The 144179-nt window shown below is 39.9% G+C and overlaps 4 protein-coding genes and 1 pseudogene across 6 annotated transcripts; 4 read left to right on the plus strand and 1 right to left on the minus strand.

Moving 5' to 3' along the window:
• Positions 1-4609: 4609 nt before the first annotated feature.
• On the plus strand, positions 4610-6588 carry LOC118578237 (zinc finger protein 431-like). The gene is made up of 2 exons (XM_036178988.1): positions 4610-5591; positions 5676-6588. The coding sequence occupies exons 1-2, from the start codon at positions 4631-4633 to the stop codon at positions 6125-6127; spliced, it is 1413 nt and encodes a 470-aa protein (XP_036034881.1). The 5' UTR covers positions 4610-4630; the 3' UTR covers positions 6128-6588.
• A 4147-nt stretch (positions 6589-10735) lies between these two features.
• Positions 10736-65160, plus strand: LOC118577661 (fukutin). 3 transcript variants are annotated; one of them, XM_036178151.1, is made up of 10 exons: positions 10736-10756; positions 12502-12691; positions 14724-14783; positions 16349-16552; positions 27810-28087; positions 30098-30230; positions 43699-43828; positions 48265-48398; positions 49518-49645; positions 60960-65160. In XM_036178151.1, the coding sequence occupies exons 2-10, from the start codon at positions 12587-12589 to the stop codon at positions 61171-61173; spliced, it is 1386 nt and encodes a 461-aa protein (XP_036034044.1). In that variant the 5' UTR covers positions 10736-10756; positions 12502-12586; the 3' UTR covers positions 61174-65160. The 3 variants fall into 3 exon arrangements, with proteins under 3 accessions (XP_036034044.1, XP_036034045.1, XP_036034046.1); XM_036178152.1 differs by lacking the exon at positions 16349-16552; XM_036178153.1 differs by lacking the exons at positions 14724-14783; positions 16349-16552.
• A 15195-nt stretch (positions 65161-80355) lies between these two features.
• LOC118578740 (zinc finger protein 431-like) lies at positions 80356-93393 on the plus strand. Its single transcript, XM_036179913.1, has 2 exons — positions 80356-80932; positions 91493-93393. Exon 2 carries the CDS (start codon positions 91679-91681, stop codon positions 93335-93337), a length of 1659 nt encoding a protein of 552 aa, XP_036035806.1. The 5' UTR covers positions 80356-80932; positions 91493-91678; the 3' UTR covers positions 93338-93393.
• Positions 85369-85893, minus strand: LOC118577892 (annotated as a pseudogene).
• A 233-nt stretch (positions 93394-93626) lies between the features above and the next one.
• LOC118578743 (fukutin-like) lies at positions 93627-137869 on the plus strand. Its single transcript, XM_036179924.1, is given in 10 exon segments — positions 93627-94266; positions 97584-97677; positions 98620-98810; positions 107546-107823; positions 109979-110001; positions 110004-110110; positions 117592-117721; positions 120336-120469; positions 121492-121619; positions 137495-137869. Coding segments are annotated over 8 exon segments (1119 nt in total). The 5' UTR covers positions 93627-94266; positions 97584-97677; positions 98620-98705; the 3' UTR covers positions 137709-137869.
• The last annotated feature ends 6310 nt before the right edge of the window (positions 137870-144179 follow it).

The raw sequence follows: 144179 nt of genomic DNA on the forward strand, positions 1-144179 counted from the left end.
GAAGTATAGGTTTTTGAAGTATGACCTGATGATTTTCTGGGTTTCCTCATTGTCTGTTGTTATGTCTCCCTTTTCATTTATTATTTGTTAATTTGGATGTTATCTCTCTCTGCCTTTTGGTTAGTTTGTGTAGGGGTTTGTCTATTTTGTTGATAGGGTGGAATGTTCTGTAGATATCTATTAAGTCTATTTGAGTCATAACATCTCTTAGATCCTTTATTTCTCTATTAAGTTCCTGTCTAGCATACCTGTGCATTGGTGAGAGTGGGGTGTTGAAGTCTCCCACTATTAGTGTGTGGAGATTGATGTGCAATTTAAGCTTTAGTACTGTTTCTCTTTCATGTGTGTGTGCCCTTGTATTTGGGGCATATATATTGAGAATTGAGACTTCATCTTGGTGCATTTTTCCTGTGATGAATGTGTAATGTCCTTCCCGATATCTTTTGGTTGATTTTAGTTTGAAGTCTACTTTGTTAGCTATTAGGATAGCTACACCAGCTTGCTTCTTAAGTCCATTTGTTTGGAAAGTCTTTTCCTAGACTTTTACTCTGAGATTGTGTCTGTCTTTGAAGATGGAGGCGTGTTTCTTGTATGCAGCAGAAGGATGGTTCCTGTTTCCGTATGTATTCTGTTAGCCTGTGTCTTTTCATAGGCAAATTGAGTCCATTGATATTAAGGGATATTAATGACCAGTGATTGTTAATTCCTGTCATCTTTTAGCGGTAGTATGTATGTATTTCCCTTCTTTAGGATTTGCTGCTGTGGGGTTATCTATTGCCTGTGTTTTTTGGGTGCATCTAACTTCCTTGGGTTGGATTTTTCTTCTTGTGCTTTCTGTAGGGCTAGATTTGTGGGTAGGTATTGTTTAAATCTGGTTTTCTCTTAAAATATCTTGTGTACTCCATCTATGGTGATTGAAAGCTTTTCTGGGTATAGCAGTCTAGGCTGGCACCTGTGGTCTCATAGTGTCTGCATTACATCTGTCCAGGACCCTCTGGCTTTCAAATTCTTCATTGAGAAGTCAGGTGTTATTCTGATGGGTCTGCCTTTATAAATCACTTGGCCTTTTTTCCTTTACTGCTCTTAATATTCTTTCTTTATTCTTTATGTTTAGCAGTTTCATTATTATGTTGTGGCAAGGGAACATTTTTTGGGGGGGTTCTAGTCTATTTGGTGTTTTATAAGCTTCTTGTTTCTTCACAGGTATTTTCTTCTTTAAGTTGGGAAAGTTTTCTTCTATGAGTTTGTTGAATATATATTTTCTGTGCCCTTGAGTTGGTATTCTTCTTTTTCTATCCCTGTTATTCTTAGGTTTGGCCTTTTCATGGTGTCCCAGATATGCTGGACATTTTATGTTATGACTTTTGGTTTTAGTGTTTTCTTTCAATGACAAATCTATTTTCTCTATTATATCCTGTATACCAGAGATTATCTTTTCTATCTCTTGCATTCTGTTGCGTCTGTATTTTCCATTTGTAGATGAAATTCTAAACTGTCTTAGTATCTAAGAAACACAGAGCCAAATACAGAGTTAAAGCCTAAGAGATCAGAGTAAGAGCCACCCCTTCCTTTCGCTTACCCCTCGCTGTCGTTGCTTCCCCTGAAAGAGAGACCTTCTCCTGTGTGACCTGTCTTTTTATTGCCTTTCTGTTCTGCCTTCTCATTGGCTTTGAATCCAACCACATGACTTCCTCATCACTGCCTGTCTATACAGACCTCCAGGTCTCTATGGTTGCTACTGGGATTAAAAGTTCAGGTCACCTTTCTTGGCTGTTTTTGACCATACAGAGACTCTGCCTGCCATGTGATCAAATTTAGGGCATATACTACCACTGCCAAACTTCTGCTTAATGGCTATGACCTTTGTTCTCCAGACAACTTTATTAAAATACAAATAAAATCAGCACAAATAAAATATCACCATATCTGTTCTTTACTCAGATTTTCTATTTTCAGTATTCCTTCATATTGTGACTTCCTCATTGCTCCTATTTCTATTTCCATTAATTTTAAGGTTGCTTTCTTCTGCTGCTTCTACACTGTGATGATCAGGTCATGCTGTTGTAGAACCACTATGTTTTGGTGCTGCCATATTGCTCTTTATGTTGTTGTTTGTATTTTTGCACTGGTGTCTACTCATCTCTTCCTCCAATGGGTGCAAGAGGTTCCTATGTCTGAGAGAGCTGCTCTTGGTCCAATCGCTGCTTCCAGTGTCTATGTCTCAGGGGACCACTCTTGGTCCAATAAGAGCTGGCAGATTCTGTTTCTCAGGGAGCTGGTTTAGTCAGAGCTAGCAGAATGTGTCTTTCATCGAGCTGCTGAGGTCACATGGGGATGGGTGGGTTTGGCATAGGGAGTGTGCCTTGTGGATTGCAGGGTTCGATGGGTAGTGTTGGTGGGGAGGCATGCCTGCAGGAGCCTTTCCTGCTTGTCTGCAACTAGGGCAGCGATGGGTGGAGGTGGGGAGCACAGATTGTGCCTCCAGGCCCAGGTCTTAGTGGCATGTCTCTCCAGGTGGAAGAAGAGTCACTTACCTCTTGGTCCACAGAGCTGGTATAGTCTGTCAGACATTACCTATCTTACGTTTTAATACAACCTCTGTTACCTAGATCTTTTATTTCCATCACTCTTTCATAACTTTCCTTATAGCATATTCAGAGAGGAATCAATGTGTGTTTATGGTTTTTTTTGATAATCACATGGAAAGACTGCCTTATTTTATCTTTCACCTTTTAAGTAGATAGAGGTTATTTTGCAAAGTATTAATAAGTGATTGGATAGTAAATACATTCATTTTGATCATTATTATTATTACTATTATTATTATTTTCGGTCCTAGGATGGAATATAGTCCTTGTATATGCAAGCATGCTACTGCTGCGCTACATTCCCAGCTCTTTTTTTCAGGTTTTATTGTGAGATAGTCTCACTAAATTTCCTAGTCTGCCTAGGAAGTCTGTTGCACAGGCAGCACTTGAACTCAACCATCATCCTGCCTAGCCTCCAGAGTAGCTGGTAGTACTGGCCTATGCCAAAAGGTTCCATTAGACTTCCTTTTTTTGTTATTAAAAAAAATCATACAATATATTTTAGTCATAGTATCTCCTCACCCAACTCCTTCCAGATAACCACTCAACTTCAGATTTGTTCTCATAAAAATCAAAACCAAAAATTACGTGCAGTCCATTTTGTGTTGACCAACTAACTATTCATGAGCATGTGTATTGTCCTGGGGCATGTTTAATATACTCTGTCACTCCATTGAAGAAAACTGGTTTTCTCCCTCCCAGAAGTTAATGGTTGCACATACCTTCTTGGTGAGAGGTAGACATTCCCCTTCTCTGTGCTGGGATTTTTGTTTGACTTGAACTAGTACAGATGTTGTACATGCCGTCACAGTCTCTGTGAGTTCAAATGAGCATTAGCTGTGTTTGTGAGTGTCTGTATTATTATCTACTGCAAGTTATCTCCTTTCTGATGAGTAATTAGCAATGTGATACATTATGTGTAAAAGAATATGAAGTAGGAGTCATTTTATATCTTTGTTCATTTGGCAGAATAGTTGTAGAGTTTTCCTTAGTGCCTATGACCTATCTAGTCTCAGATTTTGGCCTCATTATTCTGGCAGGTATAGTTTCCATCTTGTAGATGTAAAAGGTGGTTTGCTCATGTAACATTTGTGCAACTATTGCAGTCTGTGGATATATCATGCAGACAGGTTGCTATCATAGCTCACAGGGTTCACAGTAAATGAGATTGATGATTACTTTTCTTCTCCAGTAGTTTGTGTCAAACCTTCCAGCACTATGAACTCTAGTCATCTGGAGTGAAGGTTCTCATTGAGCATGAGCTTCTGAGTGCCTCTTTGATTTCATTTTCTTTTCATGCCTCTCATTCATACCTAGGCCCCTAACCATACACATACTGAACTCCACTATTCTTTGCTCTGTAGTTTGACTTCCTATTTCTTTTGCAGTTCAGGGCATATTTGAATGTCAGCTGTGACACTCAAAGACTATAGTGCTCTTGGCTACAGAAAGAATGTGAAAACAGTTTTGACCTTATTTTGTACATGTTTCCATCACAAGTGTGTTTGGTTCTTGTGACCACATTTTTTCAACCTTCTTCATGTAGTGATGTGTAGTAAAATTGGTAATAAAAGATTAAATGAAAGCTAAAAGAATGTACATTCTGTTACCTAAGATGACAGTCTAAGGCCAGAGACAGGAAGAATGATAGCTATGATGCCCAGAACTACTTAGCCATTTTCTTCTTCTCCATTGCTAGATCTCAGTTCATGTACTAGTTTTGTCCTTTTCCCATGCCATTTAAGAATAATTTTCCGGTTTCAGGCTTGGCATTGAAGAGGATCGGGTGCCATTGGGTTTGTGTGCTGTGCAAGTACTGCTGCAGGGAGCAGAGGGGAGAGCATGGGTGAGCTGGGAAGCCAGAAAATGAGTTAGAGCTCCACTGAGGATATCCTGAGAGCTCATTGCATGAAGCTGTGAGGATGAAGCCTGGATTGCGTTTTGAGACCACAAAATGAGTCAGAGCCCCAGTGAGGAGATTGTGACATTTCATTGCATAAAGCTGTGATGAAGAAGATGGGATTGCCTTTTGAGACCATAAGATGAGTGCAGTGACCTATGACGATGTGCATGTGGACTTTAGTGTGGAAGAGTGGGCTTTGCTGGATTCTTCCCAGAAGAATCTATACAAAGATGTGATGCTGGAGACCTACAGGAACCTCTCTGCTATAGGCTACAGTTGGAAAGATCTTAATACTCAACAAAATTGTGAAAGTTCTAGAACACATGGCAGGAATGAAAGAAATCATACTGGAGAGAAACTCTCTGAAAATACTCACTGTTCTAAAACCTTTGCATATCACAATCATCTTCAAATACATAAAAGAAGACATACTCAAGAGAAACCTTATGAATGTAATCAGTGTGGTAAAGCCTTTGCACATAACAGTAGTCTCCAAAGACATACAAGAACACATACTGGAGACAAACCATACAAATGTAATCAATGTGGTAAATCCTTTGCACATCATAGTAGTCTCCAAAGACATAAAAGAACACATACTGGAGAGAAACCGTACAAATGTAATCAATGTGATAAAGCCTTTTCACAATACAGTAATCTCCAAATACATAAAAGAAGACATACCGGAGAGAAACCATATGAATGTAATCAGTGTGATAAAGCCTTTGCATATTACTGTCATCTCCAAAGACATGAAAGAATACATACTGGAGAGAAACCTTACATATGTGATTTATGTCATAAAGCCTTTTCCCGCCACAGTAAACTTCAAATGCATAAAAAAACACATACTGGAGAGAAACCCTATGAATGTAGTCTGTGTGCGAAATCCTTTGTATGTCCAAAGAGTCTCCAGTTACATAAAAGCATACATTCTGGAGAGAAACCCTATGAATGTAATGAGTGTGGTAAAGCCTTTGTATGTCAAAAGAGTCTCCAAAGACATAAAAGAACTCATACTGGAGAGAAACCTTATGAATGTAATCAGTGTGGTAAAGCCTTTACATATCACAGTAGTCTCCAAATACATAAAAGAATACATACTGGAGAGAAACCATACAAATGTAATCAATGTGAAAAAGCCTTTCCACAATACAGTAATCTCCAAACACATAAATGAACACATACTGGAGAAAAACCCTACAAATGTAATCAGTGTGGTAGAGCCTTTTCTAAACATGATCATCTTCGAACTCATGAAAGAAGACATACTGGAGAGAAACCTTATGAATGTAGTCAGTGTGGTAAAGCCTTTGCATATCAAGAGAGTCTCCAGTTACATAAAAGGACACATACTGGAGAGAAACCTTATGAATGTAATCAGTGTGGTAAAGTATTTGTATGTCAAAAAAGTCTCCGAACACATAAAAGAACTCATACTGGAGAGAAACCTTATGAATGTAATCAATGTGGTAAAGCCTTTGCACATAACAGTAGTCTCCAAGAGCATAAAAGAACACATACTGGAGAGAAACCATACAAATGTAATCAATGTGATAAAGCCTTTTCAAAATACAGTAGTCTACAAAAACATAAAAGAACACATACTGGAAAGCATCCTTATGAATTTAATTAATGTGGTAAAGCCTTTGCATATCAAAATAATCTCCAAATACGTAAAAGAAGACATACTGGAGAAAAACCATATGAATTTAATTAATGTGGTAAAGCCTTAGCACATATCAGTAATCTCCAAAATCATAAGAATAAATTATATTGAAGAGTCTCAATACATGTAGTCAGTGTGGCTACATTTTGCAATTCATGGTAGTCCTTATACAAGAGTAAAACTTTTAGTGTGTAATTGGGTTGTTAAAGCATTTGCACATCACATTAATCTTTGCTGATCTGAAAAAAATGGATACCAAAGGAAATCTGATTATAAAGTATTTGGTAAGATCATTACTAACATATGTACATTCAGTTACACAACATTATTTGTTCTGGAGAAAAAAATCTGACAAGTGTCAACAATCTGTTCAGTCATTATGATATCTCTTTATTTTGTTTGTACATGCAAACTCACATAGACAATAGGCCTATTAATTTAAATTAGAAAGTAAGTTTTAGGTTTCTTACCTCTCTTCAATCACAGGAAAGAAGAAATCCATGAGTAAACCTTTATGGATATGTATTAGTGCATTTTCTGTTGCTGTAGTAAAATGCAGTGCCTAAGTCAACTTATGAAAGAATTTAATTTGGCCCTTGGTTCCTGAGAGATACAGATCACAATGAAAGTGGCATGGCAACAATTGTCAGACATGACAGCTAAAGCAAGAAGCTAAGAACATACATCCTCAACCTGCACCATGAAGCAGAGAGTAGGAACTGGAAATGGTGTGTGGATGAAAACTCTCAGGCCCACCCCTTGTGATATATTTCATAAGCATGGCAGCATTTTGTAAATCTTCTGAAATGAAACTACCAGCTGAGAAGGATTGATTTCTCTGACTTCAAGCTTACATGCTAGCTTCCTGTTACATGAACCATTTCACAATGAAGAAAATCTCTGTAAGCCTTTAAATGTCTCAAGAGTACAAGAATGAATGTTTACAAGAGAAAAGCATTCATGAAGGAAAGTTTGATTGTTCAAAGATTTTAACTATGTGACATGTGTCTTTGTGATTATGTACATACACATTCTGGTTTCCAAGAAGGTTAGATCCTTGGAGCGTCTTGTAGAATGAATTAATGGGAAGTTATAAAAAACCTGACTTTGATCCTGGGAATGAATTTGTCTTAATTGCTCAGCCATGTTTCTAACCCCTTGAGTATTTTAAAATCTTTTAATATCATCTTTGATATCAAGAAATAGGGAAGAACTCATATAAGAGGAATCTCTATTCATGTAAATGATGTTGTGAAGAATTTACTCATTCTAGTTGTCTTCAGGTTCAAGAAAAAATGATTTATTTGATCTTTTTTTCATCATAGCCTTGAAGGAAGAAAATTATATAAAGTTTCACTAAAGGTTGATGGTGGAGATCAGTGCTTTGTGGTTTTTATTTTGCAATATTTGAGGTAGATATTAAAGTGTGCTATATGTGTGGAAAAACTAGTCATATTCAATTTGTGGTTCTTATATTCCTCTGTGGCCATTGTTCATCTTTGGTTGTGCTTTTACTTCGAGATAGATATTTTTCTGCTGCAGTGCATAGAATCGAATGCCTATCCTCTAAGTAGCTTATTGTTATTTAAACATCAGGCAATGGTGATCATACTTTTCAGGTAAGGGTATCTGTGAAAGGGTGGTGGATTGTTGTTGGTTTCCTTTTTCATATTTTCACAAATTCTGTTAAGATGTTATTACCCAGCCTAGTTTAGATGTCATTAATTAGTCTGGAATACATTGAACTCATGATCCTCATGTGTCAGTCTCCTGAGTAGAAGTCCAAGGGTAGATGATGTATCCCCAAGGCTTGCTGTTTTGTCAACATGTTTTAAAAATGGAATGTTAAAATGCTAAACAGGGAAGAGTATAAGAAACATTACATATCTCATGTGTATATCCAAAGCAGCACTTTCATCTCTCTGGAAGAGATGTAATGAGGTAAAACTATCAGCACTCAACTGTATATTTCACAATACAACTTGATATGCTGTAGATATGTATGTATTGTTTGAAGTTCACTGCATCATCTTGTCCCCATCAGTTATTCATTTGGCCCTTCATCTTGAAGTACTGCTTTCTAAGGGAATTATCCAGAGATGCCAGATAATATAATGGCAATGAAATTTATTTTTTTAATTTTTAGAGTGTGTGTGCAATATGCTTTGGGGTTTTTAGGCCGTGATAGATATGTTGAGACAGACAATTTTTATGGGTCTGTTTTGTTTCATATTCATATGGTGATCAAGATAAGGTTACTACCCTTGCAAACCAGACATTTCCCACTGAGTCATCTTACTCATTCCAAAATAAGATCAGTTTAAAGGTTACACCACTGAAATATGGTCTTCTTTTCACATTGTAAATATTTTCATTGAAGCATAGAGAAAAACAGGACAAATTGAACAGTCATGTTTGCAAATGAAAAAAATAATTTTACAGGAGAGTAACACTGAAGTACTGTATGATGCTGTATAATGCCATGAATTTAAACACACAGAAAGACGTCTCCCTCAGGTTTGTTTAAAGTCATTTTCCTCCCTCAAATACAAATAAGTAGTGGTAACTGTTTTCTGTCTTCTAAAGCAATGCTGCAAATAGTGCTTAGGTGAGAGCGACGAAACCAATCACAAACCGATAGTTTATAAGTTTAGAAGGCTGACATTTGAAAGCCTTCCAGATTGCACCTGCATTTAAGTAAACCCCTTACTGTTTTTACACTTTATTTTGTTTCCCATGTTGATGAAAGTACTGCACAGTTTCAAAGGCATGATGAATGATCTGTCATATTTGTGTGCACACACACACACACACACACACACACACACACACACACACACACCCACACCATACGTAATACACACATTTAAAACCTGTTCCAGAAGTAGCAGAAGCTCATATGCAATGAGGGGCAACTTCAGGCTTTAGAGGACATCTCATTTCATGCATGCAGTTTTGATGTGTCGAAGAAAAGGGTTTTGTATACTTATGGTGGGAGGTCACTGGGAACTTTTGTTTACAAGATAAGGGATTAACTTTTGTACAGTCTGGGTATTTACATGTATTTTTAATGTATTACAATTTGGTAATTATGTGCACATGAAATTAATAAAAGTTACTTCCTGTTATGATTTGTGAATTCCCTAAGACTGCGGATTTTTAAAGTAACTTTATATATCAGAATTTATACCACATCTTTATATTTTTAAAATTGTATTGCTACCTGTTGTCAAAAAGGTAGATATTCATAATTGTACATTGACCATTGTAAATAACCTTATGAAATCTTTTTGATTGAAGCTATTCAAAATAAAAATTTTAATGAATCAGAAAAAAATAATTTTACACTGTAATATATCATAGTTAAAGCAGCCTCTTTACATTAGAATTTCAGGGTACATGGTCTGCTTAAATCTCTTCTGTGAGTGTCTCCATTTCATTTTTTCTGTAGATATTTGCCATCTGTTTTCCCTTTTTTTCTGCTTATTCTATTAGCTTTGTAATATTTTCCATTACACATGATGCGATATCTTCTTTACACATGTGTAAAGTAAGAAATGTATTATCCTTTTTAACTGCTTTTACAATGGTGGCTAAAATGACACAACTATGAACACGGTACACTAATATTATCTTGATTGGGACCTGTGCCATTGAAGAAGCCAGGGCTTAATGATGTTGTCTGAGATACCCCTTTTTAAAACTGTGCCATTGATTTCTTTAAGTGGTTTCTATGTTATTAATGAATTAATGTTGTATTAGTTGTAAAATAGCAATAGATCCTCCAAAACAACACTATATTAAGTTGGACTTTAAAATAATTGAGCTTAGAGAGGCTTAACAATGGTAGTCTGAATGCCTGCTTAAATTTCACCAGGAAGCAGCATGCATTACACTGGTGTGCTATTTAATACATGTATGAGGAATACCTAAATCTGGAGAGTCAGAAATAATCTTGTTATCCATGACCTCCTATGATGAAACCGTTGTAACAGGTTTTAGCTGACAGCAGACACTAGGACCACCCTCAGTGTTGATGGATGCTGCGAATTTTCACAGTTGAGTAGAGAAAATCATGATTTATCCCATCACCTTGATACATTATGTACAGATAGGGTAGATAATTCTCATCTTTGTTGTCCTTCTCTTGAGTAGTTGATCTTATTTGATTTCTTACAGTGCTTGTTTTATGTGGCTTCAGCTTTATCAGTTCATTTAGATTATTTTAAAGCTCCACACCAAAACTTAGGATTTAAAATGGCAGAGTAAAAATATTTGTGCTCTATTCTGTCTGAAGTTACCCTCAAACAACACAATATAGTTTCCCTGAATCAAATAGTGCTATAATGCCAAACTGAAGTATTTGCAAAATGGTGGCCACATGTAAATAGATCCTTGTAGAAAGAGATCTCTGAACTGACAGAACAGAGACATGGTTCTTTTGTTTACACTAGGTCAGGACATACAGGGAAGGCATGGGAGCATCCATAGATGTTTGGCAGCATGAACTTGCAAGAAGAAAAGCAAATAAAGTATACACAAGTGCACTATCCTTACAGCAGGAAAACGGAGGAAGAGATTGCCAGAGACTCTTTGGTACCTGTTTTTCATGAAGGAGTAATGTTTTAACTTTTCTAACATCTAATATGTATTCTCTATTTTTCTCACATACACACATGTATAAACTGTTGTCAGAAAGAACTTCCATCTAGTCTAGCATATAATGCTATTCCCTCCTATTCTAGTATTCCTATGAATAACTGCTCTTGAGGCACTCAGGCCATTCAAAGATAAGTAATTAAAAGGAAATGAGCATGGTCCATGAAAAATGCTGCAACAAGAAGAAAATAAACCAGAAAACAAGTGACAACCCATAATGATATGCGGGCCTACGGTGGTGGGGAGTTTATGAAATAGTTAAACTTTTAAAATGAAAAACAGGACTCAGTGGTTAAGACATATGCTGTTCTTAACCAATGTTGCAATGAAAGTATTTAAATGATTCCAGAAGTTTTCAACACAGAAATCTTTGTAAATTGAAAGAATACACAAAGACCAAAGAAAAATGAATATATACCCATCACTATTGTTATATAGTCTAGATCAACAACGTAGGAAATATGTATGCTTCCACTGTGCATCCTATAGAAACAGATCAGATTCCCTGTAGGTGATGCTATGTAATTGAATGTTAATCGAGGATATTTAGCATTATGGGGCAGTGATAAATTCTGTAACTTATCAGGGGAAGTAAAGTGTGGCCTCACAGCCAAACTCTACTGACATCTTTTTTTCAACAATGCAAACACTGAAAGTAAGTAATTCCTTTCTGTTCTATTTTATAAGCTGCAGAGAGGCTGATTGTGCTGAGAGTATATAGGGTCATTGTGGAACACTGTACCAATAAGAGTAAAAATAACAGTTATGGTGCAGAATAAAATAGCAAAGCAGAAATAAATAGGAAAAGGAAAGAAGACAGATGTAGCATATTTTGCCAGTTTCTCAACATAACCTGAAAACACAAGACAGAAACCTTACATTATTCAGTAAAAGAGGTGTTAGTATTCTTGAAGAAATACAGCTAAACTTTATAGAACATTTAAAAAATAGTTGATCCAAATCATGTATTGGAGAGGAGGTAGGAAGTATATACATACTATTTTCTTACTTTAAAGAAATAATCAGGAGACACCAAGGATGAAAGACCAAAATGTTTACCAAGGTGTTCTTTATACTTGCAATTACCAAAGTTGTACATGAGTATTCTATCTGAAACAAACACACACACAGACACACACTCACTTTACAAAGAAACAGATACTGTCCTCCTTGACTAAAAACTTTCTCACTTCTTTCCTGTGGAAGTAGTTATCACTTTTGGACTTTTTTTTTTTTTTTTTTTTTGGACTTTTGGACTTGTTGGACATACCTTCTGAGATCCAGAGGTTCCAGGTCACATCTGTTAGTCAGAAACATTGGAGAAGCCCCTCCCTGCATTCCTCTTGGTCAAAGTGTTTTGTAGAACTGCAGGTAGCTTTTTCTTAGCTTTCTTCTTTTCTAGTTTTGCTTTTGGTATTTACTTGTTTGTTTGTTTGTTAAAAGGTCTTGCTATGTAGCTAAAGCTGGTCTAGACCTCACTGTGTAGCCCAGGCTAGCCTTGTATTTGCTAACCCACTGCCTCAATATACCAAATGCTAGACTTATAACCATGTACTGCCATTCTTCCATAAATAACTTGTATGTGTGTGTGCAGTCAGTGATTATTAAAGTTAATTTTAATTTTCTATTTTCCCCCCAAATTTACATTTTTTTTCTTTTCAAAACTATTTCTTTTTTCACAGAAAACAGGATTATCTTCCTGTTTCGTGAAGAAGATGAAAACAGCTGGGTTACTGTTGAGAACATCTGAGAGAACTCCACAGACCAATGAGTAGAATTAATAAGAACGTAATCTTGGCCCTTTTAACACTGACAAGTTCTGCATTTCTGCTGTTTCAGCTGTACTACTACAAGCACTGTTTGTCACCAAAGGTAATTCTGTTTTTTCCTATTAGAGGTCATTGTGGCTTCGTGTTTTCCTAACATTTACATTGCAGTATAATCAGTTAATAATGTTGAACCTTTACAGAAACATTTCTCACAGGGGTTCTCAACTTTGTAGGATGTAGCAGACAGTTCAAAATTACAATGAAATGTATTTGTAATTATACAATTAAATCAAAAGTAATGTTTCAATAATATTTAATCTATTCACATTTTCTGACAAATAAAAATTATTTTTCTATAAATTAGTATCAGATAAATAAAGTCACTGATAGGTAATTTTGATAGCACATCAGAGTCTACCACATCATATCTTACGTGGTAGACAACTTTATTCAGAGCATCCGACAATTTATAGTCTGAGGGTTGAGAAGAAACACCTAAGTAAAGTGTACAATCCCAAGGTCTTTACATGGTCTTTACATACATGGCAAAACCATGTTTCTTCATAGAAGCACATCAATAATAACAGCTGAAGTAAACTCACTCCTAATCTGCTACACCTGGGAGGAGCATGAAAACACATTTCAAGAATAATTCTGTGTTTTGACGAAACCGAGGTCATGAGACTCTGTTTTCTTGGAGTTGTCTCAGAAGCACTCAGAATTCCCCTCACACGACTCCATTCTTGGACTGTGTTCCAACATACATACATTTAACTATACAGTTATCTTTACACTTTAAAACGGTAGAATTTATGATATATGATCTTAATTCCATGAAAGCTACTATAAAATAATCTGCAAGCTCACAAGAAATGTACTTACTCCAAACTCAACCAATTCAACTGCTTAAAAATTCAGGCTCCTAAGGTAGAGTTGTAGTGATAAACAAATGACTGTCTACAGTTTCCGTCCCTTGTCAGGATTGAAGATGTTTATTTTTCTTCTGTTTGTTTCTCTCACTTGTCCATTTGTATTAAACCGTTACTGTCTACAGCGCAGATCTTGTGAGAGACTGAGTCAGGCTCTGCCTTAATTACTCTTCCTCCTTCCTTTCTCCTCCAACTAACAATTTCTTACTAACATTTATGTAGCCGAGCACTAGGCCAGACATCATAATACAAAGACAGCTTGGCCTTGGCACCTGGCGTTGAGTGTGCAGGTTAACAAGAAGACAAGCCTTCTTTAGGAATGTTGAGCACATGGTGTTGTAGGATGAAGCGATTCTAATTGTCCGTCAGCTTCCTCTTGGTTATTTGGACTTCATAGGTAGAAAATCATTGAAAGCGCAAGGAGCTGTCAAACTTCTTTGAGCTTGAAACACTCTTCTTTTCTTAGAGCACCCAACATTCCTTCTCCTATTTAGTTTCAAACTGTTTAGAGGCGTATCATTACACACTGATAATATTGCTTTCTTCCTTCTGACTCTCTGAACCTGGACATTTAAAAAGTACTATTAACTTATAAGGAACCTAGAACATTTGAATAGTAGTGTACATTATGAAAGGTGTGGGTATTGGGACCATCTCTCTACTAGAAATAATGACTTTGCTTTGCAGTGTTGTTATGAGGGAGTATTTGGGAAGGAGACTTTTGTTTTTGCAAGTATCAAACAGAACCTGACACTTGAGATGTGTTCATTATAATCTTTAAACCTCAGTTTCCATCTAATCACTAATTCAGTATATGGAGATGCAGTTAGAAATATGGGACTAAATAGACAAACCCTAATTTCATAGAGATAGTGGAGAACCAGCTGGTTCATGCTGTAGTCTCAGGACTTGGGAGACTGAAGCAGGACAGAGAGAAGGATGGAGGCGGATGAGGAAGGAAGGGGACACAGACAGACATAGGAATGTGGGTGCAGATGGTATTCCTTGATGGGCATTCATTGGTTCAGAAATGCTGGCCATACCATTGAATAATTTCAGTAACTTACTGTACTGTGTCACTGTTTTATACCTTGGGTCATTGTATTATAAAATTGTATGAACTTTTGTTTCTGAATATGAAATAAGCATCTGGACATTGTGTGCTGGGCTGCAAATTTACCAAAATATTGTTTTGTTCTCTTCTAGAATGGAACTGGTTCATCAAAGTCCAAGGGAAACCGAATTGGATTTGATAGCACACAATGGGTATGTACTATAAACAAGACATCTCAGTTACAGTGTTTGTGGTATCTTCAGTAAGTTTCATTGATATACTCCTCAGGTATTAGTTGAATAATGGAAATGGCAATAATGACCTTAGACCCTATACCTAGTGCTTTACATGGAATATCTCATTTTGTCTTTATTGGAAGCTTAAAAAGGCAGCATGTATGTTGCTCTCAGTTTAGCTAGTCAGGGAGCTTAAGGATTTTTGGTTAGTAAACATCTGGATCCAGATTTTAACTTTCCATCTCTAGAATTCTTGTCCACTGAACTATAATGCTTTCCCAATATGAATTAGAATTGACCTACAAATATGAAGGCAAATTAATAGTCAGGAATAAAAATCTCAATGTTTTCTTTGTAAGATGAGTGGAAAAGACAATGTAACATATATCCATTAGATTTTTTTTGTTGTTTTGTAAAATTTCAAAAACTCCATTTTTTAAAAATACATTTTCTTACTGTATTTCTACCTAGTTAAAAATGAAAAACAATGCCAAGAGGACAGAGCCGAGATGAGGCTCAGTTGGTAGAGTGTTTGCACAGCATGCAGGAGGCCTTGGGGTCAATCTCCAGCACTGTGTTAACCAGATGCGGTAGGTAGCAAGGGGGACCAGGAGCTCAAGGTCATCCTCAGCTACAGACACTGTTCAAGGCCAGCCTGCCTTCCTGAGACCCTGTGTCAACAACAGTTTTAAATATTAAAAGATAGTGCTTGTTTACTAATTAAACCAAAATTATAGCCATGATACATGATAGCCTGTGTTGTGGAAATGAGCAGATAGTCCTTGTGAATGCTTTGCTTTTTTTTGTTGTTTTTGTTTATTTGTTTTGTTTTTTTGCTTCTTGGTTTTTTTTTGTTTTTGTTTTTGTTTTTTTAAATGCTGTTATTTTGAAGCAGTGTCTCACTGGTGTAGCCTTCATTGGCCTGGAACTTTCTGTGCATACCTGGCTTGCCTCAAACTTTGTCGTAGTCTCCGATCTCTACCTCTGAGAGTGCTGAAGTTACAGGCATTCATCACCATATCTGACCATTTTTGGCTTCCTACTTTTGCATAAGGTTATTTGCATTGTGTTGTAGCATATTTCACTTTGAACTATAGAGACTTGTTATCTTCCTTAGTAGACTGTGCACTTCTTGGGGATAGAACCATGTGTGTTGTTATTTACTTATACCTAGTGAATGCATGATATACATGGTAGATACTCTGTAAGTTCTTAGACAATTAATTTAAAAAAATTTAACAAAGTAAGTTGTGATGAGGTAGGCCTAGTGGCCCAGGCCTTTAAATCTCACCTACTAGGGAATATTAGGCAGGAAGAATGCAAGGTCAAGCCCTGCCTGGTCTTCACAGTGAGTCTAAGGCCTGCCTGGGTGGCCTAATGAGATCTTCTCTCAAAATGAAAACTACAGAAGGGACTGGGGAGAGAGCTCAGTGACAGAGCACTTACATCACATGTGTGAGGTCCTGGATTTAGTTCCCAGTACTAGGAAAACAATTCTATTGACTTGGTTGTTTCAAAGAGATCCCTTTCTTCTCAAACAGCGTGCAGTTCAGAAATTTATTATGCTGACATCCAGCCAAAATGTGCCAGTGTTCCTTATTGACCCTTGGATTCTGGACTTGATTAATAAAAACTTGGAACAAGTGAAAAATACTTCTCAAAGCTCCGCTTCAGACTGCAGGTTTTTCTGTGTTCCAAGAGACTTTACAGCATTTGCCCTGCAATATCACCTATGGAAGAGAGAGGTGAGTCTGCTGCTTTAGATAAAGGAGATGGCTACACCGTTTAAATGCAAAACATCTAAGGTTCTCTGTGTAAGTTGTATTGGGAATATTTTCAGCTATAAATAACTGAATACAAAGCCTAGATCAAATAAGGCATTTATTCTTTCTAATAAGAGGCTATAATAATGGTGGCTGTTGATATTAGTTTTCCTTCCCACTGATACCAGGACTGAAGTTCTTGGTCCATTTCCATCATCATTCCAGCATAGCTCTCTTTTCTTTTTATCTTTTTTTTTTTTTTTTTTTTTTTTTTTTTTTTTTTGGTTTTTTCAAAACAGGGTTTCTCTGTGTAGCTTTGTGCCTTTCCTGGAACTCATTCTGTAGCCCAGGCTGGACTTGAACTCACAGAGATGCACCTGCCTATGCTTCCCGAGTCCTGGAATTAAAGGCGTGCACACCACCGCCTGGCCAGCATAGCTCTCTTAGTGCCATAGGAACATCACATCCTTGCTCCTGGTGGGAGAATGAGAGGAAAGAACAGCCATCCATCCTATCAAGGAAAAATTTTCTCAGAAGCTTCTAGTAAATTGTTGTTCCCATATCACTGTCTTGGCTATAGTCATGATCTTGAAGAGATCAACATGAGTGTTCAGCATCTCTGTTAGTGTAGGCAAGCATGAAGGAGTCTTGTGCTGAATTTCCACTCTGTGTTACATACGGTATATCTCCACATATGATTTTGTCTATAGCACCATTCTTCCATTTTGTATGTTCACAGCGTTAGTTTGCTACTCATATGGAGCATTTTTTAGATGTGTCCACAAACTTGGACTTAAATTTCTTAACCACTGAGCCATCTCTTCAGCTGTTATATTTCAATCTTGCTTTATGGTTTTAAGATGAGAGGCAGACTGGAATAAGGCAAGGTGGGTTCCAAACATGCCAAAATTTTGCTCACTTTATTTAGAATATGTCATGATTTTCATATAGTTCAGATGTCCAGCAAGGTCTATGTGTTGTAACCTTGATCCCCAGTGCAGCAGTGTAGGGATATGGACCATTTAAATGGTAGAGTCTAGTGGGGATGAGATGAAGATAGAGTGTATCAGATTAAATGACCATCTCTAGTACTAGTCAGCCATCATGAGAGATGCAGAAATTCTAGAGGAGAACTGATTAATCATGTTGATACTGGTAGGTGGCAGTATATGGTACAGGTTCCTCAACTTCTTCAAGCTCATTGACTACAGCATCTTGTCCAGAGCATCTTGTCCCATAGTTGTGTCTAGGCAGTGATGCAGGGGAAAGACAAGTGATGTGTATGTAAGTCCATCATCTTTGTTGATTGCTTTTTTTTTTTCTTTTTATATATCTGAAAAGTTTCAACCTATGAAAAAGTGAGAATATGGTATTTTAAACTTAATTTTTATATTAAGGAAAATTTCCATTCATTTTACACACCAATCAAAGATCTCCCCTTCCCTTTTCCCACCCCCACCAAACCTCTCCCTGCCAACCCACCCCTCATTCCTCCCCACAAGAGGGCAAAGCCTCCCATGGGGAGGCACATCCAGTAGAGGCAAGTACAAGCCCCTTCCCCTGGCTGCATGAGGTGTCCCATCATAAGTAGTGGACTCCAAAAAGCCCCCTCATACACCAGGGATGGATTCTGATCCTACACCAGGGGGCCTTCCAAGCAGATCAGGCTATACAACTGTCTCACCATGGGGAGGGCCTAGTCCAGTCCCATCCAGGCTCCACAGCCATTGATACAACTTTCATGAGTTCCCACTAGTTTGGTTTGGTTGTCTCTGCAGGTTTCCTCATCATGATTTTGATGCACTTGCTCTTAGATCCTTCCTCTCTCTCCTACTGGACTCTCAGAGCTCTGCCTGGTGTTTGGCTGTGGGTCTCTGCATCTGCTTCCATCAATCACTAGAGTAAAGCTCTGTGATGACAATTAGGATATTCACTGATCTAGTCACTATGGTAGGCCAATTCAGTTCAGGCACCCTTTCCACTATTTCTAGTAGTCCAAGCTGGGGTCATCTTTGGGGATTCCTGGGAACTTCCCTAGCACCTGGTTCTCTCTATCCCCATGATGTCTCCCTCTATCATGGCATCTCTTTCATTGCTTTCCAACTATATCCCTGTTCCATGTTGACCATCCCGTTCCCTTATGTTCTCATCCCCTACTCCCTACCCTTCATTGCCATCCTCTCATCTCCAGTTTACTCATGGAGATCTCATGTATTTCCCCTTCCTAGGGCAATCCATGTGTCCCTCTTTGGGTCTTCCCTGTTAGCTAACTTCTCTGGAGTTGTGGGTTGTAGTCTGGTTATCCTTTGCTTTACATCTAGTATCCACTTATGAGTGAGTACATACCATTCTTGTCTTTCTGAGTCGGGGTTACCTCACTCAGGATGATATTTTCTGGTTCTATCCATTCGCTTGCAAATTTCATGATGTCATTGTTTTTCTCTGCTGAGTAGTACTCCATTGTGCAAATATGTACCACATTTTCTTTATCCATTCTTCGGTTCTGGGGCATGTAGGTTGTTTCTGGGTTCTGGCTATTACAATGGTAATGCTGCTATGAACATAGTTGAGCATGTGTCCTTGTGGTATGATAGAGCATTCCTTGGGTGTATGCCCAAGAGTGGTATAACTGGGTCTTGAGGAAGATTGAATCCCAATTTTTTGAGAAACAGCTATCCTGATTTCCACAGTGGAATTGCGGTCCCCTTGCTCAACATCCTCTCTAACATAAGCTGTCTTTAGTGTTTTTGATCTTAGCCATTCTGACAGGTGTAAGGTGGTATCTCAGAATTGTTTGATTTGCATTCCTTTGATGACTAAGGATTTTGAGCAACTGCTTAAATGTCTTTCAGCCATTTGAGATTCTTCCTTTGAGCATTCTCTGTTTAGCTCTGTGGCCCATTTTTTAATTGGATTGTTCGTTATTTTGATGTCCAGTTTCTTAAGGTCTTTATGTATTTTGGAGATCAGCACTCTATCAGATGTGGAGTTGGTGAAGATTTTCACATTCTGTAGGCTGTCATTTTGTCTTATTTACTGTGTCCTTTGCCTTACAGAAGCCTCTCAGTTTCAGGAGGTCCAATTTATTCAGTGTTTGAGCTACTGGTGTTATATTTAGAAAGTAGTCTCCTGTGCCAATGCGTTCAAGACTACTTCCTACTTTCTCTTCTATCAGGTTCAGTGTAACTGGTTTTATATTGACGTCTTTGATCCACTTGGACTTGAGTTTTAAGCATGGCGATATCTATTTGCAATCTACTACATGTTGACATCTAGTTATGCCAGCAACATTTGTTGAAGATGCTTTCTTTTTTCCATTGTACAGTTTCAGCTTCTTTGTCAAAAATCAGATGTTCATAGGCATGTGAATTAATGTCTGGGTCTTCAATTCGATTCCATTGGTCCACATGTTGGTTTTTGTGCCAATACCAACCTGTTTTTATTACTCTAGCTCTATAATAGAGCTTGAGGTCAGGAATGGTGATGCCTTCAGAGTTGGCTTTATTGTACAGAATTCTTATAGATATGCTGGGTTTTTTGTTTTTCCATATTAAGTTGAGTGTTGTTCTTTCAAGGTCTTTGAAGAACTGTGTTCAGATATTTAATGGGGATTGCATTGAATCTGTAGCTTTCTTTTGGTAAGATTGCCATTTTTACTATGTTAATCCTACCTATCCATCAGCGTGGGAGATCTTTCCATTTTCTGATATCTTCTTCAATTTCTTTCTTCAGAGACTTAAAGTTCTTGTCATATGGGTCTTTCAATCACTTAGTTAGATTTCTTTCTTGGCCCGTTTATCATTTGTATATAGGAGGGCTACTGATATTTTTGAGTGAATCTTGTATCCCTCCACATTACTGAAGGTATTTATCAGCTGTATGAGTTCCCTGGTAGAATTTTTGGGGTCATTTATGTATACTATCATATCATCTGCAAATAGTGAAAGTTTGACTTTTTCCTTTCCAATTTGTATCCACTTGATCTTCTTTTGATGTCTTATTGCTCTAGCTAGAACTTCAAGTACTATATTGAATAAATATGGGGAGAGCGGAAAACCTTGTCTTGTTCCTGATTTTAGTGGAATCGCTTAGAGTTTCTCTCTATTTACTTTGTTTGATGTTGGTTGTCAGCTTGCTGTAAATTGCCTTTATTATGTTTAGATATGTTCCTTATATTCCTGATCTCTCTAATACCTTTATAATGAAGGGGTGTTGGATTTTGTCAAAGGCCTTTTCAGCATCTAATGAGATGATCATGTGGGTTTTTTTTCTTTGAGTTTCTTCTATATTGTATATTACATTAACAGTTTTTTGTATGTTAAACCATCCTTGCATCCCTGGGATGAAGGCTATTTTATCATGGTGGATAATTTTTTGATGTGTTCTTGGAGTCGGTTTGCCAATATTTTATTGAGTAATTTTTTGGCAATGTTCATGAGGAAGATTTGTCTGCAATTCTCTTTCTTTGTTGCCTCTTTGTGTGGTTTGGGAATCAGAGTAACTGTAGCCTCATACAAGGAATTTGGTAGTATTCCCTCTGTTTCCGTTGTGTGGAACAATTTGAAGAGTATTGATATTAGCTCTTCTTTGAAAATCTGACAGAATTCTGTGTTGAAACCATCTAGTCCTGGACTTTTTCTTATTAGGAGACCTTTAATGACTTTTTTCATTTCCTTAGGGGTTGTTGGTCTATTTAAATTATTTGTGTGGTCTTGATTTAACTTTGGTATGTGGTACCTATCCAGAAAATTGTTCATTTCTTTGAGATTTTCCAGTTTTGTGAAGTGCAGGTTTTTGAAGTATGACCTGATGATTCTCTGGATTTCCTCGTTGTCTCTTGTTATGTCTCCCTTTTCATTTCTGATTTTGTTAATTTGGATGCTCTCTCCCTGCCTTTTGGTTAGTTTGGATAAGGGCTTGTCTATCTTGTTGGTTTTCTCAAAACCAATTCTTTGTGTCATTGAGTCTTTGTATTGTTCTTTTTGTTTCTATTTTATTGATTTTAGCTCTCAATTTGATTAATTCCTAGCATCTATTCTTCCTGGGTGTGTTTGCTTCTTTTTGTTCTAGAGCTGTTAGGTGTGCTGTTAAGTCACTAGTGTGAGAGTTCTCCAAGATCTTTATGTGGGCATTTAGTGCTATGAATTTTCCTCTTAGCACTGCTTTTATAGTGTCCCATAAATTTGGGTATGTAGTAAATTCATTTTCATTGAATTCTAGGAAGTCTTTAATTTCTTTCTTTATTTCTTCCTTGACCCCTTGGTGATTTAGTTGAGCATTATTCGATTTCCATGAGATTGTAGGCTTTTCTGTAATTTTTGTTGTTTTGAAATCTAACTTTGTGGTCCAATTTTTTGGTATCTGTTGAGATTTGCTTTGTGACCGAGTATGTGGTCAATTTTAGAGAGGGTTCCATGGGGTGCTGAGAAGAAGGTATATTCTTTTTTGTTAGGATGAAATGTTCTGTAGATATCTATTAAGTCCATTTGAGTCATAACTTCTGTTATGTTCCTTATCTCTCTGTTAAGTTTCAGTCTGGCAGATCTGTCCAGTCATGGTGAGAGTGGGGTGTTGAAGTCACCCACTATTAGTTTGTGGGGTTTGATGTGTGATTTAAGCTTTAGTAATGTTTCTTTTACATATGTGGGTGCCCTTGTATTTGGAGCATAAATGTTGAGAACTGATGCTTCATCTTGGTGGATCTTTTCTGTGATGAGTATGTAATGTTCTTCCAGATCTCTTTTGATTGATTTTAGTTTGAAGTCTATTTTGTTAGATATTAGGATAGCTATACCAGCTTGCTTCTTAAGTCCATTTGATTAGAAAGTCTTCTCCCAGCCTTTTACTCTGAGGTAGTGTCTGTCTTTGAAGATGGAGATGTGTTTCTTGTATGTAGCGGAAGGATGGATCCTGATTTTGTATCTATTCTGTTAGCCTTTGTCTTTTTATAGGGGAATTGAGTCCATTGATATTAAGGGATATTAATGACCAGTAATTTTTAATTCCTGTCATCTTTTGGTGGTAGTGTGTGAATATTTCCCTTCTTTGAGATTTACTGCTGTGGGGTTATCTATTGCCTTAGTTTTCATGGGTGTATCTGATTTCCTTAGGTTAGAATTTTCCTTCTAGTGCTTTTTGTAGGGCTGGATTTGTGGATAGGCATTGTTTAAATCTGCTTTTGTCTTAAAATGTCTTGTTTACTCTGTCTGTGGTGATTGAAAGTTTTTCTGGGTATAGTAGTCTAAGCTGGCAGCTGTGGTCTCTTAGTATCTCCATTACAACCATCCAGGACCTTCTGGCTTTCAAAGTCTCCATTGAAAAGTTGGGTGTTATTCTGATGGGTCTGCCTTTTTAAGTCACTTGGCCTTTTTCCTTTGCTGCCCTTAATATTCTTTCTTTATTCTGTATGTTTAGTTGTTTAATTATTATGTGGCGAGGGGACTTTTTGGGAGGTCTAGTGGGAAATTTTTCTTCCATGATTTAGTTGAATATATTTTCTGTACCTTTGAGTTGGTATTCTTCTTCCTCTATCCCTATTATTCTTAGGTTTGGTCTTTTCATGGTGTCCCAGATCTCCTATACATTTTGTGTTATAACATTTTTGGCTTTGGTGTTTTCTTTGACTGACAAATCTATTTCCTCTATTTTATCCTCTACACCAGAGATTCTGTCTTCCATCTCTTGTATTCTATTGGTTATGCTTGCATCTTTGTTTCCTGTTTGTTTACTCAGATTTTTTTTTATTTCCTGCATGCCCTCTGTTTGTGTCTTCTTCATTGTTTCTATTTCACTTTTTAGGTATTGAACTGTTTCCCCCACATGTTTGATTGCTTTTTCATTATTTTGCTTGCTTTCTTTAAGGGATTTATTAGTTTCTTCCAATTTTTTGTTTTTCTTGTCCTCAATTTCTTTAAGCAAATATTTTTTTTATAGCCTCTTTAAAGGCTCTAGATCTTCAGGAAGATATTTTTAAGGTCGCTTTCTTCTGCTTCTTTTACATTGTGATATTCAGGTCTTGCTGTTGTAGAAGGGCTAAGTTCTGGTGAAGCCATATTGCTCTTTATGTTGTTGTATGTTTTGCAATGGCTTCTACCCATCTCTTCCTCCAATAGGTGCAAAAGGTGCCTGTGTCTGAGCAAGCTTCTATTGATCCAATCTGTGCTTGCTGTCTCTGTGTCTTGGGGGGCCCCTCTGGGTCCAATCCTAGCTCTTTTTCTAATTAGAGCTGGCAGATTCTGCATCTCAGGAAACAACTAGTGTTGCAGGGAGATGGGTATTGGTGTAGGGCATGAGTCTGGTTTTTGGTGGGGGAGCCTGCCTACTGGCTAGCAACTGGGGTAGAGGTGAATGGAGGTTCCTGAGGACTGGTTGTGTCCCAGGGCCTAGGGTCTAGAGGCAGGACTCTCTGGGTTAGAGAAGAGGCACTCACTTCTTGGTCCAATGTGAGCTGGTGAATTCCGTGTCTCAGGAAGCCACTGGGGTGACAGGGGGATGAGTATTTGAGTAGTGAATGAATCTTGTAGATTTCCGATAGGAGTTTTGGTGGGGGAGCCTGTCCGCAGGAGTTTTCCCTGCTGGCTGGCATTTGGGGAAGAGATAAGTGAGTGTTCCCAGAGATTGGTTGTGTTCCGGGGCCTGGGTCCTAGAGTTAATTTTTATTTTTAAGCACAACAATGCTGGTATTAAGTTTAAAGGTCAGATTAATGCAAAGCTCAGTAAACAGGGATGGTGTCTACCTCTCCGCTTACCACTTCCTCTGAGTCCTAGATCCAGCAACTTGCATTTCTTTGCTTTGTTTATCTTCTCATTCATAAATGCTTACGTTCTGTTACTAGCATCTCTTTGAGATGAGGAATTCAGAGAGTTTATCTCACATTCTCATATGGGCACATGTGCCCTCCTATCATCACCCATTTTATACTTACATGAGAAGTCAGTCCACCTCCTTATTGGTAAACATTCACATGAAAGCTCACTAGTTTGCTCTTGTCATATTTCTTTTATCATAATTCTCCATTCCCCACCCCCATATACTTGTAAATAATGCATCTGTGAACTCTGACATTGAAACATAATGCTTGGTCAGATCTAATACACACAGTTTTCCTACTCTTTGTCTGTTTGTTCCTTTGTTGATTTGTGGGTTTTCAGTTTGTGTTTTGTCTATTTCCTGTTCTAATTTAAAAGGATCATTTTATTTTATTTTTTATTTTTGTTCTGTGATTTTTGCTTCTCTTTTGTTCAATTATTCTGTTTTTTTTAAATGCTATTAATTAAATATTTTTGTCAAATTTTTTTCCTTTGCTTAAACTCCTTGCATTCTTTTAGTTATGGGAACAATTTTGCCTTTGTCACTAAAAATCATGAAGTTTTCATGTATTTTTTCCTAAAAAGTTTACTCCCGGAATCTTTGTATCTTTTTTTGGTATATTTCTTTTATTTGGCTTGTGTGTTTTTATGATACAAGTTTTCAGCAATATATGCTGATCTTTATTCATGTTTAATAACAGGAAACTGAGCTGGGTGGTGGTGGTGCATGCCTTTAATTAATCCCAGCACTCAAGAGGCATAGATGACAGATCTCTATGAGTTCTAGGCCAGCCTAATCTATACAGTTGGTTTCAGGTCAGCCAGGGCTACAGAGTGAAACCTGTCTCGAACAGACCCAGTGTTAAACAAAACAAAAGGACAAGAGACTGAAATAAATAAAATAAAATAGGATAATTAGGCCTCACTGACTGCTGGTGAGAAAGTGTCTGAGTATCTTCACTGGGGACATTCATAAATGTCAGTGTTGGTGGCTCATTTATGTTGAAATGTTGGACTTCCTTATAGAGAAAGCATAGAGTGCTTATAAACCATTTTTACAAAGAATATTTTATATCAGTATTTCTTCAAATGAAGTTTGTAGAAATTATAACCTTTACAAATATGTACTCCCCAATATCAACATAATGTCACACTTATAACTTACAGATCAATGATCTAATGAAGTAATGATGTTTCAGTGTGTAAAAGTTCTGAAATGGCTACATTGGAAGGTTATTAAGTGATTCATATGTCTATGTCTGTGTTTGCAGAGTGTGATTGCTGTAAATATAGACAGTTGTTGTGCATGACATTGTTGTTAGTAATGTGATTTCTCAAAGTAGCCAACAAGAGAAAATAAATTAGGCACTCTGGAGACTGTATTAGGAATATTTCAAGTCAGCCTGGGCTACATAACAAAACTCTTTCCCAATGATAATATAATGTAAAATTATGTCTTCCTTAATACAGGTATTTCATCTTGGGAGGTAAGGATTAAGGTCATTGTAAACAGGGTTTTCACTGTTCTCATCTGATAGCATATTTTTAATTATATATAAAACAGTGCAGATTTTTATATTTTAGATTATAAATAACCCAGATGTTGCTAAAATTACTTCTCTGAGAGAGACAAACAGTGGCTACATCTTCTCACCAGTTCCCAGTGACAAACTGAGGCATGATCCACCAAAGTTCTCCCTGGCAAACCAGTGAGTTTCTTGAGCTGAGAGGTTCACATGGTGTGGGTGCTGCTCTGCAACTGGCCTCACCTGGAAAGCCTTTTCCTAACAGTGATCTTTTCCATCATCACATACGTGGAGCCTCTTTCTCCTAGTTTCCCCTGACCTCTGTTCTCTAGCCCTTCCTGGATGCATCACCTGGTGCAGTTAAGGCAGAGTTGCATATAGTAAATGTTGGGGAGCTGCTGGATACCCAGGTGCAGGTCTTGAGACCCTCTGTAGCCCTCCATGAGGGGTGTGAGCAGTCAACCAGCCCAAATGGGAAGACCTTTTACAAGAGGGCACAGCTGTAATTCCCAAGATGGTGATTACTTAGCTCAGGACGGTCATTTACACACCAGTGTTCTGGCCTCAGCCTCTAAATACCAGTTTATTGTTATGGTAAGAAATATTCCTCCACATTTCCAAAGTATCTCTTGAGTGCAATACTCTTGCTATTTTGGAAGAAAAGAGTATGCACAGTTGGCAAGACTGACATGACCAGTGACCAGGGAAGAAGAAAGGGTCCTCTAGGGACTGGTGAGATGGCTCAGAGGTGAGCTTGCTTGTCACCAAGCCTCACAGTCTGGGTTTGGTCCTCAATATCTTTCTGAATTCTGTGGACAGTGGGACGAACTTTCTGAAAGCTATATGTTCTGGGACTATAGGTTAGATGTAAGTAGAACCTTCTTTGCTGGCCTCACATAGTTTCTGTGGGTAACAAAGGAAATATGAGTGTGCTTGCACTTGGTACACATTAAGTGGTTTTGTGTATTATTAGCTGTATTTTGAAAGTTGACTTAAAGTGTGTTTCCTTACCTATTATACTTATGCTACTTCTTTTATAGGTAAGTATAATATTCAAATGGAAATGTAAGAATACAAGTAAAAGTTCTTCAGAGATTACAAATTTCTAGTGAAATACAAGATTTTTTAAGAATCAGGAGTTCACTATTGCTGAGGCTGACCTCAAATTTACAGTCTTTCTGCAAGAACTGCAGTTCCTGGGCCACTGTACCGAGCAAAGACTCTTTTTTTTTTTTTTTAATGTTCTTAATTGGAATAGAGTTGCATCAGCCATTTTGAGGAGAACCTTTCCCAGCAGGCTTCCTGGTATTGTGTCTTTGACTGTCTCTTGAACCCTCTTCTGCAGTGCACCCTGAACCATAAATGCTGAGCTGTAGTGTAGACATTTCCATTGGACCAGCAGATACTTGTAGTAAAATTGAATCATCAAATCTACATGTAGGATAATCTTGAGAAATGAGATTTAAATTCTAATGATTTTCAAAACGTCCATTGTCTTCCAGTATATTGCAGTCTATTTGCTGATGTTTAAACTGTGGTGGCAGTTCTGTTATATCATTTTCAAGTGTTAGGAGATAAGAATTGTAAGTTTGCTTTTCTGTTCTTCCTACTAACATCTACTTCATAGAAACTAATGGGAGCACACTAAATGAGCATTCTTCTCCTAGGGAGAAATGTGTGGTCCTTCTCATGTCCTTAGACCTGTTCTCCATTGCCCGTGCCTTTGCTTTGCTACTTTCTTCTTTCAGCACTACCTTCTGCTTACTACTCTCATTTTTAAAATGTTCTGGCAGAAAAGCAAACCAAGACAAAAATATGGCTTCATTAATGGTGTAATGATTGCTTTAGTTTTGTTCCTAGTATATGGTTTGAAATATTCAGGCTTGAGCTTTGCCTTATTCTAGGATGGCTGGTTTCAGATAGCTGAGAATATGGGATTTCAGTGCTTAAAGATTGAAAGCAAAGATCCTCGGCTAGATGGAATCGACTCACTTTCTGGAACTGAAATCCCTCTGCACTATGTCTGTAAGCTGGCCACTCACACCATCCACGTGGTGTTCTTTCATGAGAGGAGCGGCAACTACCTCTGGCATGGTCACCTGCGACTCCAAGGACACATGGACAGAAAGTTTGTTCCTTTTCGAAAGTTACAGTTCGGTCGTTATCCTGGAGCTTTTGACAGGTAAGTCAGTCTGTAACAGTAAACAATAATAAATCAATAATGTTATGTGTTTATACTTATATGTAATCTGTATACTCCTACATTGAAGTATTATATCTCAGGGAAATCTGCTGCAATTCTGCAACAGCATGGATGGGTTCTACAATGCTGAGTGTCTAAGGCAGAAAAGAATAGTAGCATATAATATACCGTGTTCATGGATATATTTAAAATAGAATAAAGGTACAAAGAATAGTAAGGACAAGTTCCCCCCAAAGAAGATAGAATGTATCCCTAGGTGGGGAAGGATAGAGAGGGAGTTACTGAGTGGAGTACAGACACCTCCAGGGGAGCTGACAAGAGTCAGTGTCTATGACGAAGATGAAAACACAAATGCTTGTAACGCATTATTTTACATGACGCCTTTATGTTTACATGGACTTGAGTGAGTGTGTGTGTGTGTGTGTGTGTGTGTGTGTGTGTGTGTGTGTGTGTGTCTGTGTCTGTGTGTCTGTGTGTGTCTGTGTGTCTGTGTCTGTGTGTTTGATTTTGTTTTACCCGTGTCCTGAGGTGGTGACTCACACCTGTGAACCTAGCACTCAGGAAGCTGAAGCAGGAGAGTTGCAAGCCGCAGGTGAGGCTGGGCCAAGGAACTAGTTGCAGGCTAGCCTGGCTGTAATCATGAAACCCTGCCTCAGGAAACTAAGACAGATCATGGGAATAAAAACAATAATTTGTGTAGAAGTCTGTTCTTAACTGTCACACTAATAAACGCTGCTGACAAGAAACAGGTACTTGAGGAGACTTGTGAAACCGGACTGTGAATGTCAGCTTTCTGACCCAGAGTCGTACTTCGCTTTCTTCTTGGAAGTCATTAATAATGATGTTATAATCTGTCTGAAACTCTGGAACTTGATATGAATATAGCAGTGAATGTTTATCCTTTGCCTTAAAGTCTATCATTCTTATCAGAATTTTCATATCACTATCTTTTGAGATCACTTTCAGAGAAACACTGCTTGTTGTTAGCTTTAGAACTATAAGGGCATGTTTATTTTTGTTTTATTAGTTTTTAATATCACAAATTTGAGCAACAGCTGAACCAGAGAAGTCAGGAATATAAGTGACGAAAAGTGATTATTAGGTGTAAAAAACAGTTTCTTGTCAATGTTGCTTTCCTTATTTTTGTTGAAACCTTAGCCACTATTCATGTTTATGCACTTTTTCTTACTTTGTGTTTCAAACATTATTGTTGGGAGGGAAGTCATTTACTTCTTTAAGGTATTAAAAGTTTATATGAAAGTTTAGTTAATAATTTAATTTAGTTCAATATTTCCAACTAATAAATAACTTGTAAGTGTAATGTGTGCCAGTAGGTAAAGCCATCTGTGCATTTTATAGTTTTACATAGAGGAATAGAAAGTTCTCAAGAAATATTCATAGAGGGTGGGTTCCAGGTATCTTTACAGTCAGTGAGGCTTCCAAGCTACTGTAATTTGACTCAGTATTTCTTAGATGTAAGAACTATTTACTTCTCTAAAACTAAATTGATAACTGAAAATAATGTTGTTCAACTTTCATTTCTGCTTAAAATGCCAAAGTAGCTATAAAACTATTTTAGATTCACCAAGTCAGGCCTAGTGGCACAGGCCTATAATCCCTGCTCTTGGAAGTCTGAAGCAGGAGGATTGCAAATCAGTGCCAGATTTGTCAACTTAGGGAGAACTTGTCTCAAAAAAAAGAGGGGTGGGTGTAGCTCAGTGGTTGCATGCAGAAAACCCTAGGTTCAATCCATACCATTCCCTCCTCACTCCCAAATTAAGCTGCATTAGTGAAAATACTTAATACTGAAATTATGTACTGCTATTGGATGTCAGATTTCCAAAGTCCTAATAACGTTGCTGATTGATGCCTGAAGTATTTGAAGAAAATTCACTTGATGTTTAGCTCCTTGGCTAATGTTCACTATTTTAAAAGGCTGCCAGTGTTCTGGATTAAATCTTGATAGTAAATCTTAACTTTCATTTTCAGGCCAGAGTTACAGCAAGTTACTGTAGATGGACTAGATGTTCTTATTCCAAAAGACCCAGGACACTTTCTGGAAGAAGTACCACACTCCAGATTTATCGAGTGCAGGTATAAAGAAGCTCGGGCATTCCTTCAGGTTAGAGACAACCAAATAATGCACTTCTAAATTAAATTAATGATAATTAGGGCTCGTTTAGTTTTTAAGAGGAAGTGAAGATGGCATATGCAGAATAGGTTTAAATGTCTTGTTAAGTTGACCATCTTTCATCCTACTTACTTTCTTTTCATTTAAAGTTAAAAACTTCATTTTTTCCTAAGGGTTAGGGGTGTAGCGTAATGGGTTGAGTGCTTGTCTGAAATGCACAGGTCTTGGGTTTCATTTCCCCCACCACATAGATCAGCTGCGGTAGCAGTTGCATGAGCCCAGGGATGCTTTCTAATTGAGATTTTCTGCCTTAGCTGAGTGCTGGGGTTACAAATTTGCCATAATAACCAGCAGAATCTATGCTTTCCTGCTGGAGATAGGCTCTTGTTGGCCCAGGCTGCCTCTGCACTCACTGTGTACTGGAACATCACTGTCAACCCTCTGCCTCCATCTTTCAAGTGCTGGGATTTTACACACACACACACACACACACACACACACACACACACACACACATACACACACACAGAATTTTTTATACCCTGATTGGGAAAGGGGCATATATATATTGCTTTGTTTTATTAGATCCTATAGAATTAACCCTTGCTTCATTCCACAATTATGAGAGTTCATGATCTTTGTTTTTAAAGTGGTGGGTTTTTTTTTTTTTTTTTTTTTAAGAAGTCAAAGTTGACTTACAATATAGCCACTGAAGAAGGACCATGTGGATTTAGAAAGACTAAATGAAAACAGGGACTTTTTTGTCCCAACATTTGGCACTAAATATGAGTGTGAGTGTCTTTAGCAAATGCTATCCGGAGACCAGCTGAATTTTTAGTTTTTCCTCTGCGATTCGAGCTTTATAGTTTTCCGACCTTAGTAGTGGACCAATGATTTTGATGGGTATAAACGTCCAACTGTAACAATTTTATGAAACCAGAGATACACTTAAAACAGTTTGATTTGGGGATTTGGTTTCCTAATTCTTCTACTTGCCTTTTATTTTCTGGGATTCTCTGGTCCAAGTCCGGCCTGTAGGAAATCCTATGGGCTATTTTCTTCATTAATGATTGATATGGGAGGGTCCAGCCCACTGGCGGCAGTACCACACCTATGCAAATGATTTGGGGTTGACTTATAGCTGAGTAAGTAGTAGTACTTCATGGTCTCTGCTTCAGTTCTTTTTTGTTTGGGTGGTTTCTTTTGGTTTTTTGAGAGAGGGTTTTGTTTTATAGCCCTGGCTGGAACTCACTCTGTAAACCAAGCTTGCCTCGAACTCAGCAATCCACCAGCATCTGCCTCCCTAGTGCTGGATTAAAGGCATGTGCCGTAACTACCTAACTCTGCTTTAGTTCTTACTTTGAGTTCCTGACCAGATTTTCTCAGGGTTGGATTATGCCTGGGAGTTAGTTGTAAGATGAATTAAACCCTTCTCTCTCCCAAGTTGTTTTTTGATCATAGGGTTTATCACACAATATAAAGCAAATTAGGACAAATGGAATGAGAAACTAAGTATCAACTTTTTTATTGCTGCCCAGTATCCAATACTCAAATACAAGGGTCTCAGATACTGTATGCTGATACCCAAGACTTCGTTCGGCCTGACAGCCCAAGTGGTTCTTCTAACTCTTCCTAATCCTTTGAAATTATTATTGTAGGGCTGTCAAGTCTGCTGAGCTTGGTGGGTGAGAAGCTAGAAAGCAGCATGCATGGATAGGCCTCTTCTGTGGGCAAGCACTGCCTCCACCACTTTGTAATAAGAAGTAGAAGTGAGCCGGGCGGTGCTGGTGCACTCCAGAGGCAGAGACAGGCTGATCTCTTTGAGTTCAAGGCCAGCTTGGTCTAAAAGGGAGTTCCAGGACAGCCAGAGCTCTAATACAGAGAAACCTTGTTTGAAAAACCACAAAAAGAAGTAGAAGTGATGGAGTCCGGTGCTTCCTGCCCTAAGGGCATTGCCCAGCTCTGCCATAGAAGTTGCCACAGAGAACTGTGTCTCTTACTCTCCTAAATCTGTGAACTTAACAGCAGGCACCTATTTTATTCACGGTAGTCACTTGCTGCCATGCCATTTGTGATGCCGGATTTGTTTTATTTCTTTTTCCCTTCTGACATTGTATTGATATTACAGATGTGGAATAACTAAAAGACTTGGTCATGTTTTTTATCTTTTTCCTTGTACATGTTTCATTCTTCTTTTTTCCCCCCAAGGCAGGGTTTCTTTGTGTAACTTGGTGCCTTTCTTGGAACTCACTTGGTAGCCCAGGCTCGGCTCAAACTCACAGAGATCCACCTAGCCCTGCTTCCCGAGTACTGGGATTAAAGGTGTGCAGCACCACCGCCCTGCATTCTTTGTTTCTTATGTTAGTGCCCTGATAAGTATAAGACCAGCAGGGGTCCGCTTTCAAATTAAAGTTAACTTACACCCATTTGAACACTTGATGGTGCCAAACAGTCTGTTGTTGTTGTTGTTGTTCTTGTTTGGGGAGCTGTGGATTGAACCCTGGGCCTTGCGCTTGCTAGGCAAGCGCTCTACCACTGAACTAAATCTCCAATCCAAACACTCTTAAATGAAGTAAAGTACACAGGATGGTTATAGCAGTGAATTAATCCAATTTTAAAAAACAAACAAAACAAACAAACAAAAATCTAGTAAAGTTGCTCCTTAACTTTCTCATTTATTTTAATGATGATTTTAAAAGAGTATCAGACTGACATAACAGTTCCAAGTACAACACAAATAACATGCTTTTTCTGGCGCGTTGGAGAGTGAACTATAATCCAGTGTCCTGAAGCCTCAAATGACAGTGTTTTCTAAAAACCAGAATAATCTCTATATCTGAATAAAAGAGTCAGGATTTAACATACATTGCTTTTAATCTCTATCTAACTCTGTGTGGTATCACATGCCTGTAATTGCCACACTTGGGAGGCCAGGGCAGGAGGATAGCCCAAAGTTCAAAGCCTGTTAAGGCATATAGCAAGACTGGTTTTAAACATCACCAGGAAGCTCCCCCCTGTGCAGGTGACACTTAGGAAAGGTGTGTGCCCTAGAGCTCCTAGCAGCTTCCAGGAACGCCATCAGTCTCAGACCCCAGAAACTGTTGATGTGCTCATAAACTTAGGGTGAAGCCTTATGAAGCTTACAACTTTGGGGGATTTCCTGTGACTGCTTCCTGAATCCTGATACCTCTCCTCTCCACCTGATGGAAATGTTTAAGTTCAGAGGAAGGGCTACAGAACACTGTTGATGTTCACATCATTCACCCAGTTTTCGAGTCTTAAAGTCTTTTGTGACTATTTAAATTTTAACATTTCTCTTCAAATTTGTTATTAAAATAAGAAACTCAAGGTTTCTTGTTTTCATGAGTTGTAGACCCTTACTTTTATCATTGATTTTAATCTTAAGATTGTTGCATATTGGCTGTTAGAAGACTCTTGACCACAGCTTCTGTGTCTTCTGTCTTATCTCCATCTTTCTTCATTTTTATCAAAATATAGATATTCTAAGTTCATCTTCTGATTTTCCTGTTTCAGCCCTGGGTTCAGCTATTTCTCTGAGTTGTGGGTCCTTGTATAAGCCAAGATCTGGACAGTAGGGAGCATGCCCATTGCTGTTTAGGTTTTTCTGTACACAGGCTCTCTCACTTAACAGGGACATTATGCATATATTTGTTTATATTTCTTTCTAAATCTGTTAGTTGAAATTTATAAATTCAAATCATCATCTCCAGCCCAATTAAGTTGTAAGATCTAACTAAACAACATTGGATGACCTGTCAGGGGACTCATTACTGGAGAGATTGGATTGTCCCTCTCAGCAGCCATTAATTGTCTATAGCTCGCCCAGAACTCCCATCTGGACCAGAGGTGAGTGCCTGGGTTATAGTCAGAGAGGCAACTGCGCCTGGGTCCCACCACTGGACACAGGCCACCCCGGGAGGACCTGACCAACTTGGCCCCAGTTTCCTGCCAATCGGCGGGCCCTGCTGGAAGGCTCCCCTTTTCCAAGACTGCAGGCAGACTCTGCAGTCTCCACACCCTGCCCCCACACCCATTTGCCCGATACCCCAGCCACTTCCTGAGACTCAGAGACCAACCCCCAGCTCCGGTCCACCCCGGAACTCCCATCTGGACCAGAGGTGAGTGCCTGGGGTTATAACCAGATAGGCAACTGCCCCTGGGTCCCACCGCTGGACACAGGCCACTCCGGGAGGACCTGACCAACTTGGCCCCAGTTTCCTGCCAATTGGAGGGCCCCTCAGGAAGGCTCCCCTTTTCCAAGACTGCAGGAAGACACTGCAGTCTCCACACCCTGCCCCCACACCCATCTGCTGGAGACCCCAGCCACTTCCGGAGACTCAGAGACCAGCCCCAAGCTTCCATCCTGCCCTGGAACTCCCATCTGGACCAGAGACCAGAGGAACTCCCATCTGGACAAGAGGAGCTCCCATCTGGACAAAATAAGAAGACCCCAGGGACTTCCCAAGACTCAGAGTCCAGCCCCCCAGCTCCTATCCAGCCAGCACTCTCATCTGGACCAGAGCTCCCATCTGGCCCAGAGCTTCAATCTGGACCAGAAAGAGGCTCCCTAAATCTGTCAACTCTCTCTGGACCAAGTACACTGATAAGACCAAGAACGAACCCAAGAGGAGATGGGCAGACATCAAGGCAGAAGTACATACAACAAAATAAAGAGCAATACAGCATCACCAGAACCTAGCCCTTCTCCAACAGCTAGACCTGAACATCACGGAATGGAAGAAGAAGAAGAAAACAACCTTATAAGTAACATCATGAAGAGGCTAGAGCCTTATATAGAAGAAATCAAAAATAAAGAAGAGGAACAGACAAACAAAAAATGGGAAGAACACTATTAAAAAAAAAAAAAAAAAACTAGAGGAAAGGACAATTAAAGCAGAAGAAAACAATAAGTCCCTGAAAGAAAATCATGAAAAAGCAAGGGAGACAATCCAAGACCTGAAGAGGGAAATAGAAAAAATGAAGAAGACACTAGCAGAAGGAATGATGGAAATAGAAAATCTGAGTAAACAAACAGGAACTTCAGAGGCAAGTATAAACAACAAAATGCAAGAGATGAAAGAGAGGATCTCTGGTGTTGAAGATACGGAAGAAGAAATAGATTCATCAGTCAAAGAAAACACTAAAACCAAGAAAGTCATGACCCAAAATGTCCAAGAAATTTGGGACACCATAAAAGACCAAACCTACGAATAATAGGCATAGAGAAAGAAGAATACCAACTCAAAGGCACAGAAAATATATTTAACAAGATCATAGAAGAAAACTTTCCCAACTTAAAGAACGAAATGCCTATGAAGATATAAGAAGCCTATAGAACACCAAACAGACTAGACCCCCAAAAAAAGTTCCCTCGCCACATAATAATTAAACAACTAAACATACAGTATAAAGAGAGAATATTAAGGGCAGCAAAGGAAAAAGGCCAAGTGACTTATAAAGGCAAACCCATCAGAATAACACCCGATTTCTCGATGGAGACTTTGAAAGCCAGAAGGACCTGGACAGATATAATGCAAACACTAAGAGACCATGGATGCCAGCCTAGATTAATATACCCAGCAAAACTTTCAGTCATCATAGATGGAGTGAACAAGACCTTCCAAAACGAAACCAGATTTAAACAATACTTATCCACAAATCCAGCCCTCCAGAAAGCACTAGAAGGAAAATTCCAACCTAAGGAAGGCAGATACACCCATGAAAACACAGGCAATAGATAACACCACAGCAGTAAACACCAAAGAGAAGTACACACACACTACCACCAAAAAATAAAAATAACAACAGGAACGAACAATCACTGGTCATTAATATCCCTTAATATCAATGGACTTAATTCACCTATAAAAAGACACAGACTAACAATGGATATGAAAACAGGAACCATCTTTCTGCTGCATACAAAAAACACACTTCAAATTCAAAGACAGACACCTCCTAAGAATAAAACGCTGGGAAAAGACCTTCCAATCAAATGGTCTTAAGAAGCAAGCTGGTGTAGCCATCCTAATATCCAGCAAAATAGACTTCAAACTAAAATCAATCAAAAGAGATGATGAAGGACATTACATTCTCATCGCAGGAAAGATCCACCAAGATGAAGTCTCAATTCTGAACATTTATGCCCCACACACAAGGGCACCCACATATGTAAAAGAAACATTACTAAAGCTTAAATTACATATAAAACCGCACACATTAATAGTGGGAGACTTCAACACCCCATTTTCACCTCTGGACAGATTGGCCAAATTGAAACTTAACAGAGAAGTAATGGTCTTAACTGATGTTATGGCTCAAATGGACTTAATCGATATCTACAGAACATTTCACCCTAACGAAAAAGAATATACCTTCTTCTCAGCACCCTATGTAACCTTCTGTAAAATACACCACATACTTGGCCACAAAGCAAATCTCAACAGATACAAAACAATTGGAATAACCTCCTGTGTTCTATCAGACCACCATGATTTAAAGTTAGATTTCAACAACAGAAAAAACTACAGAAATCCTACAATCTCATGGAAACTGACTAATGCTCAACTGAATCACCAATGTGTTAAGGAAGAAATAAAGAAAGAAATTAAAGACTTCCTAGAGATCAATGAAAATGAATACACCACATACCCAAACTTATGTGATACTATGAAAGCAGTGCTAAGAGGGACATTCATAGCACTGAATGCCCACATAAAGAAGCTAGAGAAATCTCACGCTAGTGAATTGACAGCACACCTGAAAGCCCTTGAACAGGAAGAAGCAATGTCTCCCAGGAGGAACAGACGCCAAGAAATTATCAAATTGAGAGCTGAAATCAATAAAATAGAAATAAAGAGAACAATACAAAGGATTAATGAAACGAAGAGTTGGTTCTTTGAGAAGATCAACAAGATAGACAAGCCCTCATCCCAACTAACCAGAAGTCAGAGAGAGAGCATCCAAATTAACAAAATCACAAATGAAAAGGGGGACATACCAACAAGAGAGTAGAGAATTCTGGGAAGCAGAAGACTGGAGAGAGACACCACCAGCCGCTGCTGCCATGAGAAGCAACATGTAAAGACACTGGTAAGCCACAAGCCATGTGGCAAAGTATAGACTAACAGAAATGGGTTAATTTAAGATAGAAAAGGTAGATAACAAGCAGCCTGCCACGGCCATACAGTTTGTAAGCAATATAAGTCTCTGTGTGCTTTCTTGGTTGGGTCTGAGCGACTGTGGGACTGGCAGGTAACAGAGATTTGTCCTGACTGGGCCAGGCAGGAAAACTCCAACTACAAATGGCGCCCAACGTAGGGCAAGAATTTCCACCTAAAACCTGAGAAAAAAGATTCTAAAACAGAGCTAAAAAGAACTTCCTAATTGTCTGTCTCACGTTAGCGGCAGCCTCCCGGTTTGAGCTACTATGGCAGGTTCCTGGCGTGTGTGTCTGACCTGCACTGTGGCGGGAATGAGGAATCTATAAGCGACACTTTACTCTGCTGCATGGTGGATTTAGCCTTTGGTAGTTAAAAAAAAAAAAAAAAAAAGATTTCTGGGCTATGCGCTGCTTTAATAGAACTGCTTCTGATAGTTGATGTCTGGCCACTGGCCAATCAGAACTTTATTTACACAGAGCGATATCCACAGCACTTCCCCTTTTCTTTTTTTTAAAGGAAGGTTTTAACTTTTACATAGTACAATTACATATAACAAAACAATTATCAAGCAAGAATTACACTTATAATATTAAAGAAGATGTCCTATCTTATATTTGTGAGTCTAAGGTTTTATATCTAACTTATCTTTTATCATAATTGAGGAAATTATAAGTATCTAGTCTTCAACCACATCAAAGACCTCAGAAGGATATAATATTACCTGAGAACCGGGAGAAGGATGTAAGCATTTTTGAGGAGTCTTGCAAGAGTAGACAGAGACAGCTGGCAGCCTGGACAGTCACCTAATGTTCCTTTGTAAAGTTGGGGCATTTCTCTTCAGCCCACAGGGATAGAGTCTCTCGGTCACTTCTCTCAGTGTCCTGTAGAATGTCTGGCAGTTTCCTCTGTGAAGCAGGAACCTGAAGGACCATTTTGTCAAGCAAAGCTCAGTGGTCACCTTTCTATAGGTCCTGCATGTCCAGTTGATCGAGCAGTCCAGGCAAGAACAGTTTCTTGCCCAAATGGCTATTTTTGCCAAGGTGAAGATAAACTCCATATGAAGTGTCTTCAATGCCCATCTTCCTCTCTGAAGTAAATTTGTGCTGCCAGGAGCAGACATGTCTCACTGTCCAGAAAGTCTAAATTTTAAAAGTATTTTAAATGCCATATTCTGTAGGTCTTTGAAGTATTTGAAGATTAACTATCTAAAATATTTCTGTGTATACCTAGAAGACTTAACTAACATGGTTACGAGTATGATTATCATAGATGACTAATTATTAATCTATTTTTAATTATCCAGTTCAATTTTAAATGAGCTGTACAAACATAATACCTTAAACAAGAGTAGAAATATACACACAGTATAACAAAATTAACTTTAACTTTGTATCAATAGACTAAAATCTATACCAATGTAAAACATTTTAAATGAGTTGTTGCTCTTTAGAAGTAAGTTCATTAATCTACCCTTTCATCCTATCATATCTATATCATATCACCTTTTTATCTTTAGAAAGAGATTGCATTTATAATCAACCTGTTTTAAATAAAATAGTGGTTTTTCTCTGTCCCACACAGCATTCACCCCCCCCCCAAAAGCCCCACGTTGGGTGCCAATTGTAGATGTAACCAGCTTGTTAAATAAGAAACACAGAACCGATTACAGAGTTAAAAACCACGAGGTCAGAGCAAAAGCGGAAAACCTTACCCTTCACTGCTTCTGCGGTTCCTCCTCTCCGCAAGAGACCTACTTCTGTGCGTCCTGTCTATTTAAAGACTTTCTGTTCTGTTTTCTCATTGGTTGTAAACCCAGCCACATGACCTTCTTGTCACTGCCTGTTTGTACAGACCTCCAGGTCGTCTATGGTTGGTATTGAGATTAAAGGCGTGTGTCTGCCATGCTGGCTGTGTCCTTGAACACACAGATCTGCCTAGCTCTGCCTCCCATGTGCTGGGATTAAAGGCGTGCCCCACTACTGCTCGGCTTCTGCTCTGGCTTGCTCTGACCTCAAGGCAATTATATTGACATACAAATAAAATCACATTTCAATACAAATAAAATATCACTATATTATGAGGAAATCCAGAGAATCATCAGGTCATACTTCAAAAACCTCTATTCCACAAAACTGGAAAATCCAAAAGAAATGGATAATTTTCTGGATAGGTACCACATACCTATGTTAAATCAAGACCAGATAAACCATTTAAATAGTCCAATAACCGCTAAGGAAATAGAATCAGTCATTAAAAGTCTCCCAACCAAAAAAAGCCCAGGACCAGATGGTTTCACTGCAGAATTCAACCAGATCTTCAAAGAAGACTTAATACCAATACTCTTTAAACTGTTCCACACAATAGAAGCTGAAGGTATATTACCAAACTCCTTCTATGAGGCTACAATTACCCTGATTCCTAAACCAAACAAATATGCAACAAAGAAAGAGAACTACAGACCGATCTCCCTCATGAACATTGATGCAAAAATACTCAATAAAATTCTGGCAAACAGACTCCAAGAACACATCAAAACAATTATCCACCATGATCAAGTAGGCTTCATCCCAGGGATGCAAGGGTGGTTCAACATACGAAAGTCCGTCAATGTAATACACCATATAAGTAAACTCAAAGCAAAAAACCACATGATCATCTCACTAGACCAAGGAAAGGCATTTGACAAAATCCAACACCCCTTCATGATAAAGGTCTTGGAGTGATCAGGAATACAGGGAACATACCTAAACATAATAAAGGCAATCTACAGCAAGCCAACAGCCAACATCAAATTAAATGGATAGAAACTCAAAGCAATACCACTAAAATCAGGAACAAGGCAAGGCTGTCCCCTCTCCCCCTACTAATTCAATATAGTACTTGAAGTTCTAGCCAGAGCTATAAGACAACGTAAGGAGATTAAGGGGATACAAATTAGAAAGGAAGAAGTCAAGCTCTCCCTATTTGTAGATGACATGTTAGTATACATGAGTGACCCCAAAAATTCAACCAAGGAACTGATACGGCTAATAAAAACCTTCAGCAACATTGCACGATACAAGATCAACTAAAAAAATCAGTACCCCTCCTATATACAGTAGACAAAGAGGCTGAGAAGGAAGTCAGAGATACATCACCCTTTACAATAGCCACAAATGATATAAAATACCTTGGAGTTACTCTGACTAAGCATGTGAAGGACCTATATGACAAGAACTTTAAGTCCCTGAAAAAAGAAATTGAAGAAGATGTCAGAAAATGGAAAGATCTCCCATGCTCATGGATAGGCAGGAATAACATAGTAAAAAATGGCGATCTTACCAAAAGCAATCTACAGATTCAACGCAATCCCCATCAAATTACCAACACAATTCTTCACAGATCTGGAAAGAATAATACTCAGCTTCATATGGAAAAACAAAAAACCCAGGATAGCCAAAAGAATCCTGTACAATAAAACAACCTCTGGAGACATCACAATCCCTGACCTCAAGCTCTACTATAGAGCTACAGTAATAAAAATAGCTTGGTACTGGCATAAAAACCAGGGGAACACATGGCTGTTGTATAAAATTTAAAACACATAATAATAAAGAAAAAATTGTCTATAGCTCTACATCTAGGGTTGGAGCCTTATGGAATTTCCCACATCCACACTGTAATGTCAGCTGGTGCTGTCATTGTTCAGGTCTTGTGACCATGTTGTTAAGATTTGTAGGTACACATCCCTGTTATCTATAGGGGATACTCTCTCATAGTAGACATCCTGATCCTTTCACTTTAGAGTCTTTCTACCCCTTTTTCCATGTTTTCTGAGTCTTCGATATAAAGATTGTGTTGTATATGCATTAACTGAGTGCCATGCTCAGCTGTTTATTTCTGGTTTGACTCCTCCAAGCCCTGGTTCTGAAGTTTGTAGTGTCTATAGCAATAAGGTCTTACCTTCATGTTCTGGAATGCAAACAAGGACGATGGCTTATACTGTTTGGGGAACTTCTTATATTCCTCAGACCAGCATCTGGAAGGGAGGTTTCCCATAAGGTGAGTGTTCTTTAACAGAGAGGAAATTGTAGCTCTAAGATGCTTTTAACATTGATAGGTATTATTGGCTTAACACTTAGTCTTAATAATCCTAAGGTAATGGTTGAGCAGTTATAATGAGTATAAGCCTTTGAGTGACTATTTTTATAAGCATCTGCAGGACTTCGGCATTGGATGGGACCCGAGAAACCTTACAGCTACAATCATTTCTTCATTTAGCCACTCACCAATATTTGTTGCTAACCTACTGTGTACCAGGTGGCGTTCTAAAGCTGTTGATTCAGTGAGGGAGAAATGCAGTACCTGTTCTCATATGTTTACAGCACACTGGGGAAATGAAACAAAACCAACAGCTACAACTACATGTAAGAATGAAAAAGGTAGAGAACTAGCTCAATAGTAAAGAGCACCGGCTGCTCTTCCAGAGGACCTGGGTTTGATTCCCTCCACCCTCATGGCAGTTCACAACAGTTTATAACTCCATTCCCAAGAGATCTGATGTTCTCTTCTTTCCTCCACGGCCACTAGGCACGAACTTAGTGCACAGACATGCATGCAGGCAAAACTCATATACATAAAAGAGTAAAAACAAATCTAAAGACTTACAATTTCTGTGTAAGTGGCCACCATTGTAAGTTCATGGAGGAGCTGACTATTTTGCTTGGCTTTATGTATTAGCAAATGTTGAACAGAAACATTGGGGAAACACACTCATCTGTCTTTTTAGGGAAATGAGGATATTTCTCAGAGGCTGGAGCTGAAACATACTTTTGTTAGTCAGAGGCATACTGAAAAAGAAAGCAACATGTAAGGTCACATAGACTAGAAAGGCTGTGGTATATTGGACAGTTCCATTTTATTATTATAACAGGACATGTAAGAAGAGGCTAGTGATGAGGCCAGATAGTAGCCAAAGACCTGTGACCCTGGTCTGCTAGGCCAAGTAGTTTATATTTTGTTCCATAGTGAAGTATCACTGAAGAAATCATGCTGCTTTCTTCAGTTACAGAATAAACTGTACTAAATCAGAAACTAAAATGACTAAGTAAAAGATAACATTAGTACAAATTCTTATACTTTACAAAAGGGCTTTCATTTCAATCTGTAAAGTAGTTGTACAAAGCATAGTGATTATATTTAAGTTATAAATGAGGACATTAACTACAGTGAAATTTGTTTCTTCCATTCTGTTGTTCATTTTTCAGATGTAGAGATACTTTTCTAGACACTGGGGTATTTTATACAATACCCAAACAAACGGCCCCTCCTCATAGAGCTTACACTCCTGTAAAATGATCTGCCCATCCCAAAGGAGATGCACCTAGAGTCCAACACAGATGGTCTGATTCAAAATGTCTTTCTGCTTGATGACCCAATCTGTAAAGACAAGTAAATGACTGCATCTAAAACATCATTTAATCTATTTGGTTTAAATAATGCTCGTAGCTCTGTAATTAGCTCTCTTTTCTCCCAACTGCCCAGCCTGCTAACTTCTGATGTACAGAGGAAATGGATAACAGTTCAAGTCTCATCGCTGGGGAATCCTCATTATTTAAATTTCTTCCTCTTAACCTGGCTGCTCCTAGAATCTATTTGAATTATTTTAATGTGTGACTAAGAAGCAACTATAAACTTTGATTTCTGTGCTTGTGGGGTATATGCATCTGTGCCTGTGTGTGGGTTTGTGGGCACACTTGTGTACTTGTGTCTGTGAGGCCACAGGTTGGAACTAGGTGTCTTCCTCTATTACATCTTGACTATATCCACTCCCAGGTCCCCTGTACTCCTGCACAATACACCCCCTTTCCATTTTCCTGTCTTCTTATTTTTATAAGCCAGAGAATCCAACTAGTGCTTTTTACATGGACATGGGTGTGGGGCCATCCACCAGAGCTCGGGCATGTTAGCAGCAGTCCACAACTTCTTCACCTTAGTTTTTGAGACAGTGTCTCTCATTTAACCTGGAACTGATGGACTGGCTAGTTGGGCTGGCCAAGGAACTGAAGGATCTGTTTGTCTCCATTCTCTCCCAACCCCACAGCACAGGTGTCACAGACCCACACCAGCATCCCAGCTTTTATATGGATGTTGAGAATCCAAAGCCACTGAGCCACCCAAGCCCCCTACATTTGGATGTTTTGCAGTAGAAAAAAAGATACCGTGTTAATTTCCAAGAATACTTCAGATATCATAGAAAAGTTGTTATAAGAAATAACTGTTCATTAAACTTGCAGCAGTACCTTGAAGATAACACTGTGGATGCTCTGGCCTTTCGGAAGAGGGCAAAGGAATTACTGCAACTAGCAGCCAAAACATTACAGGAACTGGGAGTCCCCTTCTGGCTGAGCAGTGGAACTTGTCTAGGTAAAAATACTTTCCTTTTTTCTCCATCTCTTCCTTTTGGCTTTAGGAGTGAATGTTTGAAGTAACCAGGTATCATTAATATTGGAAGTGTAGTCTTCATAAGCAGAATAAACATTAATGTATAAAGCAAAGATGTATTGACTCCTTTAAAGAAAGTAATTAATGAAATATAAAATAGAATCTTTTTAAAGACTTGTTTATTTATGTATTTCATATATATAAGTGCCCTATTTGCATATATACTTGTATGCCAGAATAAGGTATCAGATCCCATGATGGTTATGAGCCACCATGTGGGTGCTTGGAATTGAATTCAGGTCTTCTGGAAGAGCAGCCAGTGTTCTTAACTCTGGTGATATATTGTGTGCTCTAATAAAATTTATCTGGTGTCAGAGATTAGAACTGCCACTGGATTAGTCATAGAGACCAGACAGTGGTGGTACACACCTTTAATCCTAGCATACCTGAGGCAGAGATCCATTCAGATCTCTGTCAGTTCAAGGCCACACTAGGAACAGAGCCTGGTGTGCTGGCACACACCTTTAATCCCAGGACTTGAGATCTCATGTGTTGTTTGGTAAAGACACGCCTTTAATCGCAGGAAGTGATGGTAGGAAGCAGAATGGTATATAAGGCGTAAGGACCAGGAACTAGAGCTCCCCCCCCACCCCACCCCCGCGCATAAATAGTAAACTATTTTATTTATTTATGGGTCATTTTATTTTTGACCCCATATGTTAGGAAGGGACGCTGTTGAAGTACCAATCATTGAAAAAGCAACAACCAACAAACCAGTATTTAATTTCATATTTAAAACCAAGAATTAAAAATCAAATGGAAGCAATGTCTAAAGTAACTAAGATAATTCATAACAAACAGCACAAACTCAAGCTGTACTTATTGGAAATACAATAATTCATTGCAAGTAAACTACAATGTACCTGTAAGGATAGAGTAAGGGCACACATTAGCAAAGTTCTACTAGATTTCCAGATTCCCCTAAAAACTTTAAAGGACTTTAGAACACATTTTGTGTGTAAACACCAATCAGTTCTAATTTCTTCGCAGTCTTCCATACATGACCTTATTTGAAAGCAGTGCATTCACTAACACAGTGGTGGTGCACATCTTTATTCCCAGTACTTGGGAGGCAGGGGCAGGTGGATCTCTGTGAATTCGGGGCCAGCCTGGTCTACAAAGCAAGTTCCAGGAAAGGCACAAAGCAAGTTCCAGGAAAGGTGCAAAGCTGCACAGAGAAACCCTGTGTAGGAGGGGTGGGGGGAGGATAGAAGCTTTTAAGCTTCTTGGCTGTTAAGCAGTTGAACTGAGATCCTTTCCAATGAGGACTCAGAGGCTTCCAGTCTGAGGAAAGAGGATTGGCTGAAGAGTTGGCGAGGTGAGGTTGGCTATGGCTTGTTCTGTCTCTCTGATCTTCCAACTTTCTCTCCAATACCTGGTTCTCGGTTTGTTGTTGTTGTTGTTGTTTAATTTTTATTAATAAGACCTTTTAAGATTCATGTTACACTTAGCTACTGAGCCATCTTTCCAGCCCCGTAAAATAGAATCATAAGGCCAATTGTATTTACTAAATGTTTTAATAATGTGTACAAATTCACATCAGACATGTAGATTTATGTTTGATGTTTGGTTTTCAAGTATTCCTTAAATGGCATTTTGCTGTTTCTATCTCAAATTTTATTATTGCTTTAAATTGAAATATTGCAGGAAACATTTTTAGTGAGAGAAAGATTGACAGGTATGCTTCCAGGTCAATGAGAGCATCACTGTTCACCTGAGATGGGGAAAGATATTTTTTTTGTAGTTTCAAGCAGGCAGCTATTAGAATCTGGAAAAGGTTTCTGGATACACCACTCATTACAACAGCTTCTTGGACTTTAGTATTGTTTAAATCCTCAAGATTGTTGCATTTATCTGTTCCTTCTCAATTTTTACTGTAGTTGATTATGATTGTGGTTTTTTTTTTATTGTGACAGTAATTATAAGATAAGAGAGTTAAATTAAATGATACTATGTATTTAGTGATATTTAAGAACCCCTTTATTTTTAGGATTTGTAGTTTTTTTCTCAAATATTATTAAGGGCCAGCCTTAATAATCTTCTTCCCAGAGGCCCAGAAGAAAAGCAGGAATTGTTTTCGGGAAAAGAATCTAAGTACACAGAGCTCTTAGTCTGTACTTTATTCCTCTACGATAAAAATCTATCTACACAGCTTCAGTTCTGTTCTCATGCCTAGCTCCTCTCTTGCCTGATTTCTCTCTACATTGATCTGCTGTCCCGTCTAAGTTCTATCTTAATTCTCTCACCTTAGTTCTGCCCCATCTTGGTCTTTCTCATCTCATTCTTGTCCATCTCGTTCTTCACCATCTGGCTCTTCCTCATTTCCATCTCATTCTTCTAGTTCTCCCTCTAGTCAAAGGCCTCTTTAAGTTTCTGAGGTTTGCAGTTATTTACCCATGCAATCGTGCTCTAGCTAAATAAATAAAGCAAGGTCACCAGGCTTGAATTATTCTTACAGGGTCAAAAGGCAGACAAGAGTTTTCCTGAGGCAGTGACCATCAGGCTTTCTTTTACAACCAAAAAGGGGAGAGGTAGAGGAGGAGGACAAGTAAGAACTAAAATCAGTTAATATATCAGAAAAGGGAATTTATGTGCTCAAACAACATTCCTAGAGGTGGTTAGGTAAATGTTAGGAGTCTATAATGTTAGTATAAATACCACTAAGGCTGTATGAGAAAGGAGGGTCTCAGCTTAATTTGCCTTAATTCAGGAGATTGTTTGGCCTTGGATGCTTGACAAGTATTTCAGATAAAATATACTGTTATGAGTTCTTGGAAGCATACATAGCATATAAGAGAATAATTGCAGGAATCGGCATAGATAGATAGATAGATAGATAGATAGATAGATAGATAGATAGATAGATGTATTAGCTAAAATATCACCAAGACTTCTTAACCAAGGCTTGACCTTCAGTAAAGTCCTTGACCTTTTCAAGTAGTAGTTTTGTGGTGGTAGCTTAATTCCATTACATTTTTTTCGCCTTGCAGCAGTTTTTCATGTTTTGTGTATGTATGCATGCATTTTAAGCAGGGTCTTACTATGTAGTCCTGCTGGCCTAGAACTCTCTGTGTAGCCCAGGCTGGCCTTGATCTTATAGAGATCCACCTGTCTCAGCCTCCTAGTGTCCAGGTGAGTCCTGCAACACCCAGCAATCCCTTCATTTTTAATAGTTCATAATTGTTTTTTAGAATTCTTTTATAATTCCAAATCATATTTTGTAATAGCAATGCCTCCTGGGCTGACTATAGACACTTAGGTACTTTAAAAGCTATTGGAGTGGAAAGGTTAGAAGCTAGTAGGGAAGACTCAGGAATTACTAGTAATGTTTAGGTGTACGCTTTCTTAGACCATTGTTGAGACACATAAGCAAGATGTAGATAAACAAGAAACACTGAGAAATAGCATTGGGTGTGCACTGAATATCACACCTTAAAAGATCTTTATGTGACCTATCAGCTATGAACTGTGGGAGCTGTTAAGTGCTATAGATTATGGACTCAGGAAAGCATATTAAGAGAATTAAATATTCTTAACACATCTTTTGTTTGTTTGTTTGTTTTTCGAAACAGGGTTTCTCTGTGTAGCTTTGCGCCTTTCCTGGAATTCCCTTTGTAGCCCAGGCTGGCCACGAACTCACAGAGATCCGCCTAACTCTGCCTCCCAAGTGCTGGGATTAAAGGCATGCGCCACCACCGCCCAGCAGATGTGTTGTATCCCCCCCCCCCCCCCCTGTCAGAGCTGAGGACCAAACCCAGGGCCTTGCACTTGCTAGACAAGCACTCTGCCACTGAGCTAAATCCCCAACCCCTCTTAACACATCTTAAAGCAGTCTCAATCAATAAATTTAATTTTCAAAGACTCTGAGTAGCAGTTGTTTAAGTGAATGGCCCAATTAATATATTATTAAAGCTTATGATCTACTCAGAAATTATTATGTATCCTGAAAACTTTTTTTTTTTTTTTTTCACACAGGATCTCAGTGTGTAGTCCTGGCTGTTCTGAAACTTACTATGTAGACCAGCATAAGTTGGCCTAAAAGTGTCAGCCACCATGTCTGACTTCATTCAAACTTTTGAGGAAGCTGAGCACTCAGACCAGGAGAGAAGAAGGAGAGGGGAGGGGGAGGGAGAGAGAGAGGAAAGAAAAAGAAGGGGAAAAAGGAGGGAGATTGATTCTTCAAGGTAACTACTATAAACAACTGGTTTAGTTTGGATTTAACTTTTAAAAAATAATTTTAATAAAGCACCTGAACCATAATCTTATGAAATGATAGCCATTACTATAAAGTTTGTTCATGACAATAACTAATCTTCCAAATGTAATTTAAACATATTTTATACCCTCCCCCACTTTAGGATGGTATCGCCAGTGCAGTATTATTCCTTATAGCAAAGATGTCGACCTAGGAATTTTTATACAACACTACAAACCTGATATTATTTTGGCATTTCAGAATGCTGGACTTCCGCTCAAACACAAATTTGGGAAGGTTGGTGACAATGAACTTAATTTCATAAATAATGTGGCTCAGTTGTAAAGTTTACCTTAACTAACTTATACATAATTAAAGGTATGTCAACTATAGTTTTATCACCTATCACCTACCAGGATGAGCTGTGGAAGCTTATTATCCCTTAACATTTCTATACCAGTGAAGGAAAAGCTCAAAAATATGCCTTTTATTGATAATATGAAAGAAGGAACTTGGACTCTCCTAAGTGATTATGTTGCTAGTATGCTTTGCAATAGTATGGCACAAAATTAATATAAAGATAGAATTCTGCTACTCTGTTTGAAGTTAAAATTGTTTCTGAGTCATCTAATTAAATGCTCACTTAGGATTGGATGTCATAATAATCAGCAGCACAAATATCTCATCAATTATTAAGAGATAGAGATATTGAGCCATGTTCATCAAGTGCTTGAGTTTCTTGTTTGTCTCACATGTGCTAAGGTGAGCACCTTCTTCAGGTTAATGTGGGCAAGGGCTGTGGCTGATATGAACTCTGGACAGTTTGTTTGCTGTTCACAAAGCCCTTGACCCTTTTTGATAATGTTGCTCTTAATTTGTTCCCAGGGAATTTTTTTCATTCCTGAGAAATTATTTCTCCCCATCAGAAGTAATCATTCTAATTTATTTAAAAAAAAAAAAAAAATTAGTGTTTTCTAAGGCCAAAGCAGTAGCTTTAGTCACCAAGCAGATGCTTACCAAAGGCTGGTGTCTGGCTCTGCCTACAGATGGATACATTAGTGTTCATCTCTTTGAGAGTCACATAAATTCCTATATGAACTTTACTTTTAGGATAAGTTTCCTTCCCTTTCCTCCTTCAGTTTGAAGGGGGCTCTGGAATTGGTACTTCAATTTTCTCTGCAGAGTGACAGTTTTAACTTCCATGAGACATTTACTCATCAAGTGTCATCAGTTTAAGAATCATTATTGTATGTGCATTTAAGAAAGGCTAGTATAGTTCCCACTTTGACAGGGATTTAAGTTTTAAAAGCATGCATCTAGAATTAATGTTCGCTATATAAAACATTTTTCTTTATTTAAAATACGAAAATGTGTTTCTGTTGTTTCAGTCTGTGAAGGTTTTCATTTTCCCTCTAGGTGGAAGACAGCTTGGAACTATCCTTCCAGGGAAAAGATGACGTAAAGCTCGACATTTTTTTCTTTTATGAAGAGACTGACCATATGTGGAATGGAGGCACGCAGGCCAAAACAGGAAAAAAGTTTAAGTATGAATCAGAGAAGTACTTATTAAAAGGGGCTTTGGGAGTAATTTCAGAAAGGAGAAAGGAAAGTCCCCCAAGACTCCATCAGCAGCTACTATGCTCTCAGCTCACCCACAGACCAGTTTTCCTGGGAAGTTCTCATGAGAACTCATTGTGAGGATAGTGTGAGAGGAGGAAGCCTTGCCAAGGCTAGTCAACCAAAGGAGTCATGGTCAAAGCTCTGGAGTTACCATAGCAAACTTAGGATGCAGTTTTTCTTGGGTTCATCCACCCTTCTAGGATTCTTGAGTCTTCATCTGAAGATTGTAAAATAAATTTGAAAGTTACCACCTATCCATCCTTAACTGACTCTGACTCTAGAACGTATTTGTTAAATTTTTATTAATTATAAAATCTACTTTGCTTTATGACAACATACTCCACTGATTTCAATCTGACTATAAGATACATAGAAATAAAAATTCAAAGGAAGAGAAATGGGCCAGTGAGATGGCTTAGCAGGATAGACACTTGCTGCCAAGCCTAGCAACCTAAGCTGAATCATTGGGGACCTGCATGCTGAAAGGAGAGACCAACTCCCAGAAAGTGTCCTCTGATCTCACACATACAACATGCTGTGCTCACCTATACATGTACATCCACAAATCAATTAAAAGTAATTTAAAATTTAAATATACTTAGAAAGAGGTTAATCAATGAGTATATATGTATCTTGGATGGGGTTACTGTTGCTGTGATGGAACACCATGGCTTAAACACAAGTTGGGCAGGAAAAGGTTTCTTTGGCTTACACTTCTGCATTGTAGTCCATCGTAGAAGGACATCAGGACTGGAACTCAAAAAGGACAAGGACCTGGAGGCAGGAACTGATGCAGAGACCATGGGGGAGGGGGGTGCTGCTTACTGGCTTGCTGATCATGGCTTGACTTCTCAAGCTGCTTTTTTCCTTTATTCATTCATACTCTACATCCCAACTACAGTTTCTCCTCCCTCCCCTTCCCCCAGTCTCTCCCTGACCTCCTCTTTCCCCCAGGTCCATCCCCATTCCATCTCTCCTCAGAACAGTGCAGGCCTCCCAGGGACATCAACCAAACACGGCATAATATGCTACAATAAGACCAGGCACATACCATCACATAGAGCCTGGACAAGATGACCCACTAGGAGGAAAAGCATCTCATAAGTAGGCAAAAGAATCAGAGACAGTCCCTGCTCCCACTATTAGGGATCCCACAAGAACACCAAGCTACTCAGCCATGACATATGTGGATAGGACCTAGATCAGATCCCCACAGGCTCCCTGTTCTCAGCAAGCCCTCACGAGTCAATTGATACTGTAGGGTGTGTTCTCAGTGTCCCTGAGTCTTCTGGTTCCTCTGATCCTCCCTTCCCCTCCTCCACAGGACAACCCATGCTCCACCTAATGTCTGGCTGTGGCCCCTGCATCTGCTCCCCTCAGTTGCTGGATGAAGTCTCTCTGGTCTCTTTGATAAGGATTCTGCTAAGCTCTGGTCTCAGAACACTCTTCAGGCAGGACAAGAGTTCTATCATGATAGCCAGGATGTTCAGCCATCTGATATCAGAGCAGGTCAGCTCAGGTACTTACTCGACCATTGCCAGCAATCTATAGTGTAGGTATCTTAGTGGATTTCTGGGGACCTCTCTAGCACTCTGCTTTTTCCTATTCCCCTGGGATCTTTATTCATCATGGTAACTCCCTCTCCATTCTCCCACTCTGCTCCTGATCCAGCTGGGTCCTCTGGCTCCCCTAAGCTCTCTTTCCCCCCCACCCCCAGTTTGCTCGTGTAGATCTCATCCATTTCTCTGTGGTTGGGCGATCTCTGTGTCTTTCTTAGTGTAGCAGGTATCTTAACAGGTCTTATCAATAAGAACAAACCTGAGGCCAGTTATTGTGGTGAATGCTGGAAGATCAGAGACACAGAACAAGCCACGGCTATCTCACCTTGCTAGTTCCTCAGGTGATCCTGTTTCCTCAGGCTGGAAGCTTCTGAGTCCTCCTCCACATGAATCTCAGCTGAACTGTGTTGCTCCAAAAGCTGAATGCTTAGCCAACCAAATACTTAACTAACTACATGCTTTACTCCTCTAGTTCCTGGTCCTCACACTGTATATACCTTTCTCTTTCTGCCCCCACTCCCTGGGATTAATGGTTGGGTTTCTGGGATTAAAGGCGTGGGTCACCATGCTTAGCTGTTTCTAAAGTGGCCTTGAACTCAGAGATCCACCTGGCTCTGCCTCCCAAGTGCTAGAATTAAAGGTGTGTACCACCACTACCCAACTTCTGTTATGGCTTACTCTTCCCATTTTCTAGCCACCATTTTTGGCTTTGTTCTAGTGGCTGTCTGTTCTCTGACCCCTGATATGTTTATTTCAGGGAACACAATACCCACCACATCTTAGGGTCCTCTTTACTAGGTAGCCTCCCTGGAGTTGTGAGTTGCAGTCTGGTTATCCTTTGCTTTACATCTAGTATCCACTTATGAGTGAGTACATGTCATTATTGTATTTCTGAGTCTGGGTTACCTCACTCAGGATGATATTTTCTAGTTCCATCCATTTGCCTGCAAACTTCATGATATCATTGTTTTTCTCTGTTGAGTAGTACTCCATTCTGAATATATACCACATTTTATTTATCCATTCTTCAGTTGAAGGGCATCTAGGTTGTTTCCAGGTTCTGGCTATTACAAATAATGCTGCTATGAACATAGTTGAGCATGTGTCCTTGTGGTATGATTGAGCATTCCTTGGGTATATGCCCAAGAGTGCTATAGCTGGGTCTTGAGGGAGGTTGATTCCCAATTTTCTAAGGAAGCGCCATATTAATTTCCAAAGTGGCTGTACAAGTTTGCATTCCCACCAACAGTGGAGGAGTGTTCCCCTTGCTCCACATCCTCTCCAACATAAGCTGCCTTCAGTGTTTTTGATCTTAGCTATTCTGATGGTGAAAGATGGTATCCCAGAGTCATTGTAATTTGCATTTCCCTGATGACTAAGGATATTGAGCAATTCCTTAAATGTCTTTCAGCCATTTGAGCTTCTTCTGTTGAGAATTCTCTGTTTAGCTCTATAGCCCATTTTTTAATTAGGATGTTGGGTATTTTGATGTCTAATTCTTGAGTTCTTTATATGTTCTGGATATCAGCTCTCTGTCAGATGTGGGGTTGGTGAAGATATTTTCCCATTCTGTAGGCTGTCATTTTGTCTTGTTTACCATGTCCTTTGACCTACAAAAGCTTCTCAGGTTCATTTATTAATTATTTCTCTCAGTGTCTTTGCTACTGATGCTATATTTAGGAAGTGATCTCTGGTGCCAATGCATTCAAGACTACTTCCTATTTTTCTCTTCTATCAGGTTCAGAGTAACTGGATTTATGTTGAGGTCTTTGATCCACTTGGACTTAAGTTTTGTGACATGTACGGATCTATTTACTGTCTTCTACATGTTAACATCCAGTTATACCAGCACCATTTGTTGAAGAAGCTTTCTTTTTTTCCATTGTATAGCAGGCTTCATCTCAGGGATGCAAGGGTGGTTCAACATACGAAAGTCTGTCAATGTAATACACCATATAAACAAACTGAAAGGAAAAAACCACATGATCATCTCACTAGATACTGAAAAGGGCTTTGAAAAAAATCCAACACCCATTCATGATAAAGGACTTAGAGAGAACAGGAATACAAGGAACATGCCTAAACATAATAAAGGCAATTTACAGCAAGCCAACATCCAACATCCAAGTAAATGGAGAGAAACTCAAAGCAATTCTACTAAAATCAGGAACAAGACAAGGGTATCTGCTGTCCCCATACTTACTCAATAGAGTACTTGAAATTCTAGCCAGAGCAATTAGACAACATAAGGAGATCAAGGAGATACAAACTAGAAATGAAGAATTCAAGGTTTCACTATTTGCAGATGACATGATAGTATATATAAGTGACCCAAAAAATATGACTAAGAAACTCATACAGCTTATAAACATCTTCAGCAGTGTAGCAGGATACAATATTAACCCAAAAAAATCAGTAGCCCTCCTACATACAAATGATAAACGGACCAAGAAAGAAATCAGAGATACATTACCCTTTACAATAACCTCTGGAGGCATCACGATACTTGACTTCAAGCTCTACTGTAGAGCTACAGTAATAAAAACAGCTTGGTTCTGGCATAAAAACCAACATGTGTACCAAAGGAACTGAACTGAAGACTCTGACATTAATCCACATACTTATGAACATATGATTTTCAACAAAAAAGCCTTTCATAGTCTTAAGAGATGTTTAGATGCCATCTAATCAGTTTGGTATGAAGTTGCTACATCTGTGTTTTGAGAAGTTTTGTAAAAGTTTACTGTGTTTTGTAAAAGTTTCAGTCTTTTGTCTTAAATTCCTATCAAAGGTGAATTTTTCTTCTCATGGTGTGATCTGAAAACACAGGCCTCACAAGCAGCGTTCATTTCAGCTGCAACGTTTGTGGTAGAGACAACTTTGGTTCCCTCCCACTGCTCTTTCTAGTAGCAGTGTTGGCCAAGTGTGAAGTTGTTGGAGGAAAAGGAGAAATGAGCAGTGAGGGAACGGTCTGGACAAATGGTGTGCATCCCAGATTATCTATCCTGTTACTATGACCTTAGAGGCAGAGCAAAGAACAGGGGAAGGCTGTATGGAGCCATTTCTTTGGAAGACTCCCCAGCCATATGCCATTGTCAACACCATTCACTTTAAGGAAATACAGGATTGATCACACTGCCATCTCTAAAAGGGAGGATCTGAAACTTAAAACTAGTGTGAGGATTTTTTAAAATTTTATAGTAGAATTTTTTGGTTTTGTGTCTGCTATGAGTTCACAATTGCCGTGACTGTGTGGTCCTTAGCAAATGGCATTTCACAGACCTTCTCCCAACTTTCCAGTAAGAGCTCAGTTTTCTTTTCTGTATACTGTTGGTATCACCAAGCTCACTATCATATTCTTAATTCTCCCTTCATGAAAACTCTGTTGAGATAATACAGCTACTACTATCTCCCCAAGGGAATTGTTTTAACCATCAGCACAGAAACTGCACCTGAATCTGCTGCTGTTTCTGCTACTGACTGGTTCTGCAATCACTGTCCTGATGCTCAGACTGTGGTCCAGTGGGACTTCTGCATTCTGTTGGACCCACCTCTACCGCACTAAGTCTCTAGAGTTCTATTTTACAAATACAGACTCGGGAGTCAGATACTGGGGTGAAAACCTGCTAGCTCAGAGAGGCTGAGAAGCCACCAGCTGACCTTCCTACCCACCAAGAGAACTTCTCTTCTGCCATCTCTAGTCAAAAAGACCACTAGACTCAAAGTCCCTCCCTACTACTTCCTGTGTTTTTCTCTATTGGTTTTCCAGACTCCCTCTAACTCTCTATGGCTGCTTCCTGTCAACTAATTGCTGGTTTCATCTCTTGACCCAAGGTTTTATTTAATTAACACAAACTCAAGGTAAACAGTGTGATCAAATATCCCATAACAGGTGATCTTTTATTTATTTTGTAAGTAGTATTGGGTCCTTGTAATGTCTTTGCTCTTTGGATAGATCTTCAAGGAATTTTGACTCATCCTTTGTAGACCACACTCCAATCCAATGTAACTTTATGTGATTTATAACTTCATTTCATTTTTTAGTTATTACTTTATTTTTGGTCTGTACTAAGAATACTGGTACAAATGTATTTTAGTTTTTGCTCTCATTGTGATCATAATCTTGACCATAAAATAGATACAGCATATTCTGTAAGCAAAAAGCAAAATTACAGAACTGTGTACAATATACAGTTGAGTTTCTTGTCAAAACAAAATAAGGAAGCATGACTTAAAATAGCAGAGTTGATTAGGTAGCTTTGAGAGGAATCTGAAGAAAGTCTATTGATAGATTTATTTAATTGATTTTCTGATTATTCCAATTTATTTTAATTTAAAAGTTCCCAACTTAACTTTTGAGGCAGTTATTCTTCACCTCTAATTTACTGACAAACAAAATATAATAACTTATTTAACAAACAGAATATACAGTAGTTTACATTTAATAACAAAATGTTTAATGAGCAAAATATTCTTGCACATTTATGCACTTTAACTTTTGGAGTGCCTTTGGTTTCTGCCACTGTCTAGAATATGACAGTTCATATTCCAGGACAATAAAGAAGGATTCCTTGTTTCTAGTCAGTACAACTAGTGACTTCAGTGATACTATAGAAATAATATGTGTGAAGATGACTTCTAACCTTTAAATAGACTGCTGATGACTGGCATTGTGAAAATCCATTTCCATTATTTTTTTAAGCTACTGATTCCCTGTGAGCCTTAAACCACCTACTGTGCTTCAGTTAATTTCATTAAAAACAATAATGTTCTGGGTTTTGGGGGGGGTTGTTTTTTTTTTTTTTTTACAAAAGCAGATTTGTTTGCATCTACTTGTAACTGATGAAGTTATGTGGCAGTAGAACTAAACCTGACATGATTTTAAGTTGAAGCAAGCACTTAAACTTTTAGAAAATACTCTAAATTAAACTTTTATGAATAAATAACATTTGTCATAATGACATAAATGTGGAATAGTGATATACACTAATAGTGTGAAAAGGAGCCTAACTGTGATTAGTGCATGGACTTTGTTAATATGTACATTAACTAATATACATTAGTTAAAAAATAAAGCACAAAGAAATAGGATCATGTTATAATAGCATACAAAGAAATTTAATATCTATTAAGGAGTTATGTCCCATTTATTATGTAGTATCCCTGGAGCTATAAGCTCATGCTCTCTCAGTTTAATTAATGAATTAAATTTAATTCATGAGTATGGATGGAGAAATAAATTAACATGGTTATGGTATATGTTGCCAGATTGTTGTCTCAAAAAGTTATTAAATTTTTATTGATAGTTACCAGCAGTAATTGATACTGTTATGTGTCTGAATTTCACATTGTAATTATGGTCGTTGTAGAACTTGATCGTCCATTAGTCTTTTTCCCTGCTATGGCTTCTCATTAATAAAAGATATCTATTATAAAACAGGATCAGCTATTGATAGAGGTTACCAGAGTTATTAACTGGCAACTATTTCAAATCCATAGGCTCTTTAGTCTTACCAGACATGTATCTTACCCTACATTGAATTTACACCTCAATATTTAGCTATGAAATATTACAGTGCCTAAGATTATATCATTTTTAAATATTACTTAAGCACCAGGTGAAACTTCTATATAAGTGGTTCTCAACCTGTGGGTCTCAACGCCTATGGAGTTGAGACAGCCCTTTGACAGGGGTCCCCTAAGGTCCTTGTGCATATCAGATAATTACATTACAATTCATAACAGTAGCAAAATTTCAAGTGTGAAGTAGCAATGAAATTAATTTCATGGTTGGGGTCAGCACACCATGAGGAACTGTATTGAAGGGTCACAGGATTAGAAAGGTTAAGAACCACTATATGTCTAAACTTGATTCGAATATGATTTTAGGATAGTGGCTCTAGGAAATCTGTTAGGCATGGATAAAGTCAGTCTTGATAAACTGGCAGGCTGAGTGAGACCTGAGTGCTGCCTGACACTGAGTCAGCTCTCTACCAGTTAGTAAGGATGACAGGTGGCACTCAGAGAATGATTTGATCTAGCCCAGCATCTTTGGACAATTGCAACAATAAAGGTGAGTCATTCTGATTACTTCCAGTCATTCTGCCCCTCACCAAGTTAGACTTAGGGGTGGAGTTGTCCCTGGTGGACTCCCAGCTTCAGAGGCTGATGCTCTGCTCCTATGGTTACGGCTCTCAAGAAACACATTTGTCTCTCAGTTCTTACAGCTGCAAAGCTAAAAGGCAGATTGAGTCATTTCTTTAAGTGATTATGTTTGAAGCATTGGATTTTCTAAAATGATTTAATTCCCTGCTCTACTTACACCTTCATATTTTATAACATACCAATTATATCATAGGTATCCTTAGTTGAATCTCCAGATAGCTAGTCAGCAGCAGCAGGTATAAGTTGAAAGACTGAGGGGGAAACTTGAAGAGGCAGTTTCTTCTACGGTGAGCTTTGATTTCTGAAGAGGGGTTTTACTATAAAACTTTTATGTGCAGTAAAAATTTTTATTTTTTAAACTTATATATTTTGTTATTTAAACAATTCTGTAGCATGCTAACTTGTTAGTATCTGAGAGACAGAGACATTTTCAATAAAAACTTATCCACAGGTGTTAATAGTTTGTTTTAGGTTTGTTTTTTGTTGTTGTTGTTTTGGTTTGGTTTGTTTTGATTTTTGTTGTTGTTGTTGTTGTTGTGTTTCTTTTTTAGTTTTTTTGAGATGGGATTTGTCTATGTAGCCCTGGCTGTCCTGGAACTCACTATGTAGACCAAGATGGCCTCGAATCCGGAGATCCACTTGCCTCTGCTTCTCACGTGCTGTGATTAAAGTTGTGCACCACCACAGCTCAGCTGACAATTTTAAAACAGATACTCAGCAGTATACTGTAACTTTGGTTTTTCAACAGTTGAGTCTAATTCTTAGATGAATGTGTAAGAGCAAGATGGTTAAACATACACAAATTTGACAATGAAAAGTATAAAAATGTCATAATGAGGCCCATTATATATATTAATATGAAAAGAAAATGTGAAAAACAGAAAGGATTAGTAACTGACTGTAGATCCCATCTGTAATCCCAGCACTTAGGAGAAGACTGAAAGTTTGAGGCTTAACAAAAGAGTACCAGGTGTGCCTTGGCAGTCACACAGGCCAGAAGATGATGTACCACAGTCTTCTAAAAACTGTCATCTTTTAATGGCACAAATAATTAAGTCATGCTCATGAGTGAGATGTAAATAATGACCTGTACAAATACAGAAAGGCTAAGAAAGTTTCAGCCTCAGAACACAGAGACATAATAAAGAAGCCAAAATGGATACTAGGGAGATTGTCCAGTGGTTAAGGCACTTACCATGCAATCAAGACCAAAGTTCAGACACACACCACACACACACATATACACACAAAGGAAAGAGACAAAAAAGAAGTCAATTTAAAATATCTTTTTAAGCTGTAGAAACTTTAAAATATTCTCTATTATACTAAATCAAAAGAGCAATTATAGTAGAAAGTACAATATACTTTGCACTGAGATAATGTATGTACAACATACTGAAACTTACAGGCTATAAAGAAGTAAGTATTAATGTATATATAGCCTTGCCTTGCAAAAAAATACTCCTAAAACTGAGGTCTGGAGAAAGCCTTTCCCTTTCTTTCCCCTTCCAGAAGTTACCAAGACCTATATGGTTTACAAAGAGTAAACTGTCCATCATTCCTACACACATAATTTACATACAGGGGACACAGCCTGTTTCTAAACCAGGAAGAGAGCAGCTGAGTCACTCACTGCATGAGACTCAGCAAACCTGGACATGGAGTGAGTGCCCAGCGTATTTTCAAGAAGGGAGATTGAATCATAGCTTTTAATCCAGGCACCACTGAGAGATTTAGTAGCAGTGATTATTTACTGGTAACCCAGGCCGAGTCCAAGCATGTGCTGTTCTGTGTACCTTGCTGCCTCCTTCCTCTTCATAGTCTGACTTTACAATTACTTATCACATTCTGTGATTATCTTTCCTGTTCTCCTGGGAAGCCAAGATACTCTTCTGTAGACTAGATTGAAAATGAGTAGAGAAATGAGAAGCACAGAACCTAGGGAGTTGGTTAGGAACAACATTAAAGTTGTATTGTTTTTGTATTGTGTTCACATTGTTTCTCTAGTTTAAGTGTTTGGGGTTTGCTGCTAGATTCTCCTTCACTGTTCCAAGCATTCTTTTGTAGCCTGTAGTATTCTACCACGTGTATCCTAAAGCTGTTGTTTTCTGCTCTCAGCTCTTTGATGACACTAAGGGCTAATATTAAGGCAGATACTTCCTGGTTGCTGTTACTAGGGAGATGGTGTCTGCCTCAATTCGGGTTCATAGTGTCATCCTGATAGTATGGGGCAGGTGGACATTCTGCTGACCAGCAGGTGATTGTGGGAGGTGGAGGCTGATAAAGGATAGCTATTTCTCATGACAAAATAAGTCATTCCATGGACATGAGTGTGCAGGGTAAAACTGGCATCAGCAGATGGTGGGTCTAAGCAGTGTCTGGTTTGTGTCTCAGCTATGAGGTTTTCTGTGGCTGTCTTTCATAGATGCCAGCTGGGACTGTCCACTACCTGCCAGTACCCACTGCCTTTTGTAGCGGACTTGTTGGCTTTTTTGAATCTATTCAGATACACTTTCATGTATGGTTTTATGTTTGCTTTGTGGTGAAACAAGATATTCAAAAGCAAAATCCATTCTTGGGGTTCACTTGGTAGTAAAACATGTTAATCAAATACAATCAGGTCCCTTTTCCCCAGTTCTCTCCTCTCTCTGTAATTCTCTAGTATATTAAACTTTTGATCCCTATTATTGCCATTTCCTGATTAAATACTGAAAGTTCTTCCAAGTTATGTTGAAAAAACTTTCTCATTGAGAATCCAACACGGAATATAGAGTTATATAACTATAAAAAGGCATGCTACTTTTTATTTTCCTTTGTCATATAATTTATATAAGAATCTATTTCAATATTTCATTTTTTTGAAACAGGGTCTTAGTAGACTAGACTGCCCCAGATCTCACTATATGACTGAGGCTGGACTTGAACTCCTGATTCTCATTCCTTCCCCTCCCAAGAGGTTTAGAAATGTTCTTTAGAATTTAATAGGAAAGAGAGGTAGAAAGTACAGTTATTATTGCATATAGAGCAGAGTAAAAACCTAGGGGAGGCTGGAGGAATCAATCCATATGCCTTGGAAGACCAGATTGTACAAGAAAAGAAAATGACCATTGCATCCATCTAGTGGAAATGTTGTGACATCTATTTCCCCAGATTTGTCAACAGAGCCCCAGGGCTGATGTTCATTGTGCCTAATTTTGATGTGTTCCCATCTCTGAAGCAATCATTCCCTGTAACTTACTAACCAAGTCTGGGTTAGGTTAAGATTGGTTGGTTTGAATTTTTTTTCTCCTCTGGAGCTTATGGATGGGATCATCTCCCCTTCAGATGGACGCAGAATACAAGAGGAAGACCAGGGTGTAAACCCCAAAAGAAGAAAGGGGTGCTGAGCAGAAAGAATAAATGACAGCTCTCTCCCCAAATCTGCTTGATAGGAAAGGGCTGTCCCTTCACCAGGAAGGCCTGGCAGTTGAGGTACATGGCCTGATGCTCCCTGCTTGTCTTTGTTTTACTGCAGGTACCTGTTCCCCAAGTTCACACTGTGCTGGACTGAATTTGTAGACATGAAAGTCCATGTGCCCTGTGAAACAGTTGACTACATTGAAGCCAACTATGGTAAGACCTGGACGATTCCTGTCAAGACATGGGACTGGAAGAGCTCGCCCCCAAATGTGCAGCCCAATGGGATCTGGCCTATTTCTGAGTGGGATGAGGTTATCCAGCTGTACTGAGAATACAAAGTTAAGGAGGGACATTTCCCAAGAAGAAGGTGGGTAACTGTTTAAAACAGGTGAGAGCCCAGAAGATAAAGAAAATGTTTGAAGACAGAAATGTTCTACCTCGTGGGCCATCTAATTAGCTCTGCCATTCAGCATTTACTGAGGCATTTATACGCCAGGGAAAATACTAGGTTATGGTGGTCAGGCGAAGATGAATGAGCAAATGTCTGCCTCCCCCTTGTCATGTCCAATTTTCTGTTAAGGGAGTCTCCACCACCTTCTGAAGAGCTGATGTACATTGTGATGTATTCCATAATGATTCTCTAAACATTAAATAATGTTTATAGTGCAAAGTGAGATCGTCAGACAAAGCTAAGGAAGGGTACATTACTTAGGGATAATTCATTCCTGCCAGCCCTCAGGATTTAAGCTGCTGTGTTAGTGCTCCTTTTAAGATTGTTGAATATGAGTTAGTATTTTAGTGAGTGGTTAGACTTTGTGTCGCATAGAGAAAGACAGTGGCAGACTCATTTTACAACAGTGTGATCCACAGTTGACTTAAAACACAGGGTGATTTATAAAGGAAGTTGAGAGGCCATTTCAAGTCTTGTCAAGTATACTCTTTTCATATCTGAAGTGAGAAGTTGATGCCTTTGTGATGCTTAAATTTCCAACATCATAGGAATAGTGTCACTGACCTGCAGTGGTACTTGGTAAGTCACTCAGTCATGCTGCCCAAAAGTTGTGATTTCACAGAGTTTACTTTGCTGATTTCATTCTCAATCGCTGTTAGACTTAAAAAAAAAATAGGAGTTTTTCATGCATGGTTTTCTATTTCCTGAACTCTTCCACCCTTAATTTGAACGTTGACACTAAATACTAGTAGATATACCTCTGAGTTTTCTAAATATACCCTTTATTATTTATCAACCGTACCTCTGTTTCTTTAATCAATAGCCTACACTCTTAATTGATTTAGCATAAAGATATGACTGTTCTTCTATCCAATATTACTTCAGGTTTCCATAATGGAGGGTTCATTTGAACCTGATAACTCTTCCTCATTCCAAATCACTCCTTTTAAATCCTGTGTCCATTTTTAGATTTTCTTTCTACTGAGTGTAATAGTGAAAGGGCTCAGACTTCCCAACTACCAAGTACTACACCTGCTGGACCCCTTGACCTCCTTTTTCTTCTCAAAATACACTCGGGAGTAGGCTGGGTTGGCTGTATGCATCTCTGTACCTGTACTTAAGTGATGTGCTCTAAATGAGATATGCAAGGCAGTCTGGCAAATGCCTGGAAGAGGAGGTTCTCTACTCTCTACTGCTTAGGGATGCTTTCCCTGGCAGCCTGACAGATTTCCCTTTGGAACTATAGTTACTAAAATGGAAACCAGAATATCTAAGGGAATGGGCTGGCAGAAATTTAAAAAAAACAAAAACCAAAACATCCTTGGGGGATGTCACTTGAAGCCACCCACTTCCAAATTTTAAAATCACATAAAATCTCTTTGATAGATCATAAACAACAGTTTGTGAGGATACATCCTTCATGTAGGAATATTGAGTCTCATCATAGCTGTCATAATCATATTTTCAGGAAACAAATTACTGACCATAAATAATTCCTCCCTAGAAAATACATAGAATATGTATCCCATGTTTTAGATAGACAACCCTAATTTCATTTTTTTTGTGTGTGTGCACCAGAAATAAAACAGATTATAATAATTTTCTTGAGAAAAACCCACCCTATCTGGAGAGAACCGTTTGCTTATACTCGGTATCCAGAAGTAAGTTCACTCACATCACATTTCTTGAAAGCTCCCATCTTCTGCCAGGAGATCTCACCTACTCATGTTCAAGTTACTTCATTTGTGTCCATCTTTGGAGTTCAAAGAATGGAAGTGTCCAGAATACAGGCAGTCTTGGCCCATGGTCAGAGGTTCTATATTCCTCCCTACACAGAGGACAGCTAAACTTCTTGTCTTCCCTCTAGTTTGGCATTAATGTTTAAGTTCCAACCTGTCTTGCAGAAAATGAAAGCCATTCTCCCAGAAGTCGAAGGTGAGGTTTGCCTCTCAAAATCATCCCATGATTCAGTCACAGTGACACCTATGCTTCTTAACCTTTGAACTCTGCTGAGTGTCCAGAGACCTTGGGTTAGGTGTGTCCATCCCCTGTACCTTCTCAGATCACTTTGTCTTTCCTCCCTGAATATACCAGTGTTCTTCTCCTATATGACTACTTTCTGGTCCCATTGCCTGGCTTGCTTGAATATACCTTCTCTAGTTACTTGTTGGTGGTTATGTAACCAAGGTTATCTCCAGAAGGACCCTGAGAAGCAAATGTTTTCTCAGTTTGCAACAGCCAACTACTCCAAGCATGGGGCACATGCCATGCTCTTGGCAGCAGTTATTGACATCAGGCTACCGAGATAAAATGCTGGTAACCACAACTGGGCATCACTAAAAATATCTGACCAGTTAGAGAGCAGGCTTCCCAGATTCCCTAGCTGCAGACCCCAAAATGTGGTCCCTGTGTACTAAGGGAAACATTCATTCTAGCCCACATTTTCTCAGCCACTGAGTAATCTCAGGAAGGAGTGAGCTGAGCAAAAGAGCTGAGGTCAAGATCCAAGCATTCTGTGACTTCTAGTGTGCTTCTGTCTGCAGTCCTGAGATTAGTTCTTTGTGTGGCCTCCATGACATGTCACTACAGTGTCTCAGTGACATGTGCTTTGGGGTGTTCCTGCCATCCCCACTGAAGGCCTGAGGTAACAAAAGACGCTAAGGAGGAATGTTTTTTTTCTTGTCCAAAATTGTTTAACTAAGACACAGAAATTGCAGGTGAGAATACACTTCCTTACTCAGAAGTGGCATGACAGAAGTTGCTTAGAAATAAAATGGGGGTGGGATACTGATGAGATGGCTTAGCAGGTCAAAGCACTTGTCACCAAATTGACAACTTGAGTTTGATCCCAGGACCCATATGGTGCAATGAGAGGATTGACAAATGGCCTATGACCCCTGCAAACCTCTCTATGCAATGACTCACAGAACCAAAGCTTTGGAATGCTTAGTCTTTTACTACCTGCCCTGGGTAGATTTGTGGCTAGGAGAGTCTGCTTGCCCAGCATGTGTGAGGCCTGCGTCAGTACAAAGCACCAGAAGTCTGAGCAGAAGGATTACCATGTTCAAGGCCAGCCTGGGCTACATAGTGAGTTTCAACCCATCCTGGGCTACTGTGTAAAACCCTATATTGAGGGAGGAAGAAAGAGGGAAGAGAGAGAGAGAGAGAGAGAATGAGAATATACTTATGTCAATCATCTGTCCCCAAACTTATGTTTTTTTCTAATCCAGGCAAGACTCAGCAGGGTATGTAATGCTATTTTAAGTCACTCCACTTTAGAGCAAAATAATAATTGTAGTTAATGTTAGACAAACAGACCAATTCCGTGTTGAGATCTGTTATATAGTACCAGTAAGCAAATATAAATTTTCTGAGAAATTTGTTTCTGTACCCTCTCCCCTAGGCTAGAATTTGTCACTCTAATTCCAGACCTAACCTAATAGAATTTCTCTGAGGGCCCATGTAGTCATTCAAACTTCTACTTATGAGTAGTTTCACAGAAGGGAATATATAGGAAAGCTTTGTCATATAAGGTATTCTGTCATACACTTTAAAAACTCTAAGCTCTTACAGCCTTCTGGCAATTTATTCAAAGCATGAAAACTAGTTCATGAGTTTGTTAAATGCAAATCATGTAGCGCTGTCAACATGTGTATGACTGTGAAACATATATGTGAATTTTCTAGACAAAGTAATATTTTAAACATGAGATTTTAGTGTATGCATACCAGTTTACTATTTGTTTTTTGTTTTAAGGTATAGTTTATGGTACTGCTGAAAACACTTTTAATATTATTACTGTGATCTGAATTTGTAATATATAACCTACTTTGGGATGATTAATAAAATGTTTTAATCTCTTGTGCTTTTGTTGTATGTGTGTGTGTTTTTTAAACTTGAACTAGAAATAAAAAGCCATTAGCATTCAAAACTAGTGAAATAGTAAACTTGGCACAAATACAGTGTTTCTAAAATCCAAATCTGGAAACCATAGAGGTCTATGCACATACCCTAGAATCCAAAATTCCCAGTGACAAAGGCTGCCATATGACATCTCTCATCATGCAGAGTTTGGCTTATCTGCTCATGGTAGCCAGGGAAAACACCCACTGTGGAGAACCATGACATAGGCAAAGAGCTCTAGAACAGTCTTTTATACTATTTGAGCTAAAGTCAAACTTGTAAAGAAATACCCCAGGGCACAGCATGAAAAGTCCTAGCTTATGCAAATCCAACTATCTATAAAAAGGATATATATGGCCGGGCGGTGGTGGCGCATGCCTTTAATCCCAGCACTCAGGAGGCAGAGCCAGGCCGATCTCCGGAGCTCCAGAAAAGGCGCAAAGCTACAGAGAAACCCTGTCTCGAAAAAAAAAAAAAAGTTTTATATATATATATATATATGACAAGAGAGAAACCAAAGAAGACCTACATAAATGTCAAATGTCAAGCATTAGGAATGTCAAAAGATGTGAAATTTGTCCAACTTGATGTATAGATTTGGTGTGCAACTCCTACAATGATCTCAGCCATATTTTCCTAAAATTTTTATTCTAAAATTCTATAATAAATTTATCTGGAGGGGCTCAAGCCATCTTGACAAGAATAGGAAAGAGAGTGCAGGAGACATGGTTCCAGTGTTAAGAGCACTAGCTACTCTTCCAGAGCTCCTGGCTTCACATCCCAGCACCCACATGGCAGCTCACACTGTCTTAAGTCCAACTCCAGGGGACCTAATACCCTTTTCTGTTTCTGTGGGCACCAGACATACACTTGGTACACATACATACATACGTGCAGGCAAAACAAGCATACATATTAAAGAAAAATCTTCTGAGACAAAGAGATGCGAGTCTCCTTGAATTTGAATAGGTCTGTGATCTTAGAAGGGAGGTGGTGATCCCAAATTTGACTGTGAAATCAGGTGCTCTGTAGAGATGACATATCTTAAACCCTTGTCTTCTCATTTAAAATCCACTGGTTTTCAGTTCTGCCAATTCTTATTACTACTGGCCTGCAAAATAATTTTTTAATTATAACTTGTATCCAACATTATTTTCAACAAGAAAATATATGTGTATGTGTGTGTATATATATATATATATTATATATATATATTTGATATGAAAATTTTATGTGGTAGCAATACCTGGTTGGTGCCTGAGTCCTCTGCAAGGAGACTGCTGTGGGTTTTCACAAAATGGTGAATACAGTCTCTTTCCAGAAGTCAAGAGACTTAGACATAGCATCAAAGGTGGCCTTAGTGAATTTGTCCAATGTGTCAGTGAAGCCCCAGGCCTCAGTGTTGGTCAGCTGCATCACCTTGAATACAAGAACGAACATGGAGCCTGAGTTTCTCAGGGCAGGGCTGAGGCACACCAGGAGAGAGCCACAGCAGCCTGTCACCTCACATGGTAGAGTGTGGAGTTTACCATTCTTATTCCACCAGTTGCTCTAGCCTTTCTGCACTGGGAAAATGGAAATCTTGGCCCCATAGGATGGCCTGAGGAGGAGCTACCTCCTCAGGGCTCTTAACACCCAGGCCAACATAACCATTGTAGACAACAATGGATGATACAAAGCTGGCCAGTTTAAGTCCATTTCAGACCTGGCCTGATCTTCAAAACCTCATCAAGGGACTCTGGCACAGCCATATCTGAATGGAATGACAGAGGTCATAGAGCCAACACAGCTGCTTGACAAAGATCCAGCAGAGATGAGCCACATGCTGCCTGCCATGACACCTTTGGTTTCATCTCCACCTGTTATATACTTGGGATACTTTTAATATTTGTACAATTTGAGGATGTTGGATTGATGGAAAATTCCTAATGAATCATTTATGCCTTCTCCCAGGAATACTGCTTCTAAACTTATCCAGGAAAGTCCTGAACATACTATCCCTGCCCCCACTTTGAGGGAGATATCCTTATCTACTTGAAGGCCTTCCTTACGCCCTGGAGGTTGTGACACATAGGGAAGCCAGAGGTCTCTTCATGTGGCTATGAGACATTCTTGAAACATCTGTCACTGTACTTACACTGGAACAACATATTCAAAACAAAGTAAATTCAAAATGGTCAACAAGATCTAGTGGGCTAGAGGAGTTGGCTACAGCTTAGATTACAAGCCTCTTCCCACTATACACTCAGACAATTATGTGGCATACAACTCTGCCCCACATAGAGACATACTGATGCTCAAAGTATGGAGTGGAAAGATGATAAAAGAATAAGAAGTCAGGATCTCCCTCCCTTAAAAATTAGAGCCACTATAATGTCAAGGAACAACAGAATGCCAGATTCTATAAAGATATAAATGTAAACATTGATTGTATTATGCCAGAATTTGAATAATAACTGCAGCAGCTTTAGCCTGCGGATTGTTCCTGGGCACTCTGATCACTAATAGTTAATATTACATGGTGCGAGACATGGCAAAATGCCCAGGGTGGTTGAAGATTTTGTTTTGGTCCAATGTCCTTGAAGCCACCAAAACAACCAGCCTGACCACAGGCTGTCATATGCCTCTAGATTCTCAAAAATTGGGTTATGGGGTTAATGAGTAAGAATGATAACTGTTTATTAATGATGTCAAAACTTGAGGGAAAATGATTGGAAATGATAACTCTGTTCTGTCATAGTTTATTAATGATGACCAAATGAGCAAAAGGAAGTGAAACACATGTCCAAAACCAAAAATGATGTGATCTATGGTTTGGAACATCATGAATGTATCCATGATAACTAAATTCTGTATAAATAAACAATCTGGCTGCTAGTCAGGCTGCAAGATTCTCCCGACCACCATGGCCTGGCTCACTTCTTTCCCCGCTGACTCCTTACATCCCCTGCAGGACCCATCCATCAGTGGGGATGGCTCCCGGCAGGACTCCTTCAGGGAAATGTCAGTAATCACATGTCCTTGGATGGGCAGAGGGAACAGGTAGATCTTCAGGGACTTGATCATCATGTCCTAGATGATTGGACATAAGTTGGTGACTTCTTGTCTTTGGCTCTGCCTCCAGAGCCCCCAGCCTTGACCCCAGCCTTCACCACTATGTCCTCTATGAAAGCTTCAGAATCCTCCCAAGTATTGGCCTCTGTCCTCTGGGACCTACTGCCACATGGGCATCACCCATTTGATGTTTTCTTGAACAAGAAGTGAATCCAACCCAAAAAAGAAATAAGTAAAGAACTATAGAGATTGTTGTTTCATGAAGAATGGAAAAGGCATTAGGTGACAACTTGTAAAAGTAGATGTCAAGGTGATGATGGGTGGGGACTGAGATCCCAACAGATGCTGGTACGTAGAATTAACAGTTGGTAGTGTTGGTGACTTAGAGCCCTTAGATGTGCCACCACTGCAAACCTTGCAAAAGGTGTGCCCACCTGGAGGGTAGCACCCTTGACTCTTGCCTTCTGAGGACATCAGTTGCCCACATTCCTCAGGCTTGTAACAGCCAATGTGACACTGTCCAGAGCAACAATTCCCACCATCCCCTTCTGGTTCCAGCGTTGTGGCCCACCCCACCCTGAGCATTGTGAAGCAGATCTCTAATACAAGTCCTCAGGGCAGCGAATCCAGATGATGGCTTCCACTATGAAGGGGATTCTATCGGGTTCATGGTGACACACCACCCACATTCTGATCTGTGTGGAGGCTGCTGAGATGTGGCTGGTGATAGAGCCAGGGTTTGTAGCCCTAGACCATGCCTTCTATATTGATTGTTTTGTGTATTCTACCTGCTGGGCCCAAATCGCAGGCTATCATCCCTGTGCTGTGCCAGGCCAGCCTACTGTGAAAGCTGTTCTATGGCACCCTGGAGGAGTGTTTTGCATTCTGTCAACCCATCCTAGACTGGATCCTTTAGACCATTCAGAAGGCTTACGCTAACAGGGTCCCAGACCTTAGCACAACTGACTCCATAACAGAAGTACCATTGAGGCCATAAACTCAACATGTCGACTGTACCACCTGACAAAATGAAAACAAAGACCTAATCCATCAAAGTCCACAGTTATATGAGAAAGTCTCTAAATGTTCTGTCCTAGCTCTTTGGCTTCTGTAGTTCTACATAAGTGTTCTTGTTAACTAAAGATGTCAACCCAGAACATGTTTGGGTTTTTTTTTTGTTTGTTTTGTTTTGTTTTGTTTTGTGCTTAAAAGTTCACCCTGAGAAAGGCTCAGTGCTACACTGGGATCCTGAACATCCAGTGTAGAAGCCAGCTGGCTAATAAGGACTTTGATTTGGCTTAAACCCATGTCCGAGCAGTCTTCTCTGGTGAATACTCTGCAACACTTACCACTCTAATCAGGTGGCTCATGGCATGCACCAATCTCTTGGGCAGTATTTCCAGCTCCTATTTTGAAAATGGGGACCTGGGGCCTGTACCCTAATTTCCTTTCTTCCTCCTGCAGTGCCATGTACTCCAGCAATTTTAACCTTACCTTGTGGTTCTGGCTCATGGTGGCTCCTAAAGCCACCTCCATAGACTTCATCAGGGCCTAGGAGAAGTCCCCCTCTGAACCATCTACAGGCTCTCAGAGCCACCTTGACTTTATAGTTTTCTATAATCCTCACAGAGAAGGGAAATAGAAAGCAGTTGTAATGATATATAATCAACTACAACAAAAGTCTATTAATACCATGCTATGTGCTGCTTGTGATCCTAAATACCTTACCTGTTTTTCATTCTTATTTGATTCCACAGTTCCAACATTGCAGCCATTTTTTGAATAAGATAGCTGAAGCAGAGAGAAGGTTAGGAATTTGCCTGGCGTCCTACAAGTGAATAGACAAGAAATGACAACTTGGATGAATACAACCTCAGAGTCATTTGCTCTTATGCACCAAGGTGCAATGCATTTATGAATTTATTGCCCCAAATCCTGGGACCTTCAGAGAGAGAAATACCTAGAGATTGATTTTGTAATCATACACTAATCAAGCAACATTTGATGGACATCTATTCAATGTGGTAATGAGGGATATAGAAGAGATGTAAGACATGATATAAGTAAGTATTACTAAGTGTGGTGAAGCTCTGAGAATACAGCAGACAAAGGATGAAGTGTATGAGTGCCTGTGCCTGTGGAGTGAGTGAGTGTGTGTGTGTGTGTGTGTGTGTGTGTGTGTGTGTGTGTGTATGTGTGTGTGTAGGCACAATCTTAGTAGGCTAAAAAGCTCTTAGGTGATGGACTGATAAGAGGGCTCAGTGGGGAAAGACACTTGCTGCCAAATCTGAAGTTCTGAATTTAATCCCTCAGATATATAGCAGTGTCCGTATCTTAACCATGTGATCCAGCCTCCACCCAAGATCACATTAACCAGGAAAGGACATCTTTCTTCCTCAAGCCAGGCAGACTCTGTCTCCTGGCGATGCTTTGAAGAGCTTGAGTCAAAATCCCCTAGATGCTAGTCTGTTTAGACCAGCTTTATTTTCTAAGGTGTATACTCTGGGTTTATTTATTAGCTTTTGTGAATCACTTTCAGATGATCAGAAAAGGTCTGGATGATACCAGATGAACTTCCTTTTTTTTCATTTTTTAAAATTATATTTGTGTTTTAATTTTACATATCAGCCATTGGTTCCACTGTCCTCCCCCCCCCCGCACCCACCCCTTCCTTCCCCCCCATCCCCTCCCCTCCATTCCCATCTCCTCCAGGGCCAAGACTCCCCTGGGGACTCAGCTCAACCTGGTAGATTCAGTACAGGCAGGTCCAGTCCCCTCCTTCCAGGCTGAGCAAAGTGTCCCTGTATAAGTCCAAGGTTCCAAACAGCCAGCTCATTTATCTTGGCCTTAAGCACTTTAGAAAAGAAATTTGGGGCTGGAGAGATGGCTCAGAGGTTAAGAGCACTGACTGCTTTCCAGAAGTCCTGAGTTCAATCCCAGCAACCAGTGGCTCACAACCACCTGTAATGAGATCTGGTGCCCATTTCTGGCCTGCAGTCATACATGCTGTGTACATAATAAATAAATAAATCTTAAATTTGCTACAATTCATTTGAATCAGCTAATTTTTTCACATCTTTAATATTGGTTAATAAGTAATATACCAAGTATTTATAGTGATTCTTTGAGGTTCTAGGTATAGGTTTTTAAAAAAGTATTAGGAGTTTGTCTGTCTGTGGGTTTAATTGATAGCACATCTGCAATGTGACTGTAAATGACAAGACAGCCAGGCATGACCTTCTGACTATGTTCTTAATATTCTTAAATAAGGCAGTGACTTGAATCATTATCTCATTTTTTGGAATCAAAGCATCAACAATACTATATATAATCTGAACTTCCATGATTGATCCTAGGTATAAATATATAAAAGAAAAGAAGCAGAGCTGTAACACTTCTGCTTTGAAACATCACCCCACTTCTGCTGAATCAGAGCTGTAACACTTCTGCTAGGCAAAATTTTTCCCCACTGCTGAAACAGAGCTATAACACTTGCATTAGGGAAGCTTTTCCCTCAGAGCTACAACACTTACAGCTATGCATTTGAAAAGCATTCACTTATAAAAACCTGAGAGGTCTTCCATTTTAGAATTTCCATATGTTGTTTAGCATAATAAACACTGTTCATTTTTTTGTTTTTAAATATCACCTCTTAACATTCCAGGATGCCTCAATTATCACTTTTTTTTTCCTTAAAAGACAAGGCCTGACTCTTGACCCTTCTGCCTTGAAGTCCAGAATGCTTGAGTCATAGGCATGCCAGGCTTAATAGAGACTTTTGGAAACCTTCACATTCCATCACTGTTTTAGAAAAAAAAAATTTCAAGCCCAATATGCAGTGCAAACTTGTAATCCCAGCACTTGAGAGGTGGAAGCAAGCACATTGTCCTAGGCTACAATGGAAAGTTTAAGGCCAGCTTGAGTTACATAAGACAGAACTGGATGTGGAGAGTAAATTATTTCATCTTTTTCTATGGTCTCTTAATACATTTGTACAAAATTTTCTACAATAATGTGTTTAGTGTTTTGTAATTTTCAGAAATTCCTATCCAAATCCACATCTGTTCCTTCCAATAACTCTTTAACTACACCACTGAAAGCAAGAGATGCCAGTCCCAGAACTGTCTGTTTGTTTCGAGTCCTAATCTGGAAGACAGCATCTTCTAGACCTGGATGTCAATTAGGCAACTCAGCCTTGTGAGCTTATACATCTGTATCTAATGATCTTTCCCACTCTACCCAATCGCAAGCAATCGTATCTAAATCTCCAGTAACGGTATCCAAAGCAGAATCCAAGGAGTTATTCTGAATTCGTTTGCTTAGTGCGTCCACTTACAGAACGGGGGTGGGGGAAGGAAGACAGAGACAGAGACAGACACACAGATCAAGAGAGAGAGAGAGAATGGCATCAGGAAGTAAGGGGAGGGAGAGAGGGAGTCCTTATCCACCCAAGTTTGCATGTAGCCCACACTTCTGCACTGTCTGGTGAACCAGCACACCAGGGGAGACAGTTCCGCTTTGCTCGCTAGGGTTTTCTAAACTCTCTGGCAGCCTCGGTGCGCTGCTGAAGGGCTGGCTGCCTGCGGCTTTCTAAAGACCAGGCAAACAGCGGGGGCCCCAGAACTTGGGACAGGGAAGTGGCAGGAAAGGCTGACAGTCCCAGGCCAGCCCAGACACGACCTGGCCAGCGCCTGCGGCTGCGCGCTTGACGGCCGCTGTGCGACGGTTGCCGCGACTGCCGTAAAGCGAGGCCTCCGCCGCTGCGTGGAGGGAGGTAAGATGAAGGCAGCGGGCTGCGTCGCCGGGCCTGGGCGGGCGTCCTCAGGCAGGTGTCGCTGGTCACCCGGTACCCGGACTGGCGGTCGGGCACATGCGGGGTAGCCGCCCTACGGCGGTGGGAGCAGCGGAGTGGCCGCAGGTCCACGAGGGAGTCCGTCCGCCGCTTGCTGCGCTCCTCACGGAAGCGGACAGTCCCCGTGTGCCCTTGCGGTCCGCTGATCGTCCTGACCCGCTGCGGTTTCCGAGGTTGATGGAGACGCTCGTAGAAGCCGGGTCGGGACGGTGTCATCATTGAGCTGGGTGGTGAGAGCGGAGGATGGGGAGAAGGATGAGATGTGAGGAGCAGTGCGTGGCAAGGTGCCTCCGCAGGGGCGGAACTGCTGCAGCCCGCTGCTCTGCCTGCATCTTCAGGAGTGGCTGGAGGCATGAACTCACCAGGGAAAGGGAGAATGGCAGGGCCAGATTCCCCCTGAAGGAGTTGGATGCCGCGCGAAGCACTTGAGAAGTTCTGCGTGCAGGGGCATGCTGCAGCCGCTTCGAAGACAGGAGGTAGTTGAATTGCCAGTCTCTTTCCTGTCTTCTGAGACTCCTCAGTGTTTGGAGGAGTACTCACTGTGCTTAATAATAACGGTGGATGAGGATAAGAACAATATTAAGGTGGACGCGGTTAGCCATGCCAGATAATTGCTTGTAGCTTTCTTGTCTTGCATTTCCATTAGCAGTTGGGGAATATGGGAAAAGATTGTATATAACTGGAGCGGGGTAGTTAGAAGCTTTTGATAGAGTCCAGAGAACTGAATTCAGATTTCATCACTATGGTCAGTTTCTCGGGTAGCACGATGGAAACCACTTTGCTGTGTACCTCGAGCTTACTCAGCTATAAAGAATGATACTCTAATCTTTCTACGTTTGAAGTTTTTAGATAAATAAAACTCATTGAAGCATGGTAGCTCATACCTGAATATCAGCACTTTGGAGGTGCAAAGCAAAGAATCACTGCGTAAAGAGCTCCAGGCCAGCCTGGGGTAAATGCCATCAAGCAAGCAATTAATTTCTTGCCTCTGAGGGAAAAGCTTTTCTCACTGCCTTAGAGTTAATATTGCTGTGATGAAACACCGACCAAAAGTGACTTGGGAGAAGAAAGGGTTTATTTCACTCCCTGTTCCATGTAACAGTTCAACATCAAATGCAGTGAGAGCAGAAAACTGGAGGGAGGCGCCGATGGAGATGCCATGGAGGAGTGCTGCTAACTGGCTTGCTACCATGGCTTTTTGCTCATCCTGCTTTCTTATAGACCCTAGGACCACTCATAATGGGCTGGGTCCACATTAATCACTAATAAGGGTCCCCCATATTTGCTTACAGCCTTGGTCTTATGGAGGCATTTTCACAGTTGGGGTTCCCCTTCTCAGATGACTCTAGAGTCGACGTAAAATTAGCCAGCACACTCATAATAATAACTTGATTTGAGCAGGAAAGATAATTCAGCACTAGTGCTTGATATTACAAGCATGACCATCTGATTTCCATTCCCAGAAGTTGCATAAAACTGAGCATGGCAGCCTACAGGTCTACTCTTAGAGCTGGGGAGATGGAGATGGAAGGATTCCTGGAATTTCTAGCCAGCCACCCTTGATTGTATAGTGACTTCCAGGATAGTGATAGACTTTGTCTTGGGTATAAGGGAGGAAGGAGGACGGAGAGATGGCTCCGTGACAGAGAGCTGGCATGAGAAGAGGACTTGAATTTAGATATTAGCACTCAGTAAGAAGCCAAGCATGGCTGTTGCATGTTGGTCACCCCAGAACCAGGGGAGCAGCAGAAAATGAGGATTGCTTGCCACCAGCCTGGCTCCAAAGTCAATGAGAGTCTCTGTCTTGAGGGAATAAGTAGAGTGTGAAAGATCAAAATACTGGACATCTGGCCTGCTTGCTCCTGCCCTCATAGAAGTGCACATACCCTGACACACAAGTCCACAAACCTGCAATACACAAGTGCACATAGCCTCCCAAACACACACAAGTGTACATAGCCTCCCCAAACACACACAAGGGCACATAGCCCCTTACACACCCACCCAAAGGTTGATGGTTACTAAAGAATGACAGTAGAGCAGTCTTACCTCCACATACTTGCATATACTGCTTTGCACTCATCATCTCCCTACACAATAACAACTGGTTGAGTACCATTCTATTCCAGCACCAAGATACATTAGCAAATGAAGTTGTTGGTGTGGGTTTTTGTTTTGTTTCTTTGAGACGGTCTCATGAAGCCCTCTCTGGCCTAGAACACATTATGTAGACTAGGCTGACCCTGAAACTCAGCAATCCTCTGCCTCTGTTCCCAAGTGCTGGAATTAAAGGTTTACACTGCCATACCTGGTTAAGAGTAGAATTTAAAAAAACAAAACAAAAACAAACACACACAAAAAACAACAACTGTTTTTTCATTACAAAATTAGGTTCAATAAAAAAGATATTAAATAAAAAGAAAAGCATCTACATTTTCTCCCCTTGAAATTCAGTCTTACCTACCATTTATCTTTAGTTTAGAATTTTTGGGGGGTGGTGGAGCTGGGAGATGGCTCAGCAGTTAAGAGCACTGACTGCTCTTCCAGAGGTCCTGAGTTCAATCCCAGCAACCACATGATGGCTCACAACCATCTGTAATGAGATCTGGCACCCTCTTCTGGCCTGCAGTATACATGCAGACAGAAATACTGTATACATAATAAAGAAATGAATTTTTTATTCATTTTATGTTCCAACGACAGATCACCCTATCTTCCATCGTGCTCTCCCCGCCTAGCCTTCCCCTGAAACCCATCCTCCAATTCCTCGTTCAAAAATGGGAGTCAGCAGAGCCTTGGTACTTCACCAGGGTATGTTGAGCCGGTGTGGGTGGCTAGAACCCCCTCCGGAAACATGAAAAAACATCCAGACTTGTTTTGGCTTGTTGCTGCTTCAGGCCCAGTGTCTCAGAAAAGACCCAAAGAAACTACCTCATCTCCCATTGCGGTTAGAGCATGTATTTCCTATCCTTTTGCTCTGCTGCTAGGCTCTGCTGCACATATGAATATCTCTGCTCTTGGGTCTAACTCATATCATGTAACTTGCTTTGGATGCATTATCACTAATTGTATTTCACCAAGGGAAAGACAAAGAATGCAGATTATGATGATTGTAAAAAGACCACCTTTTATAATGATGCCCGTGCAATTACATAACATGACTTGGTATGATAATTCAGCTTTACAGGTACTTAGACAGCTTCATGAATTAATAAGGCCAGAAAGATTTGTTGCAGCATTGATATTAGGGATAGCAGCATTAATATCTATTATTACTACTTTTGCCATTGCTACCACCGCCCTGGTTCAAGAGATTCATACAGCTCAATTTGTGAATGATTTAAATAAGAATATTTCCTTTGCATTATCTGAACAAGCAATTATAGACAAAAAATTAGAGACAAAGATTAATATATTAGAGGAAGTAGTGTTAGCCTTAGGACAAGATGTTGCCAATATTAAGAAACTTATGGAAACTAGATGTCATCAAGAATACAAGGCTATTTGTGTGACTCCACTTCCTTACAATTCCTCTGAGAATTGGGATAAAGTTAAACATCATTTGTTGGGAATATAAAAGGATTCTTCCATTACTCATGATTTAAAAACCATTCAAAAGGACATATAGGCCATGAGCCAAGCTCATATACAAGCTGGCTCATTAAATGTCTTAACACAAGGATTACAAAAAGACCTTAAGGCCATGAATCCCTTAGATTGGATTCAATATTTTATTTTCATAGGCATTCTTGCCTTAATTGTAGTTTGTGTTATCGTGATTTTCCCTTGTCTCTTCAGGACAATAACCAGATCTCTAGACAGTGTGCATGAGGACCTGTATGCCTTCCGCCTTAAAAACAAAAAAGGGGGAACTGCCACGCCCATGACGGTGTCGCCTGCGTGACAAATGCCTTGGATAAGGTAGTTACGTGGGAAAGGGGGGCTCGCGGCCCTCGGGTCTATGCCCCCGGCGACCCCTCATCAATTTGCCCGAATCAAGGTGCCAGGCTACACGGAACCACGCAGATCTGCTTGCAGAGGCTGGCTGGCACTCTGCCTTCTTCTCTTTGCAGCTGTAATTATTGTTGTTTCCTTGTGTATTAATTCCAAGAAGTTAACTCTTAATATTCCTGATGTGCCCCATAAAGAGAGTAATGATTCCTCAAAAGTGGCTTCAATACCCCCACCTATGATTCAAGCTTTTAGGCCAACAGTTCAAGAGGGTCTCTAAAGTTTGGAGGAATTCATGAATGATTTAGAGCAGAAAGAACTTATGATTCAGAAGGACGAAGATTCTAGCCAGGAGAGAATGAAAGTAAAGGTTCAGGCACTCATAGGCAATTCACACGCGCAGCCGACAGCAGCTGCGAGGAACCAGTTACAGGAATTAGCCATTCCTACAAGAATTATTCAGGGACAAATAAAGTTTCTCATCAAGGGTCGATGGTGGCAACCCCCTAACTTTAATCTTAGATACAATAATTATTTAGAGCCATTACCTTTTACGGGAGCTTATGACGTACATGGGAACCGATGTGTGAATCATAATGGTATGAAAACAGAATGGCATAAGTTACAGTTCATGGAAAGATTAGCTAGGTACCGACCCCCCTGGTGCCTTCTCACCCACAGGCAAAGGTTAAAATATTTTCACACAAATGAAACCATGGCTAGAACAATGATGGAAAGGGTTTAATTTTGATACAGAACAAAGGTGTAGAAGGAAAACTACAGCTAGGGCCGTAATGTTCTCTGTCCGGATGAGAAACCACAAAAGAAAAAGTAAAGGCTATACTCATGAGATCTGTTAATCATTCTGAGAAAAGTGTGTAACTACATTGTTGATTCTATGTTTGTCACCCTACTGGCCGATTGCCGTGTTTCCCCAAGTAACTGTATAAAATTCACTGCTTGGTCTGAGTAAAATTGCAGCAGCTTCACAACATACTCTCGTGTCTGTGGCTGTCTGTCATTCGCCGAATCCCACTTATCCTGAGTACCTTCACCCCGTTCTCCCTCGGTCTGGTGGTCTAGCTGAGATCCAGTCCGCGGCATTTAACATCATAATTAGCATTAGAGTTAAAAATACTGAGCATCTTTGCTCAGGTTAGTCTGCTGTGGAAAGCTGGCAAGTCCATTCTGTCATTCTTCATTTCTTCTGTCTACTTGCCTAGCTCAAACACCACTGCTTTCCATGAAGGAAATGCAGGAGAGGTGGACTGTAATAGATATATCACAGATGTAAAAGCTGTTTCATAAAATATGTATTAAATATTGTATTGCCCTTTTAGGAGATGAATTCCAACCCAGTTTTATCTTGGCCTTAAGCAAGGGGGCTGGAGAGATGGCTCAGAGGTTAAGAGCACTGACTGCTTTTCCAGAAGTCCTGAGTTCAATTCCCAGCAACCAGTGGCTCACAACCACCTGTAATGAGATCTGGTGCCCATTTCTGGCCTGCAGTCATACATGCTGTGTACATAATAAATAAATAAATCTTAAAAAGAAAAAGAAATTTGCTACAATTCATTTGAATCAGCTAATTTTTTCACATCTTTTAAATATTGGTTAATAAGTAATATACCAAGTATTTATATAGTGATTCTTTGAGGTTCTAGGTATAGGTTTTTTAAAAAAGTATTAGGAGTTTGTCTGTCTGTGGGTTTAATTGATAGCACATCTGCAATGTGACTGTAAATGACAAGACAGCCAGGCATGACCTTCTGACTATGTTCTGAATATTCTAAAATAAGGCAGTGACTTGAATTCATTATCTCATTTTTTGGAATCAAAGCATCAACAATACTATATATAATCTGAACTTCCATGATTGATCCTAGGTATAAATAATAAAAGAAAAGAAGCAGAGCTGTAACACTTCTGCTTTGAAAACATCACCCCTACTTCTGCTGAATCAGAGCTGTAACACTTCTGCTAGGCAAAATTTTTCCCCACTGCTGAAACAGAGCTATAACACTTGCACTGGGGAAGCTTTTCCCTTCAGAGCTGTAACACTTATAGCTATGCATTTAAAAACCATTCACTTATAAAAACCTGAGAGGTCTTCCCACTTAGAATTTCCATATGTTATTTAGCATAATAAACACTGTTCATTTTTTTGTTTTTAAATATCACCTCTTAACATTCCAGGATGCCTCAATTATCACTTTTTTTTTCCTTAAAAGACAAGGCCTGACTCTTGACCCTTCTGCCTTGAAGTCCAGAATGCTTGAGTCATAGGCATGCCAGGCTTAATAGAGACTTTTGGAAACCGTCACATTCCATCACTGTTTTTAGAAAAAAAAAAATTTCAAGCCCAATATGGCAGTGCAAACTTGTAATCCCAGCACTTGAGAGGTGGAAGCAAGCACATTGTCCTAGGCTACAATGGAAAGTTTAAGGCCAGCTTGAGTTACATAAGACAGAACTGGATGTGGAGAGTAAATTATTTCATCTTTTTCTATGGTCTCTTAATACATTTTGTACAAAATTTTCTACAATAATGTGTTTAGTGTTTTGTAATTTTCAGAAATTCCTATCAAAATCCACATCTGTTCCTTCCAATAACTCTTTAAGCTACACCACTGAAAGCAAGAGATGCCAGTCCCAGAACTATCTATGTTTCTTTCCAGCTCTAATCTGGAAGACAGTATCTTCTAGACCTGGATGTCAATTAGGCAACTCAGCCTTGTGAGCTTATACATCTGTATCTAATGATCTTTCCCACTCTACCCCAATCGCAAGCAATCGTATCTAAATCTCCAGTAACGGTATCCAAAGCAGAATCCAAGGAGTTATTCTGAATTCGTTTGCTTAGTGCGTCCACTTACAGAACGGGGGTGGGGGAAAGAGAGACAGAGACAGAGACAGACACACAGATCAAGAGAGAGAGAGAGAATGGCATCAGGAAGTAAGGGGGGAGGGAGAGAGGGAGTCCTTATCCACCCCAAGTTTGCATGTAGCCCACACTCTGCACTGTCTGGTGAACCAGCACACCAGGGGAGACAGTTCCGCTTTGCTCGCTGAGGTTTTTCTAAACTCTCTGGCAGCCTCGGTGCGCTGCTGAAGGGCTGGCTGCCTGCGGCTTTCTAAAGACCAGGCAAACAGCGGGGGCCCCAGAACTTGGGACAGTGAAGTGGCAGGAAAGGCTGACAGTCCCAGGCCAGCCCAGACACGACCTGGGCCAGCGCCTGCGGCTGCGCGCTTGACGGCCGCTGTGCGACGGTTGCCGCGACTGCCGTAAAGCGAGGCCTCCGCCGCTGCTGTGGAGGGAGGTAAGATGAAGGCAGCGGGCTGCGTCGCCGGGCCTGGGCGGGCGTCCTCAGGCAGGTGTCGCTGGTCACCCGGTACCCGGACTGGCGGTCGGGCACATGCGGGGTAGCCGCCCTACGGCGGTGGGAGCAGCGGAGGTGGCCGCAGGTCCACGAGGGAGTCCGTCCGCCGGCTTGCTGCGCTCCTCACGGAAGCGGACAGTCCCCGTGTGCCCTTGCGGTCCGCTGATCGTCCTGACCCGCTGCGGTTTCCGAGGTTGATGGAGACGCTCGTAGAAGCCGGGTCGGGACGGTGTCATCATTTGAGCTGGGTGGTGAGAGCGGAGGATGGGGAGAAGGATGAGATGTGAGGAGCAGTGCGTGGCAAGGTGCCTCCGCAGGGGCGGAACTGCTGCAGCCCGCTGCTCTGCCTGCATCTTCAGGAGTGGCTGGAGGCATGAACTCACCAGGGAAAGGGAGAATGGCAGGGCCAGATTCCCCCTGAAGGAGTTGGATGCCGCGCGAAGCACTTGAGAAGTTCTGCGTGCAGGGGCATGCTGCAGCCGCTTCGAAGACAGGAGGTAGTTGAATTGCCAGTCTCTTTCCTGTCTTCTGAGACTCCTCAGTGTTTGGAGGAGTACTCACTGTGCTTAATAATAACTGTGGATGAGGATAAGAACAATATTAAGGTGGACGCGGTTAGCCATGCCAGATAATTGCTTGTAGCTTTCCTGTCTTGCATTTCCATTAGCAGTTGGGGAATATCGGGAAAGATTGTATATAACTGGAGCGGGGTAGTTAGAAGCTTTAGATAGAGTACAGAAAACTGAATTCACATTTCATCACTATGGTCAGTTTCTCGGGTAGCACGATGGAAACCACTTTGCTGTGTGCCTCGAGCTTTCTCAGCTCTAAAGAATGATACTCTAATCTTTCTACGTTTGAAGTTTTTAGATAAATAAAAGTCATTCAAGCATGGTAGCTCATACCTGAATATCAGCACTTTGGAGGTGCAAAGCAAAGAATCACTGCGTAAAGAGCTCCAGGCCAGCCTGGGGTAAATGCCATCAAGCAAGCAATTAATTTCTTGCCTCTTGAGGGAAAAGCTTTTCTCACTGCCTTAGAGTTAATATTGCTGTGATGAAACACCACGACCAAAAGTGACTTGGGAGAAGAAAGGGTTTATTTCACTCCCTGTTCCATGTAACAGTTCAACATCAAATGCAGTGAGAGCAGAAACCTGGAGGGAGGCGCCGATGGAGATGCCATGGAGGAGTGCTGCTAACTGGCTTGCTACCATGGCTTTTTGCTCATCCTGCTTTCTTATAGACCCTAGGACCACTCATAATGGGCTGGGTCCACATTAATCACTAATAAGGGTCCCCCATATTTGCTTACAGCCTTGGTCTTATGGAGGTATTTTCTCAGTTGGGGTTCCCTCTTCTCAGATGACTCTAGAGTTGACATAAAATTAGCCAGCACATTCATAAAAATAACTTGATTTGAGCCGGGAAGATAATTCAGCACTAGTGCTTGATATTACAAGCATGACCATCTGATTTCCATTCCCAGAAGTTGCATAAAACTGAGCATGGCAGCCTGCAGGTCTACTCTCAGATCTGGGGAGATGGAGACAGAAGGATTCCTGGGAATTCCTGGCTAGCCACCCTAGCCTGCTTAGTGACTTCCAGGCTAGTGAGAGACTTTGTCTTTGGGGTATAAGGGGTAGGCAGGTGGAAGGAGAGATGTCTCCTTGACAGAGAGCTAGCATGAGAAGAGGACCTGAATTCAGATATTAGCATTCTTGTAGGAAGCCAAGCATGGCTGTGTGCATGTTGGTCACCCCAGAAGGAGGGAAGGCAGCAAAAAATAAGGATTGCTTGCCACCAGCCTGGCTCCAAAGACAGTTAGAGCCTCTGTCTTGAGGGAATAAGGTAGAGTGTTATACATCAAAATATTGGACATCTGGCCTTCTTGTTCCTGCCCTCATCGAAGTGTACATACCCCCAACACACACAAGTCCACATACCTGCAATACACAAGTGCACATAGCCTCCCCAAACACACACAAGTGCACATAGCCTCCCCAAACACACACAAGGGCACATAGCCCCTTACACACCCACCCAAAGGTTGATAGTTACTAAAGAATGACAGTAGATGCAGTCTTACCTCCACATACTTGCATACACTGCTTTGCACTCATCATCTCCCTACACAGTAACAACTGGTTTAGTACCATTCTATTCCAGCACCAAGAATACATTAGCGAAATGAAGTTGTTGGTGGTGGGTTTTTGTTTTGTTTTCTTTGAGACGGTCTCATGAAGCCCTCTCTGGCCTAGAACACATTATGTAGACTAGGCTGACCCTGAACTCAGCAATCCTCCTGCCTCTGTTTCCCAAGTGCTGGAATTAAAGGTTTACACTGCCATACCTGGTTAAGAGTAGAATTTAAAAAAACAAAACAAAAACAAACACACACAAAAAAACAACAACTGTTTTTTTCTATTACAAAATTAGGTTCAAATAAAAAAGATATTAAATAAAAAGAAAAGCATCTACATTTTCTCCCCTTGAAATTCAGTCTTACCTACCATTTATCTTTAGTTTAGAATTTTTTGGGGGGTGGTGGAGCTGGGAGATGGCTCAGCAGTTAAGAGCACTGACTGCTCTTCCAGAGGTCCTGAGTTCAATCCCAGCAACCACATGATGGCTCACAACCATCTGTAATGAGATCTGGCACCCTCTTCTGGCCTGCAGGTATACATGCAGACAGAATACTGTATACATAATAAAGAAATGAATTTTTTATTCATTTTATGTACCAACGACAGATCACCCTATCTTCCATCGTCTCTCCCCGCCTAGCCTTCCCCTGAACCCATCCTCCAATTCCTCGTTCAAAAATGGGGAGTCAGCAGAGCCTGGTACATTCAGTAAAGGCAGGTCCAGGCCCCTCCCCTTGCATCAAGGCTGTGTAAGGTGTCCCACCATAGTTAATGGGCTCCAAAAAGCCAGCTCATACATCAGGGATGGATCCTGATCCTACTGCCAGAGGGCCCCTTAAGCAGATCAAGCTATACATCTGTCTTTTTTATGCAGGGGTCCTAGTTCGGTCCCATGGAGGTTCCACATCTGTTCGTGTAAAGTTCACGAGTTACCACAAGCTTGGTTGGGTTGCTTCTGTAGGTTTCCCCATCATCTTGATGCCCCTTGCCCATAGAATCCCTTTTCTCTCTCTCCGGACTGGACTCCTGGATCTTGGCCTGATGCTTGGCTGTGGATCTCTGGATCTGCTTCCATCAGTTACCTTATGAAGGCTCTATTATGACAAGGTATTCACCAATCTGATTACGGGGTAAGCCAGCTCAGGCACCCTCTCCACTATTGCTAGTAGTCTAAGCTGGGGTCATTCCTGTGGATTCCTGGGAATTTCACTAGCACTAGGTTTCTCCCTATCCCCATGATGTTTCCCTCTATCAGGGTATCTCTTTCATTGCTCTCCTACTCATTCCCTCACCTAGCTTGATCATCCTGATTCTTTATGTACTCATTCCACATACCTTACCCTACATTGCCCCCACACCCACCCTCATTTTACTAATGGAGATCTCATCTATTTCCCCTTCCCAGGGCAATCCATCTTTCCCTCTTTTTTTTTTTCAGGGGGGGGGGCTGAGGATTGAACCCAGGGCCTTGCACTTGCTAGGCAAGCACTCTACCACTGAGCTAAAGCCTAAACCTCATCTGTCCCTCTTAGTGTCCTGTTAGCTAGCTTCTCTGGAGCTGTGGGTTGTCATCTGGTTATCCTTTGCTTTACATCTAGTATCCACTTATGAGTGAGTACATGCCATGTTTGTCTTTCTGAGTTTGAGTTACCTCACTCAGGATGATATTTTCTAGTTCTATCCATTTGCCTGCAAATCTCAAGATGTCATTGTTTCTTATTGCCGAGTAGTATATGTGCCACATTTTCTTTAGCCATTCATCAGTTGAGGGACACCTAGGTTGTTTCCAGATTCTGGATATTAGTAATAATGCTGCTATGAACATAGTTGAGCAAGTTTCCTTCTGGTATTCTTGAGCATTCTTAGGGTATATGCCCAAGAGTGGTATCACTGGGTCTTGAAGAAGATTGATTCCCAATTACCTGAGAAACCTCCACACTGATTTCTAAAGTGGCTGTACAAGTTTGCACTCCCACCACTAGTGGAGGAGTGTTTCCTTTGTTCCATATCCTCTCCTAACATAAGCTGTCATTAGTGTTTCTGGTCATAGCCATTCTGACAGGTGTAAGATAGTATGTAAGAGTCATTTGGATTTCCATTTCCCTGATAAGTAAGGATGTTTGGTTCTGTAGCCCATTTTTAAAATGGATTGTTTGATATTTTGCTGTCTAGTTTCTTCAGTTCTTTATGTATTTTGGAGATCAGCCCTCTGTCAGATTAGGGGTTGGTAAAGATCTTTTCCCATTCTGTAAGCTGTCATTTTGTCTTGTTTACCATGTTCTTTGCCTTACAGAAGATTTTCAGCTTGAGGAAGTCCCATTTATTAATTGTTGCTCTCAGTGTCTGTGCTACTGGTGTTATATTTAAGAAGTAGTCTCCTGTGCCAGTGCACTTAAGGCTACTTTCTACTTTCTCTTCTGTTAGGTTCAGTGTAACTGGATTTATGTTGTGGTCTTGATACACTTGTGTGGTGGTATTGTGTTCCCCGAAATATTGTGCATGCTAATATACTTATCTGGGGTCACAGAACGGAACAGCCCCAATATTAAACTTAGAAGTTAGGCAGTCCTAGCATTCCAGAAGCAGAAATCCCTCTGGATCTCTGTGAGTTTAAGGCCACATTAGAAATAGCCAGGCATGGTGACTCACGCCTTTAATCCCAGAAAGTGAGCCTTTAATCCCAGGGAGTGATGATTCTCTGGATTTCCTTGTTTGTTATGTCTCTCTTTTCTTTCTTTCTTTTTTTTTGTTTTTTTGTTTGTTTGTTTGTTTTTTGTTTTGTTTTGGACAGCCAAATCTTTATTTTGAGGGAATGGGTCTCTAGGGGTTGGGCCTCGGGCCCTCACTGCACAGCTTGTTCATTGGCACTGCCTCCAGAATCCTGTGGCTTCATCACATCCTGAAGCTCTGGAGGGCTGGAGAAGGGCTCTATGCGCCCCTAGGGCCTCAAAGGCGTAATCTGCTTGGAAGGCCAGGCTCACTGTGGCTGGGGCCTGTGGCCATTCTGTCTGGCTAGTGAAGCCACACTTAGCCCAGAGCTTTTCCATCATCAAGGAGCTGGTCATCCTTGTACAGCCGCTGCTCGTCCGGCGGCCACTTGAGGATGCCTTCTGCTATGCGCTTTAATTCGAACACGGTACTCGACTCCTTGGTGTCCATGAAGATGGTGGTCTTGTGATGCTGGATCATGAGAAACACGTCCTGAGGATGGTGGCCCCGCGTCAAAGCCAACCTGACCCCCGACACCCCGCGTGCCCCTCACCCCTCCCTGCACTGCGCCCCTCACCCCCTCACCCGCACCCGCTCACCCATGTCTCTCTTTTCTGATTTTATTAATTTGGATTTTCTCTCTCTGCTTTTTGTTTGGTTTGGATAGGAATTTGTCTATCTTGTTGATTTTTCTTAAACTATTTGTGTCATTGATTCTCTGTATTGTTCTTTTTGTTTCTGTTTTATTGATTTCAGCTCTCAATTTGATTTTTTTCCTGCGGTCTATTCTTCCTGGGTGAGTTTGCTACTTTTTGTTCTATAGCTTTCAGGTGTGCTGTTAAGTCACTTCTGTGAGATTTGTCCAACTTCCTTATTTGGGCATTTAGTGCTATGAACTTTCCTTTTAGTACTGTTTCGTAGTATCCCATAAGTTTGGGTATGATGCACATTCATTTTCATTGAATTCTAGGAAGTCTTTTGTTTCTTTCCTTATTTCTTCTTTGACCCATTGGTGATTCAATTGAGCATTATTCAGTTTCCATGAGATTGTAGGCTTTCTATGATTTTTTGCTGTTGTTGAAATCTAACTTTAAGCCACAATGGGCTGATAAAATACAGGAGGTTTTTTCAATTTTTATGTATCTGTTAAGATTTTTTTGTGTGACTGAGTATGTTGACAGTTTGAGAGAAGGTTCCTTGGTGTGCTGAGAAAAAGGTATATTCTTTTGTGTTAGGGTGGAATGTAGTGGTGTTTGTTCCCCGAAATACTGTGCACGCTAATAAACTTACCTGGGGTCAGAGAACAGGACAGCCACAATATTAAACATAGAGGATAGGCAGTGGTAGCACACGCCTTTAATCCTAGCATTCCAGAAGCAGAGATCTACCTGGATCTCTGTGTGTTCAAGGATACAGCCAAGCATGGTGACTCAGGCCTTTAATCCCAGGGAGTGATGGCAGAAAGCAAAAAGGTATATAAGGTGTGAAGACCAGAAACTAGAAGCTTTTAGCTGGTTAAGCTTTCAAGCTTTTGAGCAGCAGTTCAGCTGAGATCCATTTGGATGAGGTCTCAGAAGCTTCCAGTCTCAGGAAACAGGATCAGCTGAGAAATTGGTGAGGTGAGGTAGCTGTGGCTTATTCTGCTTCTCTGATCTTCCAGCATTCACCTTAATACCTGGCTTCAGGTTTGTTTTTATTAATAAGACCTGTTAAGATTCCTGCTACAGTGGAATGTTCTATAGATATCTATTAAGTCCATTAGAGTCATAACATCTGTTAGACCCTAATTTCTCTGTTAAGTTTCTGTCTAGCAGGTCTGTCTATTGATCAGAGTGGGGTGTTGAAGTATCCCACTATTAGTGTGTGGGATTTGATGTGTGATTTAAGCTTTAGTACTGTTTGTTTTACATATGTGGATGCCCTTGTATTTGAGGCCTAATTTCTGAGTATTGAGACTTCCTCTTGGTGCATTTTTCCTTTGATGAGTATGTAATGACCTTCCTGATCTCTTTTGATTGATTTTAGCTTGAAGTCTGTTTTGTTAGATAATTGGATAGCTATACCAGCTTGTTTCTTAAGTCCATTTGATTGGAAAGTCTTTTCCTAGCATTTTACTCTGAGGTAGTGTCTGTTTTTGAAGTTGAGGTATGTTTCTTATATGTAGCAGAAGGATGGATCCTGTTTTTATATCCATTCTTTTAGCCTGTGTCTTTTTATAGGGGAATTGAATCCATTGATATTATGGGATATTAATGACCAGTGATTGTTAATTCCTGTTATCCTTTGGTGGTAGTTTGTGTGTATTTCACCTCTTTGGGATTTACTACTGTGGGGTTATCTATTTCCTGTGTACACCTAACTTCTTTATGTTGGAGTTTTTTTTCTAGTGCTGGATTTGTGGATAGGTATTATTTAAATCTGGTTTTGTCTTGGAATATCCTGTGCACCTTTTCTATGGTAAATGAAAGTTTTGCTGGGTATAGTAGTCTGGGCTGGCATCTGTGGACACTCTCTCTTTTTTTCTTTCCAGAGCTGAGGACCAAACCCAGGGCCTTGTGCTTGCTAGGCAAGTACTCTAACACTGAGCTAAATCCCCAACCCCTGTGGTCTCTTAGTGTATGCTTTACATCTGTCCAGGACCTTCTGGCTTTCAGAGTTGCCATTGAAAAGTGATTTTTTATTCTGATGGATCTGACTTTATAAGTCACATGGTCTTTGCTGTTCTTACTATTCTTTCTTTATTCTTTATGTTTTGTGGTTTAATTATTATGTGATAAGGGGACTTTTTTGGGAGGTCTAGTCTATGTGGTGTTCTGTAAGCTTCCTGTATTTTCATAGGTATTTCCTTCTTTGAGTTGGGAAAGTTTTCTTGTATGATTTTGTTGAATATATTCTCTGTGCCTTTGAGTTGGTGTTCTTCTATTCCTCTTATTCTTATATTTGGCTTTTTTATGGTGTCGGGGATTTCCTGGATGTTTTTTGTTATGACTTTTTGGGTTTTAGTGTTTTCTTTGACTGACGAATCTGTTTCTGCTATTGTGTCCACCATGCCAGAGATTCTCTCTTCCATCTCTTATATTCTCTTGGTTACAGTTGCATCTGTATTTCCTGTTCTTTTACTCAGATTTTTTATTTCCATCATTCCCTCCTTTTGTGTCTTCTTCATTGCTTCTATTTCAATTTTCAGGTCTTGAACTGTTTCTTTCACCTCTTTAATCACTTTTACTTTGCTATCTTGGCTTTCCTGAAGGGATTTATTGATTTCTTCCAATTTTTTTGGTAGTCTCTTCATCCATTTCTTTAAGGGAATTTTTCATTTCCTCTTTAAAAGCCTCTATCATCTTCATACAATTATTTATAAGATTGCTTACTTCTGTTTCTTGTATGTTGTGATGCTCAGGTCTTGCTGTTGTAAAACCTCTAGGTTCTGGTGGTGCCATATTGCTCTTTATGTTGTTGTAGGTATTTTTGCACTGGCGTCTACCCATCTCTTTTTCCAATAGGTGTAAGAGGTGTTTGTGTCTGAGAGAGCTGCTCTTGGTCCAGTCTGTGCTTACTGTGTCTGTGTCTCAGGAGACCACTCTTGGTTCAATCAGATGTGGCAGATTCTGTTTCTCAGGGAGAAACTGAGATTACAGGGGGATGGTTGGGTTTGGGTTGGGGTGTGGGTCTTGTGGATTGCAGTTTCCAAAGTGGGGTGTAGTGGGGAGGCTTGTGTGGAGAAGTGTTGCCTGCTGGCCTGACACTGGGGCAGTGATGGGTGGGGGTGGGGAGGCACAGATTGTGCTCCCAGGCAAAATCCTAGAGGCAGGACTCTCAGAATGGGAAAAGATTCATTACTTCTTTGTCCCATCAGAGCTGGCAGCTTCTGTCCAACCTTACCTATCTTACTTTTTAATACAACCTATGTTCCTTGCATCCTTTATTTCCATCACTCCCTCAGAACTTTCCTTATAGCATAATCACATGGAAAGTCTGCTTTATTTTACCCTTCACCTTCTAAGTGGCAATGTGGCGAGGTAGAGGTTATTTTGCAAAGGATTAAAAAGTGAATGAATAGTTAGGTAAAGACCCATTCTGATCATCATTATTATTTTCAGTCCTAGGATTGTATATGCAAGCACTCTATTGCCGATGGATATTCCCAGCTCTTTTTTCAGTTTTTATTTTGAGATAGTCTCACTAAGTTTCCTAGGCTGGCCAGGAAGTCTATTGCACAGGCAGTTCTTGAACTTAACCACCATCCTGGCTAGTATCCAGGGTAGCTGGTATAATAATAGGCCTGTGCCATGAGGCTCTATTAGACTTCCTTTTTTAAAAAATTTAAGGTTGGTATTTGCTTTTTACTCTTTTCAGGGCCCCTCCCACCAGCTCCCCAATAAATCACACGCAGATGCTTATTTCTAATTATTATTGCCCAGCCTTAGCTTGGCTTAGTTTCTAGCCAGCTTTCCTTAACTTAAATGAACCCATCTAGCTTTTGCCTCTGGGTTTTTCCCATTCTCTTCTATAAATATTAATCTTATTCCATGGCTTGCTAGTTGTGTAGCTGGGTAGCTAGCCCTTGATGGCCTCCCATTCTCTGGCACTGTCTCTATATGTTCTGTCTGCCTGAGATTCCCATCTATCCTTTCTGGTGCTTTGCTATTGGCCAGTACTTTATTAGACTAGCACGTGTTTTACACAGGCACAGTAACAAAGCTTTACAGAATTAAAGAAATACAACATAAACTAACACACCTTAAAGTAACATTCTACCAAAATTAAATTTTTCATACAATATATTTTAATTATATTTTCCTCTCCCCCAACTGTTTCCAGATACCCACTCAAATTCAGATTCTTTCTCATAAAAATCAAAACAAACAAAAAAAGTACATGGGTTCCATTTTGTGTTGATCAACTATTCATGAGCATGTGGCTTGTCCTAGACTGTGTTTAACATATTTTGTCTCTCCATTGAAGAAAACTGGTTTTCTCCCACCCAGAAGTTAATGGTTGCACATAGCTTCTTGGTTAGAAGTGGGACATTGTGCCCAGTTCCCATTCTCTGTGCTGGGATTTTTGTCTGGCTTGAACTAGTACAGATCTTGTGCATGCTGTCACAGTCTGTGTAATTTCAATTATGCATTAACACTATTGTGTCTGAAAAATGCTGTTTCCTTGGAGTTGTTCATCACCTCTGGCTTTTAGCAGGGAGGGCTTTAATGGGTTTTCCCTTTAGGTCTGAGTGCTCCAAAAGACTCTCACTCTCTGAATGTTGTCCAGTTGTGGTTGTCCATATTATTATCTACTGCAAAATGTCCCCTTTATGATGAGTGCTCAGGAATGTGATACTCTATGGATATAACAATATGTAGTTAGGAGTCATTTTATTTCTATGTTCATTTGGCAGAATAATTATAGTATGGTTTCCTTTGAGGCCTCTGACCTATCTAGTCTCAGGTTCTTGGCCTCATTAGTGTGTCAGGTATAGGTCCCATCTTGTAGAGCTGGCCTTAAATCGAATTAAAAGGTGGTTGATTACTCTTATAGCATTTATGCCACTATTGCACAGTCAGTGGGTATATCTTGCAGACAGGTTGCTGTTACAGCTCACAGGGTTGACAGCTGGGTGAGGTTGATGATTACTTTTCTCCAATAGTGTGTGTCATACATTCCAGCAATTTGAACTCTAGTTACCTGGAGTGAAGGTTCTAATTGAGCATGAGCTTCTGAGTGCCTCTTTGATTTCATTTTCTTTTCATGCCTCCCATTCATACCTAGGCCCCTAACCATACAGGTACTGAACTGCACTATTCTTTCCTCTGTAGTTTGACTTCTTATTTCTTTTGCAGTTCAGGGCATATTTGAATGTGCTCAAAGACTATAGTGCTCTTGGCTACAGAAAGAATGTGAAAACAGTCTTGACCTTACTTTGTACATGTTTCCATCAAAAGGATGTTTGATTCTTATGACCACGTTTTCTCGACCTTGTTCATGTAGTGATGTGTACTAAAACTGATAATAAAAGATGAAACAAAAGCTAAAAGATTGTGTGTTCTGTTACCTAAGATGACAGTTTAGGGCCAGAGACAAGAGTACTTATAGCTGTCATGCCCAAAACTGTTTAGCAGTTCCTTCTTTTCCATTGCTAGTTCTCAGTTCATGTACTAGATATGTCCTTTTCCTGTGCCATTTAAGAATAATTTTCCGGTTTCAGGCTTGTCTTTGAAGAGGACCTGGCACTATTGGGTTCATGTGCTGTGCAAGTGCTGCTGCAGGGAGCTGAGGGGAGAGCATGGTGGTGCTGGGAAGCCAGGACATGAGTTAGAGTCCGAAGAGGAGATCCTAAGAGCTCATTGCATGAAGGGGTGAGGATGAAGCCTGGATTGCCTTTTGAGACAAGATGAGTGCAGTGACCTATGACGATGTGCATGTGGAATTCAGTGTGGAAGAGTGGTCTTTGCTGGATTCTTCCCAGAAGAACATATACAAAGATGTGATGCTGGAGACCTACAGGAACCTCACAGCTGTAGGCTACAGTTGGGAAGACCATAATACTGAAAAACATTGTCAAATTTCTAGAAGACATGGCAGGAATGAAAGAAATCATACTGGAGAGAAACTCTCCAAAAATACTCAATGTGTTAAAACCTTTGTATATCACAATCATCTTCAAATACATAAAAGAAGACATACTGGAGAGAAACCCTATGAATGTAATAAATGTGACAAAGCCTTTGTATCTCAGCATCATCTACATAGACATGAAGTAACTCATACTGGAGAGAAGCCTTATGAATGTAATCAGTGTGATAAAGCCTTTGCACATCACAGTAGTCTCCAAACACATAAAAAAAGTCATACTGGAGAGAAACCTTATAAATGTAATCATTGTGGTAAAGCCTATGCACATCACAGTAGTCTCCATATCCATAATAGAACACATACTGGAGAGAAACCATACAAATGTAATCAATGTGATAAAGCATTTTCACAATACAGTAATCTCCAAGTGCATAAAAGAAGACATACAGGAGAGAAACCCTATGAATGTAGTCGATGTGATAAAGCCTTTATATATTGTGGTGATCTCCAGAGACATGAAAGAATACATACTGGAGAGAAACCTTTCAAATGTGATCAATGTGATAAAGCCTTTTCACGACAGTGTAAACTTCAAATACATAAAAAATCTCATACTGGAGACAAGCCTTATGAATGTAGTCAGTGTGGTAAAGCCTTTGTATGTCAAAGGAGTCTCCAATTACATAAAAGGACGCATTCTGGAGAGAAACCCTATGAATGTAATGAGTGTGGTAAAGCCTTTGTATGTCAAAGGGGTCTCCAAAGACATAAAAGGACTCATACTGGAGAAAAACCTTATGAGTGCAATCAATGTGGTAAAGCCTTTGCACATCACAATAGTCTTCAAGAACATAAAAGAACACATACTGGAGAGAAACCATACAAATGTAGTCAATGTGATAAAGCCTTTTCACAATACAGTAATCTACAAAAGCATAAAAGAACACATACTGGAGAGAAACCCTACAAATGTAATCAATGTGGTAAAGCCTTTTCTAAACATGCTCATCTTCAAGCTCATAAAAGAACACATACTGGAGAGAAACCCTATGAATGTAGTCAGTGTGGTAAGCTCTTTGCATATCAAGAGAGTCTCCAGTTACATAAAAGAACACATACAGGAGAGAAACCCTATGAATGTAATGAGTGTGGTAAGACCTTTATATGTCAAAAGAGTCTACAAATACATAAAAGAATTCATACTGGAGAGAAACCTTATGAATGTCATGAATGTGGTAAAGCCTTTGCATATCACAGTAGTCTCCAAATACATAAAAGAACACATACTGGAGAGAAACCATACAAATGTAATCAATGTGATAAAGCTTTTACAAAATACAGTTATCTCCAAATACATAAAAGAAGACATACTGGAGAGAAACCTTATGAATGTAATCAATGTGATAAAGCCTTTGCATGTCAAAGGAGTCTCCAAAGACATAAAAGAAAACATCCTGGAGAGATACCATATGAGTGAAATTAGCGTGGTAAATCCTTTGCATATCAAAGTAGTCTCCAAGTATATAAAAGAAGACATACTAGAGAAAAACCCTATGAATGTAATTAATGTGGTAAAGCCTTTGCATATTAGTAGTCTTCAAAATCATAAGAAAATCATACTGCCAAGAAACCGTATAAATGTAGTCAGTGTGGCAGTTTTGCAATTCATGGTAGTCTTCGGACAAGAGTTAAAACTTTTAGTGTGTAATTGGGCTGTTAAATCCTGTGCATATAACATTAATCTGTGACGATCTGGAAAAAATGAATACCAAAAGAAATCTGACTATAAAGGATTTGGTAAGATCATTAGCCAACATATGTACATTTAGTTACATGAGATTATTCTGGAGGAAAAAAAAACTAGCAAGTGTCACCAATCTCTTCAGTCATTATGATGTCTTTATTTTGATTGTGCCTACAAACTCACATAGACAAGAGGCCTATGCATTTAAACTATAAACCTACTCTTAGATTCCTTCTCTTCAATCACAGAAAAAAAGAAATCCATGAGTAAAACTTTATGGATATGTATTAGTGCATTTTCTGTTGCTGTAGTAAAACATAATGCCTAAGTCAACTTATGAAAGAATTTAATTGGCCCTTGGTTCCTGAGAGATACTGGATCACAATGAAAGTGGCATGGCAACAAGTGTCAGACAGGGCAGCTAAAGCAAGAAGCTAAGAACTTACATACTCAACCTGCACCATGAAGCAGACAGTAGGAACTGGAAATGGTGTATGTATGAAAACTCTCAGGCTCTCCCCTAGTGACATATTTTATAAACATGGCAGCATTTTGTAAATCTTCTGAAATGATACCAGCAACTGAGAAGGATTGTTTTCTCTGACTTCAAGCCTACATTCTAGCTTTCTGTTACATGAACCACTTCACAATGAAGAAAATCTGTAAGCCTTTTAAATGTTTCAAGATTTGTGTTACTAGAATGAATGCTTACAAGAGAAAAGCATTCATGAGGAAAATTTGTTTACAGATTTTAGATATGTGATGTCAGTGTGTCTTTGTGTAATTATATGCATGTGCATTCTGGTTCCCAAGAAGGTTAGACCCTTGGAGCTTCTTGTAGCATGAATTACAGGAATTTGTCAAAAACCTAACTTTGGTCCCGGGAATGAACTTGTCTTAATTTTTCAGCCATGTCTCTAGCCCTTTAAATATTTTCAAACCTTTTACTATCATCTTGATATCAAGTAATAGGGAAGAACTGATATAAGAGGAAACCCTGTTCATGTATATGATTTTGTTGAAGAATTTACTCATTCTAGTTGTCTTCAGGTTCAAGAAAAAAAGATTTATTTCATCTTTTTTTCATCATAGCCTTAAAGGAAGAAAATTATGTACAGTTTCACTAAAGACTTATGTTGGAGATCAGTGTATTGTGGTTCTGTTTTGCAACATTTGAGGTAGTTATTAAAGTTGCTACATGTGTTGCAAATCTATTTAGTCAAATTCAATTTGTGGTCTTTATATTCCTCTGTGGCCATTGTTCATCCTTGATTGTGCTTTCACTTGGAGATAGATAGTTTTCTATTGCAGTGTATAAAATAGGATGCCCATCATCTAAGTAGTCCATAGTTCATTTAAACATCAGGCAATGCTGATCATACTTTTCAAGTAAGGGTTTCTGTGAAAGGGTGATGGGTTTTTATTCTTGGTTTTCTTTTTCATGTTTTCACAAATTCCCTTAAGATGTTGTTTGTTATTCAGCCTAGGTTGGATGTCAGTAATTTGCCTGGAATACATTTGAACTCATGATCCTCATGTGTCAGTCTCCAGTGTAAAAGTCCATGGGTAGATGATACGCCCATAACGTTTGCTATTTCGTCAACGTAATTTAAAATGTTAATGTTAAATTGCTTAACAGAGGAGAATATAAGAAACATTAAGTACCTCATGTGTACATCCAAAGCTACACTTTCATCTCTGGAAGAGATGTAATGAGGTAAAATGATCAGCAGTCAGCTGTACATTTGCCATCTGTTTCCCCCTTTCTCTGCTTATTTTATTAGCTTTGAATTACTTTCCATTACACGTGATTCATTATATTCTTTACACATGTGTAAAGTAAGAAATGCATTATCCTTTTTACTGTTTTTACAATGGTGGCTAAAATGTTACAAATAAGAACTATATACACTAATATTATCTTGATTTAGGACCTTTGCCATTGAAGAAGCCAGGGCTTATGATGTTGCTCTGAGATAGATCTTTTTAAAAACTGTCTCATTGCTTTATTTAAGTGGTTTCTATATTATTAATGAATTAATGTTGTATTAGCTGTAAAATACTGATAGATCCCCAAAACAACAGTGTATTAGTTTGGACTTTAAAATAGTTGGGGCTTAGAGAGGCTTAACAATGGTAGTTTGAATGCTAGCTTAAATTTCACCAAGAAGCAGCGTGCATTACATTGGTGTGCTATTTAATACTTGTATGAGGAATAACTAAATCTGGAGAGTGAGAAATAATTGTTATCCATGACCTTCTCTGAAGAAACCATTGTAACAAGTTTTAGCTGACAGCAGATGCTAAGACCACTATCAGTGTTGATGGATGCTGCCAATTTGTACAATTTAGTAGACAAAATCATGTTTTATACCATCACTTTGATACATTATCTGCAGATGGGGTAGGTAATTCTCATCCCTGTTGTCCTTCTCTTGAGTAGTTGATCTTATTTGATTTCTTTCAGTGCTTATTTTATGTGACTTCAGCTCTGTCAGTTCATTTAGATTTTTTTTTTAAAGCTCCACACCAAAACTTAGGGTTTAAAATGGCAGAGTAAAATATTTGTACTCTATTGTGTCTGAAGTTACCTTCATACAACACAATACAGATTCCCATAGACAAATTTGTTGTAACTCCAAACTGAAATATTTGAAAAATGGTTGCCACATGTAAAAAGATCCTTGTAGAAAGATATCTCCGAAGTGACAGGACAGTGACATGGCTCTTCTGTTTACACTAGGTCGGGACATATAGGGAGGCATGGGAGCATCCATAGATTTTTGGCAGCATGAACTAGCAAGAAGAAAAGCAAATAAGATATACACAAGTGCACTATCATTTCAGCATCAAGACAGAGGGAAAGATTGCCAGAGACTCTTTGGTACCTGTTTCTGGCATCAGGAAGGAGTAATGTTTTAACTTTTTCTAACATGTAATATGTATTCGCCATATTTTTCACAAACACACGTGTATAAACTGTTCTGTTGGAAAGAACTTCCATCTAGTCTAGAATATAATGCTGTTCCCTCCTACCCCAGTATTCCTTTGAATAACTGGTCTTGGGGTGCTCAGGCCATTCAAAGGTAAGTAATTAAGAGGAAATGAGCATGGTCCATGAAAAATGCTACAAAAAAAAAATGAATAAATAAAACAGAAAACAAGTGACAACCCATGATGAAATTTTACAGGCCCAAGTTGGTGGGGTAGTTTATGAAATAGTGAACTTTTGAAATGAGACAGGACTCAGTGGTTAAGACATATACTGCTCCTCGAGTAACTTTAGTTTACTTTCTAGTACCTTTGTCAGGTGACTCAATAGCCACCTGTAACTCCATCTCCAGGGGAATTGGTCAGCTCTGTCCTCTATGTGCACCTGCACACATGTGAACATACCCATGTATGTACTTAAAATCAACAATCATTTTTAAAAATCTTTAAAATGACAGTGTTGCCTGTATTTTTATGGTAATTTGCTAGTTCTGGATAGAAGCCTTTGGTTCAGTTAGCAGCCCTGCAAAAACTAGAGGCAGTGTTTATTGATTCATGAGCTAGGAGAGAGCAGTTTGGCAGAGCTCAGGAAGAAAAGGTGCACAAGGAGAAATAACAGATGTTAGAATGGAAAGTCAACGTTGAAGCCTCAGTGAGGTGGCTTGATGATAGGCTTTGAAAGTTGAACAAACTGAAATAGGAAAGAAAGGAGATGTACTTATTGTAGTTCTGGAAATAGAGATCCAATGTTTCAACAAAAGCATTTAAATGACTCCAAAAGTTTTCTACACAGAAATCTTTATAAGTTGAAAGAACACACAAAGACCAAAGAAAAATGAATATATACCCATCACTGTCGTTAGATAGTCTAGGTCAACAACATAGGGAATGTGTATACTTCCATTGTGCATCCCATGAAAACAGATCAGATTCCCTGTAGGTGATGCTGTGTAATTGAATGTTAATCGAGAATATTTTTGCATTACAGGGAAATGATAAATCCTGTAACTTATAAGGGGAAGTAAAATGTGATCTCACAGGCAAAGTCTACTGACATCTGTTTAAATATGCAAACACTGAAAGTAAGTAGTATGTATCTGTTCTATTTCATAAGCTGCAAAGAGACTGAGTGTGTCCAGGGTATATTGGGTCATTGGGGAACACTGTACCAATAAGAGTAAAATAACAGTTGTGGTACAGAATAAAATAACCAAGCAGAAATAAATAGGAAAAGGAAAGAAGACAGATGTGGCATAGTTTGCCAGTTTCTCATTATAACCTGAGATCATAAGACTGAAAACTTAGATTATTAAATGAAAGAGGTATTAGTATTCTTGAAGAAATAAAGCTAAATACAATAGGACATTTTAAAAATACTTAGGCAAGATGATGTATTGGAGAGGAGGTTGGAAGTGTATACATACTAAATTTCTAACTAAAATAATCTGAGTTGACCCCAAGGATGAAACACCAAAATGATTTCCAAGGTGTTCTTTACCCTTGCAAATACCAGGGTCATACATGAGCATTCTAACACACACACACACACACACACACTTCACAAAACAAAAAGCTCTAATCTGTGCTCCTTAACTAAACACGTTTTCACTTCTTTCCAGGGAAGTAGTTCTCAGTATGGTCAAAAGTGGTATCACCTTTGGACTTGTCAGACATACCTTCTGAGATCCAGAGGTCCCAGGTCACATCTGTTGTGTCACAGACATTTGAGAAGCCCCTCCCTGCATTCCTCTTGGTCAAAGTGTTCTATAGAACTGCAGAAGGCTTTTTCTTAGCTTTCTTTCTTTTCCGTTTTTTTTTTAAATTTGTTTTTTTGTTTGAGAAGGGGTCTTCTATGTAACTCAAGCTAGTCTAGACCACTGTGTAGCCCAGGCTGGCCTTGTACTTTCTACCCTAAATAAATTTGTGTGAGTGCTATCAATCTTTGTGAAAATTAATTTAATTTCCTTTTTTATTTTTGCCACATTGACCTTTTTATCTTTTCAGAAGTATCTCTTTTTTCACAGAAAACAAGATTTCCTTCCTGTTTCCGTGAAGACAATGAAAACAGCTGGGTTATTATTGAGAACATCCGAGAGAACTCCACAGACCAATGAGTAGAACCAATAAGAACATAATCTTGGCCATTTTAACACTGAAAAGTTCTGCATTTCTGCTGTTTCAGGTATACTACTACAAGCACTGTTTGTCACCAAAGGTAATTCTGTTTTTTCTTATTAGATGTCATTGTGGTTTCGTGTTTTCTTAACATTTACATTGCAGTATATTCAATTAATAATGTTGAGCCTTTATGGAAGCATTTCTTACAGGGGTTCTCATCTTTGTAGGATGTAGTAGGCAGTTCAAAATTACAATGAAATGTTTTTGTAATATACAATTAATCAAAAGTAATGTTTCAATCCTATTTAATCTATTCACATTTTCTGACAAATAAAACTTATTGTTCCACAAATTAGTATCAGTTAAATGAAGTCACTGATAATTTTGATATGTTATCAAAATTACTTTATCTTATAGTGTGTTGTTTTTGTTTTTGTTTTTGTTTTTGTTTTTGTTTTTCGAGACAGGGTTTCTCTGTAGCTTTGGAGGCTGTCCTGGAACTCACTTTGTAGACCAGGCTGGCCTCAATCTCACTTAGATCAACATGCCTCTGCCTCCCAAGTGCTGGGATTACAGGCGTGCACCACCACCGCCCAGCTATAGTGTGTATTTTGATTCAAAATCTACCAGAAGAATTGTAGTAGAACTTACCTTTGTTGCTGTTTGTAGGACTGAAGACGTGGAGATACTGGTTTGGAGTCCAGTAGCTTCTTGCAGTAGTAAATGCTTGTAGCACCATGTTGGGATGACTACATAGCTTTCCAGGATCTTAGGACAGATTACCCTAAATTGGTCACTGTCTAGGGAAGGGGATTATTTGCTATCTTAGAGTAAAGAAGGCCTACTTCTTCTTATGTTTGGAGTTTCCTGTAGATGTCCTTTAGGCCCTAGCCACTTAAGTACATGAGTTTATATTTCCTGTGATCTACAAAGGAAATCAATCCAATTATCTAATAATTAAGGTAAGGAATAGTTATACTGTGTTTCATAGAGGGATAGGCTTGACTTTTCAGATTCAGGACAGTCGTTCAGGTTTTAAATGCAGACCAGTTTATTTGGATGTTCTGTCAGGGAGCACAGCTCCTCATATACCCTTGGCCCAATATACTCTTTGACAGACTGAGTTCCCAGCTCAACGAGGGAAAACCATGGAGCAGTGAGGGAAGAAGGGGACATCTGCCTGGCCAGCTAAATTAACCCTGACAGCCAGTGGAGTAACTGATACCACAATGCCATCCCCCTCACATACTGAAATACAAACTCTAGTAGAATGGTAGCTTTGTGAGCATTCTGTGGACTCTAATTTTCAAGTACAGATATTCTTCAACTTACAGTAAGATTATACCCTGAAAAACTCATTATAGGATAAAAATATTGTAAGTAAAAAATAACAAGCCTCACCTACTGAACACCATAGTTTGGCATATAGTATGCTGTGAAATAGAGTACCTTCATCATCATGTGGCTGGTAACTCCACAGCACCGTGAGTATTGAATAGCCTGTCAGTTGGAAAGGAAAAGACAAACATTCAAAACTTAATGTATCATATCTATGCAGTGTATAATACTTCCACACCTATTGTAAACTCAAAACATGAGTCTCTGTATCTGAAGTTGGGATCCATTCATAATTGGCTCACAGTTAATACCAAAAAGGAAAAGACATGTTTCTAGGCATTATTTTCTTCTCATTACACCTAACCAGTTAATGTGGTTTGAATTTGGGTGCTTGTCTAACTTGTATTTACTGATGACTTGTTAAGACCTAGGATATATAGCAAGAAAACTGAGATTAGCAGGGCAAAGGTCTTACTCTGTTTGATAGTCTTAGCAGTAGTAATGATTCTTGTTTGTTGTGGGGTTCTCTGAGTAGCCCTGGCTGTGCTGGAACTAGCCCTGTAGACCAGGCTGGCCTCAAACTCTCAGAGATCCACCGGCCTCTGCCTCCTGAGTGCTGGGATTAAAGGGGTGCACCACCACTGCCTGGCAGTAGTAGTAATTCTTCAGTCTGGGCTCAGAGTTCAAGTCTTTGTTCAGTCATCTGGCTTTTAGCTGGTCACTTCTTTGAGCTTTGATTCCTTCGGTTGGGACTCTTAGCAACATTACCAACTGAGCTAAGATAGTCTAGTTGATGCGATGCATCTCACTTAGTGTTTTCTACATGTATGTGATCAAAAATAATAGCTTCTAGCTGCTTATGTTTCCTACTGAAGGTTTTACATTACCATTTTCAAAATAAAGTTGAAAGGCTAGTGAGATTGCTCAGTGGTAAGGTCACTTGCCTCCCCGCTGGACAATCTGAGTTCAATTCCTGGAACCCACATCGTAGAAGGAGAGAACCAACTCTTGAAAGTTGTCCTCTGACCTCCACACATGTGCTGTGACACACCTTCTCCCACCCCTTAATAAACTAAGAAACAAACAAATAAATAAAAATAAAGTTGCCAGGTGGTGGTGGTGGCGCACAGCTTTAATCCCAGCACTCGGGAGGCAGAGGCAGGTGGATCTCTGTGAGTTCAAGGCTGGCATGGTGTACAAAGCGAGTTCCAGGAAAGGCGCAAAGCTACACAAAGAAACCCTCTCTCGAAAAACATAAATGAATAAATAAACAAACAAACAAACAAATAAATAAATAAATAAAAGTTGAAGTAAATGATTATAGAGTCCTTGTGAGCCTATTTCTCACTGTTTTACACATGAGTTAACTTGGATCTACATTGAGTGTTTCTTGCTCATGATTAAAGCTTGTGTCTTTACTGGAGCTGCTCTGATGTATAAGTAAAACTCTGTCTAAACAGAGTATGTTCAGATTGGCAGATATGAGAGCAACATTGGGGGATTTGCACCATGGGGGAAAAGAAATTGCTGGAGGAAAGATCTGTCAATAGGTTTTTGTTTCTTGTTTTAATTATTTTTAATGGGAAAAATAATTTTGTGCTTGTCTATTCATAAGAATGGTCCAGCAGAGCAGTGTCTTTGGCCAAGCAATATGGCCTGAGATGTAGTAAGTAGAGAAGTGACTGTAAAGCGGAATGTAGGCAGTTCTTCTCTTAGGAGAAGAGGGCAGTCAGACTGTTCGAATGTAATTTCAATAGGTAGTCAAGTATTGGGAGGGGTTGAAAGTTCTCTAATTCCTTTTCTTTTCTTAGGAAAGAGAAAGCAATGCAATATGGTGGCAGAGGGGATACGGAAAATGTTTTAAAAAGAGAAAAGAGCAGAAAAAGTCACCTAAGAGAAGGAGAGGATTAATGGCCAAGGAAATGAAATGTAGCACTGCTAAGCAGAATGAAGGCTCTACCCTTATTCCTGGAGATCTGGCAGTGACACCAGTTTACAGCTGTAGTTAGCTGTGTGCTTGCTTGTGCTGACAAGTGAGGAGTTGGATTCCCTTGCTTGTTTCGAATGTTTTGTGATGAAGGGTCTCACTATGTAGTCCAGGTTGGCCTAGAACCCACTAATGATCTTCTGGCCTCAGCCTCCCAAATACTGGAATTATAAGATTGTTCCACCGAGCCGAACTGTGAATGTGAACTGTTTTGTGGGATTTTTGTTTGTTTTGGTTTTGATTTTTGGAGTTTCTGTGGGGAGGTGGTTGTGGGGTTTTTTTGTTTTGTTTTGTTTTGTTTGTTTTTAACTAAGCAAGTAAAATAATGGCAAATTGTGAGTTTGTAGGAGGGCTTGTCTTATAAAACATGGTTTTTGTGACAGCATTCCTCATAATGGTGTCACAGAGGAAGTAGACTGCTAATAAGAATGTAGTTTTGACATGGTGTAAAGTTCTAGGTAGAGGTGATAGTAACACTACTGTAAGTATGTGTTTACTTCTCTAGTTGGAGTCATGAACTGAGAGAGCAGGGCTTAAGAATGATTTGGACTAAAGTCTTATTTGATAGCCAGCTTAGTCAGAGCATCAGACTATATATACTCTGAGGGTTAAGTGCTGCAAGCCACTGGAAGATGTAATGGAATTCAGCTATCACAAAAGCTACTACTTGGAAAGGTCAAGGACTTGCCTTAGGTCAAGCCATGGCTTAAGAAGTCTTGGTTATATTTTAGCTTTTGTGTGTGTGTGTATACATATATATATACACACACACACATAATAATATATCTATATATATTAGCCGATTCCTGCAATGATTTCCTTGTATGCTATGTATGCTTCCAAGAACTCATAATGGTGCATTTTATTGGAAATACCTACCAAGCATCCAAGGCCAAATGATCTGAATTAGGGTAAATTAAACTCAGACCTTCCTTTCCTATACAGCCTTGGTAGTATTTACACTAACATTAGAGACTCCTAACATTTACCTAACCACCCCTAGGAATGTAGTTTGAGCCATAAATTCCCTTTTTCTGATATATTAACCAATTTTAGCTCTCAGTGGCCCTCCTCCTTTACCACTTCCCTTTGGGTTGTAAAAGAAAGCCTGACAGTCACTGCCTGAAGAAAACTCTTGTCTGCCTTTAGGACCCTGTAAGAATTCAAGCCTGGGGACCTTCCTTTAGCTAGAGCAGCACTGTTCCATGAGTAAATAACTGTTAACCTCAGAGACTTGAGGAGAATGTTGAGGATTTTTACTAGAGAGGATTCTTGATTTCTTGTTTTCTTGGAGTTGTCTCAGAAGCACTCAGAATTCCCCTCACACGACTCCATTTTGGATTGTTCCAACATACATACATTTAACATACAGTTAATTACATACTTTAAAATGGTAGGATTTATGATATATGGTCTTAATTTTTATAAATTTTATATAAAATAATCTACTAGCTTAAAAATGTCCTTACTCCAAACTCAACCAATTCAACTGCTTAAAAATTCAGGCTCCTAAGGTAGAGTTGTAGTGATAAACAAATGACTGTCTACAGTTTCCGTCCCTTGTCAGGATTGAAGATTTTTATTTTTCTTCTGTTTGTTTCTCTCACTTGTCCATTTGTATTAAACCGTTACTGTCTACAGCGCAGATCTTGTGAGAGACTGAGTCAGGCTCTGCCTTAATTACTCTTCCTCCTTCCTTTCTCCTCCAACTAACAATTTCTTACTAACATTTATGTAACCGAGCACTAGGCCAGACATGGTAATACAAAGACAGCTTGGCCTTGGCACCTGGCGTTGAGTGTGCAGGTTAACAAGAAGACAAGCCTTCTTTAGGAATGTTGAGCACATGGTGTTGTAGGATGAGGCGATTCTAATTGTTCGTCAGCTTCCTCTTGGTTATTTGGACTTCATAGGTAGAAAATCATTGAAAGTGCAAGGAGCTGTCAAACTTCTTTGAGCTTGAAACACTCTTCTTTTCTTAGAGCACCCAACATTCTTTCTCCTATTTAGTTTCAAACTGTTTAGAGGCGTATCATTACACACTGATAATATTGCTTTCTTCCTTCTGACTCTCTGAACCTGGACATTTAAAAAGTACTATTAACTTATAAGGAACCTAGAACATTTGAATAATAGTGTACATTATGAAAGGTGTGGGTATTGGGACCATCTCTCTACTAGAAATAATGACTTTGCTTTGCAGTGTTGTTATGAGGGAGTATTTGGTGTAGTTAGAGTTTTCCTGCCTGGCCCAGTCAGGACAAATCTCTCTTACCTGCCAGTCTCACAGTCGCTCAGACCCAACCAAGAAAGCACACAGAAACTTATATTGCTTACAAACTGTATGGCCGTGGCAGGCTTCTTGTTATCTACTTCTTCTATCTTAAATTAACCCATTTCTGTTAGTCTATACTTTGCCACATGGCTTGTGGCTTACCAGTGTCTTTACACGTTGCTTCTCATGGCGGCAGCTGGCAGTGTCTCTCTCCAACCTTCTGCTTCCCAGAATTCTCTTCTCTCTTGTCCCGCCTATACTTCCTGCCTGGCCACTGGCCAATCAGAACTTTATTTACACAGAGCGATATCCACAGCACTTCCCCTTTTCTTTTTTTTTTAAAGGAAGGTTTTAACTTTTACATAGTACAATTACATATAACAAAACAATCATCAAACAAGAATTACAGTTACAATATTAAAGAAGATATCCTAAGGTTTTTATATCTAACTTGTTTTTTATCATAACTGAGGAAATTATAACTATCTAGTCTTCAACCACATCAAAGACCTCAGAAGGATATAATATTACCTGAGAACCAGGAAAAGGATGCAAGCAACTTTCGGGAGTCTTGCAGGATAGACAGAGACAGCTGGCAGCCTGAACAGTCACCTAATGTTCCTTTGTAAAGTTGGGGCATCTGTCTTCAGCCCACAGGGCTAGTCTCTTGGTCACTTCTCTCAGTGTCCTGTAGAATGTCTGGCTGTTTCCTCTGCAAAGCAGGAACCTGAAGGACCATTTTGAAAGCAAAGTTCAGTGGTCACCTTTCTATGGGTCCTGCATGTCCAGGTGATCGAGCAGTCCAGGCAAGAACAGTTTCTTGCCCAAATGGCTATTTTTGCCAAGGTGAAGATAAACTCCATATGAAGTGTCTTCAATGCCCATCCTCCTCTCTGAAGTAAATCGGTGCTGCCAGGAGCAGACATGTATCACTGTCTAGAAAGTCTAAATTTTAAAAATATTTTAAATGCCATATTCTGAAGGTCTTTGAAGTATTTGAAGATTACCTGTCTATCTGAAATATCTCTATGTATACCCAGAAGACTTAACTAACATGGCTATGAGTATGATTATCACAGATGATGTTAATTATTAATCTATTTTTAATTATCCATTACAATTTTAAATGAGCTATACAAACATAATACCTTAAACAGGAGTAGAAATATATATATATATATATATATATATATATTATAACAAAATTAACTTTGTTTGTATCAATAGACTAAAATCTATACCAATGTAAAACATTTTAAACAAGTTGTTGCTCTTTAGAAGTAAGTTCCCTAATCTACCCTTTCATCCTATTATATCTATATCATATTCCCCTTTCTTCTTTAGAAAGAGATCTCATTTATAATCAACCTGCTTTAAAGAAAAATATTGTTTTTTCTCTGTCCCACACCAGAGGGCTCTTCTGATTTGGGACACAAGAATCCCTTAACCTTTTCTTTTGGCAATATGTCTGGGTTTAGAGAAGGAGTGAGCCAATTCCATCTCCAAAGCCAGCTTGATAATTTGGGGAATGTGGGCGTAGTTTTTCTTACTACTTCCTGCTGGAAGGGGGCGCTGTATCTTATGGGGACACAAAGAAAATTTTAGGATTATAGAGTAGTCCATTAGGGTGAACCTCTGAGCCAGTTGACTTGAAACCATTCTGGATGTCAGATCATCTGGGCCATGGTGTCATTGGAGACCTTTCAGGTGGTCTTGGCTGATCAAACCTGATGTATCTTAATCTGGAACAAATCCATAGCCTCTGGCTTTCTGTGGAAACAAAAGCAGAGACTCCTTTCCAAAGCAACATATCCTTATATCCAAATTTTGAAGTCAAGTTACCTTTACAATTTACATATTTATTTAACTCAACAGCTTTTATGATCAAATCGGTAGAGCATGAGACTCTTAATCTCAGGGTCGTGGGTTCGTGCCCCACGTTGGGCGCCATTTGTAGTTAGAGTTTTCCTGCCTGGCCCAGTCAGGACAAATCTCTCTTACCTGCCAGTCTCACAGTCGCTCAGACCCAACCAAGAAAGCACACAGAAACTTATATTGCTTACAAACTGTATGGCCGTGGCAGGCTTCTTGTTATCTACTTCTTCTATCTTAAATTAACCCATTTCTGTTAGTCTATACTTTGCCACATGGCTTGTGGCTTACCAGTGTCTTTACACGTTGCTTCTCATGGCGGCAGCTGGCAGTGTCTCTCTCCAACCTTCTGCTTCCCAGAATTCTCTTCTCTCTTGTCCCGCCTATACTTCCTGCCTGGCCACTGGCCAATCAGAACTTTATTTACACAGAGCGATATCCACAGCAATTTGGGAGTGAGACTTTTGTTTTTGCAAGTATCAAACAGAACCTGACACTTGAGATGTGTTCATTATAATCCTTAAACCTCAGTTTCCATCTAATCACTAATTCAGTATATGGAGATGCAGTTAGAAATATGGGACTAAATAGACAAACCCTAATTTCATAGAGATAGTGGAGAACCAGCTGGTTCATGCTGTAGTCTCAGGACTTGGGAGACTGAGGCAGGACAGAGAGAAGGATGGTGCCGGATGAGGAAGGAGGGGGACACAGACAGACATAGGAATTTGGGTGTAGAGGTATTCCTTGATGGGCATTCATTGGTTCAGAAATGCTGGCCATACCACTGAATAATTTCAGAGCAGCAGGTGCAGCACTCGCCATACCAGTTCATAGAGCCATAAATACTCCTGTGGCACTTGGACACTATCTCCTCCCTCCAGCCCACACCTGCAGTGCAACAGGGGTCTTATCTGCCCCAGCGGCCTGAGTGGGTCATCGATCTGTGGCCCTCCACTCCCACACAACACCTCACCTAGCCCCCGTTACCATCTTCTTCCCCTGTTATATCATTTTCAAGTGTTAGGAGATAAGAATTGTAAGTTTGCTTTTCTGTTCTTCCTACTAACATCTACTTCATAGAAACTAATGGGAGCACACTAAATGAGCATTCTTCTCCTAGGGAGAAATGTGTGGTCCTTCTCATGTCCTTAGACCTGTTCTCCATTGCCCGTGCCTTTGCTTTGCTACTTTCTTCTTTCAGCACTACCTTCTGCTTACTACTCTCATTTTTAAAATGTTCTGGCAAAAAAGCAAACCAAGACAAAAATATGGCTTCATTAATGGTGTAATGATTGCTTTAGTTTTGTTCCTAGTATATGGTTTGAAATATTCAGGCTTGAACTTTGCCTTATTCTAGGATGGCTGGTTTCAGATAGCTGAGAATATGGGATTTCAGTGCTTAAAGATTGAAAGCAAAGATCCTCGGCTAGATGGAATCGACTCACTTTCTGGAACTGAAATCCCTCTGCACTATGTCTGTAAGCTGGCCACTCACGCCATCCACGTGGTGTTCTTTCATGAGAGGAGCGGCAACTACCTCTGGCATGGTCACCTGCGACTCCAAGGACACATGGACAGAAAGGTTGTTCCTTTTCGAAAGTTACAGTTCGGTCGTTATCCTGGAGCTTTTGACAGGTAAGTCAGTCTGTAACAGTAAACAATAATAAATCAATAATGTTATGTGTTTATACTTATATGTAATCTGTATACTCCTACATTGAAGTATTATACCTCGGAAATCTGCTGCAATTCTGCAACAGCATGGATGGGTTCTACAATGCTGAGTGTCTAAGGCAGAAAAGAATAGTAGCATATAATATACCGTGTTCATGGATATATTTAAAATAGAATAAAGGTACAAAGAATAGTAAGGACAAGTTCCCCCCAAAGAAGATAGAATGTATCCCTAGGTGGGGAAGGATAGAGAGGGAGTTACTGAGTGAAGTACAGAGGCCTCCAGGGGAGCCGACAAGATTCAGTGTCTATGACGAAGATGAAAACACAAATGCTTGTAACGCATTATTTTACATGACGCCTTTATGTTTACATGGACTCGAGTGAGCATGTGAGCGTGTGTGTGTGTGTGTGTGTGTGTGTGTGTGTGTGTGTGTGTGTGTGTGTGTGTGTGTGTGTTTGATTTTGTTTTACCCGTGTCCTGAGGTGGTGACTCACACCTGTAAACCTAGCACTCGGGAAGCTGAAGCAGAAGAGTGAGGAACTAGTTGCAGGCTAGCCTGGCTGTAATGATGAAACCCTGCCTCAGGAAACTAAGACAGATCATAAGAAAAAAACAATACTCTGTGTAGAAGTCTCTCAACTATCACACTAATAAACGCTGCTGACAAGAAACAGGTACTTGAGGAAACTTGTGAAACCCGACTGTGAATGTCAGCTTTCTGACCCAGAGTCATACTTCTCTTTCTTCTCGGAAGTCATTAATAATGATGTTATAATCTATCTGAAACTCTGGAACTTGATATGAATATGGCAGTGAATGTTTGTCCTTTGCCTTAAAGTCAATCATTCTTATCAGAATTTTCATATCACTATCTTTTGAGATCACTTTCAGAGAATCACTGCTTTTTCTTAGCTTTAGAACTATAACGGCATGTTTATTTTTGTTTTCTTATTAGTGCTTAACATCACGAATTTGAGAAACAGCTGAAAGGATGTTCAGCACTAGAGAAGTCAGGAATGTAAGTGACCAATAGTGATTAGTGGGTTGTAAGAAACAGTTTCTTGTCAATGTTGCTTTCCTTATTTTTGTTGAAATTTTAGCCACTATTCACATTTATGCACTTTTTCTTACTTTGTGTTTCAAACATTTTTTGGGGGGTGGGAGTCATTTATTTCTTTAAGGTATTAAAAGTTTATATAAAAGTTTAGTTGCTAATTTAATTAAGTTCAATATTTCCAACTAATAAATAACTTGTAAGTGTAATGTGTGCCTGTAGGTAAAGCCATCTGTACATTTTATAGTTTTACATAGATTAATAGAAAGTTCTCAAGAAATATTCATAGAAGGGTGGGTTCCAGGTATCTTTACAATCAGTGAGGCTTCCAAGCTACTGTAATTTGACTCAGTACTTCTTAGATGTAGGAACTATTTACTTCTCTAAAACTAAATTGATAACTGAAAATGATGATGTTCAACTTTCATTTCTGTTTAAAATGCCAAAGTAGCTATAAAACTATTTTAAATGCACCAAGTCAGGCCTAGTGGCACAGGCCTGTAATCCCTGTTCTTGGGAGTCTGAAGCAGGAGGATTGCAACTCAGTGCCAGATTTGTCAATTTAGGGAGAACTTGTCTCAAAAATTTTTTTTCAAAAGAGTAGTGGGAGTAGCTAAGTGGTAGCATACATAAGGCCCTAGGTTCAATCCATACCATTCCCTCCTCACTCCCAAATTAAGCTGCATTAGTGAAAATACTTAATACTGAAATTCTTTGCTGCTATTGGATGTCAGATTTCCAAGGTCCTAATAAAGTTGCTGATTAATGCCTAAAGTATTTGACAAAATTCACTTGATGTTTTGCTCCTTAGCTAATGTTCACTATTTTAAAAGGCTTCCTGAGTTCTGGATTAAATCTTGATAGTAAATCTTAACTTTCCTTTTTTGTTTTTTTGTTTTTTGAGTTAGGGTTTCTCTGTGTAGCTTTGTGCCTTTTCTGGAACTCGCTTTGTAGACCAGGCTGGCCTTGAACTCACAAAGATCTGCCTGCCTCTGCCTCCCTAGTGCTGGGATTAAAGGCGTGCGCCACCAACGCCAGGCCTTAACTCTCCTTTTCAGGCCAGAGTTACAGTAGGTTACTGTGGAGGACTAGATGAGCTTGTTCCAAAAGACCCAGGACACTTTCTAGAAGAAGTACCACACTCCAGATTTATTGAGTGCAGGTATAAAGAAGCTCGGGCATTCCTTCAGGTTAGAGACAACCAAATAATGCACTTCTAAATTAAATCAATGACAATTAGGGCTCGTTTAGTTTTTAAGAGGAAGTGAAGATGGCATACGCAGAATAGATTTAAATGTCTTGTTAAGTTGACCATCTTTCATCCTACTCATTTTCTTTTCATTTAAAGTTAAAACTTCATTTTTTTCCCTATGGGTTAGGGGTATAGCATAATGGGTTGAGTGCTTGTCTGAAATGCACAGGGCTTGGCTTTCATTTCCCCCACCACATAGATCAGGTGCAGTAGCAGGTGCCTATAATCCCAGCACTTGAAAGATGGAGGCAGAGGGTTGATAGAGATGTTCCACTACACAGTGAGTGCAGAGGCAGCCTGGGCCAACAAGAGCCTGTCTCCAGCAGGAAAGCATAGATTCTGCTGGCTGTTAAGGCAAGTTTGTAACCCCAGCACCTCGTAGGCTAAGGGAGATCTCAGTTAGAGGGCATCCCTGGGCTTCATGAATGCACACACGCACACAGAAATGCACTCAGGCATGCACACACACTTCTTTCTTCCCTGAATGGTGTCTGCTTCAGGTTTTTTTTTTTTTTTTGGTTTGGTTTTTGGGATTGCTCTAGCCCTTGGGGGGCAGTGCCACCCCTGTTCATATGATTTGGGTTGTATAGAAGTTATAGCTGAGTAAGCTGGTAAGTAGCATTACATCATGGGCTCTGCTCTAGTTCATTCATTATTTGTTTGTTTTGAGGTTTTGTGTTGTTGTTGTTGTTTGAGAGAGGGTTTCTTTGTGTAGCCCTGGATGGAACCCACTCTGTAGACCAGGCTAGCCTCGAACTCAGCAATCTACCTGCCTCTGCTTCCAGAGTGCTGGGATTAAAGGCAAGTGCCATCACCAACCAACTCTGTGCTTTAGTTCTTACTTGAGTTCCTACCCTAACTCCCTCAGGGGTGGACTGTGAATGGGAGTTAGTTGTAAGATGAATTAAACTCTTTTCTCCCCTGAGTTATTTTTTGATCATAATGTTTATCACACAATAGAAAGCAAATTAGGACAAATAGAATGATAAACTAAGTATCAACTTTTTATTGCTGCTCAGTATCCAAGACACAAAATACAAGGGTCTCAGATACTGTATGCTGATACCCAAGACTTCAGCCTGACAGCCCAAATGGAAGAGGAAGAGGACCCAGAAGAGGAGGAAGGAGAGGAGGAGGACCAGGAAGAGGATGAGCAAGAGGAGGAATGGAGTTTGGTGCTTCAAGGGCATTACCCATCTCTGCCATAGAAAGTACCACAGTGAACTATGAGTGTCTTTTACCCTCCTAAATCTGTGAACTTAACAGCAGGCACCTATTTTATTCACGGTAGTCAGTTGCTGCCATGCCATTTGTGATGCCGGATTTGTTTGATTTCTTTTTCCCTTCTGACATTGTATTGATATTACAGATGTGGTATCACTAAAAGACTTGGTCATGTTTTTTATCTTTTTCCTCTTACATGTTTCATTCTTTGTTTCTTATGTTAGAACCATAATAAGTAAGTAAAAGACCAGGAGGGTCCACTTTCAAATTAAAGTTAACTTACACCCATTTGAACACTTGATGGCGCCAAACAGTCTTAAATGAAGTGAAGCACATAGGATGGTTATAGCAGTGAATTAATCCAAATTAAAAAAACAAACAAAACAAACAAACAAATCTAGTAAAGTAGTCTCTAACTCAGTATTTTCTAAAAACCAGAGTATTCTCTATATCTGAATTAAAAAAAATCAAGAATTAACATGCATTGCTTTTAATGTCGATCTAACTCTGTGTGGTAGCATATGCCTGTAATTTCCACACTTGGGAGGCCAGGGTGGGAGGATTGCCCAGAGTTCGAGGCCTGCTAAGGCATAGAACAAAACTGGTTTTAAACATCACCAGGAAGCTTTCTCCTGTGCAAGTGTCACTTAGGAAAGCTATGTGCCCTAGAGCTCCTAACAGCTTCCAGGGAACACCATTAATCTCAGACCATAGAAACTGTTGATGCCCTTATAACCTTAGTGTAAAGCCTTGTGTAGCTTGCAGCTTTGGGGAATTTCCTGTAACCTTTAGATTTCATTTACTTTCTGAGTCCTGTGACCTCCTTTCTCCCTCTAGTGGAAATGTTTAAGTTCAGAGGAAGGGCTACAGAACACTGTTGATGTTCACATCATTCACCCAGTTTTCAAGTCTTAAAGTCTCTTGTGACTTTGCATATTTCCCTTTGTAATTAGAAGTATTTGTTTGCAAGTTACTTTGCAACTATTTAAATATTAACATTTCTCATCAAATTTGTTATTTAAATAAGAAATTCAAGGTTTCCTGTTTTCATGAGTTGTAGACCCTTACTTTTATCATTGATTTTAATCTTAAGATTGTTGCATATTTGGCTGTTAGAAGACTCTTGACCACAGCTTCTGTGTCTTCTGTCTTATCTCCATCTTTCTTCATTTTTATCAAAATATAGATATTCTAAGTTCATCTTGTTATTTTCCTGTCTCAGCCTGGGTTCAGCTATTTCTCTGAGTCGTGGGTCTTTGTATAAGCCAAGATCTGGACAGTAGGGAGCATGCCCATTGCTGTTTGGGTTTTTCTATACACAGGCCCTTTCACTTAACAGGGACATTATGCATATGTCTCTTTGTATTTATTTCTAAATCTGTTTGTTGAAATTTGAATTTAAAAATTCAAATCATCATCTCCAGCCCAATTAAGTTATAAGATCTAACTAAACAACATTGGATGACTTGTCAGGGGACTCATTACTGGAGAGATTGGATTGTCCCTCTCAGCAGCCATTAATTGTCTATAGCTCTTCATCTAGGGTTGGAGCCTTGTGGTATTTCCCACATCCACACTGTAATGTCAGCTGGTGCTGTCATTGTACAGGTCTTGTGACCATGTTGTTAAGATTTGTAGGTACACATCCATGTTATCTATAGGGGATACTCTCTCATAGTAGACATCCTGATCCTTCACTTTTAGAGTCTTTCTACCCCTTTTTTCCATGTTTCCTGAGTCTTCGATATAAAGACTGTGTTATAGATGCATTAACTAGAGATGGATGCCCTGTGCCCAGCTGTTCATTTCTGGGTTGACTCCTCCAAGCCCTGGGTCTGAAGTGTGTAGTATATTCAGCAATAAGATCTTACCTTCATGTTCTGGAACGCAACCAAGGATGAGGACCTACATTGTTTGGGAAGCTTCTTAGACTCCTCTGACCAGCATCTTGAAGGGAGGTTTCCTATAAGGCGAGTGTTCTTTAACAGAGAGGAAATTGTAGCTTTAAGATGCTTTTAACATTAATAGGCTTTGTTGGCTTAGCCCTTAGTCTAAATGATAGATAGTCTCTAAATGTGCAGCTTTAGCCATCTCTCTTCGAACAAGCATAAGAATGTGGACCTCTTTCCAGTCATTTGTTCTAAAAGAAGTAGTGACTAAGGAAAGGGATATTTCATTTCATTGTATTCTGTATAATTTGCTTAATCCATAAAACCTGCTTTTCTGCAGGAAGCTTTCTTTCATAGGATATGCTTTCTTCCCTCAAGATCCATGTAGCGATTCTTTTTAAAAATACATATATATATATATATATATATATATATATATATATATATATATATATATTTATTTATTTATTAAATTTTTTTCATTTTGCATACCAACCCCAGTTCCCCCTCCCTCCCCTTCTCCCGCCTCCTCACCTCCCTTCCACTCTACCCTCATCCATTCCTCAGAGTGGGTAAGGCCTCCCATGGTAGTCAACTAAGTCTGGCATACCAAGTTGAAGGAGAGCCTAGCCCCTCCCCATTGTATCAAGGCTGAGCAAGGTATCCCACCAGAGGGAATGGGCTCCAAAATGTCAGTTCATGCACCTGGGATAAGTCCTGGTCCTGCTGCCAGGGACCCCACAAACAGATCAAGCCACACAACTGTCACCCACATTCAGCGGGCCTAGTTTGGTCCCATGAAGGTTCCCGAGCTGTCAGTCCAGAGTCAGCTTCAACTAGCACCGGTCATCTGTCTCTGTGGGTTTCCCCATATTCTTGACCCTCTCCTCTTCTTCTTCTTCTTCTTCTTCTTCTTCTTCTTCTTCTTCTTCTTCTTCTTCTTCTTCTTCTTTTTTTTTTAGAATGCCGAATGCCGTTTATTGAAGGAGGGAGGAGGTCTTAAATACAGGCTTACACTTACAGCACAATGGGAGAACCCTGGAGGGCAGAAGTTTGCTTCTGATTTTTTTGTTTTGTTTGTTTGTTTGTTTTTGAGCTGAGGACCGAACCCTGGGCCTTGCACTTGCTAGGCAAGTGCTCTACCACTGAGCTAAATCCCCAATCCTGCAAGTTTTACAATCTTGCATCTAAGCTGTTAATGTCCAATATGCTGGATATACAAAGGAGCTTCCCTTAAGCATTCAGGAGGGTGGAATCTCGCAGGGAATTAGCGTAGGGATGATATCAAGGTCAAGGTCGGCAAGCAATGCAACAGTTACCCAAAACAGGGGCCAGGGACCTACAGATGCCCCCTTTTTACTAAAAAATGAGCTTCTGACTTAGGTTTATGGGACATCAGCAGGTCACCTTACCCATCATGGAGACACCTGTTCAGGCCACACAGGCGTTCTGTCTTAGGTTGGTGAGCTCCCTCCAGGCATTACCTGTCTCTGAATACTCATTATCATACAGGCTCTGTCCTGTGAGAGCTGCAGAGTTAACTGTTGCCAAAGATCTCTAAGTGGTGCTGGGCTTGCAATCTGTGTGTTCAACACAGAAAAGACCAACAGAAGTCTTAACCCACCCATAGCTGGTAGGCTAAAGGCAACTGAGCCATTCCCTTTCTTATCAAGCCTTACTGCAAATTGGAGTCCTTGTAAGATGGTGTCCCAAGAGCAAATGGAACTTGAGTTTATAAATTTATAACTTTCAAAGCCAATCGAAATGTAGATAGCTATTGATTTAAATTTTGTCATGCCCCCATGTAGCGATTCTATTCCTTACAGTCCCAGGGACGTGTCTCTGTGAACTATATTTTCTCCTGCTCTTTTGTTAAAGAGAAGAAATCACATGATATTTAGGATATTGTTGTAGTTAGTCATTTGCTGTGGGATAATACTCTTGTACATTGGTTTAATAAAACACTGATTGTCGAGTAGCAAGGCACGAAGTATAGGCAGGGCAAGCAGATGAGAAGAATTCTGGGAAGAGGAAGGGCAGAGTCAGGAGTCACAAGCCAGACACAGAGGAAGCAAGATGACAAGGAAGAATTGAAAAAAGGTACCAAGCCACGTGGCTAAACATAGCTAAGAACTAGGGGTTAATTTAAGTGTAAGAACTAGTCAGTAATAAGAGCTAATAGCCAAGCAATTATAATTAATATAAGCCTCTGAGTGTTATGTTATTTTATAACATCACAGGACCTCGGGGTCAGGTGGGACCCGAGAAACCTTACAGCTACAATCATTTCTTCATTTAGCCACTCACCAATATTTGTTGCTAACCTACTGTGTACCAGGTGGCGTTCTAAAGCTGTTGATTCAGTGAGGGAGAAATGCAGTACCTGTTCTCATATGTTTACAGCACACTGGGGAAATGAAACAAAACCAACAGCTACAACTACATGTAAGAATGAAAAAGGTAGAGAACTAGCTCAATAGTAAAGAGCACCGGCTGCTCTTCCAGAGGACCTGGGTTTGATTCCCTCCACCCACATGGCAGTTCACAACAGTTTATAACTCCATTCCCAAGAGATCTGATGTTCTCTTCTTTCCTCCACGGCCACTAGGCACGAACTTAGTGCACAGACATGCATGCAGGCAAAACTCATATACATAAAAGAGTAAAAAAAAAAAAATCTAAAGACTTACAATTTCTGTGTAAGTGGCCACCATTGTAAGTTCATGGAGGAGCTGACTATTTTGCTTGGCTTTATGTATTAGCAAATGTTGAACAGAAACATTCGAGAAACACACTCATCTGTCTTTTTAGGGAAATGAGGATATTTCTCAGAGGCCAGAGCTGAAACATACTTTTGTTAGTCAGAGGCATACTGAAAAAGAAAGCAACATATAAACTCACATAGACTGGAAAGGCTGTGGTATATTGGATCAGTTTCATTTTATTATTATAACAGGACATGTAAAAAGAGGCTAGTGATGAGGCCAGATAGTAGCCAAAGACCTGTGTCCCTGGTCTGCTAGGCCAAGTAGTTTATATTTTGTTCCATGGTGAAGTATCACTGAAGAAATCATGCTGCTTTCTTCAGTTACAGAATAAACTGTACTAAATCAGAAACTAAAATGACTAAGTAAAAGATAACATTAGTACAAATTCTTATACTTTACAAAAGGGCTTTCATTTCAATCTGTAAAGTAGTTGTACAAAGCATAGTGATTATATTTAAGTTATAAATGAGGACATTAACTACAGTGAAATTTGTTTCTTCCATTCTGTTGTTCATTTTTCAGATGTAGAGATACTGTTCTAGACACTGGAGTGTTCTATACAATACCCAAACAAACGGCCCCTCCTCATAGAGCTTACACTCCTGTAAAATGATCTGCCCATCCCAAAGGAGATGCACCTAGAGTCCAACTCAGATGGTCTGATTCAAAATGTGTCTTTCTGCTTGATGACCCAATCTGTAAAGACAAGTAAATGACTGCATCTAAAACATCATTTAATCTATTTGGTTTAAATAATGCTCGTAGCTCTGTAATTAGCTCTCTTTTCTCCCAACTGCCCAGCCTGCTAACTTCTGATGTACAGAGGAAATGGATAACAGTTCAAGTCTCATCGCTGGGGAATCCTCATTATTTAAATTTCTTCCTCTTAACCTGGCTGCTCCTAGAATCTATTTGAATTATTTTAATGTGTGACTAAGAAGTAACTATAAACTTTGATTTCTGTGCTTGTGGGGTATATGCATTTGTGCCTGTGTGTGGGTTTGTGGGCACACTTGTGCACTTGTGTCTGTGAGGCCACAGGTTGGAACTAGGTGTCTTCCTCTATTACATCTTGACTGTATCCACTCCCAGGTCCCCTGTACTCCTGCACAATACACCCTAATTCCATTTTCCTGTCTTCTTATTTTTATAAGCCAGAGAATCCAACTAGTGCTTTTTGCATGGACATGGGAGTGGGGCCATCCACCAGAGCTTGGGCACACTAGCAGCAGTCCACAACTTCTTCACCTTATTTTTTGAGACAGTGTCTCTCACTTAACCTGGAACTGATGGGTTGGACAAGGAGATGCAGGATCTGTTTGTCTCCGTTCTCTCCCACCCACACAGCACAGGTGTCACAGACCCACACCAGCATCCCAGCTTTTATATGGATGTTGAGAATCCAAAGCCACTCAGCCACCCAAGCCCCCTACATTTGGATTTTTTGCAGTAGAAAAAAGATACCGTGTTAATTTCCAAGAATACTTCAGATATCATAGAAAAGTGTTATAAGAAATAACTGTTCATTAAACTTGCAGCAGTACCTTGAGGATAACACTGTGGATGCTCTGGCCTTTTGGAAGAGGGCAAAGGAATTACTGCAACTAGCAGCCAAAACATTACAGGAATTGGGAGTGCGCTTCTGGCTGAGCAGTGGAACTTGTCTAGGTAAAAATACTTTCCTTTTATCTCCATCTCATCCTTTGAAATTTAGGAGTGAATGTTTGAGGTGATCAGGCATCAGTGATATTGGAACTGTAATATTTATAAGCTGAACAAATATTGATGTAGAAGCAAAGATGTGTTGACTCTTTAAAGAAAGTAATTGATGAAATATAAATAAAATCTTTTTTTAAAGGTTTATTTATTTATGTATACAGCATGTATGACTGCAGGCCAGAAGAGGACACCAGATCTCATTATAGATGGTTGTGAGCTACCATGTGGTTGCTGGAAATTGAACTCAGGACCTCTGGAAGAACAGTCAGTGCTCTTAACCTCTGAGCCATCTCTCCAGCCCTATAATATAGAATCGTAAGGCCACTTTTATCTACTTAAAGTTTCAATAATGTGTATAAATTTACATCAGACATGTAAATTATGTTTGGTTTTCAGGTAATCCTTAAATGGCATTTTGCTATTTCTATCTCAAAGATTATTACTGCTTTAAATTGAAATATTGCAGGAAACATTTCTAGTGAGAGCAAGATTGACAGGCATGCTTTAAGGCCATCTATAACTTCCAGGTCATTGAGAGCATCACTGGTTAGGCATCACCATTCACCTGAGATGGGGAAAGATACTTTTTGTAGTTTTAAGCAGGCAGCTATTAGTATCTGAGAAAGGTTTCTGGATACACCACTCATTACATCAGCTTCTTGGACTTTAGTATTGTTTAAATCCTTAAGATTGTTGCATTTATCTGTTCCTTCTCAATTTTTACTGTAGTTGATTATAGTTTTATCTGTTTTTTTTTTTTAATTGTGACTGTATTTGTACAAAAGTTAATTCCAGTTAGTTTAGCCCTTTAGTAGTTACCATAGAATTTATTTTCCCATTCAGGACCCTTTGAGACTGAAAGGAAATGCCTTAAATAATTATACAGGTGCAACAGGTGTAACCTGATGTTCGTGGCTGTCCTATAGACTGGGCTGTATGAGAGATTACATGCTTAGACAGGGTGAAGAACACATTTTTAATCCAGCACAGGAGGTAGAGGCAGGAGGTTCAAAAATTCAAGGCCAGTCAGGCAGTGGTGACTCACGCCTTTAATCCCAGTGCTTGGAAGCAGATCCAGGCGGATCTCTGTTATTTTGAGGCCAGCCTGGTCTACAGAGGTCCAGGACTGGCACTACACAGAGAAACCTTGTCTCGAAAAACCAAAAAAAGAAAAGCAAAGTTCAAGGCCATAGCAACATAGCAAATTCAAAGCCAGTCTGGGATATGTGAGACCTAGTCTCAACAACAAAACAGTAAAGGCATGAAAGAATACGTGGTAATCTCTGGTGTGGGCATGTTTGCTAGAAAACTGTTTTATAGAATCATGTTTGTTTTTATATTCAGTAGCTAAAAATGCTTAGTCATTTGATTTGAAATTTTGCCCTCGTGGTTTATTTCATTTATAAAATAAAAGAGTTATATTTGATGATACTATGTATTAAGTGATATTTAAAGACCCCTTTATTTTTAGACTTTGGTGGATTTTTAATTTTTTTTTTTTTTTTTTTTTAAGCAGGGTCTTACAATGTAGTCCTGCTTGCCTAGAACTCTCTGTGTAGCCCAGGCTGGCCTTGATCTTATAGAGATCCACCTGTCTCAGCCTCCTAGTGTCTAGGTGAGTCCTGCAACACCCAGCAATCCCTTCATTTTTAATAGTTCATAATTGTTTATTAGAATTCTTTTATGATTCCAAATCATATTTTGTAATAGCAATGCCTCCTGGGCTGACTATAGACACTTAGGTACTTTAAAAGCTATTGGAGTGGAAAGCCTAGAAGCTAGTAGGGAAGACTCAGGAGTTACTAGTAATGTTTAGGTGTAAGCTTTCTTAGACCATTGTCGAGGCACCTAAGCAAAATGTAGATACACAAGAAACACTGAGAAATAGCATTGGGTGTGTACTGAATATCACACCTTAAAAGATCTTTATGTGACCCATCAGTTATGAACTGTGGGAGCTGTTAAGTGCTATAGATTATGGACTCAGGAAAGCATAATAAAAGAATTAAATATTAACACATCTTAAAGCAGTCTCAACTATTAAACTTTAATGATTAAACACTCTGAACAGCAATTCTTTAAGTGAATGGACCAATTAATACATTATTAAAGTTAATGATCTACTCAGAAATTATTATGTGTCCTGAAAACTTTTTTTTCCAGACAGGATCTCAATGTGTAGTCTTGGATGTTCTGAAACTCATTATGTAGACCAGAACAGGCTAGCCTAAAGGTGTCAGCAACCATGTCTGACTTCATTTAAACTTTTGAGGAAGCTGAGCACTCAGGCCAGGGTAAGGAATGGAGAGAGGGAGGGAGGGGAGATAGGAAGGGAAGGAAGGGAAGGAGCAGGGAGGGGGAAAAAAGGAGGGAGATCGATTCTTCAAGGTAACTACTATAACCAAGTAGTTTAGTTTGGGATTTAACTTTTAAAAAATAATTTTAATCAAGCACCCCAACCAGAACCTTATAAAATGATAGCCATTACTATAAAGTTTTCATGATAATAACTAATCTTCTAAATATAATTTAAACATATTTTATACCCTTTCCCTGTTTTTAGGATGGTATTGGCAGTGCAGTATTATTCCTTATAGCAAAGATGTCGATCTAGGAATTTTTATACAAGATTACAAACCTGATATTATTTTGGCATTTCAGAATGCTGGACTTCCACTACAACACAAGTTTGGGAAGGTTGGTGACAATGAACTTAATTCCATAAATAATGTGTCTCAGTTGTAAAGTTTACCTTAAGTAACTTATACATGATTAAAAGTATGTCAAGCATAGTTTTATCACCCAGCACTTACCAGGATGGGCTGTGAAAGCTTATTATCCCTTAACATTTCTATACCAGTGAAGGAAAAGCTTGAAAATATGCCCTTTATTCATAATATGAAAGAAGGAACTTCGGCTCTTGTGAGTATGTTGCCATTCTGTTACACAATAGTATGGCACAAAATTAATATAGAGTCCCGCTACTCTGTTTGAAGTTACTTTTTTTTCTGAGTCGTCTAATTAAATGCTCACTTAGGATTAGATGTCATAATAATCATTAGCACAGATATCCCATCTATTGCTAAGGGATAGAGATATTGAGCCATGTTCACAAAGCCCATGACCCTTAGTGATAATGCTGCTCTTAATTTTTTCCCAGGGAATTTTTTTTTCATTCCTGGAAAATTATTTCTCCCCATCAGAAGTAATCATTCTAATTTATTAAAAAAAAAAAAATAGTGTTTTCTAAGGCCAAAGCAGTAGCTTTAGTCACCGAGCAGATGCTTTCCAAAGGCTGGTGTCTGGCTCTGCCTACAGATGGATACATTAGCGTTCATCTCCTTGAGAGTCACATAAATTCCTATATGATACTGTTGAAGACACACCCACCAAGTCCGATGTGAACTTTACTTTTAGGATAAGTTTCCTTTCCTTTCCTCATTCAGTTTGAAGGGGGCTCTGGAATTGGTACTTCAATTTTCTCTGCAGAGTGACAGTTTTAACTTCCACAAGGCATTTGAAGTGTCATCAGTTTAAGAATCATTATTGTATATGCATTTAAGAAAGGCTAGTATAGTATCCCACTTTGACAGGGATTTAAGTTTTAAAAGCATGCATCTTAGAGTTAATGTTCGCTATATAAAACATTTTTCTTTATTTAAAATATGAAAATATGTTTCTGTTGTTTCAGTCTGTGAAGGTTTTCATTTTCCCTCTAGGTGGAAGACAGCTTGGAACTATCCTTCCAGGGAAAAGATGACGTAAAGCTCGACATTTTTTTCTTTTATGAAGAGACTGACCATATGTGGAATGGAGGCACACAGGCCAAAACAGGAAAAAAGTTTAAGTATGAATCAGAGAAGTACTTATTAAAAGGGGCTTTGGGAGTAATTTCAGAAAGGAGAAAGGAAAGTCCCCCAAGACTCCATCAGCAGCTACTATGCTCTCAGCTCACCCACAGTCCAGCTTTCCTGGGAAGTTCTCATGAGAACTCATTGTGAGGATGGTCTGAGAGGAGGAAGCCTTGCCAAGGCTAGTCAACCAAAGGAGTCATGGTCAAAGCTCTGGAGTTACCATAGCAAACTTAGGATGCAGTTTTTCTTGGGTTCATCCTCCCTCCTAGGATTCTTGAGTCTTCATCTGAAGATTATAAAGTAAATTTGTTCTGGAGGTTTGAGAGTAATCTAAACCTTTTCTGAAAGTTACCAACTATCTATCCCTAACTGACTCTGACTCTAGAACGTATTTGTTAAATTTCTATTAATTATAAAATCTACTTTGCTTTATGACAACACACTCCACTGAGTACAGGCTGACTATAAGATACATAGAAATAAAAATTCAAAGGAAGAGAAATGGGCCAGTGAGATGGCTTAGCAGGATAGACACTTGCTGCCAAGCCTAGCAACCTAAGCTGAATCATTGGGGACCTGCATGCTGAAAGGAGAGACCAACTCCCAGAAAGTGTCCTCTGATCTCACACATACAACATGCTGTGCTCACCTATACATGTACATCCACAAATCAATTAAAAGTAATTTAAAATTTAAATATACTTAGAAAGAGGTTAATCAATGAGTATATATGTATCTTGGTTGGGGTTACTATTGCTGTGATGGAACACCATGGCTTAAACACAAGTTGGACAGGAAAAGGTTTCTTTGGCTTACATTTCTGCATTGTAGTCCATCGTAGAAGGACATCAGGACTGGCACTCAAAGGAGACAGACCTGGAGGCAGAAACTGATGCAGAGACCATGCGGGGGTGCTGCTTACTGGCTTGCTGATCATGGCTTGACTTCTCAGGCTGCTTTTTTTCCTTCATTCTTTCATACTCTACATTCCAACACAGTTTCTCCCCCTTCCCCTTTCCCCAGTCTCTCCCTGACCTCCTCTTTCCCCCAGGTCCATCCCCATTCTATCTCCCCTCAGAACAGAACAGGCCTCTCATGGATATCAACCAAACACGGCATAATATGCTACAATAAGACCAGGCACATACCATCACATAGAGCCTGGACAAGATGACCCACTAGAAGGAAAAGCATCTCATAAGTAGGCAAAAGAATCAGAGACAGTCCCTGCTCCCACTATTAGGGATCCCACAAGAACACCAAGCTACTCAGCCATGACATATGTGGATAGGACCTAGATCAGACCCCCACAAGCTCCCTGTTCTCAGCAAGCCCTCATGAGTCAATTGATACTATAGGGTGTGTTCTCGGTGTCCCTGAGTCCTCTGGTTCCTCTGACCCTCCCTTCCCCTCCTCCGCAGGACTTCCCAAGCTCTACCTAATGTCTGGCTGTGGGACCCTGCATCTGCTCCCCTCAGTTGCTGGATGAAGTCTCTCTGGTCTCTTTGATGAGGATTCTGCTAAGCTCTGGTCCCAGAACACTCTGCAGGCAGGACAGACTGTAGGGTGAACATTGTATGACTGCATTGGTGTCTCAATTGAAGCCCTTCCTAGTTACAGAATAAGGCCATTTCAGTCTCTGTGTCCCCTCTTACTAAGAGTCTTTGGTAGGGTTACTTTTGTAGATTCCATGGAGTTCCTGTTTTACCAGGTTTCTACCTTGACCCTAACATGCCCCTTATTCCAGTAATTTCTCTGAGCATTTTCTCCCTCTGCTGACCCACCCAATCCCTCCTGTTTGCAACCCTACCAGCCCCTACCTCATCTAACCATAAAATCTGTTCTATTTCCCCTTCCCAGGGAGAGTCTTCCATTCTGCCCAGTACGTAGGCACTTTTTGTTACTTAGCCTCTCTGGGTCTGTGGACCATTGCATGCTTGTCTTTACTATACAGCTAATATCCACTTATATATGAGTACATACTATGTTTATCTTTCTGGGTCTGGGGCACGTCACTCAGGATAATAATTTTTAGTTCTGTCCATTTGTCTGCAAATTTCCTGATGCCTGTTCTTTTTATCAGCTGAGTAATACTCCATTGTACAAATGTACCACATTTTTTTTTATTATTTCTTCTTTGGTTGAGGGATATCTAGGTTGTTTCCAGTTTCTGGCTATAATAAATAAAGCTGCTATGAACATAGTTGAGCAAGTGCCCTTGTGATAGTGTCCTTTGGGTATATGCCTAGGAGTAGTGTAGCTGGGTTCTGAAATAGATTTTTCCCAATTTCTGAAAAAGTACCATATTGAATTCCAAACTGGCTGTACAAGTTTGCATTCCCACCAGCAATGGAGGAGTGTTCCTTGCTCCACATCCTCCCCAGCATGAGCTGTCACTTGTGGTTTTGATCTTAGCCATTCAGACAGGTGTTAGATGGTATCTCAGAGTAGTTTTGATTTGTATTTCCCTGATGGGTTAAGTGTGTTGAGTGTTTCTCATTCATTTGAGATTCCTGTATTGAGAGTTCTCTGTTTAGGTCTGTACCCTGTTTTTTAATTGGATTATTTGGTTTGTTGATGTCTAGTGTCTTGAGTTCTTTATATATTTTGGATACTAGCCCTCTGTCAGATGTGCAGTTGGTGAAAATCTTTTCCCATTCTGTGGGTTGCCATTTTGGTTTATGGATGGTGTCCTTTACCTTATAGAACCTTTTCAGTTTCATGAGGTCTCATTTATTAATTGTTGATCTTAGTGCTTGTGCTTTTTGGGTTCTGTTCAGGAAGTTGTCTCCTGTGCCAGTGCAGCCAAGGCTATTCCCCACTGTTTCTTCTGTCAGGTTCAGTGTGTCCATACAAAGATTCAACAAAGAAAGAGAATTACACACCAATCTCTCTCATGAACAGAGATGCAAAAATACTCAGTAAAATACTCACAAACTGAATCCAAGAACACATCAAAAAGATCATCCACTATAATCAAATAGGTTTCATCCCAGAGATGCCAGGAAAGTTCAACATACGAAAAGTCTGCCAATGTAATCTACCATGTAAACAAACTGAAAGAAGAAAACCACATGATCATCTCATTAAATGCTCAAAAAGCCTCTGACAAATCCAACACCCCTTCATGATGAAAGTATTGGAGAGATCAGGGATACTAGGGCATAACTTAAGCATAATAAAGGCAATTTACAGGCAGTCTGCTTTCTTACAGAACACAGAACCTCCTGCCCTGGGAAGGCCCCACCGACAGTGAGCCTGGCTCTCCCCCATAGTTACTAATTAAGATAATGCTCTAAAGGTTTGCTTACAGCCTGATTTTATGGAGGAACTTTCTTGTTGAGGTTCAGTTATAGTTAGGTGTGTTTTGAAAATGTGCACACCTTATTTTTCAAAATATGATAGAAATTCGAAAGTTAGTGTATAATGAGTTTTTCTTTATAAGAGAGCATACCATAGTAATTAAGATCATAAAGTCAGCTTTTAAATCCCAATTGTATATGTGACAAGTAGTGTTTCCTTCAGCAATTTTCTATTTAATTTCTCTACATAAGGTTCCTCCACTTCAAAGTGGAAATAATATTAGACATTGTCATACAGCCTTGTTTTGAGGACTAAAACTATTATTGTAGAAAAAGGATTTGAAAGGATTCAAGATTTCCTGAAGCCTGGCAGTGGTGGCACACGCCTTTAATCCCAGCACTCGGGAGGCAGAGCTAGGCGGATCTCTGTGAGTTCAAGGCTAGCCTGGGCTACCAAGTGAGTTCCAGGAAAGGTGCAAAGCTACACAGAGAAACCCTGTCTCAAAAAACAAAAACAAGAAATCAAAATTAAAAAAAAAAAAAAAAAAAAAGATTTCCTGAATGCTATTAGCTTGTGTTAATGCCATTGTAATATTAGTGGGAAAATGATGCCTTTCATGGTATTGTGAGAAAATTAGGTGCCTTCTAATCAGCTCAGTATGAAGTTGCTACATCTGTGTTTTGAGAAGTCCTGTAAAAGTGTCAGTCTTTTGTCTTAAATTCCTATCAAGGGTAAGTTTTTCTTGTCATGGTGTGATCTGAAAACACAGGCCTCAAAAGCAGGGTTCATTTCAGCTGCAACATTTGTGGTAGAGACAACTTTGGTTCCCTCCCACTGCTCTTTCTAGTAGCAGTGTTGGCCAAGTGTGAAATTGTCTGAGGAACAGGAGAAATGAGCAGTGAGGAAATAGTCTGGACAGATGGTGTGCATCCCAGATTGTCTATCCTGTTACTGTGACCTTAGAGGCAGAGCAAAGAACAGGGGAAGGCTGTGTGGAGCCATTTCTTTGGAAGACTCCCCAGCCATATGCCATTGTCAACACCATTCACTTTAAGGAAATATAGGATTGATCACACTTCCATCTCTAAAAGGGAGGATCTGAAACTAAAAACTAGTGTGAGGGTTTTTTTAATTTTATAATAGTGTTTTTTAAACCCATGTGTGGTTCATGCTGAGAAAACCCTAAAACTGTAGAATGCTTAACTTTTTTTTTTTTTTAATGCCTAACTTTTTTAAGGAAGGGAACTCCATAGAAAAGCATCTCTTCCCGTTTATGCTTTCTGACTGATACCTTGGGTTCTAAGATTTAATAATAATTTTACTGTTAACAGCAACTGTAAAGATACAGTGACCAGTGTGTGTGCTAGGTACACTCACCTTAACAGAGTATTAGAGAACCCTATATCTCACTTGGATTATATCTTCTAATGACCAGCTCAGGCCTTGGGGAAGCTAAAACACACTGATGGTGAGTGACTGTCTAAAACCGTGAGCCATTAATAACAGTGCCATGATTTCACCTCAGACTGGTTTGACCCTGGCCTAAATACTTGAGCTAATAGCGTAAATAAGTTGATCTGTGTGAAGTATTAGAACAGTGCCTGGCACCCTATAAGAACGTGTCGCTGTTAAATACTACTTCTATCCCTGCTTCCAGATTGTCTCTACTGCTACTGTTGTTCATCAGGTGCTGGACTAGCACGGGTCAGCTCCTTCAGCACATGCTGACTTGAGTAGTTACCCGCTTGGTGAGCATTTTCTTCCTGGGTATCATTCAGTCTTTTACTTCTTAGTTCCCATTAGTCTTTCTTTTTTCTTCTGTTATATGTTTTAAAGATATATGTTCTCTATCTGTTTCATTTTCAAAAGTTGTCTGTGTTTTTCATATTTGCTTTTCATCTATAGAGTCCAGATCACCAGTAATAAAAGTGATGACAATATAAGATGTTTTTGGAGGTTGGGGATTTAGCTCAGTGGTAGAGTGCTTGCCTAGCAAGCGCAAGGCCCTGGGTTCGATCCTCAGCTCCAAAAATAAATAAATAAATAAATTTTTTTGTTTTTTATTTTCTGAGTGGTGGTAGAAGGCAGGGGGATAATCTGTTTAATTTTCTTACACAGTTTATACATAATTAGCATTATTGCTTTCTAACATATTCAGTGGAGTGTACAGGTAAAGCTGTCTTAGCCCAAAGTTCATGTGGGAAGTTTTTCCTTTTTAAGTTTTTATTGCCATATATTCATTGTACATAGTAATGGGTTTCATAAAGGCCTTTTGTTTCAAACATGGGTACTTTGGTATCCCCCATAACCTCTTCTTTTTCCTTGTTCCCCTTAGTCCCCTTCCTTCTCTCAGTCCTGCTTCTAATCTTTTTTTACACATTGTCTTAGTTGGGGTTTCTCTTGCTGTGAAGAGACACCATGACCATGGTAACTCTTACAAAGGAAGACATTTCCTTGGGGTGGCTCGATTTCAGTTTCAGAGATCCAGTCCATTATCATCATGGCATGGTGGGGAGCGTGGCAGGAGCATGGCAGCATGCAGGCAGATGTGGTGCTGGAGCTGAGAATCCTACATCTTGCAGGCAACAGGAAGTAGACAGAGACACTGGGTGGTCTCCTCAGCCTAGGAAACCTCAAAGCCTACCCCCACAATGACACATTTCTTCCAACAAGGCAATGCTCACCCCAACAAAGCCACACATCACAATAGTACCATTCCACATGAGATTATGGGGGCCAATTACATTCAAACTACCACATTCTACTCCATGTCACCCATAAGCTTGTAAAAATAGCATAATGCAAAATCTATTTTAGTCCAACTTCAAAAGTCCCCATAGTCTCTCATATCTCAATAATGTTTAAAGTTTAAAGTCTCTTCTGAGATTCATGCAGTCTCTTAACTATAATCCCCTATAATATCAAAATAAAAAGCCAGATCACTTACTTCCAACATATAATGGCACAGGATATACATGACCATTCCAAAACGTAGGGAAGGGAGCATAGTGAGGAAATACTGGACCAAAGCAAGACCAAAACTCAGCTGGTTAGACTCCAAAATCTTCATCTCTGTATTTGATGTCAACATGCTCTTCAGATCTCCAGCTCTGCTCAGCTTTGTTGACTGTAACACATTTCTTTCTCTTGGGCTGGTTCCACTCCATTACCAGCTCTTTTTGGCAGGTATCCCATCCCATGAGTCTGGTATCTCTAACATGTCGGGTTCTGCAAGGCAATCCAGGCTTCAACTTCACAGTTTCACACAATGTTCTCTCTATGTCTTCATTCAGGGAGGGATACCCCCAATACATGCCTTTAGCAAAGGAGGCAAATTCCATAACCAGTTTTTGCTATCCTTAACTCTAAAGCCAGAACCACATGGCCAAAGCTGCCAAATTCTGCTGCTTGCTGTGGCTGGAACATGTTCCTCTCATTCATTTACATCTTTACCAGCTTTCTAGAAGTCCTTCGTTGCCTAATTTAGCTGTCTTGAAACTTGCTCTCTAGACCAAGCTGGCCTTAGACTCAAAGTTCTGCCATCCTCTGCCTTCCTAGTGCTGAGATTAAATGTGTACCCCACAATACCCAGCTCTAAACTTTTTTTTTTAGTTCCTTTTCACAACTTGGGAACTGCCCTGGGTGGGATCTTGCCCTGAAGTCAACACTCCCTACATTCAATTTCTTAATTATTTTATCTCCTTGAATTAAAACATCACTGGTATTCCATCACGCCAGTCAGAATGGCTATCATTAGGAAAACAGAATGCTGGCAAGGATGCAGGCAAAAGGGAATCTGTGGGTGCCCACAGAGGCTCCCTAATAAGGCCTTACTTACGATCAGAGAATCTGAGCTTGCTTTACTCAGCAGGACTGCATAGTAGAATGATTTGGCCAGGGTTGTGGTTATCAGATGTTTTGAAGGGTCTACACTTGTTGGTACTTTGCACTTTGATCTTGAAAGGGGGAGGTCTATTGCTTCTCCCCTTGCTAGTGTATAAGAAGCCCATTAGATATAAACTCAAGGCGGCTGGGTGTTGACCCACAGCCCTCCTGAAGCTATCCTGTGTCTCTGTCTTTCTTGTAGTCTCTGACTATATTTCTATCTAATACTTCCTCATTTCTCTCTCCTCCCTCCAAGAACCCTTCAGCAGGTCAGGGCTGGCCACAGACAGGAATGCTGATACACTGCTGGTGGGACTGTAAATTGGTCCAGTCACTATGGAAATATGGAGGGTCCTCAAAAAAAAAAAAAAAAAGAGAAAGAGAGAAAGAAAAAGAAAAACCTTTTTATTTCACAACTTCTCAGTTCCTACAGCTATTTGATTGGATTTCATTGCACTCTTCATCTGAATCAATGTATGAATAGAAGCTAGGTGTTTTAGAGGTAACCATGAGAGCTACTGTTTATGGGATACTTACTGTATGCAGCTCCTATGCCACATTTTTACGTGTACCTTCTTGTTCAACCCTCGGGGGAACTTTGTAATGGAGATTTGAATCCTGCTGCCTTTATCTAATGGAGAATGAGACAGAGCTGAGACCCAGGGCTAGGCTGTGTCATTTCAGAGCCCATGTTCTCCTTCTTCTCTTCCCCCTCCTTTTAAAATAAATTTTCTTCTTTGACAGTTTCATACATGTATATAATGCATTCTGGTTACTCTCTCCCCAGCTTAATGTGTTCCTGTTACTCTCTTATCTTCCACCCTTGTCAGCCCCTTCCCATATTCATGACTTTTATATAATGTCCTGCAGATATTTAACTAGGGCCTAGGCCCCTCCGTGTGGCCATGCCAGTGAGAACCTGGTGGATTCTCTGATGATTCCACAACTGCATACTATGTCTCCCCATCTCCCGGAATCTTTAAATGGTTGGGCCATTTCCCATAACAGGTGATCTTTTATTTATTTTGTAAGTAGTATTGGGTCCTTGTTAATGTCTTTGCTCTTTGGATAGATCTTCAAGGAATTTTGACTCATCCTTTGTAGACTACACTCCATTCCATTGTAACTCTATGTAATTTATTACTTCATTTCAGTTTTTAGTTATTACTTTATTTTTGGTCTGTACTAAGAATACTGGTACAAATGTATTTTAGTTTTTGCTCTCATTGTGATCATAATCTTGACCATAAAATAGATACAGCATATTCTGTAAGCAAAAAGCAAAATTACAGAACTGTGTACAATACATAGTTGAGGTTCTTGTCAAAACACAACAAGGCAGCATGACATAAAATAGCAGAGTTGGTTAGGTAGCCTTGGGAGGAATATGAAGAAAGTCTAATGCTAGATTTATTTAATCGTTTTTCTGATTATTCCAATTTATTTTTAATTTCAAAAGTTCCCAACTTAACTTTTGAGGCAGTTATTCTTCACCTCTAATTTACTGACAAACAAAATATAATAACTTATTTAACAAACAGAATATACAGTAGCTTACATTTAATAAGAAAATATTTAATGAGCAAAATATTCTTACACATTTATCCACTTTAACTTTTGGAGTGCCTTTGGTTTCTGCCACTGTCTAGAATATGACAATCCGTATTTCAGGATGATAAAGAAGGATTACTTGTTTCTGAAGTCAGTACAACTAGTGACTTCAGTGATACTATAGAAATAATATGTGTGAAGATGACTTCTGAGTGACATATGAGGGTTAAGCTAGCACAGTTTCAATGAAGCTCTTGAGTGGGGAATTGTTAGTGAGTTACCTTGAGTTGACCCTAACAAAGAGACCTGTAATAAAGTATTGAGGTGATGCCAAGGAGTGCTGATGTAAGGTAGTTGTCAAGGTCTTGGTGTTGAGCCGCAGACATACAGCTGTAGTTAGAGTTTTCCTGCCTGGCCCCCAGTCAGGACAAATCTCCTTCACCGGCCAGGCCCATAGACGCTCAGAACCAACCAAGTAAACACACAGAGACTTATATTACTTACAAACTGTGTGGCCGAAGCAGGCTTCTGTTATCTACTTCTTCCATCTTAAATTAACCCATTTCTATTAATCTATACTTTTCCACGTGGCTCATGGCTTACCAGTACCTTATGTCTTTTCTGCCGTGGCCGTGGCTGGCAGTGTCTCTCCCCCAGCTTCCACTTCCCAGAATTCTCTTCTCTCTTGTCCCGCCTATACTTCCTGCCTAGCCACTGGCCAAACAGCATTTTATTTATACAGAGCAATATCCACAGACATACAGCACTGGTTTTCTCTAGTGCATATATGCTTAAAAGGGGTTGCTTGGTCATAGGAATAATACATTTCACCTTAGGGATCTTACTTAGGGATTGTTTTCCACTGTATTCTACACTGCCATCACTGTGTTATAAGACTTCCCATTTCCTGCATATTCTTGTCAGCACTGGATGTTCTCGTTGATTTTTTTAACTGTTTTGGTTAAGTATGTATTGTTACCATACTGTAGATTTAATATCCACTTTTTCATATTTATTGACCATTTAGATGCTCTGTTTTGTGAGGAACCTATTAAATATCTTACTGGTTTTCCTCTGTTTGAGGTATCTGTCCCTTTCTCGAAAACTGTAGCTTCTATATATTGAAAACATCTTCTTGACTTTGTCCTTTATTCTTTTGCTCCTAATGGTAGCTTGCTCACTGAAAGTTCTCAGTTTTAAGGTAATTCTGTGTATCAGTCTTTATGTTCAGTACTTTTGGTGTCCTTTTTACAAAAATAGTTTCCTATTTTGAGAAATCGAAGTTGTCTTTCAGATACTTTTTTGTTTTTTATGTTATAGAAAGTAAAGATCAAGTTTAAACTCTATATTTACACTTCCTAGGTTTTTTATTTTTTCTTGTGTTCTCTTCCTGTTTCAAGAGTCAATCCTGAGTACCACATTACATTTAGACTTCCTGATTTTGACTCTGGAGTTTAGTCCAGGATTCTAAAAATGACACTAGTGTTTCCAGGTTGCCATCTATCATTACATGTCCCAGCTCTGCTGAGTCAAAGGCATTGATTGAGTTACCTTCACTTAAGATTTAGTATCTCCGGAGAAATGATCTCCCGTCCTTCCTAGTTTCCATAGATCTCCCCTCCCTGAGGTCTTCCTTTCATGGTTTTTAGAGGACTTTGCTAATGTATCTGTCCTAAGTGACAGATAAAGTCAGTCTTGATAAACTGGCAGGCTGAGTGAGACCTGAGTGCTGCCTGACACTGAGTCAGCTCTCTACCGGTTAGTAAGGATGACAGGTGGCACTCAGAGAATGATTTGATCTAGCCCAGCATCTTTAGACAATTGCAACAATAAAGGTGAGTCATTCTGATTACTTCCAGTCATTCTGCCCCTCACCAAGTTAGACTTAGGGGTGGAGTTGTCCCTGGTGGACTCCCAGCTTCAGAGGCTGATGCTCTGCTCCTATGGTTACGGCTCTCAAGAAACACATTTGTCTCTCAGTTCTTACAGCTGCAAAGCTAAAAGGCAGATTGAGTCATTTCTTTAAGTGAGTATATTTGAAGCATTGGCTTTTCTCAAAGGATCTCATTCCCTGCTCTACTTATACCTTCATATTTTGCAATATACCGATTATATCATAGGTCTCCTTAATTGCATGTCCAGATAGCTAGTCAGCAGCAGCAGGTGTATGTTGAAAGACTGAGGGGGAAACTTGAAGAGGCAGTTTCTTCTACGGTGAGCTTTGATTTCTAAAGAGAAGATTTTACTATAAAACTTGTATGTGAAGTAAAAATTTTATTTTTTAAACTTATATATTTTGTTATTTAAACATAATTCTGTAGCATGCTAACTTGTTAGTATCTGAGAGACAGAGACATTTTCAATAAAAGACTTATCCACAGGTGTTAATAATTTGTTTTAGGTTTGTCTTTTTTTGTTGTTGTTTTGGTTTGGTTTGGGTTTTGTTCTTGTTGTTGTGTTTGTTGTTTAGTTTTTTGAGACAGGATTTCTCTATGTAGCCCTGGCTGCCCTGGAATTCACTATGTAGACCAAGATGGCCTCAAACCTAGAGATCCACTTGCCTGTGCTTCTCACATCCTGTGATTAAAGTTGTGCACCACCACAGCTCAGCTGACAATTTTAAAAAAGATACTTGGCAGTATACTGTTACTTCAGTTTTTCCAGAGTTGGGTCTAATTCTTAGATGAGTATGTAAGAGCAAGATTGTTAAACATACACAAATTTGACAATGAAAAGTATAAAAAGTCATAATGAGGCCCATTATTATATATATTAATATGAGAATGAAATATGAAACAAACCAAAAGGATTAGTAACTGACTGTAGTAGATCCTGTCTGTAATCCCAGCACTTCGAAGAAGACTGAAAGTTTGAGGCTTAACAAAAGAGCATCAGGTGTGCCTTGGCAGTCACACAGGCCAGAAGATGATGCACCAGAGTCTTCTAAAAACTGTCACTTTTTCACATCACATGTAACTAAGTCATGCTCAGGAGTGAGATGACAATAATGACATTTACAAATACAGAAAGGTTAAGAAGGTTTAGGCCTCACAGATCTATACACAAAGACATATTAAAGAAGCCAGAAGGGATACTGGGAATATGGTACAGTGGTTAAGGCACTTACCATGCAATCAAGAAGACTAGAGTTCAGACACACACACACACACACACACACACACACACACACACACACACACACAGAAAAGAGACAAAGAAAGAAGCCAATTTAAAAATATTTTTTAAAAATAGAAAATTTTAAATATTTTCTTTTATAATGGGTCAAAGGGAAATTATAGTAGAAAGCACAATATACTTTGCACTGAGATAATGTATATGCAACATACTGAACCTTACAGGATATAAAGAAGTAAGTATAAATATATATATAGCCTTGCCTTGAAAAAAATACTTGTAAAACTGAGGTCTGGAGAGATGACTGGTCGTTAAGAGATGCTACTCTTCCAGAGAAGGACATGAGTTCAGTTCCCAGCATCTGATGGGGTGGCTCACAGTTACCTATAACTTCATCTTCAGGGGATCTGACCCCTTTTAGATTCTGTGGCCACCCACACATGCATGCATATACATCCATACAAACACATGCACTTAAAGATAAATATTTTTTAAATACTTGTACAACATATAGATCCATATGGAGATAAGTATAAATGATCAATGAGGTTTCCTGAGGTACTGAAGGAAACAAGTCAAAAGAAATTAATAAAACAATAAATAGTATAAAAGATAAATTCTACATGCTGGTTTGTTTAAAAATTAATTTTATCTACGCCAGCGGGGTCTATAGAGCTTTTTCTAAGACAGCCAGGGCTACATAAAGAAACCTATCTGCAAAAAATAAATGGATAAATAAATAGTTTTAAAATCTGTGCAACTAACAGACCTTTACCATGATTGATCAAGGTATATAGGGGAAATGAAATAAATAATAATAATATGTATTCCCCAAACCCAAGATGTATGACCTTTATACTTCTCACTGTGTTGGACTAAGGATAAAAAGAAAATACTGTGGGTGACCTTAGATCACCCAGGATAGCAATTGCGGTAAGATGTAAAAAATACAGAAAAATACAAGAAAGAATCAGGAAGATACAGATAGCCTACACCCAATCAAGAAACTGAACTAATAACTAGAAAGCCTTTCCCTTTCTTTTTCTTTCCAGAAGTTGCCAAGACCTACATGGTTTACAAAGAGTAAACTGTCCATCATTCCTACACACATAATTTACCTACAGGGGACAGAGCCTGTTTCTAAACCAGGAAGAGAGCAGCTGAGTCACTCACTGCATGAGACTCAGTAAGCCTGGACATGGAGTGAGTGCCCAGCGTATTTTTAAGAAGGGAAATGGCACAGTGAACACAGGTGAAAACATGCTAAAAAGAATAGCTCTATAAGGCATGTGCGTAGTATGACTCTACCTGACAGATTGAAGGGTGCACTTCCCTGTGCACAAGGCCTCATTTTCCATCTCCTCTGCTGCCACAGGAGGGAGGGGAGGTGATTAAGTTGATGACATAAAAAACATAGATCCCCATAAGCAAAGATCTTTTAGGAAACTGAATTAAAAGGATATGGGATTTCCTTGATTTGATGAAGGGAAGATGATGAAAACCTTGAGGGAGCTTCATGTCGAATGGTGAAACTCAGAAGCTTTTCCATTACAATCAGAAGCAGCAGCCTTGTTGTCTGTTCCTATTAAACAGGATGCTAGTGTTTAGGCCCTGGAATAGCAGATAAATTGGGAGGTTCAGCCAATGTAAGGTGCTAATGGGAATAAACTGTGTTTATGAGGACTTCGGTGGGTGTTTGGCTGGGCTCGTGGGACTGCAGTGTTTAGTGCAGACTTAGATTTGGAAAGGTCAGGTGGTTGTAGATGATGGCCTCTGTCTCACTTAGCTTCCTTAATCAGCACCAGTAGACACACTGTTCTAGAGTGCTGGGAATACCCCCTTCTCTCATTTAGCAATTATGTTCAAAGATTGTACATCTAAGCTGACAAAATTATTCTAACCATCCTAAAGTGTCTTTGTTGGTTTTCAGATTTGGGGAAGAAAGTAAAACTATCCTACTCTAGTTCACTGCTCACTAGCAACTGTTGTAACTGCTGTTTTAGGCAAAAGTGGAATGAAGTGAAGTGGTCCAAGTGAGAAAACAGATGGAAGAAGTTTTTACCAAAGTTAGAGCTCTTAAATTTGTATCCTAATTTAGGGTGCCTTAGTGTAAATTTAAATCTGTTCAGATTTTGGATCTCTTCCCAAGGCTTTAAAGTAAAGACTGTTCTGCCAGATTGAATCATAGCTTTTAATTCAGGCACCACTGAGAGATTTAGTAGCAGTGACTATTTACTGGTAACCCAGGCTGAGCCGAAGCATGTGCTGTTCTGTGTACCTTGCTGCCTCCTTCCTCTGCATGGTCTGACTTTATAATTACTTATCACATTCTGTGATTATCTTTCCTGTTCTCCTGGGAAGCCAAGATACTCTTCTGTAGACTAGATTGAAAATGAGTAGAGAAATGAGAAGCACAGAATCTAGGGATTTGGTTAGGAACAACATTAGAGTTGTATTGTTTTTGTATTGTGTTCACATTGTTTCTCTAGTTTAAGTGTTTGGGGTTTGCTCCTAGATTCTCCTTCACTGTTCCAAGCATTCTTTTGTAGCCTGTAGTATTCTACCACGTGTATCCTAAAGCTGTTGTTTTCTGCTCTCAGCTGTTTGATGAGACTAAAGGATAATATTAAGGCAGATGCTTCCTGGTTGCTGTTACTAGGGAGATGGTGTCTGCCTCAATTCGGGTTCATAGTGTCATCCTGATAGTATGGGGCAGGTGGACATTCTGCTGACCAGCAGGTGATTGTGGGAGGTGGAGGCTGATGAAGGATAGCTATTTCTCATGACAAAATAAATCATTCCATGGACATGAGTGTGCAGGGTAAAACTGGTATCAGCAGATGGTGGGTCTAAGCAGTGTCTGGTTTGTGTCTCAGCTATGAGGTTTTCTGTGGCTGTCTTTCATAGATGCCAGCTGGGACTGTCCACTCCCTGCCAGTACCCACTGCCTTTTGTAGCGGACTTGTTGGCTTTTTTAGAATCTATTCAGATACACTTTCATGTATGGTTTTATATTTGCTTTGTGGTAAAACAAGATATTCAAAAGCAAAATCCATTCTTAGGGTTCACTTGGTAGTAAAACACGTTAATCAAATACAGTCAGGTTCCTTTTCCCCAGTTCTCTCCTCTCTCTGTAATTCTCTAGTATATTAAACTTTTGATCCCTATTATTGCCATTTCCTGATTAAATACTGAAAGTTCTTCCAAGTTATGATGAAAAAAATTCTGAGAATCCAACACAGAATATAGAGCTAGGTAACTGTAAACATGCCTGATGCTTTTTATATTCCTTTGTTATATAATTTATATAAAGATCTGTTTCAATATTTTATTTTTTGAGACAGGGTCTTCATAGACTAGACTGCCCCAGAACTCACTTTATGACTGAAGCTGGACCTGAACTCCTGATCGTTATTTCTTCCCCTCCCAAGAGGTTTAGATATGTTTTTGAAATTTAAGAGTAAAGAGACATAGAAAGTACAGATATTGTTTCATATAGAGCAGAGTGAAAACCTAGGGGATGCTGGAGGAATCAATCCATATGCCTTGGAACACCGGATTATACATGAAAAGAAAATGACCATTTCCTCGATCTTATGGAAATATTGTTGTGAGACATCTTTCCCCAGGTTATTCAACAGAGCCCCAGGGCTGATGTTCATTGTGCCTAATTTTGGTGTGTTCCCATCTCTGAAGCGATCATTCTTTGTAATTTACTAACCAGGTCTGGGTTAGGTTAAGATTGGTTGGTTTGTACTTTTTTTCTCCTTTTGGAGCTTATGGATGGGATCATCTCTCTTTCAGATGGACGCAGAATACAAGAGGAAGACCAGGGTGTAAACCCCAAAAGAAGAAAGGGGTGCTGAGCAGAAAGAATAAATGACAGCTCTCTCCCCAAATCTGCTTGATAGGAAAGGGCTGTCCCTTCACCAGGAAGGCCTGGCAGTTGAGGTACGTGGCCTGATGCTCCCTGCTTGTCTTTGTTTTACTGCAGGTACCTGTTCCCCAAGTTCACACTGTGCTGGACTGAATTTGTAGACATGAAAGTCCATGTGCCCTGTGAAACAGTTGACTACGTTGAAGCCAACTATGGTAAGACCTGGACGATTCCTGTTAAGACATGGGACTGGAAGACCTCGCCCCCAAATGTGCAGCCCAATGGGATCTGGCCTATTTCTGAGTGGGATAAGGTTATCCAGCTGTACTGAGAATACAAAGTTAAGGAGGGACATTTCCCAAGAAGAAGGCGGGTAACTGTTTAAAACATGTGAGAGCCCAGAAGATAAAGAAAATGTTTGAAGACAAAAATGTTCTACCTCGTGGGCCATCTAATTAGCTCTGCCATTCAGCATTTACTGAGGCATTTATACACCGGGAAAAATACTAGGTTCTGGGGCTGGGGAGATGGCTCAGAGGTTAAGAGCACTGACTGCTCTTCCAGAGGTCCTGAGTTCAATTCCCAGCACCCACATGGTGGCTCACAACCATCTGTAAGGAAATCTGGCACCCTCTTCTGTGTACATGATAGATAAATAAATCTTCAAAAAAAGAATACTAGGTTCTGGTGGTCAAGCGGAGATGAATGAGCAAATGCCTGCCTCCCCCTTACATGATAAATATAATATGAGACAACTACACTGTATACACACACACACACACACACACACACACACACACAGACACACACACACAGCTAGGGAGCATGCATGGGCCCTGGGCCCAAACAACAACACCACCTTTACAACGTGCACTATAACAGGATGAAGCAGAAACAAGCAAGGGCTGAAGCAGTAGCTCCGTGGGTAAGTGCTTGTGCTCCAAGGGTGAGAGCTCCAGTCTGGATCCGAGGAGGAGCACCCAGGGGGAAAGCCTAGCCCTGGGAGCTGGAGCAGAAACAGGAGGGTCCTAGGAACCTGGGCCTGCCAGTGTAGCCAGTCAGCTCTGGGCTCAGTAAGAGATCTTGCCCTTAAACGTAAGGGGGAGGGCAGGAGAGGAAGACACCCACTGTCAGCTCTGGTCTCTACATGCTGCTGGTGCTAATGGCGCACCCCCACTACCAACACACACACAATTAATAATGAAAACAGTAACCTAAAAACCTCCTCCTAAGAAGTGAGACAAGATTATTTCTTTAAATTTTACCCTTAAGGGTACTCATACTACTGAGTGAAAATGTGTCTCAGAAAAACAACATATATACCATGCATTCAAAACAAGGACCATGGGGGGTTGCAGAAATACTCAGCCATTAAGAACACTTGTTGCTCTTGCAGAGGAGGAGGGTTCCTTTTCCAGCACTCACCTGGCAGTTCACAGGCATCTGTTGCTGAGATCCTAGACTGGAATCCCAAGTGGTGCTTAGCCAGGTGAACTCTGATGCCTCAGATAAGGTCAGTCCTAGGAATATCCCACCAGTTCTAGCCACAAACAAGGGGTCCAAGGTCAAAATGACTCATGGCGAGATTGAGCAGGGAAGCTTGAATGGTGGTCTTGCTCAAAAGCATAGAGGCAGGTACTTATCCAGAGGGTTCTGGGAATTAGCACAGGCCTCTGAAAACTATTGTAGAAGTTAGTTGAATGGGGGCAAGAAAACTGTTAGCAGGACTCAGGGTTGTGAGAAGGACAGTTTTCAAAGGAAAGAGCAGAGTAACAAGGAAGCCCTGCAGTCCATTTTGGGCCCATGCATCACAGTGTAGCAATGTGAAGAGGAGGCTGGGACCTGCTGCTTTCAGCTGGAGAGCAGGCAGGGGCAGACTTATACAGAGATGGCCCAGTACAGAGTTTAACTTCTGGGTCTCAGTCCTCATTCTCACCTCCTACAAGCCCACAGTCATTTGGGTAACAAATTCCTTTAGTACTGGGGTAAGTTACTTGAGACTATCCTTTGACCTCACTTCTGCTACTCTGTGTGAGACCTAGTAAATCAGATGGAATAAATCCATCTTGTTTTCATCCATACCCATTCGCTCCCAGCCAGGGAGTCTGCTGCCCCAATCAGAAAGAGCTCAAACACTGATCACAAGTGAATGGCACTGTGTCAGGCTAGAATCCCTGCAAAAGCATAGAGACAGCTAGTGAAGGCAGAGCCAGGCTCAAGGCTGACCATTTCCATTACTGTGAGTCTTCAAAATGGGTCTGCAACAGCAGCTGGTAACGTTTATATGGACCATTTGCAAAGGTGTCAGATCTTTGCTGGTTAAAAAAAATGGATATATGCTTGAGGAGGGCAGAAGTAGGCATCAGTATGTTATCAAAGGCAGAGGTGAGAACCCTGGTGGGAAAGCAAGGTTTCTTTGTTGATCTGTTTTCTTTGTGGCTCTTTGCAGATCAGATTTAAAGTGACAGCCTCTCATTTTCCTAAGAAGCTTCCTGGAAACCTTGGCTGGATTGGAGGATAAGGAGGTGCTGCTTTCATGGCCTGGTGTGTGTGTTTGGTTTGGGATTTGTCAGTCTGGAAAACTGGGGCCTCTGAGCAGCTTGTGCCTGGCAGCTTTCCCCCACCTGCCTAAATACAGCCCAGGGGGCCCAGAGGACCCTCCCATCTCAACCCAGCACCTCCACTCTTTGCCCCTGGAACTGTGGCCTTTATTTCAAGTCTGGTCCCCTGGGGACTGAGTGGGGAGTGAGGACAGCTGATAGGCCTGGCACTGTTGACTTTATGGGGAATATTCAATGTATTTACTTCCTACACGTAAGCTGCACTCTTATCAGCTGGCCACAGAGCTCTAAATCCTATCCAGGGAACCACTTGGTGAGCCATGTTCTTATACCAGGAGCAGCGAATAAAAAGGGGGACAATATCCCACCCATACCTTTCTGCCCACCCCACCCCATCTTCCTTCATTTTCATCCCTGCTCTTGGGTTTATTGCTTGAAAAATAGAAGCATTCACTGTTCCATTCCTATGGAGTTAAGGCCACGCCAGTCTTGTCTTGAGAGGTTAGCAGGTAGGTGGGCACACCCAGGGCTCTCTTGAGAGGTTAGCAGGTAGATGGGCACACCCAGGGCTGTCTTGAGAGGTTAGCAGGTAACTGGGCACACCCAGGGCTGTCTTGAGAGGTTAGCAGGTAACTAGGCACACCCAGGGCTGTCTTGAGAGGTTAGCAGGTAACTGGGCATACCCAGGGCTGTCTTGAGAGGTTAGCAGGTAGCTGGGCACACCCAGGGCTGTCTTGAGAGGTTAGCAGGTAGCTGGGCATACCCAGGGCTGTCTGGAGAGGTTAGCAGGTAACTGGGCACACCCAGGGCTGTCTTGAGAGGTTAGCAGGTAACTGGGCACACCCAGGGCTGTCTGGAGAGGTTAGCAGGTAACTGGGCACACCCAGGGCTGTCTGGAGAGGTTAGCAGGTAACTGAGCACACCCAGGGCTGTCTTGAGAGGTTAGCAGGTAACTGGGCACACCCAGGGCTGTCTTGAGAGGTTAGCAGGTAGCTGGGCACACCCAGGGCTGTCTGGAGAGGTTAGCAGGTAACTGGGCACACCCAGGGCTGTCTTGAGAGGTTAGCAGGTAACTGGGCACACCCAGGGCTGTCTGGAGAGGTTAGCAGGTAACTGGGCACACCCAGGGCTGTCTGGAGAGGTTAGCAGGTAACTGAGCACACCCAGGGCTGTCTTGAGAGGTTAGCAGGTAACTGGGCACACCCAGGGCTGTCTGGAGAGGTTAGCAGGTAACTGGGCACACCCAGGGCTGTCTTGAGAGGTTAGCAGGTAGCTGGGCACACCCAGGGCTGTCTTGAGAGGTTAGCAGGTAACTGGGCACACCCAGGGCTGTCTTGAGAGGTTAGCAGGTAACTGGGCACACCCAGGGCTCTCTTGAGAAGTTAGCAGGTAGCTGGGCACACCCAGGGCTGTCTGGAGAGGTTAGCAGGTAACTGGGCACACCCAGGGCTGTGTGCCCCTCTAACTGGCAAACTATGGGAAAATGCCCACTCACTTGAGCCAGTTACACGCCCCACTTTATGCTTCAGTGGTCAACATTTGCTCTGGACAGAAATACCCACCAGGCCTCCACAGCAGATGTTAGAGAGGACTTTATGTGTGTACATGTTATGTTATGTGCGGTGTTGCCGAGGAGACGTCAGCCTGGGTCCTGGAGACTGAACATAATTGATGGACAGCCTGAGGTTCACTAGAAGCTCTGCTCTCATTGCTGGCATCGCCCTCCTCTGCTTCTTCCACACTCTGACCAGAGCAGCACAGCTCCAGGTCACTCAGGGGAGGATGGGCAGAACACTGGGCTGAGCAGGGAAAAGGAGACACTGCACAATGCCCTCTGCAGAAAATGAGAGCCATGTGCTTAGATTTCCCTGTCCTAAAACAAAAGAACCAGTATTGGAGTCTAGCTGGGTTCTGTTTGTTTTGTTTTTTTTGTTTTTTTGTTTTTTTTTGTTTTTTTGTTTTTGTTTTTTTTTTTTGTTGGGAATTTTGTGTAACCTAGTTTGGTTTCAAAGTCCCTGTGCAGCCAAGGATAGATTTGAAGTTTGGATTCTCCTGTCTCCACCCTGTTAGTATCGGGATGACAGGCCCACAGCACCACATCAAGTTTGTCAGTGTGCAGTTGGAAGGCAGGGCTAGGCAAGCATTCTACTAGCTGAGCTACATCCTCAGCCCTCATCCCATTTACTTCCCATGCTTAACACATCATAGCTCACTGAGTCTTCTCAATAACTCATGAAGTTGATATTTACAATTTGTAATTAAGGAATCTGAGGCCGGAAGAGGAAGCATTCTGCCCGCCAAGTGATCATTAGTGGTAGAGATGTCAGTTGGTCCGCCTCTAAAGTCAAAGCTGTAGTCTTCTTAGCTACCACAGTAAGCTGCCTCCCACGTGCCATTCCTTACTATCTTAAAGCAATGAGTATTTATCACACCTATTTTATAGGGGACATCTTTGGAGGGTACTTCTACCTGTCTGGTGTGTATGTGGAACCCATCTGGTCCTGACTCTGTGTGAAGAGATGCTTTGAAGATGCTACACCTCTTTTCTGTTCTAACTCAGAGAAGTCTACAGGTGACAGTGAACACCAAACTCCTTCATTGAGAGAGCAGACCAAAGCTCTCAGCCCTCTGTCTCTGCTCCCACACTCAGGCACAGATGGGGGCCAGGTCTGTGGCTTGGTTTGCTCTCTCACCTGCTTGCATCCATAGCTACCTTTCTTATTTGGGGGGTGTTGTCCTCAGGTAACAGAAAGAGGTCTGAAGATGGGAGCTAATCAATCATAGTTGCATGGTGCACTTGTAAGTGGAGCAGTTCACACTAATGAGAACCTGCAGCCTCTGCCGACTCAACTGAGTTAGGTCTATGCCCAAGTTTGTTTCTTTGAGTATATGTTTTGGAATTTCACTTGGTTAGGAATAATATTTTTGTTTGGTCTACAATTATAATTTGTCTGGTAACTTGTACAACAAACACACATACATGCACAAACACACAAATATGTGTGTGTGTGTGTGTGTGTGTGTGTGTGTGTGTGTGGTGTGTATTACATATACACACACCATACACACTCATTTGTTTGTCTGTGAGAGTTCATACTAGTGAGAGAACTTGTGTGAAATGCCTGGCGTGACACTCATGCTTAGGGTTAAGTAAAATGATTGAGGGTGACACCCAATGTCAACCTCACCTCCACATGCACCTACCCACACATATGCACAAACATGCATACACACACATGCACATCACACACATACACGTGAATTTTTTAAAGATTTATTTATTTATTATGTATAAAATATTCTGCCTCCATGTATGCCTGTACACCAGAAGAGGGCACCAGATCTCATTATAGTGTGAGCCACCGTGTGTTTGCTGGGAATAGAACTCAGGGCCTCTGGAAGAGTCTTCTCTCCAGCCCCCACATGAATTTTTTTAAATTTAAATTAAAATTCATGGTTCAATTGGGAAATAAAAACTTAAAAACAAGAGTTATAAATTAAATTTAAAAGAAAATAGAATTTTTGATGGAAAGCTTGACAAAGGGTCTTCTTTTATCATTACAGGTACATTTCTCTAAATCATCAGAACTACTGTGCACCGTTAAACCCCAAAAGATGCTCATCCAAAGACTTGTAAACCTAAAGCCAGTTGGGCTTAGTGTTGCCAGACTTAACCCCAACACTTGGGAATAAAAGTCAGGTAGAAAGGCCTACCTGTCTACCTAGTGACTTCCCTGCCAGGACTGCCCGCTGAAAAGCTTCTGGATGAACAAAAGCAAAACTGGGCTAAACATTCCAAGAACACAGAGTAATGACCTAATGGAGGTACATAAAAGCGTGGTAGCTTTCAAATAACGGTGTGTCTCCTGGAATAGTGACTGAGAAGCATTAAAAAAATAGGGGTTGGGGATTTAGCTCAGTGGTAGAGCACTTGCCTAGCAAGCACAAGGCTGGATCCTCAGCTCAAAACAAACAAACAAACAAACAAACAAAAGAAAAGGTTATATGTTGTTCCTAAAAGAAAAGTTTCAAAAAACTATTTCAGAGCCAAAAAAACAAAAAATGACTATGTACATTTTTCATTACACCACAATAACATTAGAAACTAATAACAAGCCATGGCCAATAACAGTAATAATAATACAATAAAGCTTTTAAAAATGCTTTCTAAAATGGAAAAAATAACAGACTTGAGAGGCTAATAGCAGCCAGATGTCATTGCACACATCTATGACAAGGGC

The sequence above is a fragment of the Onychomys torridus genome, chromosome 2, assembly GCF_903995425.1.
Source record: "Onychomys torridus chromosome 2, mOncTor1.1, whole genome shotgun sequence".
Lineage (NCBI taxonomy): Eukaryota > Metazoa > Chordata > Mammalia > Rodentia > Cricetidae > Onychomys > Onychomys torridus.

What these genes read in the sequence shown, in the direction of transcription:
- LOC118578237 (XM_036178988.1), top strand. Translation starts at nt 4,631, where the DNA reads ATGAGTGCAGTGACCTATGACGATGTGCATGTGGACTTTAGTGTGGAA. An exon ending in CCAAATACATAAAAGAATAC is followed by an intron (nt 5,592 to 5,675) that starts ATACTGGAGAGA and finishes ATAAATGAACAC; the next exon opens with ATACTGGAGAAAAACCCTAC.
- LOC118577661 (XM_036178151.1), top strand. Translation starts at nt 12,587, where the DNA reads ATGAGTAGAATTAATAAGAACGTAATCTTGGCCCTTTTAACACTGACA. An exon ending in TATCCTGGAGCTTTTGACAG is followed by an intron (nt 28,088 to 30,097) that starts GTAAGTCAGTCT and finishes TTTCATTTTCAG; the next exon opens with GCCAGAGTTACAGCAAGTTA. An exon ending in TCAAACACAAATTTGGGAAG is followed by an intron (nt 48,399 to 49,517) that starts GTTGGTGACAAT and finishes TTTTCCCTCTAG; the next exon opens with GTGGAAGACAGCTTGGAACT.
- LOC118578740 (XM_036179913.1), top strand. Translation starts at nt 91,679, where the DNA reads ATGAGTGCAGTGACCTATGACGATGTGCATGTGGAATTCAGTGTGGAA.